At 37.9% G+C, this 115850-nt stretch overlaps 1 protein-coding gene and 1 non-coding gene across 11 annotated transcripts; one reads left to right on the plus strand and one right to left on the minus strand.

The window, feature by feature from the left end:
• Positions 1-226: 226 nt before the first annotated feature.
• Positions 227-93317, plus strand: CCDC150 (coiled-coil domain containing 150). 10 transcript variants are annotated; one of them, XM_016950256.3, is made up of 27 exons: positions 227-492; positions 7070-7233; positions 17380-17600; positions 17705-17883; positions 19540-19608; positions 26352-26468; positions 27504-27633; positions 30611-30654; positions 33113-33205; positions 35008-35115; positions 36921-37045; positions 37332-37509; positions 38071-38139; positions 55526-55639; positions 61596-61679; positions 72681-72788; positions 79044-79172; positions 80043-80212; positions 81124-81217; positions 82063-82232; positions 86499-86625; positions 89714-89908; positions 90314-90382; positions 90478-90639; positions 91383-91469; positions 92552-92671; positions 92965-93317. In XM_016950256.3, the coding sequence occupies exons 1-27, from the start codon at positions 481-483 to the stop codon at positions 93079-93081; spliced, it is 3255 nt and encodes a 1084-aa protein (XP_016805745.3). In that variant the 5' UTR covers positions 227-480; the 3' UTR covers positions 93082-93317. The 10 variants fall into 10 exon arrangements, with proteins under 10 accessions (XP_016805745.3, XP_054535152.1, XP_063646707.1 ...); XM_054679177.2 differs by lacking the exon at positions 38071-38139 and having other exon boundaries at positions 37332-37513; positions 55530-55639; XM_063790637.1 differs by lacking the exon at positions 89714-89908.
• Positions 46952-47136, minus strand: LOC112208492 (small Cajal body-specific RNA 16). The gene has a single exon (XR_002942970.1). It is a non-coding gene; the product is annotated as a small Cajal body-specific RNA 16 (non-coding RNA).
• Positions 93318-115850: the final 22533 nt, after the last annotated feature.

The following is a 115850-nucleotide window of genomic DNA, read 5'->3' on the forward strand; positions in this document are numbered from 1 at the left end:
GACGAGGACGAAGAGGGACTTGATTTTTCCTTTAACGAGAAGAATGTTTAAGCTCTGAATTTTTAACCAATTTTTATGCTCGTTACTCTGCTGTAGGGTATGTATTTACCAAGATTAGCAGAACACCGCGAGTTCACCAGGCGGAGACAAGTCACTGTGAAGTGGGCAGCACAGGACCTCCCGGAGGGCAGGGGCCTGAAACTACATATCCCGGCGTGCCCCGCTCGCGAGCACAGTGGAGCCTGCAGCCATTCGGTTCACGGCGCTACGCGTTCCCTGAGCGCCGCCGGATGCTGGCCTGGGTCCCGCCCAGGGCGGAGGGCCCTCCTGGGCCGGGAAAACTACAGTTCCCGACATGCCCTGCCACGGGTGCGCCTGCGTACCGGAGCTACTGCGCGGGGGAGCGGGTTGGTTTAAAATGCTGTGTTAGTTCCATGGAAACCCGCTCGCCTGCTGCAGTACGGAGCCTCAGGCGGACAGATGGACTGTAAGGTGAGGCTGCCGGGCCCCGGGCTGCTGAGCGGTGGTCGGAGGCTCGCGAGGCGTCGGCTCAGATAAGGACAGTCACCACTCCCTGGCGCCCTCTCCCTGTCCTGACGGAGTCCAGTCTCACTCCCTGGACCTCAGGGCCCTGATTTAAGGCGCTTTGGCGTTGGCTGCCGGTGAAAGCCATTTAGGAGCGAAGTTTGCATTGGCCTGGCTCCAGCTGAGGGATGGGAGATAGCCACCGAAGCCTCCAGATAAGCCCAATAACACCTTTATTTATGTGTTAAGTTGGAGTTTAATAGGTTCCTGGGAAGGCTATTTCGGCGTTAATGTTTGATTTTTGCCACCAGTTAATCCTCCCTGGCTTGCTTACCAGAATATAGGTGTCAGGAATTTGCACTTGGTCTTTACGGTTTCCGCAGTACCTGGCGCTCTTGCTAGAACGGAATAGACATTCGTTAAATTCCTGTCGAAGTATTCTCCTGTTTATTTACCACCTATAATTTCCCAGGCACTGTACTAGGCTCTAAAGATAGAAAAATGTCTATTTTTAACCCCACTTTAGAGAAGTTCGTATTAGTCCGTTTAAATGCCCCCCCACCTCCACATGCTTCTAATTTGTTAATCTTGGCGTGCTCAGGACTAGGTCCTTTAATCCTTTGTGTTCTCTGTTATCCCGCCTTATGGTTTTCTTGAGCTCTTCAGAAATTAGTCTCCAGTCCACACCTCACCCCCAAACTTCAGATCCACAAATTCAATAATGTATTTGGTATCTTTCATGTTTTAAATTTGACATTTTAAAAACTACTCTTTATCTTTTCCACAAAACGGATTCTTCCTTTATAAGTTTGCATTGTCTCAGTGATAGCACCATCCAGGCCAAAAACCCTGTAGTAATCTTGGCTTCTTCCTTTCCCTCATATCTCATATCTAATGCATCAGCAAAAGCTATCTTTCAAGTATATCTAACCACTAACCACTTCTTACAGTAGGAATACCGCTGCTGTCACCTTGGTTCTGGCCAGCAGCATCTCTACTTCTGCTTTTGTTCTTCCACCATTTGGAGTGGGAGGGAGTCAAAATGATCCAGTTAAAAGGAAAGTTGGATAGCATTCCTCAGCTATAGACCTCCAGTGACTCTCAGAATCATTGACGGCAAAAGCCAGACTTCTACAATGGCCTTCAAGGCTCTGTGTATTCTGTTTTTTGTTTTTTTTGTTTTTTGTTTTTTTGAAACGGAGTCTCGCTCTGTCGCCCAGGCTGGAGTGCAGCAGTCTCAGCTCACTGCAAGCTCCGCCTCCTGGGTTCACACCATTCTCCTGCCTCAGCCATCCGAGTAGCTGAAACTACAGGAGCACGCCACCACGCCCGGCTAATTTTTTATTTATTTATTTATTTGTATTTTTAGTAGAGACGGGGTTTCGCCGTGTTAGCCAGGATGGTCTCGATCTCCTGACCTCTTGATCTGCCCGCCTCGGCCTCCCAAAGTGCTGGGATTACAGGCGTGAGCCACCGCGCCCAGCGGTATTCTGGTTTTATTATTACCGTCTGACCTCATCTCTCAATGTTCTCTGTGTTACTCCTTCCTCTCCAGCCAAACCCACCTCTTTATTATGTGTGGACTCATCAGACCTTCTAACTTCAGGCCTTTGCACTTGCTGTTTCCGTCTTCTGGGCCTTTCTGCCCTCTGATATCTATATAACAGGTCTTGGCTCAAATGTTATGAAGCCTTCTTTGACCACCCTGTTTAAAATGAAAATCTGCCCTGTAGCCTCCATACCATGTTCTTTCCTATTTCATTTTCCTCCTTTGCACTTATCACCAATAAACAAACTATGTATTTTACTTAGTGTCTGTCTTCTTCAGCTGGAATATAAGCTCCACGAAGGCAGGGAGTTTTGTTCGTACTGCTCTACCCAACCCCTGCCCCCCGCCCCATTGCCTATAACAGTGTGTGGCTCGTGGTAAATGTTCAGGAAATATTTGTTAGATGTGTGAGTGAATGAAGACAGTGTTACCATATTATTTTCTAGTGGTTGTGATAAACAACATTGACTCCCTGGACTGTTATTTTGGAACCAACAGCATGTACTTGTATATGCTTTTGCCAGTGTACACCTATTGCCAGGTGTAGGAATGGAGCCTGTGTCCGCAGAAGCATGTGTTCTCTTTTCAAAGTCATCTGGTTTTTACTAGTATATTACTTGTGACATTGGTCTTTTTCTTGCCATGCTTTCCATAAGGTTACCTGCCTAGAAGCTCTTTGGAAATATTCTCCCTAAACATTAAGACAGAATTCTATTAGTTTGATAATGATATATGCATAGAAATTAGTTATGAATGAACTTTTTTAAAAATAAAAGTTTATATCTCAGTATTTTTATTATTGTTACTATCAAGCGTTAGGACTTAGGTTCAAGGCAGCAATCAATATTTGCTCCTTTTCAAACACAACAAAGCACAGATATGTTAAAGCTGTTGTCTCTTTGCTAGAATGTCAGCCATTAGAGGTAGATTGTTTTCATGTAAGACTGTGCTTCTTAGACTATGAGCCATAGAACTATGACTTATGAGGATCTGCCAAGTGGCCATTGGAGAGTGTGCGTGTATTTATGTATGTAGGGGTGTGGGTGGCATTTCTGCTACCCCTGCTTTGGGCCTACCAGATGGGGAGGACAGGCAAGGGTATGAGCAACTGCAGTGAAAATGAGAATCTCTAACTTTAAGCCCCAACTTGGTAGATTAATTTACTGGATTGAAAGTTCTTATCTCATACTTTAACAGCCTCCCAGATACTCAGGGACTCTGCCTGGTGGCTTTAAGGCTGTCCTCTTGCTACTCAGCCATTACCGCCCCCTCCCTTGCTTCCAAGGACTCTCCTGACCTTGGCATTGTTTGGTTTTTGTTTTTGTTTTCCCATGGTGGGAAGTGGAGGTGGTGGTTGGGAGGGAAGGTTTTTAACTAACCCTGAGACTTGTTTTCATTTTTTATTTTTTTTTAGAGACAAGGTCTTGCTTTGTCACCCAGGCTGGGGTGCAGTGGCACAATCATAGCTCACTGCAGCCTCTACCTCCTGGGCTCAAGTGATCCTCCTGCGTCAGCCTCCCAAGTAGCTAGGGCTACAGGCACAGGCCACCATGCCCAGCTCATTTTTAAAAATTTTAGGAAGAGAATAGGGTCCTGCCATGTGGGCCAGGCTGGTCTGGAACTCCTGGCCTCAAGTGATCCTCCCACATAGGCCTTTCAAAAATGCTGGGACTACAGGCATGAGCCACTGTGCCTGGCCATGAGATCTGTTTTTAGTAAATCCCCAAAGGCTAGATTGGCTTATTTAATTTTTGTATCAGCAACTTTGATGACCTGAACAGGATTCTCAGCGATTGACTAAGAGGATATTTTAAGGACAACACCATGTATTTCACTCAAAAGCTTTGTCCCCTGCCAACCATCAATCAGTGTCCGAGTCACCTCAATCTCGCCTTCTTAGGGTGAATTTTCTATAAACCTCCTTCCCCTCAGAGGCTGGACCAAGTTGGTTCCTCCTTTTTGAAAGTATATTTTCTCTATGGAAGCCTGAGAAGCTTCAGTGTAGAGCAGGGTCGGGTGGCACTCAGTGTGGATGCAAACCAAATTCCTACCGCGACATGTTGGACCTTCTTTTTTTTAAAACAAATTAAGCAATTTAAATGATTTGCTGTTTTGTTTTCGTGGCTGAATGTACACATGTCCTGGAGAGCCAATGTAAGCATTTAATACAGATCATAGGTTCCTTAGGGAAATATCAACAAAACTAAACATTTGAACAATTACATGAAAAAATTTTAGTTGGGAATCTGCATCCTATTCAAAATATGTGGGGGAGCTTCTCCATTTCCATTTTTTTCCAAAGATAGACTTTTGCAATATGAGTATTAGTATTATGTGCTTGGCTTCTGATATAAATGAACATAGACAAGACTCTATATTATAACCAGCTACCTGGGTCTAATAAATTGCCACAGAAATTGTTCTCCCTTCCCCTCTCCAGCACTGCTTGTCATTTTTACTTCTTCCTTCTACTTGTTTTTCCACCAGCTAATGCCTGGGCCTACTATATGTAGAAGAAAGTGACTAAAACAAACAAAAAAAAGTTTTTTATCTCACATAAGCAGAGTTTGAAGATTACTGGTTTTGGCCAAGTGTCAACATAGTCTGAGGTTCTCTGTCTTTTCCTTGTGTTTATCAGACACTGGTGATCCTTGGCTCTTCGTTTATATTTGAGAGTGAGCTGCTGCATACCTGACTGATGGAATACTCTGGGAATTGTAAGGGGGTAGGAAAAGACAGGTGCCATCATTACTCTTTTTTTAATCTAGAAAAACAAAAGTCTGCCTAGGAGCCCTTTTGCAAACTTCTGCCCAAAGTCTCTTTGGCCAGAATATATCACATGAGTGTGCCTGCTGAGGCGAGGCTGGGGTCATGAGCTTTTCTGCTTCTTTTGGAGAGAGGACAAAGGAGCTGTGTCTGCGCACACCCTATTAGCCACCCTTTCCCTAGGTTTTCTCCCCATCTTTGGCATGATTTATCTCTAGGTCAGTAGCTGGACAGCAGGTGACAGAAAATAGAATGGAGGTGTTTCTCCATTGTTACCCCTCCATTTTTTCCCCACCCGGTGCTGTTGGTGGCTCCACCAACTGCAGCCCTGGTTTATGGCAGCTGATCCAGCCCGACGGGCTTACTCAGAGGCTTTCTTTTACTACTTGAGGAATACTATACTGGCTCATGTGGTAACATTACCAGGAGTCTCCACATCAGTTTTTTTTTTCCCAGAAATGTAGAGGAACCCCACTTCGAATATTTTGCGTGTCCAGAGACTGCATCAATATCTGCATGTCTTTGTCTTTCCTTCAGGAATGAACTGAAAAAAATGAAAGTTAATTAATAGAAGGGAGCTTCTTTCACCCCATGTCCTTAAGCTGACTTAACAGCAAATCTAAAGAATGCAAAAAGCTTGTGTCAAAAAATGTTTCACAGTAGGGCATGAAAGAAAAATTCTGGTCAGAAACACCATAGTAAGAGTGAAAAGAAAAATAGGCTGGGCGTGATGGCTCATGCCTGTAATGCCAGCACTTTGGGAGACTGAGGCTGGCAGATCACTTGAGGTCAGGAGTTTGAGACCAGCCTGGCCAACATGGTGAAACCCCGTCTCTACTAAAAATACAAAAAAAAAAAAAAATTAGCTGGGCATGGTGGCACATAACTGTAATCTCAGCTACCCGAGAGGCTGAGGTGGGAGGATTGCTTGAACTTAGGAGGTGGAGGTTGCAGTGAGCCAAGATCGCTCCATTTCAGTCCAGCTTAGGTGACAGAGCAAGACTCTGCCTCGAAAAAGAAAAAAATGGGCCATTTTCTGGAACCTGTGGGAAGAAGATACAAAGTGAATTGGAGAGCTATTTCAGGATGAAGAAACATCCTCAGCGGGTATAGCAAGCTCAGCCCCACCATGATTCTTGCTCCCTTAAATCCTGCCACCAGTCCTCCCACTTCATGAATTCTTGCCTTGGGTCCCAGGACCACCTTCAGCAACTTGAACATGAGGTGGACCCCCCCTTTCACTTCCAGGAAGGTAAGGGTCAGGGAAATACCTGATGACATAGGAAGTGGGTACAAAGGTGTATTCCTGATATCCCAAGTTGGACCCTTGTGAACACATTCCCATACGAACACTATCGCTAGAAATGGCTAAGGCTTACAGCATGATTAGTAGAGAAATGTCTGTAGAGAACGGAGTTGCAGGGCAATGTTTTTAAAGTTTTCACCAATTACCTTGTCATTGAACGTGATTCATTTACACGTTGTGACCACATATAAGCTAATTCTGCTTCTGTCACTAATATCTTGAAAGTATTCTCACTATTCTTATTTATTTTCATTGCATTTTGGGGGAGGAGTCTGTGGAAAGTTGATGTCAATAGCTGTAGAAAGGTCTTTGCTCTTGCTTGAAGTTAAGGTTGCATGTTATTTTTTAAAATGCTGCTTCAGTGCAGGATACATAGTTGGTAAGTCATTTATTTTATGACAACTGTGCAGAGGTCCAAGTATAGAATGTTTTTCAAGAAGGTTGAATGGTAATAATGTTATGCTGAAAATGGCTAGTAATAAAAGCCATTCCCTCAGCAAGTCATAGGTCCTTGTGTGTGACTAATAGTGGCAAATAGAATAGACTAAATTATGATGAAATAAAGTACTCAACAATCTTAATGGCTTACAACAACATAGGTTTATTGTATGTCATGACATCCACACTGTATATCATGAATGGGTTGTGGGTCTGTTTGATGTCATTGTCACCGTGGGATCCTAGTGCCTGGAGAAAGTCCTACCTGGGATGTTGCTCATCTCATAGGGGAGGGAAAAGAGAGAGATGGTGAAGAACAAGCTGGCTCTTATAACTTCCACCTACATTTAATTGGCCAAAGCAGAACACATCACCATTCCTGAGTTCAACAGGACAGTGATGCCTAATCCTGGCACAGGAATGGCAGTGACTATTTTTGAACAATAATAGGACCTACCACACTAAGATTGTGACTGTATTCTTAGGTACATATGGAAACTACAGTGTCCAGACCGGTCCTTTCTCCAACCCACATCAACGCTACAGCTTCTGAAACATTCACAGTACTTCAGCAAAGGATGAGAATAGTTGAGGAACAGACCAGTTCACTGAGAGATGACCTAATAATGTTGGATTTTGGTGAAAAAAGGTAACAAAAATGAACTACATCTCTGTAGGTTGAAGAATTTTGCTTCACTGCTTATTAAGTCACAGTAGTTTGGCAGATGAGATGGATATTTGCAAAAGAACTGAGAAATAATTTTCATTTGAGCATCACTTAGAAAACATTTGCAAAATGAAGAGTTGTCATTCTGTGATAGAGCTAGAGCTACTATCACTTTTTTCCTAAACAGATATTTAAAATGTGTTAATTAGGTATACAAACTTTGGTATTCTGTTCACTTGATTAAAAACAAACATGTAATTTTTCATGTAATAAAAAAAGATTTGTTCTCATTTTAAAATAAAAAGAGACATATTAAGGTTAAAAGCTAAAATGTTGCTTCATGCCATTAATTTGGTCATTTTCTTCTCCCATATTTATTATAAATTAAAAGGGGTTTTTGAAGTCTTTAAAAATTTTATAATTTAGAATGAGATACTAAAAAAAAATTTTTTTCCCCTAGTGCTTCTAGAGAAGTTATTAAAAGTTGGATTATCAATGGCCTGCAGAATCTGTGGGCTTAAGCAGCCAATTGAGAATTTACTGGTATGATTTTTTAAAAATTACATATATATTTCCTGAGTGTCTCTCAGAAAAGATATAAAATTAGTATAGTCGGTATAATACCCATGGAATAAATAACCCTTTAGCAGTTAAAGATTAAATTTGGTTCAAATGTTGAGCATGTTGGTAACACAATAGGAATATTTATTATGACTTTAAAAATTTTCTAAAAACATGAATATATTGCCTCCATGCTGACTTTAATAATTAGTTCACTATAATAGAATTAACATTTAACATTTTTATGCATATAAAATATGCATATAAACATATATGCATACATATTTTATATGCATGTATATATTATGTACCTAATTATCACACTTTAAATATTTAACATATTTTATCCCTTGTTTCTACATAACAAGAAAAGGTTTATGAAAAATCCATATTAAAATAAACAACAATTAAAAAGTCAGTGGTCCTCACTTATCACACATTGGCCTCATCTTTACCTAATAACAAGAAATATATTTAAAATTGGAGTGGTTAATAAATGCTTGTTAACTAGTCTATTCTTTTTTCTTTTTTTATATTTTATTTTTAATTGACAAATAATTGTATATATTTATGGGGTAAATGTGACGCTATGATGCATGCATACATTGTAGAATTATTGTATCAGGCTAATTAACATATCCGTCACCTCACATACTTATTTCCTTGTGGCAAAAAGATTTAAAATTAATCTTTTAAGAATTTTGAAATATACAATACGTTATTATTAATTATAGTCAAGGTACTTTGCAGTGGATCGCTAGAACTTATACCTCTTCTTAAACTGGAGCTTTGTACTCTGACGAACGATCTCTTCTTTCCCTGTCCACCTCCTCACCTTTACCCAGCCTTTGTTAACTACTGTTCTACATTCTACTTCTATGAGTTTGACTTTTTAAGATTTACATATAAGTGAAATCATGCATATTTGTTTTTCCATGCCTGGCTTATTTCCCTATTGATGGGCATTTAGGTTGTTTCTATATCTTGGCTATTGTGAATAGTGCTACAGTGAACACAGGAGTGCATATATCCCTTTAACATACTGATTTCAATTCCTTGGGATACGTACCCAGAAGTGGGATTGCTGGATCCTATGGCAGTTCTACTTTTAGTGTTTTGCGGAACCTCCATGCTGTTCTCCAAAATGGCTATACTAATTTGCATTCCCATCAACTATGTACAGGGGGTTCCCTTTTCTCAATACCCTTGCCAGCTTGTTATCTTTCATCTTTTTGATAGTAGCCGTTCTAACAGGTGTGAGGTTTTCTCACCGTGGTTTTAATTTGTATTTCCCTGATGATTTGTGATGTTGAGTATTTTTTTAATGTATCAAGTTGGCCATTTGTATGTCTTCATTTGAGGAATGTCTATTCCGGTTTTTGTCCATGTTTAAAAAATAAGGTTGTTTTCTTGTTATTGAGTAGTTTGAGTTTCTTGTATATTTTGAATATTAGTCCTTTATCAGATGTATGATTTGCAAATATCTTTTGCCAGTCTGTGAATTGTCTCTTCATTCTGTTGATTGTTTTGATTGCTGTGCAGAAGACTTTTAGTTTGATGCATTCCTATTTGTCTATTTTTGCTTTTGTTGCCTGTGCTTTGGGAGTCATATCCAAGAAATCATTGCTGAGACCAATGTCAAAGAGGTTTTCCCTCGTGTTTTCTTCTAGTAGTTTTAGTTTCAGGTCTTATGTTTTACATCTGTCTTTAATCCATTCTGAGTTGATTCTAGTATATGGGGTGAAATAAGGGCCCAATTTCATTCTTCTGTATGTGGATAGTCAGTTTTCCTAATACTTGGTTAAAGAGACTGTCCTTTCCCCATTGTGTATTCTTGGCACCTTTGTTGAAAATCAATTGACCATAAATGCATGGGTTTATTTCTGGGCTATCTATTCTATTTCATTGGACAATGTGTCTTTTTGTGCTGCTACTATGCTTTCTTTATTACTATAGCTTTGTAATATATTTGAAATTAGCTAATGCAATGCCTCCACCTTTGTTATTTTTGCTCAAGATTGATTTGGCTGTTTTGGGGGTCTTTTGTGGTTCCATATGAATTTTCAGGTTTTTCTGTTTCTATGAAGAATGACATTGGGATTTTAATAGGGATTGCCCTGAATCTGTAGATGGCTTTGGGTAGTATAGACATTTTAACAGTATTAATTCTTCTAATCCATAAACCTGGGATATCCTTCAGTTTACAGTCATGTGGCACATAAGGACATTTCAGTCAGTGACAGAGTGTATATTAGTGGTGGTCCCATAAGATTGTAATGGAGCTGAAAAATTCCTATCATCTGGTGATGTCATAGCTATGGTAATGTTGCAGTGCAAGGCATTACTTTTTCTATGTTTAGATATACAAATACCATTGTTTTACAGTTGCCCACAGTATGCAATATGGTAACATGGTATACCAGTTTATAGCCCAGGAGATATAGCCTAGGTACAGAGAGGGCTATACCATCTATGTTTGGTAAATATACTCTATGATGTTCGTACAGTGACAAAATCATCTAACAACACATATCTCAGAATGTATCCCTGTCATTACATAACTCATTACTGTATTTGTGTCATCCTCAATTTGTTTCATCAGCCTTTTAGAGTTTTTATTGTACAGATCTTTCACCTCCTTGGTTAAACTTATTCCTGAGTCCTTTTTTGGTGCTATTGTAAATGGGATTATTTTCTTAATTTCTTTTTCAGATAGTTCATTGTTAGTGAATAGAAATGCTACTGATTTTTGTATGTTGATTTTGTATCCTGCAACTTTACTGAATTCATTTATTGTAATCGTTTTTTGGTAGAGTCTTTAGGGTTTTCTGTATATAAGATTTTGTATGTCTTCAACAAAAAGAGACAATTTCCCTTCCTCCTTTCCTGTTTGGATTTCTTTTATTTCTTTTTCTTTTCTAATTGCTTTGGCTAGGACTTACAATAGTACATTGAATAGAATTGGTGAGAGTGGGCATCCTTATTTCAGTCCTGATCAGAAGCTTTCAGCTTCTCACCGTTGAGCATGATGTTAGCTGTAGGCTTATCATATATGGCGTTTATTATGTTGAGGTACGTTCCTTCTATACCTGATTTGTTGAGAGTTTTTATTATGAAACATTGTTGAATTTTGTTAAATGCTTTCTCTACATCTATTGAGATGATTATATAATTTTTATCCTTCATTCTGTTAATACAGTGGATCACATTTATTGATTTGTGCGTGTTGAACTGTTGTTGCATCTCAAGGATGAATCTCACTTGATCATGGTGAATGATCCTTTTACTGTACTGTGGAAGATGGTTTGCTAGTGTTTTGTTTGTTTGTTTTTTGTTTTGTTTGTTTTTGAGACTGAGTCTTGCTCTGTCACCCAGGTTGGAGTGCAGTGGCGTACTCTTGGCTCACTGCAGCCTCTGCCTCCCGGGTTCAAGCGATTCTCCTGCCTCAGCCTCCTGAGGATCTGGGATTACAGGCAAGTGCCACCACGCCTGGCTAATTTTTGTATTTTCAATAAAGACAGGGTTTCACCATGTTGGTCAGGCTGGTCTCAAACTCCTGGCCTTGTGATCTGCGTGCCTCGGCCTCCCAAAGTGCTGGGATTACAGGCGTGAGCCACCATACCAGCTGCTAGTGTTTTTATTGATAATTTTTGCATCTGTGTTCAGGAATATTGACCTGTAATTTTCTTTTCTTTTAGTGTGTTTGTCTGCCTTTAATTTCAGGGTAATGCTGGCCTTGTAAAACGAATTTGATGTATTCACTCCTCTTCAATTTTTGACAGTTTGAAAAGAATTGGTATTCTGCATTAAATGTTTGGTTGAAATTCACAGTGATGCCATCTGGTACTGGGTTTTTATTTGATAGGAGGAAACTTTTTATTTATTACTGATTCAATCTTCTTACTCTTTATTGGCCTATTCAGATTTTCAGTTTCTTCATTATTCAGTCTTGGTAGGTTACATATTTCTAGGAATTGGTCCATTTCTTCTAGGTTATCCAATGTGTTCTCATTTTGCTGTGTGGTTATTCTGAGGATTACAAAAAACACGGTAGGCTATTTTAAGGTGATAACAATTTAATTTTTACTGCATGGCTGAACTCCACACTTTCACTCTCCCTGCTCCCACTATTTATGTTCTTAATGTGATAAATTACATGTTTTTATAATGTGTATCCCTTAGCAAATTATTGTAGCTATAGTTGTTTTTATTAGTTTCGTCTTTTAACCTGTATACTAGAGATATAATTGATTAATAACCTGCTATTACAGCATTAGAGTGATTTGAATTTGACAGTACTTTTATTAGTGATTTTTATGCTTTCCGATATTTTCTTTTATTAATTAGTATCCTTTACCTTCAGCTTGAAGAACTTTCTTTAGTTTTTCTTGTAAGGTAGTGGCAATAAACTCCTTCACCTTTTGTTTGTCTGAGAAAGTCTTTATTGCCTCTTTGTTTTTGAAAGATAGCATTGCTGAGATAGTATTCTTGGTTGACAGTTTTATTTTTCTTTTGGGATTTTGACTATATATTCTACTTTCTTCTTGCCTACTAGGTTTCTGTTGAAAACTTCATCGATAGTCTAGTATGGGTTCTCTTGTATGTAACAAGCTACTTTTCCCTTGATGCTTTTAAAACTCTTTGTCTTTAACTTTTGACAATTTGATGATAATGTGTCTGTGTTAGTCCATTGTGCATTGCTATAAAGGAATACTTGAGACCGGGTAATTTATAAAGAAAAGAGATATATTTGGTTCATAGTTCTGCAGGCTGTAAAAACATGGTGCCAGCAACTACTCAACTTCTGTTGAGGCCTCAGGACGCTTACAATCATGGTGGAAGGCAAAGGGGGAGTAGGTGAGTCACATGGTGAGAGAGGGAGCAAGAGAGAGGAGGAGGTACCAGGCCCCTTTAAACAACCAATGTGAACTAACAGAGTGAGAACTCACTCATTACCATGGGGAGGGCACCAAGCCATTCATGAGGGATCTGCCCCTATGACCTAACAGCTCCCACCAGGCCTTACCTCCAACAATGGAGATCACATTTCAACATGAGATTTGGAGGGGACAAACATCCAAACTATATCATTCCACCCTTGGACCCCAAATCTTGTTCTTCTTGCACTGCAAAATATAATTATCACTTCTCAATAGTACACTAAAGGCTTATTCCAGCGTTAATTCAGAAGTCCCAAGTCTCAATTCCAAAGTCTCATCTGAGACTCAAGGCAAGTTCTTTCTACTTGTGAACCTGTAAGACAAAAAGAAAGTTATTTACTTCCAAGATACAATGTGGTACAAACATTGGGTAAATATTCCCATTCCTAAAGGAAGAAATTGGCTAAAAGAAAGGAGCAATGGGTCCCACACTTTAAAGCTCCAAAACAATCTTTGACTCTCTGTCCCATATCCTGGGCACACTGGTATGCCAGATGGGCCCCCAAGGGTTTGAACAGCTCTGTCCCTCTGGCTTTGCATGTTGCAGCCTCCATGGCTGCTCTCAAGGGCTGGAGTTGAGTGCCTGTGGCTTTTATAGGCTCAGGGTGAAAGCTGCCAGTGGCTGTGTCCTTCTGGGGTCTGGAGAGTGGGTTCATTCCCACAGCTCCCCTGAGCAGTGCCTCCAGGTGGACTGTTTGTGGGGGCTCCAGTCCCACATTTCCCTTCAGTGCTGCCCTAGCAGAAGCCTGTTGCAGGAGGAGAGCCTTTGCAGAGAGCTTCTGCATGGGTACCCAGGCTTTCTCATGCATCCTCTGAAATCCAGGTGGAAGCTGCCAGGCCTCCTTCATTCTTGCATTCTGCATGCCTGCAAGCTTAGCACCACATGGAAACTACAAAGGCTTATGGCCTATGTCCTCTGAAGCAGTGACCTGAGCTGTATCTGGGGCCCTTTGAGCCATGGTGAGAGCTAAAGCAGCCAGGATGTGGGGAGCATTCCTGAGGTGGTGCAGGGCGGTGACACCGAGTCCCCAAAACCATTCTTTCATCCTAGGCCTCTGGGCCTGTGATAAGAGGGGCTGCTTCAAATATTTCTGAAATGCCTTCAGAGCCTTTTTCCCATTGCGTTGGCTATTAGCATTTGGCTTCCTTTTAGTCATGCTAATCTCTCTAGCAAATGGTTGCTCCACAGGCCACTTGAATTCCTTTCCTGAAAATGTTCTTTCATTCTCTACCACATGGCTAGGCTGTCAATTTTCCAAATTTTTATACTGTACTTCTCTTTTCAATATACGTTTCAACCTTAAGTCATTTCTTTGCTCCTATATCTAATTGTAGACTGTTAAGAGCAGCTACATCACTTCTGGAACATTTTACTGCTTACAGATTTCTTCTGCTGGATACCCTAGGACATCACTCTTAAATCCAGATTTCCACAGATCCCTAAGGGCACGGACACAGTGCAGCCAAGTTCTTTGCTAGGGTGTCACATGGGTGACCTTTACTCTTATTTTCCAATAACTTCCTCATTTTCATCTGAGACCTCATCAGCCTGTCCTCTGTCTATATTTCTGTCATCTAAGACCTCATCAGTATGTCCTCTGTCTATATTTCTGTCGGCATTTTCATCACAAGCACTTAAGTCTCTAAGAAGTTCCACTTTCCCTCGTTTTCCTGTTTTCTTCTGAGCCCTCCAAACTCTTCCAATCTCTGCCCATTACCCAGTTCCAAAGCTGCTTTTACATTTTCAATTACCTTTTTAGCAATGCCTCACTCTTTGTTACCAACATTCTGTGTTGCTTATTTTGTGTTGCTTATAAGGGAATACTTGAGGCTGGGTAATTTATAAAGAAAAGACATATATTTGGCTCATAGTTTTCTGCAGGCTAAAAAGCATGGCACCAGCATCGGTTTACCTTCTGATGAGGGCCTCAGGAAGCTTACAATCCTGGTGGAAGGCAAAGGGGGAGCAGGTGAAGAAGAAGAAGTGAGAGAGGAAGTGAGAGAAAGAGGAGGAGATGCCAGGCTCCTTTAGATAGCCAGCTCTTGTGTGAACAAAAAGTGAGAACTCACTCATTGCCAAGACATTCATGAGTGAGCTGCCCCATGACCCAAACAGCTCCCACCAGGCCTTACCTCCAACAATGGGTATCACATTTCAACATGAGACTTGGAGGGAACAAACATCCACACTATGTAAGTGTCTAAGTATGGGACTATGGAACTCTTGAGTTCATCTTATTTGTTGTCCTTTGGGTTTCTTGGATCTGGATTTCTATGTCCTTCCCCAGGCTTGGGAAGTTTTTTTTTTATTATTATTTCTTCGAATATGTTTTCTGTTCCTTTCACTTTTCTTTCTGCAATTTTGATGATGGCATATTGTTCTGTTGATGGTATCTCATAAGTTCCATAAGCTATCTTCACTCCTTTTCATTTTTTTTTTCTTTCTGCTCCTCACATTGGATGATTTTCAGTTACCTGTCATCAGGTTTACTTATTCACTTCCACTTCATATAGTCTGCCATTGAACCCCTCTATTGAATTTTTTCATTTCTCTTATTGTATTCTTTGGCTATATGATTTGTTAGGTACTTTTTTATACTTTCTTACTCTCTTTTGTTGAAATTCTGTTTGTTCTTGCATTATTCTCCTGACCTTGGTGAGCATCTTTATGACCATTATTTTGAATTCCCTCTTGGAAAAACCACATATCTCCATTTCAGTAAGATCGGTTTCTTGAGATTTATCATATTCTTTTATTTGGAACATATTTTCCTATTTCTTCATTTTTCTTTTAACTCGCCGTGTTGGTTTCTGTACATTAAGACAGTAACCTCTCCCAGTCTTGTCAAACTGGCCCTCATGTAGGAGATCTTACCAGTTCGTACAGCCAGAAATTATAATGTATCTCTCAAATCTCTGTGTACAATCTGATATCTCTGTTTTTGGTGGCCCCAGAAGGTTAAGATGTGCCAAGTCTTGTTAGTACCATGAGAGCAGTAAGACAGAAGCCACGCTCTCTAGATGCAGCTGAAAATATTAGGGTGTTAGATGCATGTTCCAGTTCCTTCTATCCTCAGGGTGAAGCTGAGAGCAGGTATTTATCCCTTACTGCGCTAAAGCAGGCATTATTTATCTGCACTAAGGCAGGCATTTATCTCTCTCCACTCTAAGCCAGGGAGAAGCTCTGTGGCAAATACCTATACTACTGTCATTCAGACTACATCCTCTGAGGGTATGGCCACTGGGAGTGGGCCCGTTTTATATCTACCTCTTTGTTTTCTGTGGTCTAGAGAGACTTGGAAATGCAGAGCCAAATCAGCTCCCAGAGCTGAGTGGCTAAGGAGGTAGTCCTTATATGAGAGCTGTAGAAGTTATGTCACTAGATAAGTGGACAAACTACTTTTAGGAAGCTTCTGTAGACTTGGAGTTATCACTGGGGCAAGCTAGGGGAGAAGTCTTGGCAAGTACCAAGCTCTCATTTAGGCTGCCAGAGGTGTATTGTTTGGCTGCCCCATTAACTCCCTGATGCAAGTTAGTTAGAAGCCAGACCATCGAGTATTCACTGGAAGAATGTACAAAGAAATCCTTTTTAGTGAAAAATAGAACTGTGTGTTTCAGCACTTTCTCTGCACTGCTTCCAAGAGGTGTAGTCCCTGGAACTGCTTGCACTCCTGTTTAAAACCACCTCTTAGGATTGTGATCTGGGGAGATTCTCATATGAGACTCTTGTATTCCTAATCCTTTCTATTCCTAGAGCTAGGAGGTTTAAGATGCAGTCCCTCAAGTAGAAGTTATAAAAGTTGGGGTGCTTGATGCATGGAAAAACTTTTTCCAGGAGGAATTGGTAGACTGGAGTTATTGATGGAGTGAGCCAGGGGAATAGGCTTGGGGGCTGCCAAGCTCCCGTTCAGGCTGCCAAAGGTTATGTTTGTCAGCCCAGTTAATTCCCTGATGCAGGCTTGTATGAAGCTCAACTGGTAACAGCAGCAGTTGACAGAGTACATTGGCAACCCCTTCCAGGCAGAAACTGGGAGCTTTGAGTTGTAGGCCCTTCTCTACCCTGATCCTGGGGTATGAAGCCTCTGTAAGTGCTTACACACCCATATATAATCACCTCTTTGTTCTGTGGTCTGGGGAGACTTGTGTATGCCTCTAATCCCTTCTGCTTCTAGAGGCAGGTGAATTAAAAGCCACACTGTGGGGAATCTTAGAGTTAGGGTGGTAAATATGAGGTCCAAACCCTTCTCTCCTCAGGGAGAGGATAGGTGTTGGGGATACCTTCTTAATTGGATGGCACAGTGCCTGGGGTGGGGTTTGGACCTGAGTGTGCCTCAGCTTTTCCTACCTAGTCAATGTGGATATTTTCTCAGTTGCCGGATACAGAAAAGTCTCTCAACTTGTTTCTGACTTTCTCTCAGAGGGAATTGATCTGTGTGTCAATTAATCAATTCTCAGAGGGAATTGATTAGTGTGTCCCTATGTGGAGGGAGAGTCAGAAGCCTGCCATGTTGGTGATGTCATTCTCCAATTATTATTCTTATTGGAAATGTTACATTGACTCAGTTTTTGGGATTACCATAGTAGAAATTGCATTGCATAATATTGTTATATTGGGATCTTTGTCCAGAGGCTATTTGGAAGCTCCAAACTGTTTAGAAGACCTGGACAGCCAGAAAGTCATTAGTCCTATCCAAAATGAAGCAATTTGTGCAGGAAAAACAGATATTTTATGGAAGAACTGTGAGTTTCTGGTAAATCGAATGTGCCGTCTTGAAAGCCTCATGCAGTCCTTGAAGATGAACATCTTTCGGCTGCAAACTGAAAAGGATTTGAATCCTCAGAAAACAGGTATAGAGATAAGAATCATCAGAAATGTGGTCCTGTATAGGTGCTTGATTTTCTTTACTGACCTTCTTTCTGCTGCTTGATGCCCCTCCTGTGCGGTCTGGTAGCTTTTCTGAAAGATCGACTGAATGCAATACAGGAAGAGCATTCTAAGGACCTGAAGCTGTTGCATCTCGAAGTTATGAATTTGCGCCAGCGACTGAGAGCTATAAAAGAGGAAGAAGACAAGGCACAAGATGAGGTGCAAAGGTTGACTGCCACTCTGGAGATTGCCTCGCAAACAAAGGTTTGAGTCTAAGAGTTCTGAAGTATAAACACACTGTTATGTGTTAGCTGGAGGAGGTAACAGACCTATGACGTGACTTTTAAAAATAGGTGATGTTGATATGGGGATTCTTGGCATTTGACATTTGGCATGTTGATTTGAGGATTCTTGGCCTATGACATTTGCACTGATAACCTAAACCACTGTGTGCTATCTGTGATTGATTATTTGTACAACCCTTACCCCATACAAGTGATGGTGTGGGTTCAGAGGTATGAGATAGAGCCTGTGCTCTTCAGGAACTCATATGCTAGTTGGGAGAACAAGCTACAGCATGAGAAATTAAATAAGGAAAAAATAAGAGTATAGGAAATGTTACAGAATAGGATAGGACAAAAAGTGAATATTGCCGAGTAAGGGCTTTGTGTTCAGACATGTTTGAGAGGGTGAGGATGCTCTATCTAGAATAGATTAGGCAGGCTTCAGGGAAGGGATAGGACCTTTAGAAGCAAAGTGTAGGGGTGAAGACATTTCAAAGAGCACACGCAGAGGCAGCAAAGAATAAGGACTACTTGGAAAAGAAACTAACAATGTTGTTCTCCCTTCATGGTCTAGGCAATGTAATGGATGTTCAATGTGTTATTTTGTTTAATCTTTGCAAAATCTTGTGAAGTAGGATATTATTATCCCCATTTTTTAACAATGATAGTACTGGGTCCCTGGGATAAATCAGTTGTCCAAGATCAGACATACCTGTTGTCTTGTTGTTACCCAGGTTTGAACCTGGATCTTTCTACTCGGTACAGCTAGGAGAAATATATAAACTAGCCTTACAAGAGTGAGGATTTGTTTGTGGGAAATAAGTTGGATATTAGCTAGCAATGACATTATAGAGTATCTGAAAATCAGAAATAATTAGTAGTTGGGGTTGATCCTGTGGGGAGCGATTGAGATTTTTGATATGGAAGTGACATAATGAAAACGGGAAAACAAATTTAGCAGTATTATAGGGTATTGAAAATAGGGAGAGAAATTAGAGGCAGGGAAACCAATTAGGAATCCATTGCATTATTTGAGGCATGAGCCAAATTAGGTCTGATCTAGGGTTGTGGCATTTTGAAAGGAAAGAGGAATGTTCTGAAAAAAAAAGATATGCTCGAATATGGTACTGGGAGGGACTGAAGGCAGTAAAGAAGGCAAAGATGGCTCTGAGGTTTTACATCTGAGATTGTGGTGCCATTTATCTTAATAAGAAAGAGAATAAGTAGGGAAAGCTGTGTTTTTCATCCTCAACTTGTAAGCACGAATAATATTTGAAGCTGGAAAAATAGAGTTCTTTAAAAAATTAAGAATATACCGTGTAAGTAAAATGTCTGTCAATTACCAGATTGACCTCTAATTATTGAATTTTATATAGGAGGTGGGTGCGATTAATCACTGTTTATGGTATAAAAGAGGAAATTATAGAAATCATGTATCAAAGTAATAAAATAACTTTCCTGTTAAGTAACTCCTGGTAATAATTACTTCAGACTTATAACAAGGAGTATTTATAACCATATTAAAAATAGCATTTATAGGTTGCCAGAAAAAAACCTGATTTGATCTGATATACCTATAGACAATTTCTTCCTGTCATTTCAGATTATTTAGAATCTTTTCTCCTTCTACTTTTAGAAGAATGCAGCCATTATTGAAGAGGAACTGAAGACCACAAAACGTAAAATGAACCTTAAAATTCAAGAGGTAAGACCAAAAGATGGAGGGTGGAGGAGGTGTTGGAATTGCAGAGGGGAAATCAAGAAAGCAGAAAGAGAGAATGAAAAGAAACCTTTGAAGAAGAAAATATGTGACTATGTAGTAGGAAGACTTTAAAAATATGCCACATTGAATTCAAGTGAAAGTGCCTGCCCTTACATGACATTAAGACTTCCTTTTACCTCAATACTGGCATAAAACTAGAAATAAAAAATAAATGCTTTGTGAACCAGGAAGGAATAGTTACCACTCGTGGCTGCCCGTACACCATAGTTAAGTGGATACTTTCTTGCAAAGTCCTTTTAATCTAAAGTTGTATTTAAAATAAAAAGCTATTAATAAGTCTGTTCATCTAATTTTACCTTAAACTTTCATTTCAGCTTGTTTTAGTAGATAGCAGATTGGGAAATATGAAGTAGGTGGCTGCTAAAAGCTGTTGGACTAAAAATTTGCAGCTGAAAACAGTGGAAGAATCAGTAGAATTACTAACTCAATATACTCTGGCAGTGGCCTGAAACCTCAATATTCCCTGACATAATAGTATTAATAATTGATGTTAGTTCAAATCTAATGGGTCAAATTATATTTAAAAGATTCTGTTAATACAAAATAGAGAAGTAGACATACTTTTTAGGAAAATTCTCATGCAAAACTATTTTTAAGGTTATAAATTTTAGTGCTTAGGTGGTAAGCATAGGTATTTGGAAAATTGTCTTATATTGAGTACTTTATTTGCCAGTAATTACTGATAAAAGCTTGATGCTCATAGTTAGAATGTATTCAGTTTATTTCTAAGATATTGTACTAGACTATTTTTAGGGCAGTTTTAGGTTTACAGAAAAATTATGCAGAAAACACAGAGTCCTGTATACGCCTCTCTCCACTCCTGCAGTTTCACTGTTATTAATATCTTGCATTAGTATGGTACTTTTGTAACTTTTGATGAGCCAATATTGAGCCATCATTTAGTGAAATATGTTAAGATTCACTATTCATCATGCTGTAAAGTGCTATGGGTTTGACAAATGCATAATGCCATGTATTTATCATTACAGGATCACACTGAATAGTTGCCCTGCCCTAAAAATGCCCTGTGTTCCACCTACCCATCCCTCCTCATGTCTTCCCCTGAGCCCCTGACAACCACTGATCTTTTTATTGTCTCTCTAGTTCTGTTATTGTTGGAATCATAGAGTATGTATGTAGTCTTTTTTGTACTGGCTTCTTTTATGCATATGCGCTTAAAGTTCCTTCATGTTTTCTCATGGCTCAGTAACTCATTTCTTTATATAGCTGAACAATATTCTATTGTATGTACCACAATTTGTTTATCCATTCACCTATTGAAGGACATATTGGTTGCTTCCAATTTTTGGCAATTATGAATAAAGCTGCTATAAACATTGTGTGCAGGTTCTTACGTAGACATACGTTTCCAACTCATTTGGGTAAATGTAATACCTAGGAGTGCAATTGCTGGTTCATCTGGCAAGCCTATGTTTAGCTTTGTATGAAGCTGCCAACCTGTCTTGCAGAATGACTGTATCGTTTGCATGCCCATCAGCAAGGAATAAGAGTTATGGTTGCTGCATATCCTCACCAGCATTTGGTCTTGTCAGTGTTTTGAATTTTTGCCATTCCAATGGGTATGTAGTGGCATCCTGTTTTGATTTGCAATCCCTAATGATATAATGACACTGAGAATCTTCTCATGTGTTTATTTGCCATCTGTATATCTCCTTTGGTGAGTTATCTGTTAGACTTTTACCCCATTTTGTAACTGGGTTATTTCTTATTGTTATGTTTTAAGACTTCTTTGTATATTTTGGATACCAGTCCTTTATCAAAGATCTGTTATGCAATTATTTTCCCCTGGTCTATAGCTTATCTTTTTATGCTCTTAGCTGTCTTTCACAGAGAAGGAACTTTTAATGAAGTCCAATATATCAATTTTTTTCTTTCATGGATTGTACTATTAGAATTGTATCTAAAAAGTCGACAAACCCAAGTCACTAAGATTTTCTCTTGTATCATCTTCTAAGAGATTTTATAGGTTTTCATTTTACATTTAGGTCTTTGATCTATTTTGAGCTAATTTTCATGAAAGGTATGAGATCTGTATCTAGATGAATTTCTTCTTGGCATGTGGATGTCCAGTGTTTCCAGCACCATTTGTTGAAAAGACAATCCTTTATCCTTTGGATTGCCATTTAACATTATTTTTTACTGTGGAAGTCTTATTCTTAATTCTTGGTTCTATGATAAAGTCTTGAATTTTGATTAAGCTCTGTCAAAGACTTGCAGAAGTACTATGCTAGTCAAACATGGGCATTCTGAGGGTATGTGAAATAGAAAGGGTGTATTAGTTTGCTGGGCTGCCATAACAAAATCCTGAAGACTTGGTGGTATAAACAGAAATTTATTTGTTGAAGTTCTGGAGGCTTGAAGTCCAAGATCAAGTTGTTAGCAGATTTGGTTTCTTCTGAGGCCTTTCTCCTTGGCTTGCAGGTGTCCGCCTTCTAACTGGGTCCTCACATGCTCTTTTATTTGTGTGTACCCATCCCTGGTGTCTCTGTGTGTCCAAATCTCTTCTAATCAGGATATGGTCAGATTGCATTAGGGTCCACCCCAATGGCTTCATTTTAATTTAATCACCTGTTGAAAGGCCCTGTCTCCAAATAGAGTCTCATTGTGAGGTAGCAGATGTTGGGCTTCAACATAAGAATTTTGGAAGACACAATTCAGCCTATGACAGAGGGTTATATACAGATAGAAGAAGTGTGGTATTTATCTTCCTAAGAGATAATAAATATATATAAAATAGATACAAAATCTGGATGTGATAAACATTAAATGGATTAACTTATTGCCCTTAATAGTACTTCAGAAACAAATACTTCATTAGTAAAGGATTCTCTTTGTAATGTACTTTTGTATGGCACATTGTAGGTATATCACGTATAAAAGAGGAAAATGTCTCTTTTTAAAAGTGGCTGTTCTTTAAAAAGGTGGCCAGCTGAATGCTTTCAAGCCTACATAATGGGGGTGATTTAAACAATTTAAAAGAGTGAAATATTTAATTCTGAATGAACTAGAGATTGAATCACATTTGACAGTAATGCAACTAAAATTTAAATGAGTTGATGTCCTGGGTATTTTGAAACTTTCAAGGAATAAATTATATCTTGAACAAATTATAGTACCTAATTTGATATAAAGTTTAGGAAAGTATATTAAGCTACTCTATATGATAAAGTAATTATAATCTGATACTAAAATCTGAAAAAATATAACCACAAATAAAATGGCTCATTCTTACATAAGATTGTAATATTTAACTTATCATTGGATAAGTAAGCAATTTCTAAGCTTAAAAAGAATAAAATTATAAAATGGTCAATAGATTTGACCACATAAGAATATATAAAAAGCAAAACTAATAAAGCAGCAGTCCCTAACCTTTTTGGCACTAGGGACCAGTTTCTTGGAAGACAGTTTTTCCATGGGATTGTGGGGATTGAGGGGAATGGTTTTGGGATGAAACTGTTCCACCTCAAATCATCAGGCATTAGTTAGATTCTCATAAGAAGTGCACAACCTAGATCCCTTGCATGCACAGTTCACAATAGGGTTCACAGTCCTATGAGAATCTAATGCTGCCACTAATCTGACAGGAGGCGGAGCCCAGGTGGTAGGGCTGGTTCACCCACTGCCCGCCTGCTGCTGGGTGGCCTGGTTCCTAACAAGCCATGGAGTAGTACCAGTCTGTGGCCCCAGGGGTTGGCGACCCCTGTAATAAGGTATTATAACACAAATAGGCAAAGTGTTAATAGTTTTCCCTTTTAAACAATTTAACAGCCTGGGCAACATGGCAAAACCCCATTTCTGGAAAAAAAAAAAAAAAAAAAAAAGAAAAAAGAAAAAAAGCCAGGCACAGTGGTGTACACCTGTGGTCCCAGCTACTTAGGAGGCTGAGGTGGGAGGATCACTTGAGCCTGGGAGGTCGAGGCTGCAGCGATCATGCCACTGCACTCCAGCGTGGGCCACAGAGTGAGATCCTGTCTCCAAAACCCACCCCACAAAAACTTAAAACTGCCAAGCATGGTGGCTCATACCTGTAATCTCAGCACTTTAGAAGGCTGAGGCAGGAGGATTGCCTGAGCCCAGGAGTTTGAGACCAGCCTTGGTAACAAAGTGAGACCCTGGCTCAACAACAAATTTTTTAAATTAGCTGGGCATGGTGGCACATTCCTTTAGTACCAGGTACTCAGGAGGCTGAGGCGGGAGGATCACTTGAGTTGGGGGAGGTCAAGACTGCAGTGAGCCATGGTTGCACCATTGCACTCAGCCTGGCTGACACAGTGAGACCCAGTCTCAAAAACAAAAACAAAAACAGTAAAATTGTCTAAAAGTGCCCAAAAAACAATGGACAAAGGATAAGTATGACAGTTTATTACATAAATATATATAAAGAGTTGATAACTATATTAGAAGATATTTAATCTCACAGTAACCAAAGAAATCCAAAATTATTAAGATGTTAGTTTTCATTTATTGGATCAGAAGAGATTTAAGAAAATTTTAATACATAGTACTGATGAGATTTATTCAAATACTATTGATAAGAAGGTAATAATTGGAAAATTATGAAGGTAATAATTGAAAAAAGATTCTTATAGGAATTTATCTTAATGAAATAATCAGAAATGTAAGGAAAGATCTACTCACAAGTATGTTCAGGAGAGCAGTATTTACAGTAGTGAAAAATTGGAAAAACCCTCATGTCAAATATCAAGGATATGATTTAAAAAGTTATAGAGCATTTCCAAAATGAGCAATCTTGTAACAGTCATATCCCAACACATTTTTTTACCTCTTTTAACCTTTAAAAAATGTTTTAAAAATTATAAAATATATTATCCATAGAGAAAAAAATGTGTACAATTTAGAAAACAGGTATAGTATACTCTTAATGTCATCTACACTGGGGTTTTAAAATAGGATTTCTTTCAGTTTCACATCACTTCTTAAAAGGAATAGCGTTCTCTGCGATTCCCATTTCAATTGGAAAGAATCTCTTTACCTAATAATAAAAGACACTCTTTACCTAATAATAAAAGAGACTCTTATTAATGGAAAGGATCTCTTTACCTAATAATAAAAGAGACTCTTAACCTTCTTTATATTTTATGTGATTCTTTTTATAGTCACTTATTGACAGAAATAAGGTCAGTGTGCCTCCAAAACAGGGAAGAAAAAAAAAAAGTGTGTTTTTCTACTCTCACATACCTCGCAGCAGAACACTTCTGACACCCGAAGACACACCAAGAAATTCTGTTCTTCAGTGGACACCAGTTGAGTGTCCTGTAATTCAATTCAGTCCTGACACTGACACTATCTACCTGAAGACAGGTGAGGACTCAGTCTCACAAGATTGCCCCCCACTTTAGATGCCAATTGCAAGCCCCAAGTTGTCCTTCTGACTGACTTGCAAAAAATCGATGTTCCCATGATGCCCCTCTGCAAGTTGAAATAATTTGCTGGAACAGCTCAGAGAATTCAGAGAAACGCTTCACTTGCATTTACCCATTTGTTATAGAGGATATTACAAAAGATACAGTTGAGCAGCCAGATGGAAGCGATGCATAGAGCAAGGCATGTGGGAAGGGACGCAGGCCCTTTCTGGGGCTCACCACCTTCCAAGCACCTCCATGTGTTCAGCTGTCCAGAAGCACTCTGAACCCAGTTCTTTTGAATTTTTATGGCGGCCTCATTACATAGGCATGATTGATTAAATCATTGGCCATTGATGATCAACTTACCTTTCAGCCCTTCTCCCCTCGTTAGAGGTTGAGAGGAGGGGCTAGAAGTCCCAGTCCTCTAGTCATGCCTTGATCTTTCTGGGGACCAGCCCCCATCCACAGCTACCTACCTTCCCCCACCCCCAGCCAATCAGTCATTAGCACGCAAAAGACACTCTTATGAGGTGATTCCAAGTTTTTTATGAGCTGTGTGCCAGGAACGAGGGTCAGAAATGAAATACATATTTCTTATTATATCACAATAGCACAGTACCCAAATTCTTTGAGTGTCGGTTTGGTCTGCTACTTAATGGTTACTTCATTATTTGTTTAGACCTCTAAATTCCAAAATAGAATGAAAACAGTTTTCAGAGCGATGTGTATAATACTGCAGGATAAAAAATATGTAGATAAATCAAAATACAGGAAAATAAGAGTTGAAAATAAAGTCAGAAAATATAGAAATACAGAAAATACACACTAAGGTAAGATACTAGTGTTTTTCAAACTTTTTTTGACAATCCATTGTTGGACATATATTTTACACTGCAACACACATACATATACACAAACATTTCCCAAAGCAACACTTACCCTTACTACTTGCATGCACTCTGATATTTTCTTTCTACTCTTTTATTTTTTCCTTTTTCTGAGTGCTTCCTTAAATTTACTAATGGATTTTGACCTCCAGTTTAGAAAACAGACCTAAATTATAGGAGGATGGGTGCAATACGTTTGATCTACATTCCTTAGGAGGTAATCCTAGGCAATCTAGGGAGAAACAAAAGCATGTTTCTGAGTAGTCATAAATGAATTAAGACTGTTTGGGGGTGAGATGGCAAGTCTGATAAACTTCTCAGGTAACTTTGATCTTTGTTAAACTAGTATGATCAATTGGTCTTGCCTAACTGCGGTGTTGCTTTGTAGCTAAGGAGACAACTGGCTCAGGAGAAGTACCTTAGGGAATCTTTAGAGAAATCAGCATCAGCCATGCTCCTCAAAATACAAGAAATGGGATCAACAGTGGAGGTAGAACGAAAACAGGTAGAAAGATTTCTTCTCCTTATGTGGTTTGGGAAATGAAACCAAACAAAAACTGATATTTTACCTATAAACTTAAAATTTTACTAATTGCCTCTAGATTTATTAAAATATTTACTTTTTGTTAGCAATATGTTAACAATCTTACTACAGTTTTTTTTAAGTTAGTGCAAAATAAGAAAGACCCTAATGTCATTATTCAACACTCTTAATTTATGAATCAGAGAGCTAAGGACTAGAGAGGTTAATTTACCTCAGGCTTTATAGAGGTGAACTCTTAGCTCCTAAGAGAAAGATAAAGTATTTTTCCCTTATACCATACAATCTCTGCTATAGACATTGATTTTGGAAGGCATTGCCCTGGTCTCATGCTGTATATGTCTGACATGGATAGAAAATAAAGTCTAAAGCGATCTAACACTGGAAGCATATCAATAAGTAAAACAATCAGGACTATATTTACACTGCTGTTTTCAATTATCATTTTTTATTTTAACATGATATTTTGCCTTCATATTTGTTATTTGAAGTACCTACAAATAATTTAGAATACTTTAAATTCTAACCAAGTCAGTTCATATTTTCATATTTTAATATAATTGGATGACATAATCTTTATTATTTTAACCAATGGAAAAAGTTTCCCTTCATAACTGAATTATAACAAGGATTCTACTTTAGGAATTGCAAATGATCCTTTGTTGCTGTAACTTGCAATGCCAATATGGTAGCCATTAGCCACATATGGCTATTCAAATTAGTTAAATAAAAGATTTATTTTTTCACACTAGCCACATTCAAGTGCTCAGTAGCCACTTGTGGCTAGTGGATTACTGTATTGGAGAGTGCACAGAAGGTTCTATTGGATGGCACTGCTCCAAGACCACATTCTGTTGAGATTTTAACTGTAACATAGACTAACTTCTTGTTGCTTCTCAGTGACATTAAGGTTGGAATGTTGCCTTATACATGTGCTATAAGGCAGCTTACTTGAAATCTTTATCTCACAGAAAAGGAGTTTTTCTTATACAATTTCAGGTGCACATTTTGCAGCAAAACTGCATTGCTCTACGTGATTCTATACAGAGCACTCAAGAACTACTGGCCCAGGAACAAAAAAAAAAAGAAGAGTTGGAGATTGCTACTTCACAGCTCAAATCTGATCTAAGTATGAAAATAGATGCTAGAAATCACCCTCTTGTTAGTTTTTTGAGATTTCATGGAAAAACTCTTAAGATCCCAGATTCTTAAAGTGGCCAGTGTTATTGGTATTTCCCACAGTGCCGTATGTAAAAAATTGCAGATTTCCCTTCTACCTGCAGTACTGAGACAGAGAAGGATTGTTGTTAATAATATATTTGACCCTCTTAATTGTAAACTATTCCTTATTTGTTTTTTTCCAGCTTGTTTGTGGACCTGGGAATATTTGGTTTCTAGACATCTGGCTTGAATATTGGGCAAAAAAAGTAAAACAATAGATTGAATATTTGATAATAGAATATTAGTAAGGTAGTAAGGCCATGAATCCTTGATAACTTATGGATTCTATCAGTTCATCATGTCAGATTCTCCATTCTTCATGTTATCAATCTATTTTGGTTAACCTATATTTGTAGAGATGGATAGTTGTAAGGTACCTTTAAGAGAGCTTAGATTAATCTCCTCTTTTTATAGATGAGTCCTCAAAGATGACAGAGCTAGGAAAGGAAGGAGCCTAGACTTGATCCCAAGGTGTTCGGTCATGTTTCTTCTAACCCATCAGCCTTTTATCATACTACTGTTGCTAGTACTTCATTATAAAGCAGTTTCCAGGTAGTCTCAATGACAGAGGTCACAGAGTTACAGGGCAGTGCTTCATGTGATTTAATACATCATGGTTTACACCGAACTTTCACATGAACTATTTCATTCAGTACTCAAAGCTATCCTTCCAGAGTTACAAAAGGAAAAAATGGCAAAGTAAGACCTAGACCTGGATCTTCTAACTCCAAGCCCAGTGTACTCTCCAGTTCACCTTCTGTGCTCTATGGCTGCTGTAATGGGGGCAGAGAATACCAAAAAGGAAATGGAAATTATAAAAAATATAGAGCAAGAGTAATCTATTCAATGTTTTGACTTACTGCTTTTAGCAGAAAGTATTCCCTTTTCTTATAGTAGTGAATTACTGTGTGAAGTTCTCACCGACAATGCCCCTGGATAATTTTCTGTCTTTCTGTAATTGTGTGCCTACAAAAATACATGTATATTTTATGGTGCTGCCACATTGTCTCATTTGAGCACTGCAACAACCTGTCAGATAGATAAGAAAATACACACATTCTATAGAAGATACAAAAGGGGTTGAGCGCGGTGGCTCAGCCTGTAATCCCAGCACTTGGGGAGGCCCAGGCAGGCGGATCATGAGGTCAGGAGATTGAGACCATCCTGGCTAACACGGTGAAACCCCATCTCTACTGAAAATACAAAAAATTAGCCAAGTGTGGTGGCACGCGCCTGTAGTCCCAGCTACTTGGGAGGCTGAAACAGAGAATCGCTTGAACCCAGGAGGCTGAGGTTGCAGTGAGCCGAGATCGTGCCATTGCACTCCAGCCTGGGCGACAGAGCAAAACTCCATCTAAAAAAAAAGAAGAAGATATAAAAGGATCCACACTGACTGTACCCAAAGAGCCACAGCAAGTAGAATAGCTGGGCCTAAAACAGGTATCTATTATATTAGTTGGCCCTCTGAATTTTTATGTTACTTTCTTGTTGGATTAATGCTTTATTTTTGAATTTTGTAAAGAGTTTGTGCAACACCCTTAAAAAATGAAGATTAAAACAACAGTAATTCAAACTGACATGAGGAAAAGGAAGCCTGTCTGAATGCCAGCTAGGTGCATAATATTGAATTATAGACTTGACATATATGCAATTTTATTACTTTAAGGTACAAGTAGTTGTTTGAGCTACATTAATAAAAGGAATGCCTTTAAATATTTGCTTCAATGAATTAAAACATGTAATTGTTTATCAACAATAAGCATTTATATACAGATTTATAGTACTTAAGATGAATAAATTGTTCTTCAAAGTAAGATAAACACTCCCTTTTCATTCTTAACTTTGGTTAGTAGAATTTTCCCAAAGTCATATAGTTCATCTTTTTTACCCTTCATGTATTTTAAATTAGAGTTTATTCTGATGAATTGTGGATTCATGTGTTCAAAAAGTACAGTTTTTCTAACGTATATCCTATATAAAATATCAGTTTTTACGTGTTTTATGATTTCTGGCTTTAGAATATTTAAGTGAAACAAGACTGATATGAATTTTTCTGTGAAGGCAAAACATTACTCTCAGATAAGTTTACACTTTTTGGCTACTAGTATATAATGCCAAACTGTTCCACAATTTTCTGTGTTTGGTTTTCTTTTCACTGTACATGCTCTGAGTGGTTTCAAATCTTTTTTTCTGTACAAAATCATCCTCCTGAGTTCTAGACCAGTATCTTACTGCCAACTAAATATCTACATTTGGATGCCTTGCAGATATGTCAAAACACATAGAAAACTTGTGTTTCACTCATTCTATCCCCGAAACCTGCTCCGTGCTGTGTATTCCCTATTTAGCTGAAGAGTCCACTGTTTACCCTGCTGCCCAAGTCTGAATGCCAGATGTTCTCCTTGTCTCATCTGTTGTTTTACCCCACCAGTAAGCCACCAAGTCCAAAAGTGCTCTCTGTTTACTGTTTCACAGATCTGTTTTTCCTCTGTGTCTCTGTTGTCATGACCAGTGAGAGTCGGTCCTCATCGTCATTACTTTATTGAATTGTCATTTACTCATATGTCAGTTACTTTAACAGCTACTAAATTCATCTCCTTGCCTTTATTGTACCTTTGTTACAGTGATCTTTCTAACAAAAATCTTTTGATCATGCCCCTCCTCAGCTTAAAATCCTTCAGAGACCTCATTTACCATTGCAAATGACTGTGGACTAGTTTCTTGGTAATTCCATAACAGTTTCTAGTCTATAAAAATATTATAGAAATAGTTGGGTTCTCCTTATCTCTACAAAAAATAGACATAAAATATTTAAAGCTTCTCACTATGTGATTTTAATGTAGCAAGTTACTATTATCATAGTTATGTGGAATTTTTGTTTTTAGCTTCTAGAGATGACCTCATTTCCAAGTTGGTTGAAGAAAATAAGGTGAGTTTTGAAGTTGTGGAGTACAGAGGTGGTCTTTCCTCTCTTCACTAAGTCCTATTTCCTCTTCCATGTTGGCTTACAGTGCTTCTTATTCTCATCAAAGTTTTATTTAAAAAGTTTCATGTAAATGAGTAGTATATTTAGGATAATAGTATTAGGAACTAAGAAATCATTTCATGAAGGTTATTAGAGTTTGAAAAATGTCATTTGGCAAAAATAAGACTTATTTGTGTTTTTTGCCTATTGTAAACTAATTGTTATAAAATAAACTTAATGAAATGTAAGAAATATAACTACTTTTTGGTGTTGGTGGTTGCACAACAGTATGAATGTGTTTAATGACACTACACACTTACAGTGATTTGAATGATAAATTTTGTCATGTATATTTTGCCATAATTTTTAAAATTAAAAACATAATGATTTTATATCTTACTACATTTGTAAGTCTCTTGATGTGTCGATTCTATTTCTTTTGGATGCTATCTCATCCTGTGTTATATGTTGTCTGTTTTTCTTGAGATGCTTCTCCTGGGAAAATAGAAGGGTAGTTCTTCCTCTGTAGGAAGAAGATTTATACTTTGTCCTTCCCCATTCTGCTAAGTACCTTTTAGGGAAAGCCCCACCTACAATGCACATCTGTATCACTTCTCTCATCTCAAAGAAAACTAGCTTTTTTTTTTTTTTTCTATAACCACAGAACAAAGGTGTTTTCTTCTGCTCCACTCTCAGGTCCTCGTTTTTGAAAATATCTTCACTTATAACTTTAAAAGATCCTTGAATGTGTTCCTTTGAAGTCATAAGATCTTACTGCTAATAGGAAAAAATGTGTATGTATAATAATATAACAAATATTTAATCTTAGGGAGTAGAACTGTGATATAGATACTAGGTATATTTAGGCTATGGTTTTAGGCAAATTCTAACTGAAATCTCAATATAAGAATGGATTTAATAAACAGTTTTAAAAAAAATAGGCTTTATTTTTAAGAGCAGTTTTAAGTTCACAACAAAATTGAACAGAAGATAAAGAGATTTCCCAAATACTCTCTGCCCCTATTCATGCATAGCCTTCCTCATTAGCCGTTTGATGGATGTCCATTTAAAAAATGGATGCACCATTTTACATCCCCCACCAGAGTGGTACCATATTACAGTTGATGAACCTATATTGACACATTATCACCCAGAGTCCATAGTTTACATTAGGGTTCACTCTTGGTGTTGTGCATTCTATGGATTTAAAGAAATGTATAATGACATATATCTACCATTATAGTAGATATGTTTTATAGTATCATTCAGAGTAGTTTCATTGCTCTAAAAATCTTCTGTGCTTTGCCTATTCATCCCTCCCTCCCCTTCTAATCCCTGGCAATCATTGATCTTTTTACTGTCTCCATAGATTTGCCTTTTCCAGAATGCCATATAGTTGGAATCATATAGTCTATAGCCTTTCAGACTGGCTTCTTTCACTTAGTAATAAGTATTTATGTTTCCTCCATGTCTTTTCCTGGCTTGATAGCACATTTTTCTTTCTTTTCTCTTTTTTTTTTTTTTTTTGAGACGGAGTCTCACTCTGTCACCCAGGCTGGAGTGCATTGGCACTATCAGCTCACTGCAACCTCCGCCTCCTGGGTTCAAGCAATTCTCCTGTCTCAACCTCCCGAGTAGTTGGGATTACAAGTGCCCTCCACCACGCCTGGCTAATTTTTGTATTTTTAGTAGAGATGGGGTTTCACCATGTTAGCCAGCTGGTCTCAAACTCCTGACCTCAGGTGATCTGCCTGCCTCAGCCTCCCAAAGTGCTGGGATTACAGGGATGAGCCATCGTGCCTGGCTGAAAGCTCATTTATTTTTAGTGCTGAATAATATTCCTTTGTCTGGATATACCACAAGTTATCCATTAACTTACTCATGCACATCTTGATTGCTCCAACCTTTGGCAATTATGATTAAAGCTGCTATAAGTATCTGTGTGCAGGTTTTTGTCTGGGCATAGGTATTCAGCTCCTTTGGGTAAATCCCAAGGAGCATGATTACTGGATCATATGGTAAGAATATGTTTAGTTTTGTAAGAAATCACCAAACTGTCTTCCAAAGTAGCTGTACCATTTTACATTCCCACCAGCAATGAATGAGAGTCCCTGTTGCTCCACATCCTTGACACCAGTTGGTGTTGTCAGTGTTCTAGATTTTGGCCATTGTAATAGGTGTGTAGTGGTATCTCATTATTGTTTTAAATAAACAGTTTTGATAAATAGTTTTGAAATAAACAGAAGTTTAGGAGTTGAAGATACCAAGATTTTTATACATTCTTTATAAGACATTTATAAAGTTCCAGTGTATGTCATTGGAACTTGAACTTGTACTGGCCAAAATACAAAATAGTTATTTTTATAGGGGTGCACATAGTATCTCTTATATGTGAAAAAGAGAGTAATTTTTTTTCTTATAGAACCTGCAGATATCTTTCAACAAGGAACATGAAGAAAATGCATATTTGAGGTCTGAAATAATGTCTCTTCATGAAGCATCAGAAAAAGCACAAGTAAATGCTCATGATTTTGTTAGTTTTTAGATGTTATTTAATTTTGTTCAATTAAATAACCAAGAAACAAAATTAGTCTTGATTATATAAATTCATACCATCTCCATCACCCAACTTTTCATTTCCATAAGATTTATTTCATCTTTGAAACATTATCAAATTAACTACATTTCTCATTTCACTCTCCAAATTCCTATGATATATAAGTATACAAGATGTACCACTAAAATTATGCACTAGTTTACACTTTGCCTTTGCTTGCTTTCTAATTTGCTCATTAAATATATGTATTTCCCCCTCCAAAGTGAACTTCTGAATAATTCCATGGCAAGGGCTATGTCTTATACTTTCTTTGTATCTTCTATAGTAAATAATTATACAGTAGGAACCTAACAAATGCTTGCTGGATTTTGAAGTTAGATGTAATCATTTCTGGGATGGTGATTCCCAAATTCAGCTGATGTTTTATATATATGTGCATCTGCAACAAAAAGTCACCAGATATGCAGTCAAATTGGAGTTACTTATCACAGAGCCAAAAGAAGTGTTTATCATTTAAAATAACTTTTCTCTTGGTACAATTTCATTGTCTCAATATTAGGATCATAGTGTTGCTGGGCTCTGTGTATAATAAAAATAATGAAGTATAAAATGAATGTGTTTTTAAATATAATAACATCAACTACTATTACTCTTCCTATACTAATAGTAGGTAACATTTTTACTGAGCCCCTTCTACATTCCAGGCACAATTCCAGGCACCTTATATTAGTAACAATTGTAATCCTCACAATAGCCCTATGAAATGCAAACTTATTCACATTTTAAAGATAAGGAAGCTGATGTACAGAGAAGTTCAGGAACATAGATAATAGGTGGCAGAGTTGTAATTTGAACTCAGGTAACCTGGCTCCAAAGAAAAGTAGCTGTTTCTTTTCAAGGAGCAAGGGTTCTCTGTTTCGTCCCCAGGTATTCTTTGATGAATAGCTTGTACATCTGCATCTGGTGTGACTTTAAGCCCCTGAATTTGTTTCTAACTACTGTACTGTCTGCCCATACCACTTGTGATGTTTGCCAGATAATCTTTTATTTATCTTTTCTTTTACTCCATTTTATTTTTTGTGTGTTTTCTTCCTAGTGCTCCTTCAAAGTTGCTTGTTCTTGAAGAACTTGTTTAAAACATAAGATCTTTGCCAAATCTACCTTGCAAAAATAACTGATAATTGAGATAAATGTTTCTTTCAATAATACAAATTTCAAATTATGAAAAGAGAATTATTAACTACCTACATATATGATAGATCTGTGTAGCTCAAACAATTTTTGTTTTATTTTGAAAGATTAATCTCGTGATGGTAAAATCATCTATATTTTGCTTTTATGAATATTGTCAGCTGGTGGTGAAGGAGCTTAGGTATTTTGTGTTACCAGCTAAATAATTCTGAATGCTCATGGATTTCTATAATATTGGCTAGGTACTGACATTGTAAATTCCATTTTGCAGATGTCTTGCTCTAATGAACCAGTGTTCAAATTTGTGAAGAATAGAAGATCAGTAAAATGCCATATGCTTCAGTTGCTCTGCCAAATCAACAAATCTCTTAATTTAGAATTATTTATGATATAGACTTTTAATATTTGGAAGTATTTTTTAAACTAATGACATGTGAATTGAGGATAGGTTAAATAGATTAGTTTCATATATACAGTGAGATACTATGCAATCATTAAAAATAATAATACATAAGTAAAAATAATTCTTTATTGGAGAGACCAATGACTTGCTGTGTGTGTTTTCTTAGGTTTTGAATGACCAATTGACTAAAAAGTGTTCAGAGTTGAGCTGCATGCTTCAGACTGTTACTATGGAAAAAGCCAGAATCATTGCTGACCATCAGGCCATTCTGCAGGTATTCATTTAACATGAAAGCCAACCAGAAAGCCAGCCTGGTTGATAGATCAGGAAATGTTTATGGTCAACTGGAGAAATAAAATATTTTAACAATAAATGTCAAAAAATCTACTGAATTATCTTATTTCTATTAGTGCTTTTCAATTTTCATCAGAGGGGTGATTTGGCCTTACACTCAGGGCTTTTCATGATTTCTTCTCAAATATCATCACTTGAGGAAAAATAATTATTTGTCCCATTGTTTATAGAATCATGGAGAACACATATGACTAACCTTAAAGTACTTAACCTTTTCCTCAAACACCTTGCGATTTCTCCTTTTGCTTATGCCATTTTCTCTGCTGAGAATGCTTTTTACTTCATCTTCAATATCTGAAATTCTGTTTATTCTTTAAGAGTCACTTTCATCAGGCAGCTTGATCATCCCAACAAGAAGGGATAAGTTTTCCCTTTCAACTTCTATTCCTGGGACACTAAACAGACCACCATAGTAATAGATCACTTTCTCTTTTTGTAAGCATACTTACTATATATACTAAGCATTGTGCTAAGGATTTTACACATATTACCTTTAATTACCTTTAATTGTAGCAGCCATTATGTAAAAGGATATTTATTATCCTCATTTTACAGATAAGAAAATGAGGGTTAGAGAAGTTCACTTGCCCAAATTCACCTAACTAGTAAGAAGTAGAGTTGTGTTTTAACCTAGGGTGACTCCAGAGTCAATGTATATAATCATTATGTTATGCTGCATCCCTATTCTGCATTCTCTAGTAGTAATTTATGTGCTGGTTCATTTCCTGGATTACACTGTGAGCTCTCTAGAGGCAAGGACATTACCTTATATATCTTTATTTCTCATAGTGCTAAGCATGCTTTGCAGATAACATATACTCAATAAATACTTAGTTTTTAACTCTGTGCAAGTATAATGCTATATCTAGATAGGATTATAGTGGTGAACAAGACAAAATTCCTACTTTCATGGACTTATAATTCAGTGGACTGAATATATAGTGAAATATTTATTACAAATATTTCAAAATTTTGGAATATAACAATTGGGATCCCATTTTACCAATGTGAAGACTTGCTTTGCAATCAAATATTGTTAAAATAGAAGTTTTTTAAAAAGTATTTATAAAACTAATTGTTGATATGTACTGTATTTGCAAAAACTTTATGGATTATGTGTAGGGGTATATGGTACATAAAAATGTCATGTTTTGATAATTCCAAAATGGTGAGCCAAAGAAAATAAACTATGTAAAACAGTTATAGTGCTTCTGATGTAACATTATCTGAGTGCAATTTAAGATAGTCTTAAAAGAATTCACAGCAAACTGTTAAACATGATAATCCTTAGAATGTGGGATTATTTGGAGGGGAAGTGCAGATAGAGAGGAAAGGATCTTTTCACTTTATATACATTTATATTGTTTTACTTTTAAAAATAAAGTACCATATTGAAATTTTAAAATACCAAAAATACTTGTAATATAATTTTCTATATTTAAAAATTTGTTGGTATTAGGAGTTTTATAATTTTTCAGCAGGCTGGGTAAATAATGCATCTTGACTATTGGCTAGTAGAGCTATAAAATGATAGAACTAGTCAACTCAGAGGAGGACAAAGAGAAACTGGGCATTGAAATAAATGGTTTTAAAAAGAGGTTTTATTTATGTAAATGAAACTTGTTTTTTTAAGTTAGTTCAGTGTTTTTGATCAGTTACTCCAAATGACACCCTATCAAAAGACTTTGTGGAGCTTCAACTTCTAATATTGCTTTTAACACTCAGGTAGAGCAGAAAATGATGACGCAGACATTTCAAGAACAAAACTTATTGCTGGATGCAGCCCATGCCAGTATCACAAATGAACTACAGACTGTTCAGAATGAGAAAACCCAACTCCAAGCACATCTGTAAGTAAATTATGGGCAATTTCTTATACATCTTTTGTTCTTGCATGTGTGTTTCTTATCATGTGTCCGTCTCAGTCTTATCGTCAATGAAAACATTTGATTCTGCATTTTTTGGGCCAGCCACAGAGCTAAAATAAAGACTCTGCCCTCAAGAAACTAGTTTTGTTAGAACATTTTGGTAACTACTCTCAGTCAGGAAATATGTTCTATAAGAACATTTAATTGCTCTTTCTGTTAAATTAGAACTCTAATTTAGCTTTCATATTTTCTTGTTCTCTTCCTGCAGGGATCATTTAATCCTTGAGCATAACCAGTGTATCCAGAAAGCACAGGATGCTGAAAAGAGAACAGCTGTGCAAAAAGAGCTGCTAGAATCAACTATTGCAAGATTGCGAGGTGAATTGGAAGCATCAATGCAAGAGAAGAAGTCTCTGCTAGAGGAGAAAGAAAGATTTCAGAGGGAGGTAGGTAGAAGCAAATTTACATTATCTTCTTGTTGTGGTGTGATGATGTTTTAAAATTGCATTCTAAATGCAAAAGACAAGAAAAGAAATAAAACCCAGATGCAGTTTGTCTGAGTTGCCCAGTAAAGAATCTTTAGGTGGCTAACCTATGCCTTTTAGCATGTGAAGTAGTCTGTGCCAAATAGAACAGTATATACTTATCCGGTGTTAGTGAATGTTAACTAGTAATTCACACATCCTCGTGTTAGTTAAGGGGTCAGATTTTAAAAATTGATTTCTCCTGAAGGAGTGGGACAGTGAAGGTTAAGGGGAAACAGCCCTGTCTTCCTACTTAGGAAGGAACTAGCAGAGTCTGACATGCAGACGTGTCTTTCTAATTTCAGGGCTATTTGTGAAGTCTGCTCTGCCTCAGAGACTCCCTGATTGACCCCTTTTCTGAGAGGATGTGCTATCTCTGCAGTGTAGGTATTAATTGACATGCAGGATATGTGTGCTATAGTGGAGCCTGTCAGCTGCTATAAAATTGACCTATTCCTTTTTTTTCCCATCCCCCTTGGGCAGCTTAATAAAACAGAAAAAGAAATAGTGCAAGAAAGATGCAATTTGGAAAAGGAATTAGCTAAAAACAAGGTATTCTACATTTTACTTACTGATATTTCACTATATTTCCTTCTGTATTGCTGACTACCGTATCAGCTTATCTTAATGAGGAGATGGCTGATGAATACCAAGCTGCAGGGAAAGGAGAGCTATGAAGCTGGATGCCACTCAGAGCACACCAGTCACTGCAGCAGAAGGTTGTTTCTGGGGAACATTTTCTTGTTGAGCATCTGATGTTTGCCAGTGAGTCATCACTGCCTCTGGCCCTAGTGTTAACTGAGGATTCTAGCCAAGAAGTCACCTGAGAGTTAGCTAGTGGGCCTGTGAGAGGCAAAGAGATGATTGCTGACTAGGCTGTTTTTAAATAAAAAACTAACGGCTGGGTGAGGTGGCTTGCGCCTGTAATCCCAGCACTTTGGGAGGCCAAGGCAGGTGGATCATTTGAGGTCAGGAGTTCGAGACCAGCTCGACCTACATAGTGAAACCCCATCTCTACTAAAATACAAAAATTAGCTGGGCATGGTGGTGGGCGCCTGTAATCCCAGCTACTTGGGAGGCTGAGGCAGGAGAATCGCCTGAACCCAGGAGGCAGAGGTTGCAGTGAGCAGAGATTGCACCACTGCACTCCATCCTGGGCGACAGAGCAAGACTCCCTGTCAAAAAGAAAAAAAAAAATACAAAAAACTAAGGCTGCCTAAGTACCTATCAGCACCTGCCCTGTATCTTCGAGGTACCATTTTCTGGGTTCTAAAACAGTAGAATGTCCAGAGAAACAAATGAAATCCTTATTAAAATTAAACAAGAACCAATCTTTAAAACATTGCTGTTTGTGTTTCAAATTTTGAAGAGAGTAAAGATTATGTATCACTGTCATCTGGAGAATATATCTGGAGCAGCAAGGAGTTATTAGCTTACTTAGACAAGAAATCCAGCAATAGGTATTGGGTATAGTCATCAAACCTTGACTGTTTCTTTGCTTCTGGTTTGCCCAAGTAGCATTTGTATTACCATATATACATGTAAACTTTTAATTTAAGGATTGGAGAGAGGAGAAATGCTAGAGTTTGAGCCTGAGCTCAAATGCAGTTACCACCAAGCTAGCAGGTGCTTTCTCTGGTTCTAGTGATATGAAAATAGTCCACCCTAAAAATCCTCAAATGAGGCTGACTTCCTGTGGCAAGGACTTTGGTGGTATCAATTTGACTTCAACCATGCTTTCTAAAATTGGGAAAATTGGTGACTACTATTAAATTCAGTAATGCTTTTTGCTTAAAAATGTTAGTGAATGAGAGTGGGCGTGGTGGCTCACACTTGTAATCCCAGCACTTTGGGAGGCTGAGGCAGGCAGATCACTTGAGGCCAGGAGTTTGAGACCAGCCTGGCCAACAAGGCAAAACCCTGTCTCTACTAAAAATACAAAAAAAATTAACCAGGTGCGGTGGCGCACACCTGTAATCCCAGCTACTCAGGTGACTGAGGCATGAGAATTGCTTGAACCTCGTAGGTGGAGGTTGCCAAGATTGCACCACTGCATTTCAGCCTGGGTGACAGAGTGAGACTCTGTCTCATAAAAAAGTTAGTGAATGTTACATGGCCAAGGCAAATGCTGTGAATATGTTTGGGATAAAAACATAGCATTATTATTTTGCTTGTCTGATTTCATTCGTCTTAATGTAGACTAAGTGTAAGTTCATGGTGCTGAAAGATACTTGTTCATTAGAGACTTTCTATGAAGCCAAATGATAGTGCTTATAGAGAATCTCATTTTGTGGTATAAATTGATTTTTAAAATATGTGTTCTTTTAACGCTATGCTTTTTTAAAAAGTCAGGTTAATTGTTATAATTTACATACAGTGAAATTCACCCTTTTTTAGTGTATAGTTCTATGAATTTTGACACATACAATCATGTAACCACCACCACAATCAAAATATAGAACATTTTTGTCACCCTGAGGAAGTTCCCTTGGGCCCTTTTGTAATCAATGCCTTCTTCCACCTCCTTCCCCTGGCAACCACAGATCTGTTTTTTTGTCCCTGTAGTTATAAATTATCCAGAGTGTCATATAAATAGAATCATACAGTATGTAGCATTTTAAATTTAATTTTTTTCATTTAGCATAAGGCATTTGAGATTCATCCATGTTGTGTGTCAGTAATCTGCTCCATTGCCTGGATGTATCAGTTTCTTTATCCATTCACCAACTGAAGGACATTTGGTTTGTTTCCTGATTGGTTTTGTTTCCTGATTAACTGATTTTGGCAGTTAATAAAGCCTCTGTAAATATTCAGATATGCACATATGTATTTCTGTTGGGTAAATATCAAGAGTTGGATTTCTGGTTCCTGTGATAAATGTATGTTTAACATAATAACAAACTGCTCAGCTGTTTTTCAAACAATCTGTACCATCTTACATTTCTGTCAGTAATTCATGAGTTCCAGTTTCTCTACATTCTCACCAGCACTTGGTTGTCAGTTTTTTAGTTTTATCTATTAGAATTTGTGTGTAGCAGCGTGTCACTGTGGTTGTAATTTGCATTTCTCCAATGACTAATAATATTGAGGTTCTTTTCATGCACTTATTTGCCATTACAAATTGAAGTATCTCATCAACTCTTTTAACCATTTTAAATTCAGTTGTTTTTCTGGAGTTTTCAGAGGTTTTAAAACATATTCTTATAATCTTAAAAATATTTTTACTGTTTGTATATATACAAGTCTTTTGTCAGATATGTGTTTTATAGATCTCTTCTTCCATTTTATGACTTTTTTCATTTTCTTTCAAAGAGCAGAAATTTTAAATTTTAATGAAGACTAATGATCAATTTTAAAAATTTTGTGGATCATACTTTTTGAATTTTTGCCTAACCTAGGATCACCACAATTTTCATTTTTGTTGTCCTCTAGAAGTCTTATAGTTTTAGGTTTTATAGTAAGTCTGTGATCCATTTCAAGTTAATTTTTATGTATCATGCAAGGTATTGTTCAGGGTTCATTTCATTTTTTTTTCAGGGTCTCACTCTGTCGCCCAGGCTGCAGGGCAGTGACACAATCACAGCTCACTGCAGCCTCCACCTCCCCAGGCTCAGGTGATCCTCCCACCCACCTCAGCCTCCTGAGTAGCTGGGACTGCAGATGCATGCCACCACACTCAGCTAATTTTTTTATTTTTTGTAGAGACGGAGTTTTGTTATGTTGCCTGGCCAGTCTCGAACTCCTGGGCTCAAGCAATCTGCCCAGATATCTCAGCCTCCCAAATTGCTGGGATTACAGGCGTGAGCCACCATGCCCAGCCTAGTACCTTTTAAAATTTCTCCATTGGTGGGCTTTCAGGTTGTTTCAACTTTTTGTGTATTAATGATTCTGTGAGCATTCGTATACAATTTTTTTGTGTAAACATATGTTTTCAGTTGTCCGAGGTATAACCTAGGAGTGGAACTACTGGGTCATATGATTACTCCATGTTTATCATTTTGAGAAACTGCCAAACTCTTTTCCAAAGTGGCTACACCATTTTACAATCCCACCAGCAATGTTTGAGAGTTCCAGTGTCTCCACATCCTTACTAACACTTGTTATTGTTCACATTTTTAAAATACCCATCCTAGTGGGTGTGAAATATCTCACTGTGGTTTTTTAATTGAGGTGAAATTCACATAATATAAAATTAGCCATTTTAAAGTGAACAATTCAGTGGTATTCAGTACATTTGCAGTGTGGTGCCACCACTGCCTCTGTCTAGATTCAAAATATTTTCATCACCCCAAAAGGAAACCCTGTACTAGTTAAGCAGTCACTCCCCATTCCCTCCTTCTCCCAGCCCCTGACAACAACTAGTCGACATTCTGTCTCTATGGATTTACCTATTCTGGATATTTTATATAAATATAATCATATAATATTTGATCTTTTGTGTGTGGCTTCTTTTACTTAGCATGATGCTTTTGGGGTTCTTCAACATTGTAGTATGTATCAGTACTTCATTTTATGGCTGAGTAATGGTGATTGTATGTATGTATGTGCACGCGCACACACACACACACACACACACACCAAATTTGTTTATCTGTCCATCTGTCAAAGAACATTTGCACTGTTTTTACCTTTTAGCTATTGTGCTAGTGCTGTTATGAACCTGTATATACATATATTTCAGTACCTCTTTTCAATTCTTTGTGATATATATATCTAACAGTGGAATTTCTGGGTCACATGGTAATTTTATGCTTAACTCTGAGGAATCACCAGTTTTCCACAGCACTAAACCATTTTACATTCTCACCAGCGATGTACAAAAGTTCCAGTTTCTCCACATCCTCACAAACACTTATTTTGTGTTTGATTATAGCCATCCTAATGGGTGTGAAGTGGTACCTCATTGTGGTTTTGATTTGCATTTCCATAGTAACTAATGACGTTAAGCAGCTTCTTGTGTGCTTACTGGCCATTTATATATCTTCTTTGGAGAAATGTCTATTCAGATCCTTTGTCTATTTTTAAAAGGGATTATCTTTTAATTATCAACTTGTATGAGTTTTTTACATATTTTAGATACTACAACCTTATCAGATATGATTTGCAGGTATTTTCTCCCATTCTGTGGGTTGTATTTTTACATTGATAATGTCCTTTGATGCATAAAAGTTTTAAAAATTTTAAGTTTGGTTTATCTGTGTTTCCTTGGATTGTTTGTGTTTGAGTATTATAGTTGAGAAACTCTTGCCTAACTCAAGATCATATAGATTTATACCTATTTTATATTTTAAAATTTTTTATAGTTTTATGTATTAATTTAGGTCTTTGATCCACTTTGAGTTTATTTTATATGTGCTATGAGGTAAGGGTTTGACTTCATTATTTTGGCTACAGATATACAATTGTCCCAGTACTGTTCGTTGAAAAGATCATTCATTCTTTCTATGGAATAGTTTTCACTCCCCTGTCAAAAATCAATTAATCATAGATATGTAAGTTTATTTCTAGACTCTTAATTATCTTGCGTTGATCTATATGTCTGTCGTTATGCTAATACCACACAGTCTTGATTACTATTGTTTTGTAGGAAGTTTTGACGTCTAAATGTGAATCTTCCAACTTTTTTTTTGTTGTTATTTTTTAAAGATTGTTTTAGCCGTTCTGGGTCATTGCATTTCTATATGAATTTTAGGACCAGACTCTCCATTTCTGTAAAAAAGAACAGCTGGAATTTTGGTAAGGTTTACATTGAATCTGTAGATCAATTTGAAGAGTATTACAATCTCAATAATACAATTTGTTGTATATTTTCTGTATAAAGTATGTCCTCACTTAATGTCATCAGTAGGTTCTTAGGTTTCAACTTCAAGTGAAACGACATACAGCAGGTCCTTGAATAACATCATTTCATTCAGTGTTGTGTTATGATGTTGATAAGAAAAAAATGGATTTTGTTATACATTATCATTTCACTTAAAGTTGCAGTCTCCAAGAACCTATCAATGACAGTGAGGACTACTGTATAAGATAGTGTCATCACTATAACTATCTCTATAAACTATATCTCTATAAATTATCTCTATTTGTAATAGAGATAGTTATTTTTTGTAGAGATGGAGTTTTGTTCTGTTGCCTGGCTGGTCTCGAACTCCTGGGCTCTCTATTTGCTATGTCTATTTGTAATAGAGATAGTTTCACTTCTTCCTTTCCAATTTGGCTGCCTTTTATTTCATTTTCGTATATAATTGCCTGATAGAATCTCCAGTGCAGTATTGAATAGAATCGGTGAGAGCAGACATCTCTGTCTTGTTTCTGATCTTCGGGGGAAAGCTTTTAGTTTGTCACCATTAAGTATGATGTCAACTGTGGGGTTTTTTCAATGCTGTTCATCAGGATTAGAAAATTCCCCTCTATTCTCAGTTTGTTGGGAATTTTTGTCATGAAAATATGTTGAATTTTGTTAAATGCTTTTGCTATGTCTATTGAGATGATCTTGTGGGTTTTGTTCTTTGTTCTATTACTATGGTGTATTACAGTGATTGACTTGAAATGGAAAACTAAGCTTGCATTCCTTGGATAAATTTTATTTGGTCATGTTGTCCTTTTTATATGTTGTTGCATTAGGCTTGCTAGTATTTTGTTAAGATTTTTTGCATCTATATTCATAAGGGATACTGTTCTGTAGTTTTATTTTCTTGTAATCTTTTTGGTTTTGGTATCAAGATAATATTGGTCTCTTAAAACCATTTGGTAAGTATTCCCTCCATTTCTATTGTTGGGAAGAGTTTGTGAGGGATTGGGGTTAATTCTTCTTTAAATATTTTGTAGCATTTACCAGTGAAGCCATCTGGTTCTGGGCTTTCTTGTATGTAGAAGGTTTTGTTTCTTTGTTTGGTTTATTATTTTTATTCTTATAGGTCTATGCAGATTTTCTACCTTTATTTGAGTCAGTTTCAGTAGTTTGGTTGTTTCTAGGAATTTGTCCATTTCATCCAGGCTATCTAATTTGTTAGCATACTATTTTCAGAGTAGCCCCTTGTCTTTCTTTCTGTAAGGTCAGTAGCAGAGTTCTCTCTTTGACTCCTAATTTTAATAGTTTGTGTCTCCTGTATTTTGTTCTTGGTTAGTCCAGCTAAAGGTTTGTCAATTTTGTTGATCTTTCTAGAGAACCAACTTGTGGAAGTTTTTATAGATTTTTCTCTATCTTATTTCTGCGTTAATCTTGTTACCTTCTTTATGTTTGCTTGGGGTTTAATTTGCTTTTCTTTGTCTAGTTTCTAAAAAAAAGCTTAGGTTATTGATTGAGAAATATTTCATTTTTTAAATGTAAGTGCCTATAGGAGTCACTCTGAACCTATTCTGGTTCAGGGAAGTGCCCATAAAAAAATAAAAAATAAGTTTCTGCAGCTATAAATTTCCCTCTCTGCACTGCTTTAGCTGCATATGAGATGTTTTGTTATTTTGTGTTTTCATTTTTGTTTATCTCAAACTGTTCTTTAATTTCCCTTGAGATTTCTTTTTTGACCCATTGGTTGTTTAGAAGTGACATGTTTAGTTTATTCACATATGTGAATTCCCCAAATATTATTTTATTGATTTCTAATTTTATTCCATTGTGGTTGGAGAACATACTTTGCATGATATCAGTCCTTTCAGATTTATTGAGAGTTGTTTTGTGGTATAACAGGGATATACCCTGAAGAATGTTCCATGTGCATTTGAGAAAAATGTGTATTTTGCTATTATTGGGAGGATTGTTCTATAGGTGTCCGTTAGGTCTACTTGGTTTATAGTGTTGTTCATGTCTTCTGTTTCCGCATTAATCTTCTGTCCAGTTGTTCTGTTGATTAATGAAAATGGGGTATTGAAGTCTCCAACTATTACTGTTAAATTATTTATTCGTTCCTTCAATACTGTCATTTTTTGCTTCATATACTTGTGGCCTCTGTTAGGTGCATATATATTTATAAATGATACATCTTCTTGATGAGTAAACACTTTTTCAGTGTATAATGCCCTTTATCTCACCAGTTTTTTCTTAATGTCTATTTTGTCTAATATTAGTACAGTCATTCTAGCTCTTTTTAGATTACTGTTTAATTTATGTGGTATATATTTTTCATCCTTTTGCTTTCAACCCCATTTGGGTATTTGGATCTAAAGTGTATATTTTATAAACAGCATATAGTTGTTTTTTTAAAAACTAATTTTGCCTATCTCTGCGCTTTGTAATTGCAGTGGTTTAATCCATTTGTATTTAATATAATTACTGTTAAGGTAGGATTTATATCTGCCATTTTGCTTTTTTTGTTTCGTTTTTTGCTTTTTGTTCCTCTATTTCTCAATTAGTGCCATCTTTTATGTTAAATATATATTTCTAGTTCACCATTTTAACTCCCTTATCATTTATTTTATTCTGTATTTTGGTTTATAGGTAACAAAAAGAATTACAAACAAAAATATATACTACCTTTTATATACACCTATGTTGCTACCTTTACTGTTACCTTTTATTTCTTATGTGGATTCCAGATATTGTCTAGTGCCCTTTTATTTTAGCCTAAAGAACTTCCTTTAGTATTTCTTACAGCGTATGCTTTCTAGCTTCACAATCCAAACCCCACCAAAAATGGGGACCTGGAGAAATTACTCCACGTTTTAGGTGAAGTCTGAAGAACCACATTCTCAAGAGTGTGTTTAAACTAGAAGAAAAGCTCTTGTATGAATTATTTCCATTTTTATTTATCTGGGAATGTCTTAATTTCTCTGTTGTTTTTGAGGATAGGTTTGCTGAATTTAGAATTCATGGTTGAATGTTTTTCTTTTTCTTTTCTTTTCTTTTTTTTCTGAGACACTGTCTCTCTCTGTCACCCAGGCTGGAGTGCAGCAGTGCCATCTCGGCTCACTGCAAGCTCCACCTCCTGGGTTCATGCCATTCTCCTGCCTCAGCCTCCCAAGTAGCTGGGACTACAGGCGCCTACCACCACGCCTGGCTAATTTTTTTTGTATTTTTAGTAGAGACGAGGTTTCACCGTGTTAGCCAGGGATGGTCTTGATATCCTGACCTCGTGATCTGCCCGCCTCAGCCACCCAAAGTGCTGGGATTATAGGTGTGAGCCACCGCACCCAGCCGGTTGAATGTTTTTCTTTCAGCATTTTGAATATGTCATCCCACTGCCTTCTGGCCTCAACTTTCTGATGAGAAATCAGCTGTTAATCTTGCTGAGATTATCTTGTACATCAGGAGCCACTCCTCTCTTGATACTTTCAAGATTTTGTGTCTCTTGCTTTCAACAGTTTACTTATGTTTGTTTTGGGGCATGTCTTTTACACTCATTCCCACAGTTGGCAACTGTCCTTTAGCTTGCATTTCTGATATCACATGATCAACAAACTGCTGCTGGAATGCTTACACCTGTTACTGCAAATTCAAAACCCAGGAAAGACTTCTCCTGGGAATTTACTTTATGTCAGGCTTGGGCTGCCTGGTGCATGGCTGCACTCACAGCTGGGCAAGTTCAACAACACAGTAGCCTTTCCACAGACTACGATTATTGTAGCTTTATAGTAAATCGTGAAATTAGGTAGAGTCCTCCAACGGTGTTATTTTCCTAAAGTGTTTTAGCTATTTTAGTTCGTTTGCTTTTTCATGTATGTTTTAGAATGACCTTAATGATGTTTTGTGGGGATTTCAACTGAAATTAGAGTTAACATCTCAGCAATATTGAATCTTCTAATACAGTTAGGTTGTCACTTAATGATGGAGATACATTCTCAGAAATGCATCTCTGGGCAGTTTTGTTGTCGTGCAATAGAGAGTACTTACACAAACCTCAGTGGTCACACCTAGGTTTTTTTTTTAAACTTTTAAATTCAGTGTACATGTGCAGGTTTGTTACATAGGTAAATGTGTGTTACGGGGATTTGTTATGCAGATTATTTCATCACCCAGATATTATTATTTTTCCTGATTCTCTCCCTCCACCCACCCTCCACCCTCTGACACACCCAGTACTTGTTGTTCTCCTCTGTGTATCCATATATTCTCATCATTTAGCTCCCACTTATAAGAGAACATGCAACATTTGGTTTTCTGTTCCAGTGTTAGTTTGCTAAGGATAATGGCCCCCAGCTCCATCCATGATCACGAGGACGTGATCTCATTCTTTTTTATGGCTGCATAGTATTCCATGGTGTATATGTACCACATTTGCTTTATCCAGTCTATCATTGATGAGCATTTAGGTTGATTCCATGTAATTGCTGTTGTGAATAGTGCTCCAGTGAACATACACACATGCATGTATCTTTATAATAGAATGATGTATATTCCTTTGGGTATATACCCAGTAATGAGATTGCTGGGTCAAATGGTATTTCTGTCTTCAGGAATTTGAGGAATCGCCACACTGTCTTCCACAATGGTTGAACTAATTTACACTCCCACCAACAGTGTGCAAGTGTTCCTTTTTCTCCACAACCTCACCAGCATCTGTTATTTTTTGATTTTTTGACTTTTTAATAGTAGTCATTCTGACTGGTGTGAGATGGTATCTCATTGTGGTTTTGATTTACATTTCTCTGATGTTCAGTGATGTTGAGCTCTCTTCATATGATTCTTGGCCACATTTATGTCTTCTTTTAAGAAGTATCTGTTTATGCTTTTTGCCCACTGTTTAATGAGGTTGTCTTTTTCTTGTAAATTTAAGTTCCTTATAGATGCTGGATATTAGACCTTTGTCAGATGTATAGTCTTTCATTCTGTAGACTGTCTGTTTACTCTGGTGATAGTTTCTTTTGCTATGCAGAAGCTCTTTAGTTTAATTAGATCCCATTTGTCAATTTTTGCTTTCGTTGTGATTGCTTTTGACATCTTTGTCATGAAATCTTTGCTCGTGCCTATGTTCTGAATAGTATTACCTAGGTTGTCTTCCAGGGTTTTTATAGTTCTGGGTTTTATATTTAAGTCCTTAAGCTATTTTGAGTTAATTTTTGTATATGGCATAGGGAAGGGGTCCAGTTTCCATCTTCTGCATATAGCTAGCCAGTTATCCCAGCCCCATTTATTTAACAGGGAATCCTTTCCCCATTGCTTGTTTTTCTCAGGTTTGTCGAAGGTCAGATAGCTGAAGGTGTGTGGTCTTATTTCTGGGTTCTCTATTCTGTTCCATTGGTCTATGTGTCTGTTCTTGTACCAGTACCATGCATGCTGTTTTGGTTACTGTAGCCCTGTAGTATAATTTGAAGTTGAGTAGCATGGTACCTCCAGCTTTGTTCTTTTTGCTTAGGATTTTCTTAGCTGTTCAGGCTCTTTTGGTTCCATATAAATTTTAAAATAGTATTTTCGAGTTCTGTGAAGAATGTCAATGGTAGGTTAATGGGAATAGCATTGAATCTGTAAATTGCTTTGGGCAGTATGGCCATTTTAATGACATGATTCTTCTTATCCATGAGCATGGAATGTTTTTCCATTTGTTAATGTCATCTCTCATTTCTTTGAGCAGTGTTTTGTAGTTCTTGTAAAGACCTTTCACCTACCTAGTTAGCTGTATTCCTAGGTATTTTATTCTTTTTGTGGCAACTGTGAATGGGAGTTCATTCATGATTTGGCTGTCAGCTTTACTGTTGTTGGTGTATGGGGATGCTAACGATCTTTGCACATTGATTTTGTATCCTGAGACTGCTGAAGTTGCTTATCAGCTTAAGAAGCTTTGGGGCTGAGGCAATAGGGTTTTTGAGATATAGGATCGCATAAATGTCTTCCTTTGAGAAGTGTCTGTTCATGTCCTTCGCCCACTTTTTGATGGGGTTGTTTGTTTTTTTCTTGTAAATTTGTTTGAGTTCACTATAGATTCTGGATATTGGCCCTTTGTCAGATGAGTAGGTTGCGAAAATTTTCTCCCATTTTGTAGGTTACCTGTTCACTCTGATGGTAGTTTCTTTTGATGTGCAGAAGCTCTTTAGTTTAATTAGATCCGATTTGTCAATTTTGGCTTTTGTTGCCATTGCTTTTGGTGTTTTAGGCATGAAGTCCTTGCCCATGCCTGTGTCCTGAATGGTAATGCCTAGGTTTTCTTCTAGGGTTTTTATGGTTTTAGGTCTAACATTTAAGTCTTTAATCCATCTTGAATTAATTTTTGTATAAGGTATAAGGAAGGGATCCAGTTTCAGCTTTCTACATATGGCTAGCCAGTTTTCCCAGCACCATTTATTAAATAGGGAATCCTTTCCCCATTGCTTGTTTTTCTCAGGTTTGTCAAAGATCAGATAGTTATAGATATGCGGCGTTATTTCTGAGGGCTCTGTTCTGTTCCATTGATCTATATCTGTGTTTTGGTACCAGTACCATGCTGTTTTGGTTACTGTAGCCTTGTAGTATAGTTAGAAGTCAGGTAGTGTGATGCCTCCAGCTTTGTTCTTTTGGCTTAGGATTGACTTGGTGATGTGGGCTCTTTTTTGGTTCCATATGAACTTTAAAGTAGTTTTTTCCAATTCTGTGAAGAAAGGCATTGGTAGCTTGATGGGGATGGCATTGAATCTATAAATTACCTTGGGCAGTATGGCCATTTTCATGATATTGATTCTTCCTACCCATGAGCATGGAATGTTCTTCCATTTGTTTGTATCCTCTTTTATTTCCTTGAGCAGTGGTTTGTAGTTCTCCTTGAAGAGGTCCTTCACATCCCTTGTAAGTTGGATTCCTAGGTATTTTATTCTCTTCGAAGCAGTTGTGAATGGGAGTTCAGTCATGATTTGGCTCTCTGTTTGTCTGTTATTGGTGTATAAGAATGCTTGTGATTTTTGTACATTGATTTTGTATCCTGAAACTTTGCTGAAGTTGCTTATCAGCTTAAGGAGATTTTGGGCTGAGACCATGGGGTTTTCTAGATATACAATCATGTCATCTGCAAACAGGGACAATTTGACTTCCTCTTTTCCTAATTGAATATCCTTTATTTCCTTCTCCTGCCTAATTGCCCTGGCCAGAACTTCCAACACTATGTTGAATAGGAATGGTGAGAGAGGGCATCCCTGTCTTGTGCCAGTTTTCAAAGGGAATGCTTCCAGTTTTTGCCCATTCAGTATGATATTGGCTGTGGGTTTGTCATAGATAGCTCTTATTATTTTGAGATACGTCCCATCAATACCTAATTTATTGAGAGTTTTTAGCATGAAGCGTTGTTGAATTTTGTCAAAGGCCTTTTCTGCCTCTATTGAAATAATCATGTGGTTTTTGTCTTTGGTTCTGTTTATACTATGCAGCCATAAAAAATGATGAGTTCATGTCCTTTGTAGGGACATGGATGAAATTGGAAATCATCATTCTCAGTAAACTATCGCAAGAACAAAAAACCAAACACCGCATATTCTCATAGGTGGGAATTGAACAATGAGAACACATGGACACAGGAAGGGGAACATCACACTCTGGGGACTGTTGTGGGGAGGGGGGAGGGAGGAGGGGGGAGGGATAGCTTTAGGAGATATACCTAATGCTACATGACGAGTTAATGGGTGCAGCACACCAGCATGGCACATGTATACATATGTAACTAACCTGCACATTGTGCACATGTACCCTAAAACTTAAAGTATAATAATAATAAAATAAAAAACCTACCTAAAACGTTTTAATTGCACATATACCTGAAGTTAATATGTAAATTCATATATGTAATTTAAAATAGGTAAATTCATATAAATACATATACATATAAATTCATTTGCCAGTTTTTCATGGAAAGCTAAGACCTGTGCTTTGGTTCTAGATAAGCTGATAAGAGTTCTGTATGATCTGTCTGGAATAAATCATATCCATAGTGAATATTAAAAAAAAAAAAGAGATATAGGATCATGTCATCTGCAAACAGGGATAGTTTGACTTCCTCTTTTTCTATTTGAATGCCCTTTATTTCTTTCTCTTTCCTGATTGCCTTGGCCAGAACTTCCAATATTGTGTTGCATAGGAGTAGTGAGAGAGGGCATGCTTGTCTTGTGCCAGTTTTCAAGAGAAATGGCTCTACCTTTTGTCAATTCAGTATGATATTGGCTGTGGGTTTGTCATAGATGGCTCTTATTATTTTGTGGTATGTTCCTTCAATACCTAGTTTATTGAGAGTTTTTAACGTGAAGGGATGTTGAATTTTATTGAAGGCCTTTTCTGCATCTATTGAGATAATCATGTGGTTTTTCTCTTTAGTTCTGTTTATGTGATGAATCACATTTATTGATTTGCATATGTTGAACTACCTTGCATCCCAGGGATGTAGCCTACTTGATCATGGCAGATAAGCTTTTCGATATACTGCTGGATTCAGTTTGCCAGTATTTCATTGAGGATTTTTGCATCAATGTTCATCAAGGATATTGGCCTGAAGTTTTCTTTTTTTGTCATTGTATCTCTGCCAGGTTTTGGTATCAGGATGCTGCTGGCCTCATAGAATAAGTTACAGAGTAGTCACTCCTTTTCAATTTTTTGGAATCATTTCAGTAGAAATGGTACCAGCTCTTCTTTGTACCTGTGATAGAATTCAGCTGTGAATCTGTCTGATGCTGGCTTTTTCTGGTTGCTAGGCTATTTGTTACTGCCTCAATTTCTGAACTCGTTATTAGTCTGTTCAGGGATTCAATTTCTTCTTCCTGGTTAAGTCTTGGGAGGGTGTATATATCTAGGAATCTATCTGTTTCTTCTATATTTTCTAGTTTATGTACATAGAGGTGTTTTTAATATTCTCTGATGGTTGTTTGTATTTCTGTGGGGTCAGTGGTAATATCTCCGTTATCATTTCTGATTGTGTTTATTTGAAACTACTCTCTTTTCTTATTTATTAGTCTAGCTAGAAGTCTATCTATTTTATTTTTTTAAAAAACAGCTCCTGGGCTGGGCACGGTGGCTCACGCCTGTAATCCCAGCACTTTGGGAGGCCGAGGCAGGTGGATCACGAGATCAGGAGTTTGAGATCAGCCTGGCCAAAATGGTGAAACCTCGTCTCTACTAAAAATACAAAAATTAGCCAGGCGTGGTGGCACGGGCCTGTAGTCCCAGCTACTCGGGAGACTGAGGAAGAAGAATTGCTTGAACCTGGGAGTCGGAGGTTGTAGTGAGCTGAGATTGCGCCACTGCACTCCAGCCTGGGCAACAGAGCAAGACTCCATCTCAAAAACAAAACAAAAACAGCTCCTGGATTTGTTGATCTCTTGAATGGTTTTTGTGTCTCTATCTCCTTCAGTTCACCTCTGATTTTGATTATTTCTTGTCTTCTGCTAGCTTTGAGATTTGTTTGCTCTTTGTTCTCTAGTTCCTTTAGTTGTGAAGTTAGGTTGTAAACTTGAGATCTAATTTTTTGATGTGGGAATTAGTGCCATACATTTTCCTCTTCATAGTGCCTTAGCGGTGTCCCAGAGATTCAGGTATGTTATCTCTTTTTTCTCATTAGTTTCAAATAACCTATTGAATTTTGCCTTAATTTCATTACTTACCCAGGAGTCATTCAGGAGCAGGTTGTTCAATTTCCATGTAGGTGTGTGGTTTTGAATGGATTTCTTAGTCTTGAATTCTAATTTGATTGTGTTGTGGTCTGAGAGACTGTTATAATTTCCGTTCTTTCACATTTGCTGAGGAGTGTTTTGCTTCCAATTATGTGATCAATTTTAGAGTAAGTGCCAAGTGGCAATGAGAAGAATGTATATTTGTTGTTTTGGGGTGGGGAGGTCTGTAAATACCTGTCACTTCCATTTGATCTAGTGCTGAGTTCAGATCCTGAATATCTTTGTTCATTTTGTGTCTCCATGATCTAATATTGTCAGTGGAATGCTAAAATCTCCCACTGTTATTGTGTGGGAGTCTGTCTCTTTGAAGGTCTCTAAGAACTTGCTTTGTGAATCTGGGTGCTCCTGTGTTGGATGCATATATATTTAAGATATAATTCTTGTTGAATTGAACTCTCTACCATTATGTAATGCCCTTCTTTGTCTTTTTTTGTCTTTATTGGTTTAAAGTCTGTTTTTTCAGAAACTAGGATTGCAACCCCTGCTTTTTTCTGTTTTCCATTTGCTTGGTAGATTCTCCTCCATTATTTTGAGCCCCTGACATGTCTAGGTTATATAGTGTAGCTTGTTGCTCCAACCATTGTTGTGTATGTGGTCCGTCATTGACTGAAACATTGTTATGCAACACATGTCGGTAAATGAACATGATTATCTCTCTGTTTTATTTTGGTTTTTTATTTCACTCAGTATTTCATAATTTTCAGCACATCATATCTTAGACATATTTTGTTAGATTTGTACTTAAAGAATTTCATAGTATTAGTACTGTTTTAAATGGCATTTTAATGAAACGTGAATTTCCAATTGTACATTGTTAATATATAGAAATACGATAGATTTGCCCTTATATCCTTCAGCCTTGACACACTCACTTACTCTAGCATCTTTTTTGGAGGTTCTTCGGGATTTCCTTTTTAGACAATCGTATGTCTCGAGTAGAGACAGTTTTATTTCTCCTTTTCCAATCTTAATGCCTTTTATTATGTTTTCTTGCCTTACTGCACCAGCTATGGCCTCCTATATGATGTGGAATAGGAGCGGTGAAAGTGGATACCTTTGCCTTTTCCCAGTTTTAGGGGAAAGTTTTTCACTATTAATATTGATATTAGCTGTAGGATTTTTATGGATACATTTTTTAATCAACTAGAGGTGGTTCCCTTTCATTTCTAGTTTGCTGAGTTTTTATAATGAATTGATGTTGAATTTTATGAAATTCTTTTACTGCGAGTATTAAGATGGTTATATGGGTTTTCTTCTATAGTCTATTGAAACGGTGTATTATACTGATTTATTTTGAATGTTCAACAAGCTTTGCATTACTGAGATAAGCTTCACTTAGTCCTAATTTGTTATCTTTTTATATATTGCTGGGTTCATTTTGCTAATATTTTGTGGAAGATTTTTTTTTTTTTTTTTTGAGATGGAGTTTCGCTCTTGTTACCCGGGCTGGAGTGCAATGGCATGATCTCAGCTCACCGCAACCTCTGCCTCCCTGGTTCAAGCAGTTCTCCTGCCTCAGCCTCCCAAGTAGCTGGGATTACAGGCATGTGCCACCACGCCTGGCTAATTTTGCATTTTTAGTAGCGATGAGGTTTCTCCATGTTGGTCAGGCTGGTCTTGAACTCTTGACCTCAGGTGATCCATCTGCCTCAGCCTCCCAAAGAGCTGGGATTACAGGCGTGAGCCACCGCTCCTGGCTGGAAGATTTTTGCATCTATATTCATAAGCTTGAATTGATTTTAAGTAAATACCAGAAGGACTTTAACTTATAGTAAAGGGGAACTATATAATTTATGATATCCCTTTTGCTGAGGGCAACTAGAAAAACTCAGAAAATGGAAAGGAGAGAAAAAGGGTTCTTTTTAGAAAAAATGTTAGACCCACAAACCACACAGAGAAAAGGATTCTTAAAAACATTATAGAGTGGCTGGACTCTGTGGCTTATGTCTGTAATCCCAGCACTTTGTGGGGCTGAGGCGGGCAGATCACAAGGTCAGGAGTTCGAGACCAGCCTGACCAACATGATGAAACCCCGTTTCTACTAAAAATACAAAAATTAGCTGGGCATGGTGGTGCGTGCCTGTAATCCTAGCTACTCAGGAGGCTGAGGCAGGAGAATCGCTTGAACCCGGGAGGCAGAGCTTGCAGTAAGCCAAGATCACACAACTGCACTCCAGCCTGGGTGACAGAGCGAGACTCTGTCTCAAAAAAGTAAAAAATAAAAAATCATAGAGCTATCAGACTGACTGGTCATATTTCCACATTTAGAGGCAAGGAAACATATGGACGATACTGTCCATTTTACAGTTGTAATTGTCATTTTAAAAATAAGATAATACTTTTTGGATCTGGCGTAAATAGTTTCTTTTTTACTTTTGTTTCTTTAAAGGTAGACATAAATACATTAACTCATAACCTGCAGACTCTTGAAGAAGAGAATAAGCACCTGGCAGATCAAATGGCTTCCCTAGAACTTCAGCAAGTCACTTCTGATTACCATGGGGTGGGTATAAAAAGATCAGTCTAAATAGCAATTAATGACTAATGAGTTCAGAAATAACAACAACCAGAGGTCAGGAGATGGGTTTTCTTTGTGTTTTCATAATTATTAAAAATCTAAGCAGAGATTCTTACAGTATTCAAACAATAGTGATTTGAGAAACCAAGAATTTAAGGGATATATTAAACATTTGCCTTCACAAACAATCTGTGTTACTGAAAAATACAAATATATCTGATGTTTTAAAATAGTTCCTCTTCCATAAATTATGAGCAAGAAACTTGTATTTTTTTTCTCATCAGACAGTTTCCTCCATTAGGCAATCAGTAATAAGTCTGATTTCTGAAAGCTATTTGACAAGGTCAGTGCATTACAAATAAGTGGTACAGTTCTTAAAATACCTTCTCCAGGCGGGGCGCGGTGGCTCACACCTGTAATCCCAGCACTTTGGGAGGCCGAGGCAGGTGGATCACGAGGAAAGGAGATTGAGACCATCCTGGCTAACACGGTGAAACCCTGTCACTACTAAAAATAGAAAAAATTAGCCGGGCATGGTGGCGGATGCCTGTAGTTCCAGCTACTCGGGAGGCAGAGCTTGCAGTGAGCCAAGATCAGGCCACTGCACTCCAACCTGGGCGACAGAGCGAGATTCCATCTCAAAAAAAAAAAAAAAAAAAAAAAAAAAAAAAAATCTTCTCCAAGTAAAGGGGATTTAAAGATATGGTCATTCTGTTAAGTAGCTAATAATTTTCTTGTGTGCTTTCGAATACATGAAAAAGTATTACTTACTTGCTTTTAAGCATGCAAATAATCTTTGAAAATTCCTAGAAGACCCTGATGTGAGTCTGTTTTAACCTGAGCTAAAGTCTTTCAAACTGTTATAAGCTGCTCATTACTTCAACTATGAAAAATTATACAGACTAAGTCTAAATCTTCTTATATGGTCATGGTTTTCAAGCCAGATTTCCTACTTTTCAGTTTTGGCTGTGACCTCGGGTATGATCCTTAACTTCTCTGAGCCTCAGTTTCTTAATCTGTCAAAATGAGGATAATAATGCTATAACTGTGTGGATGTTTGAGCTTAAGTAAATTAATACACACAGAACGTGTAGCAGATAGCTAACATTTATTGAATTCTTAGTATCTGAACTGTCTCAGAGAAAAAAAAAAAGCCTGTAAGTGCCTATTGGAATGACAAGATCCATTAGCTGTAATCCCTGGTATTATTTCAGACCAACCCTCTCTCTCTGCAGAATTAAAGATTCAGCCATGTCCTTTGCTGGTTGGCCAGCCTCAGCTGGGTTCCTTTGGGAGACCACATTCTCAGTCTGACTGATTCTTTCCTGAATCCATTGCCAGTGAGCAGGCCTAGCCTTACCCTATTAATGACTTTGACAGATCTTGCCAGTGATTTGGTCAGTGTTGATTTTTGCCTGCCTACCATGTCTTGATTACAGGTTCCCAGTGATGACTCATAGATAACGCAATTCTAGCTTGCAGTTCTGTCTCCACCCAGAAGCGTCTCTGACCATGCCTGCCTGGAAATGCTTCGGTTGGCTATATGAGTTTGAGGAATGAGCTAGGGATTTCAGGATTTGTTTTTAAATCTTAGCAATATCATTAAATCTATTGTCATTCAATGCTGGCAGTGTATTTTTGTTCTTTGAGAGTAAAAACTTGAAATTCTTTATAAAGAGTACCATCTGGTCTAACCCCTCATTGATTTTTGGAGATACACATGACTGTGTGTTGTGTGTGTAACATCACAAATTTGAATTCAGATAGACCTGGTTTCAACCTCCATTTACTGTGTGACCTGGGCAGGTTCTTAACCTCTCATGGCCTGCAATGCCAAGAGGATCTCTTCTAGTGTAGGTATCCCACAGTATACTCTGCACATCCGTATCAGAATAATTACTACATTGATTAGAGATTGGCCTGTTTATGCATCTGCATTCACTCTCTTCTAATGCGAGAACAGTAGTTACTCATCTTTATATTCCCTTGCCTAGCATAATGCCTAATACATAATAGGTGCTTTAAAAACATTGATTGACTAGAATACAAAGAAGGTCATGTCTGTTTTGCCAGGCAGTAAGGATTAATATCATATTGCAATAACATTCTCTGCTATTTCTTTCATATTTCCTAATTTCAGGGGTATTTTTTTGTTTGTTTTTGCCATTTTAGCCTGTAGTGATAGTGCAATTTAATTCCATTACCACTGGCAGTCACGCAGGGAACCACAGTGAGAAAAGATCCAAATGTAGGAAGGTTACCATGCCTGAGTTCAGTTTGAATGATTTTCCTCCCCACTTCTCTTTTGGGGTTTAAACATATATTTTAAAATTGTAGCACCAGACAGGAATATAATTCCCTGTACAACTGGGACTTTAATGACTTGAAATTTAAAAATGAACTAAAATGTATTATTTCTTAAAACCAGGATGACATTGTCAGTGTACACTCATGCAGATGTCTAAGTTGGTTTGATTTGCTGGGGCTCATGTCATACTGTTGTTAAATATTTTGAATAAAAAATTCAAAATAATCAAAAACTTTAAAAAATGCTTACAATCTGCTTATAAAGTAGCTTTACCAAGATGCCAGTATCCTACTGGTTTTGTGTATTCTTCTAACAGCTTCTGCTAACTTGTACAGCTCACCTAGATTTTAAAAATGATTTTAGAAACAATTTTGTGGCTTACTGTTGATCTTTGGCAACCTATCTTTCATATCTTAAGATAATTCTTCCTATTTTTACTTCCTGCTTTTCTAAAGAGTGGTATCTTTGTGTTTCTGAGTTAAAATGGGTATTCTAATGTTTGGTATCTTTCTCTGTATGATGTTTCTCAAGTGATTCCCCAGTTTCTGTTTTGCTCTGTATACTAATAATGTTTATAGTATATTACCAAGAGTATTTAAGCAAAAGTTAATTTCAGTTCACTCTTCTGTAACTCAAAACCTGAGATATTCACTCATTTAAGTGGTTTCTAATTTCTTGTCTCCTGTTGATGAAAGTACAGGGCCTATTTAAATCTGTAAACAGTAATTTAAGTAACTGCCTTAACATCCACTTTCCCTTAGCAACTTGGAACAATTATTTTTTGTGTGTGTCATAATATTTAAATAAGTGACCCTTTGTCAAATATTATCACATTTTGATTTTGCTCAATTTTCGTTTGTACATTAGCATTCTCTTTGGTGGCAAAATGGGAAAATTATTGTTTTAAAAGTATATTTAAAAGATTAATGGAATTTCTTTATGCCTTTGCCTGAAAGAGGGAATTGTATTGATAAGGGAAAAGCTCCATTATTTTTTAAATTTCTGGTCACCTTTTATAGAAGACTCAGATAATTTAAGTTATTCTTTAAAAAAAACTTTCCCCATTTCAAGAAGATAGTTATATTTGAGTGTTTAGTATTTGTTAGAGCTAGCATATTTTAGGTTAACTTTAGTTCTTGGTTTTTTATATGTTCTTACCTATGCTTTACAGCACACTGAGACATCTTAATTTGTAGAAGTTTGAATCGAATTTTAAATAAGCTTTTTTTTAAAATTATACTTTAAGTTTTAGGGTACATGTGCACAACGTGCAGGTTTGTTATATATGTATACGTGTGCCACGTTGGTGTGCTGCACCCATTAACTCATCGTTTAACACTAGGTATATCTCCTAATGCTATCCCTCCCCCCTCTCCCCACCCGGCAACAGGCCCCAGTGTGTGATGTTCCCCTTCCTGTGTCCATGTGTTCTCATTGTTCAATTCTTGTAGCTTTGCTTTTGTGGTATTATTGACCATCCTTACAATTTATTTGCTGCTGAAGACTTGGTCAACATAATCCTAAACTGTAATGTTACATTCATGGAATGATTTTGTATCATAGTTCCCAAAACAGATAATATTTTGGCAAAGAGCACTGTGTTTTCCACAAAAATTAATCAATGATGAACTAATTTTGTGATAATATATTTATCATCATGAGTTTCCTATTTATTGATAGCAGTCTACATTTTGCTCAGGTTATTTTGAAACCAATACTCTACTGGTCTAAATGCTTTTTAAAACATATTTTCCTTTGCCTTAATGGGAGCAACACAGTGATTTTAAAAACTTTAAAAAACTGAATTATGAATATGTATAATAATGTATGAAATAAATATTAATTCTGACAGGACAAATACTTGGTCTAATAGTTAATAATCCACAAAAGCCTAATATTGGGTATAAGTTTTTATATTAAAGGTGTATGATTTTACGGTAGGTGGTATACAAGGGCTTTTCCATAGATTTTTATCAAGTGTTGAACGTCAAAAATGAAAATTCTTCTAGCCAAGGCAACTGCTAAGGAGAAAACAATGCTCCAGACTACTGTGCCTTTTTTTTTTTGTAATGGGGGTCTTGCTCTGTCTTCCAGGCTGGAGTGCAATGGCACCATCACGGCTCACTGTAGCCTCGACCAGCTGGTTTCAAGCAATTCTCCTGCCTCAACCTCTCAAGTAACTAGGACTACAGGCATGCACCACTATGCCCAGCTAATTTTTTAATTTTTTGTAGAGACAGGGTTTTGCTATGTTGACCAGACTGGTCTTGAATTTCTGGCCTCAAGTGATTCTCCCACCTCAGCCACCTAAAGTGCTGGGATTACAAGTGTGAGCCACTGTGCCCAGCTTAGTGTGCCTTCTCATAGAAAATATTTTGAACAGAGGAAAATATGAGTTACAGATTATAGTAATCTAGTTTGGAATGTGTTTTTGCTTTTATTTAGAAGCAGGTGTGGTAGGTTCACACACTTAAAGGATATTACAAAGTGGTGACTAAAGAATAGCTGTAATCATGTTGGAGATAGTGAGGAATATCTCTTATGTAAATTAATACATGGGTTTTATCTTATCAGCTTACCTAAAATTGAACATAAAACAAAAGTCTAAAATTCTTTGGCTTAAAATGCCTAAAAGGCACTCTGTTCTGTTATTCACAGAATAAGCAAATATAAACCAGAAATAGTGAATAATGTCAATATGAGATACTTACCAACATTAATAAGACTTTGAACTTAAGATTTACTGCAAATGATCCATAGTGCAGCTAGTTAGCTTATGAGTGATTAAGAGTTTGTGTCTTTAGTCACATTTGCTTTGTGTGCATTATCTCCACATTTGGTTTATGAAGATGATTTTGACATATGACAATATTTCCTGTTATTAAGATATAACACTGGCATTGATTGTGGAGGGTGAAAAGTCCACGTTCAATCACTTAATGGTGCCCCTCATATAAAGAAAGTACCAATATGGCCCAAAATTTAAATTTTGTACTTATTTTTTTCTGATGTAGTCTGAGAACAACAGGATATGAAAAAATAACTGTCATTATTAAAGGCTGTTTGAATAATGAAAATATGTAATTTTGTGAAATATGAAAGCTTTGGTAATGTTTGCCCCAGATAATACTGTGTTGAGTATTTGATCAAACAATGAGTTTGAGTCTCCAATAAACATTTATTTTGTTTTTGAGATTTTTCTAAACTGCTTTTTACCATGGTAAGTGAGGTGCCTTCTGCTGTCAGTGGTCCTGGTCACTTGCAGCTGCTATTTCCGTAAAGAACTGTGTAATGCTCCACAGACTACCTGCAGTCACTGATACAACCACACCACATCCATGCTGGATCACAACTACAAAGGAATAACTGACATAACAAAAAAAGTTAATATACAAAACCGACAAACTCTGGTACTCTTAAAGCTTCATGCTTTTATTAGCAGTCTCTGTACATGTTGCATATTAGCCCTGTGATCAACTATGTAGGAAAAGACTAAAAGCAGCAGTAGCAAATAAAGAGGAATCTTGATCTTATGATGATAGAAATGGTAAGGATGTAAATACTTGTTTAAAAATGAAAATGGTTATTCCTTTCTATGCCTAGAGGTTCTGATGCCTTTGTTTGCCTTATCAGCTTGCCCAACAGAAGGTGGAAAAAGTCTTGGGAAAAATTACTGAAAGTAAAAATAGACTGGCCTATGAAAACGGAAAACTCCAGGTATGAGATTTATTTTCTGATTTTTCTTGTTTGAATTTTAAAAATACCAATTATCAAATTAAATATTGCTAGATTTTGAGAATACGTAGCTCTGTCATTTACTAAGTCTATAGTCTCTGAACATCCTTAAGTTTGTGGCCTCATTAATAGCCAGGTGACTTCTATTTACATACTGTAGTTGCTGAAACCTAAAATTGTGAAGCCAAAACCCATTCTGTGACTATTTGAAACTTTATTATAATCATCTTATGCATGGTCATTCACTGAGAATGTAGAAAGCCTATACCTCTTTTTGCTGAATTTTTATAACACATTTCTAAAAAGAAATAAATCTGGAAACAGACTCAGAGGCAATTGAGTGAATGTGATGATACTGTTCTTTTGCTGCCTGTGGGTTTTGTCCCTATGGTACCCCAGAGCAGGAAGCCTGCAACTGATATAGGTAAGCCTGACTTAAACTAACTCCAATGGAAACACTGAAATCCAAATCAGTGGTGCTAAGTCTTAGCTACACATTAGAATCACTAGGCAGTTTTTAAAATTCCTCATGCTGGGAAGTGTATGGTATCTGCCATTTACTTTGAAATGCAGCATAGAAAAAATAGGTTGATGGATGGATAGAGGAAATGATAAATGGGTAGATATGTGATAAGCAAATAAAAGAATATTAATGGTAGAATTTGGATGGGATGGTTGGTGTATGCATGTTCACAGTAAAATTCTTTCCATTTTTCTATATATTTAAAACATTTTATAAAATGTTGGGGGAGGCTGTGCGTGGTGGTTCATACCTGATCCCAACACTTTGGGTGGCTGAGGCAGGAGAATGGCTTGAGGCCAGGAGTTTGAGACTAGCCTGGGCAATATAGCAAGACCCTGACTCTACAAAAATTAAATAAATAAAAATTAGGCAAGCGTGATGGCAAGCGCCTGTAATCCTAGCTACTTGGGAGGCTCAGGTGGGAGCCCCAAGTGGGAGGATCACTTGAGCCCAGGAGTTGGAGGCTATGGTGAGTTATGATCATGCCATTGCATTCCTGCCTGGGTGATAGAGTGAGACCCTGTCTCTAGGAAAAAATGAAGGGGGAAAATTCCCATGACTAGAAAGGCATCCCAGAGCAATTAAATCAAAATCTCAGGGGATAGTTCCTCGACTGAAGTGCTGTGTGTGTGTGTGTGTGTGTGTGTGTGTGTGTGTCTGTGTGAGATGAGGTCTCACTCTGTCATCCAGGCTGGAGTGCAATGGTGCAATATCTGGGCTTGCTGCAGCCTCTGCCTTCCGGGCTCAAATGTTCCTCCCACCTCAGTCACCCAAGTAGCTGGGATTCAGGTGTGCAGCACAATACCCAGCTAAGTTTTTTCATATTTTTGGTTTTTCCATGGAGATAGGGTTTCTCCATGTAGCCCAGGCTGGTCTCGAACTCCTGAGCTCAAGCAATCTGCCTGCCTTGGCCACCCGAAGTGCTGGGATTACAAGAGACTTCAGTACTTTTTAAAGCTACTCAGATGATTCCAATGTTAAAACCATAGTTGAGGCCCACTAGATTAAATAGTATGAAGTGAAGCCCAGTTAGGCTTGGCAACCGTCCTAGTCTGTTTTCTGTTGCTATAACAGAATGTCTGAGACTGGGTAATTTGTAAATTAAAGAAGTTTATTTGGCTCATGATTCTGGAGGCTGGGAAGTCCAGGATCATACACCCTGTCTGTGAACACCTCATGCTGCCTCATGTCATGGCAGAAAGCAGATGGGAGAGTGGGTGTTTGCAAAGAGACCAAACACAAGAGGCAGCCTCACTTTATAACAACCCAAGAGCGAGAACTTATTCACCCATGTGAGACTGCATTAACCCTTCATGAGAGCAGATCCCTCATTACCCAAATACCTCTTAAAGGTCCCACTACCTCTCAACATTTAATTACATCAGCAGTTAAATTGCAGCATGAGTTTTGGCAGGGTCAAACCACATCCAAACCATAGCAGCAACTATGGAGCTGATTTGATAAGTAATCTCACTAGAAGCTTGCCAAACACATCAGCATTAACCTCATCCTCATCTACTCAAAGGGTTTACCATAGGGTTAGCAGACAGGATAGGGCCCAGAAATAGCAGGCCATCTAAAAGGTAGTCAATAAGCCATGCTTGCGGAACAGTACATTACTAGAACAATAAAAAGAACTACAATAAAAAGAATTACTAGAACACCTATTAATATTAATATTTTGCAGAGGTAGTGATGCATTTAAATATTATCTACATTTGTGTGACCGTGGAAAGATCTTAATTTTCTTGAGTTTCATCTTAATCATCTATAAAATGAGGAGGATAAGCACACCTCTCTTATCTACTTCTCATTGGGAAAAATAGGCTACATTACAGGCTGGGTATATACATCTTTACAGGCATAAAATAACTTTCCCCTTTCTGAAATGAATGATCTTATAAGAGGCTATGACCCATGACTTTAACCTTTTTTTAGTTTTTCCAAGAAAAATGAAATATATTATGAAATATATAAGACAGATCCCAGGCTCTCATGACAGACTTAAAGCCAAATTTTGACTGGGAATGAAATATATTTTATAATTTATGAATGGGTCTGATGTTATCTGTCTGACCTTTTAAACCGCAACTATGCAATCTTAGAAATTATCCAGATTCTGTGTAATCATAAAGGAAATACGTGCCTGTTTGCTGTTCATATTCCTATAATAAGAGTTTAAGATTTTTGATAGTCTTTGAAGAAACACTTTTTGAACTATTGTGAACTATTGATTCATTGGTGCTTTTATGTCAGGTCTTGGGCTGCCACATTCCAAAAGCACTGACTTCATCAGCTCTAGGGAAAGTGCTCTTGGAGCACATAACTCTTACAAGACAATTTAAAGGAAGAGCTGTATACTAAACATAGTCAAAACAGTAGTCTGCTGTGTGTTCTCAACTGGATTAGAATGGATTAAAAATATACATATGAATTGTATTTGGTAAAAGACTACATTTTCAGAATCAACTTGTTAATGAATGATATAAATACTGGATTTTGTGTGTTAATGTAAACTTTATTGGAAACTGCTGCCTCATGTTCAAACATGGTTTGAACTTCCTTTTCAGTGCTGTGCAGTATTCCATTATGTAAATATGCCACAATGTATTTATTCTTCTGTTGATGGATAATCGGCTAGTTCTTAATTGCTTGCAAACAATAACAATGATGATATGATGAATTTTTGTACTTGTCTCCTTATATACAGAAGATTCTCTCAGCTAAATATAAAATTCTTAGGAGTAGAATTACTGGGTTTTAGGATGTGCATATCCTAAGTTTTACTAGATTTTGTTATATTTTCCCTTACTAAAAGTAGTTATGCCAGTTTTAAAATCAGTATTTTTTTTGTTATACTTTACGTTCTAGGGTACATGTGCACAACATGCAGGTTTGTTACATAGGTATACATGTGCCATGTTGGTTTGCTGCACCCATTAACTCATCATTTACATTAGGTATTTCTCCTAATGCTATCCCTCCTGCTGCTCCCCACCCCACGACAGGCCCCGGGGTGTGATGTTCCCTGCCCTGTGTCCAGGTGTTCATGTTGTTCAATTCCGACCTAAGAGTGAGAACATGGGGTGTTTGTTTTTCTGTCCTTGCGATAGTTTGCTGATAATGATGGTTTCCAGCTGCATCCATGTCCCTGCAAAGGACATGAACTCATCATTTTTTTATGGCTGCATAGTATTGAATGGTGTATATGTGCCACATTTTCTTAATCCAGTCTATCATCTATGAACATTTTGGGTTGGTTCCAAGTCTTTGCTATTGTGAATAGTGCCGCAATAAACATACATGTGCGTGTGTCTTTATAGTAGCATGATTTATAATCCTTTGGGTATATACCCAGTAATGGGATGGCTGGGTCAAATGGTATTTTCTAGTTCTAGATCCTTGAGGAATCACCACACTGTCTTCCACAATGGTTGAACTAGTTTACACTTCCACCAACAGTGTAAAAGCATTTCTGTTTCTCCACATCCTCTCCAGCATCTGCTGTTTCCTGACTTTTTAATGATCCACATTCTAACTGGTGTGAGATGTTATCTCATTGTGGTTTTGATTTGCATTTCTCTGATGACCAGTGATGATGAGCATTTTTTCATGTGTCTGTTGGCTGCATAAATGCCTTCTTTTGAAAAGTGTCTGTTCATATCCTTCGCCAACTTTTTGATGGGGTTGTTGTTTTCTTGTAAATTTGTTTAAGTTCTTTGTAGATTCAGGATATTAGCTCTTTGTCAGATGGGTAGATTGCAAAAATTTTCTCCCATTCTGTAGGTTACCTGTTCACTCTGATGGTAGTTAGTTTATTTGGCTATGCAGAAGCTCTTTAGTTTAATTAGATCCCATTTGTCAGTTTTGGCTTTTGTTGCCATTGGTGTTTTAGTCATGAAGTCCTTGCCGAGGCCTATGTCCTGAATGTTATTGCTTAGGTTTTCTTCTAGGGTTTTTATGGTTTTAGGTCTAACATTTAAGTCTTTAATCCATCTTGAATTAATTTTTGTATAAGGTGTAAGGAAGGGATCCAGTTTCAGCTTTCTACATATGGCTAGCCAGTTTTCCCAGCACCATTTATTAAATAGGAAATCCTTTCCCCATTTCTTGTTTTTGTCAGGTTTGTCAAAGATCAGATGGTTGTAGATGTGTGGTGTTATTTCTGAGGGCTCTGTTCTGTTCCATTGGTCTATATATCTGTTTTGGTGCCAGTACCATGCTGTTTTGGTTACTGCAGCCTTAGTATAGTTGGAAGTCAGGTAGCATGATGCCTCCAGCTTTGTTCTTTTGGCTTAGGACTGTCTTGGCAATGCGGGCTCCTTTTTGGTTCCATATGAACTTTAAAGTAGTTTTTTCCAATTCTGTGAAGAAAGTCATTGGTAGCTTGATGGGGATGGCCTTGAATCTATAAATTACCTTGGGCAGTATGGCCATATGGCATTATGGAAGAACAAATGTTCTTCCATTTGTTTGTGTCCTCTTTTATTTTGTTGAGCAGTGGTTTGTAGTTCTCCTTGAAGAGGTCCTTCACATCCCTTGTAAGTTGGATTCCTAGGTATTTTATTCTCTTTGAAGCAATTGTGAATGGGAGTTCACTCATGATTTGGCTGTTTGTTATTGGTGTATAGGAATGCTTGTGATTTTTGCACATTGATTTTGTATCCTGAGACTTTGCTGAAGTAGCTTATCAGCTTAAGGAGATTTTGGGCTGAGACAATGGGGTTTTCTAAATATACAGTCATGTCATCTGCAAACAGGGACAATTTGACTTCCTCTTTTCCTAATTGAATACCGTTTATTTCTTTCTCTTGCCTGATTGCCCTGGCTAGAACTTACAATACTATGTTGAATAGGAGTGGTGAGAGAGGGCATCCCTGTCTTGTGCCAGTTTTCAAAGGAAATGCTTCCAGTTTTTGCCCATTCAGTATGATATTGGCTGTCAGTTTTTCATAAATATCTCTTATTATTTTGAGACAACGTTCCGTCAATACCTAGCTTATTGAGAGTTTTTAGCATGAAGGGTTGTTGAATTTTGTCAAAGGCCTTTTCTGCATCTATTGAGATAATCGTGGTTTTTTCATTGGTTCTGTTTATGTGATGGATTATGTTTATTGGTTTGTGTATGTTGAACCAGTCTTGCATCCCAGAGATGAAGCTGACTTGATTGTGGTGGATAAGCTTTTTGATGTGCTGCTGGATTTGTTTTGCCAGTATTTTATTGAGGATTTTCACATCAATGTTCATCAGGGATATTGGTCTAAAATTCTCTTTTTTTGTTGTGTCTCTGCCAGGCTTTGGTATCAGGATGATGCTGGCCTCATAAAATGTGTTAGGGAGGATTCCCTCTTTTTCTATTGATTGGGATAGTTTCAGAAGGAATGGTATCAGCTCCTCTTTGTACCTCTAGTAGAATTTGCCTGTGAATCCGTCTGGTCCTGGACCTTTTTTCGTTGGTAGGCTATTATTGCCTCAATTTCAGAGCCTGTTATTGGTCTATTTAGAAGTTCAGCTTCTTCCTGGTTTAGTCTTGGGAGAGTGTATGTGTCCAGGAATTTATCCATTTCTTCTAGATTTTCTGGTTTATTTGTGTAGAGGTGTTTATAGTATTCTCTGATGGTAGTTTGTATTTCTGTGGGATAGGTAGTGATATCCCCTTTATCTTTTTTTTATTGTGTCTATTTGATTCTTCTCTATTTTTTCTTTATTAGTCTTGCTAGCAGTCTATCAATTTTGTTGATCTTTTCAAAAAACCATCTCCTGGATTCCTTGATTTTTTTGAAGGGTTTTTTGTGTCTCTATCTCCTTCAGTTCTGCTCTGATCTTAGTTATTTCTTGCCTGCTGCTAGCTTTTGAATTTGTTTGCTCTTGCTTCTCTAGTTCTTTTAATTGTGATGTTAGGGTGTTGATTTTAGATCTTTCCCACTTTCTCTTGTGGGTATTTAGTGCTGTAAATTTCCCTCTACACACTGCTTTAAATGTGTCCCAGAGATTCTGGTACATTGTGTCTTTGTTCTCATTGGTTTCAAAGAACATCTTTATTTCTGCCTTAATTTTGTTATTTACCCAGTAGTCATTCAGCAGCACCAGGTTGTTCAGTTTCCATGTAGTTGTGCGGTTTTGAGTGAGTTTCTTAATGCTAAGTGCTAATTTGATTGTACTGTCATCTGAGAGACAGTTTGTTGTGATTTCTGTTCTTTTATATTTGCTGAGGAGTGCTTTACTTCCAACTATATGGTCAATTTTGGAATAAGTGTGATGTGGTGCTGAGAAGAATGTATATTCTGTTGATTTGGGGTGGAGAGTTCTGTAGATGTCTATTAGGTCTGCGTGGTGCAAAGCTGAGTTCAAGTCCTGGATATCCTTGTTAACCTTCTGTCTCATTGATCTGTCGAACATTGACAGTAGGGTGTTAGTCTCCCACTATTATTGTGTGGGAGTCTAAGTCTCTTTAAAGGTCTCTAAGAACTTCCTTTATGAATCTGGGTGCTCCTGTATTGGGTGTATATATATTTAGGATAGTTACCTCTTCTTGTTGAATTGATCCCTTTACCGTTATGTAATGGCCTTCTTTGTCTCTTTTGATCTTTGTTGGCTTAAAGTCTGTTTTATCAGAGACTAGGATTGCAACCCCTGCTTTTTCTTGGTTTCCATTGCTTGGTAGATCTTCCTCCATCCCTTTATTTTGAGTCTATTTGTGTCTCTGAATGTGAGATGGGTCTCCTGAATACAGCACACTGATGGGTCTTGACTCTTTATCCAATTTGCTAGTCTGTGTCTTTTAATTGGGGCATTTAGTCCATTTACATTTAAGGTTAATATTTTTATGTGTGAATTTGATCCTGTCATCATGATGTTAGCTGGTTATTTTGCCCATTAGTTGATGCAGTTTCTTCATAGCATCAATGATCTTTGCAATTTGGCATGTTTTTGCAGTGGCTGGTACTGGTTGTTCCTTTCCATGTTTAGTGCTTCCTTCAGGAGCTCTTGTAAGGCAGACCTGGTGGTGACAAAATATCTCAGCATTTGCTTGTCTGTAAAGGTTTTTATTTCTCCTTCACTTATGAAGCTTAATTTAGCTGGATATGAAATTCTGGGTTGAAAATTCTTTTCTTTAAGAATGTTGAATATTGGCCCCCACTCTCTGGCTTGTAGAGTTTCTCTGAGAGATCTGCTCTTAGTCTGATGGGCTTTCCTTTGTGGGTAACCCCACCTTTCTCTCTGGCTGCCGTTAACATTTTTTCCTTCATTTCAACCTTAGTGAATCTGACAATTATGTGTCTTGGGATTGCTCTTCTTGAGGAGTATCTTTGCGGTGTTCTCTGTATATCCTGAATTTGAATGTTGGCCTGTCTTGCTAGGTTGGGGAAGTTCTCCTGGATAATATCCTGCAGAGTGTTTTCCATCTTGGTTCCATGCTCCCTGTCACTTTCAGGTACACCAATCAAACGTAGATTTGGTCGTTTCACATAGTCCCATATTTCTTGGAGGCTTTGTTGATTTCTTTTTACTCTTTTTTCTCTAAACTTCTCTTCTCGCTTTATTTCACTGATTTGATCTTCAATCACTGATACCCTTTTTTCCACTTGATCGAATTGGCTATTGAAGCTTGTGTATGCATCACGTAGTTCTCGTGCCATGGTTTTCAGCTCCATCAGGTCATTTATGGTCTTCTCTACAATGTTTTTTCTAGTTAGCCATTCGTCTAATGTTTTTTCAAGGTTTTTAGCTTCCTTGCAATGGGTTCGAACATCCTCCTTTGGCTCGGAGAAGTTTGTTATTACCAACCTTCTGAAGTCTACTTCTGTCAGGTAGTCAAAGTCATTCTCTGTCCAGCTTTGTTCCGTTGCTGGTGAGGAGCTGTGATCCTTTGGGGGAGAAGAGGCACTCTGGTTTTTAGAATTTTCAGCTTTTCTGCTCTGGTTTCTCCCCATCTTTGTGCTTTTATCTACCTTTGGTCTTTGACGTTGGTGATCTACAGATGGAGTTTTCATGTGGATGCCCTTTTTGTTGATGTTGATGCTATTCCTTTCTGTTTGTTAGTTTTCCTTCTAACAGTCAGGTCCCTCAGCTGCAGGTCTGTTGGAGTTTGTTGGAGGTCCACTCCAGACCCTGTTTGCCTGGGTATCACCAGCGGAGGCTGCAGAACAGCAAATATGGCGCCTGATCCTTCCTCGGGAAGTTTTGTCCTGGTGGGGCACCCGGCTGTATGAGGTGTCAGTTGGCCCCTACTGGGAGGTGTCTCCCAGTTAGACTACATGGGGGTCAGGGACCCACTTGAGGAGGCAGTCTGTCTGTTCTCCGAGCTCAAACACTGTGCTGCGAGAACCACTGCTCTCTTCAGAGCTGTCAGACAGGGACGTTTAAGTCTGCAGAAGTTTCTGCTGCCTTTTGTTCAGCTATGCCCTGCCCCCAGAGGTGGAGTCTACAGAAGCAGGAGGTCTTGCTGAGCTGTGGTGGGCTCCGCCCAGTTCAAGCTTCCCTGACTGCTTTGTTTACCTACTCAAGCCTCAGCAATGGCGGACGCCCCTCCCCATGCCAGGCTGCTGCCTCAGACTTCTGCGTTAGCAGTGAGCAAGGCTCTGTGGGCGTGGGACCTGCCAAGCCAGGCACAGGATATAATCTCCTGGTGTGCTGTTTGCTAAGACTGTTGGAAAAGCACAGTATTTGGGCAGGAGTGTCCTGTTTTTCCAGGTACCATCTGTTACGGCTTCCCTTGGCTAGGAAAGGGAAATCCCCTGACCCCCCTTGCGCTTCCCAGGTGAGGCGATGCCCTGCCCTGCTTTGGCTCACCCGCTGTGGGCTGCACCCACTGTCCAACCAGTCCCAATGAGATGAACCAGGTACCTCAGTGAAAATGCAGAAATCACCCGTCTTCTGTGTCGGGCACGCTGGGAGCTCCAGACCAGAGCTGTTCCTATTTGGTCATCTTGGAACGGAATAGCCTAAAATCAGTATATTTAAGAGGGCATATTAAATAGGTACATTAGAGTTACATGTGTTAACATGGATGAATCTCATAAAACAATACTATATACTGTTTAGGGATACATATAAAGTTATTTTTTAAAGAATAGGAATGATACATTCAGCAAAATAGTTAACTGTAGGATAGAAGGAGATTTGGTTGGGATAGGCTACACAGAAGCTTTCAATTTTAACAGTAGTTTTTTTTTTTTTAAGTTCAGTGGTGGATAGATGGGATGATGGCATATATGTCTGAAAGATTTCCAGCACTGTTAAAGTTGTTTTTAAACATATGTCAGTTTGAGTTCTTTGGCCTCACTCTAATCTACCATTGGCCCCATCACTTAACCACTAGGATTTCAACATTGTGTTAGCTGCCTGGCCCCTATAAGCAACTGCATTTGTGACCTTAATTTAGAAGTTAGGTAAGAGCTTGGTTTACCTTGTTTTTTACAGTTAATTTCTTGTTGAACTATAGCATATATACTGAAAAGTACGCAGGGCACAGCCTGATGAATTTTTTATAAAGTAAATATAGCTATGTGATCAGCACTCAGATCAAGAAACAGAACATCCCTAACACCCAGTACCCTCTTCCAGTAACTGTCACCCACAAGGCTAATTAACCATCCTGATTTCTAACACCCCATTCAAATTTTAACAGTTGCTGAAAATGTCCAGTAGCTAGTGAAAGAGATGTTGGCACTCTACAGATAGGAAACAAGATATTGAGAGATGGAACTGTTGATTTAAATAAAATTTTGGATGAAAATTTTCCTGATTTAGGGGTAGGTTCGGTAATGTTAATTGTTGTGTGTGAATGGTTTGGGGATAAGAGGAAGCAAATATGGAAAAACGCATAATTTGGAGATTTATGAGTATATATTAAATGATTTTGTCCTCCAAAATGATAATTTTCTTTGAAGAGAGACTTGTGAGTATCATCTTTATGAATTAGTTTTAAAATATAATTCAACATATAAGAATTCCATTTATTCAACTTTTATAATATTGTGTCAGTGAAACACAAGACTCTATGCCTGTTCTCCACCCCATTCCATTCTTCTGGTCTGATATGTCTGCTTCTTGCACATTGACAGTTCTAATTATACACATTCAAAAGGGTTTTGAATGCCAAGTACCACAATTCAAATATATTAGCCACAAATTTTTGAATTATATTAGCCACAAAATCTCACTGTTATATTCATGAGTCATGTCCATCTGGAGGCCTATAAGCACTAGAAACCAAATGAGTTATCTCAGTACATTTAAATGGCTACAGAGTCTAAATCATTTTTTGCATGATTAAACTTAGGATTGCTTTTTGCAAGTTTTAAAGATTCTCTGTAATTTTTTTTTTTTTTTTTTTTTTTTTTTTTACAACTCATGACCCTTTTTCCCCCTTCTGGAGTATATAAATATGTGTAAATATATATGTTTAAATGTCTTTATTTTTTAAAATTCTTTTTGTATTTTTGTTTTTCCTCTAGATAAAAGTTAAACAGCTAGAAGAACAAGTACAGTCTTTTACTGACACCAGCTTACAGAATGATCATCTACGCAAGATGAATAAGTCTCTACAGACTAAATATGCTCAGGTGTGATTAATATCTACAAAAGCGGATTGCTGCTATATTTCGTTTTTAAGAAATTGTTTGATGTCTTTTTCCCCACTTTACCACACAATCCCAGAAAGATGAATATGCTGTCACTTGACTCAGTTTAACAAACTTTTTTTCAAGCACCTAGTACATACAGGGTTCTGCTAAAGCCTCAGAAATTGTAAAGATACCTGAAGCAGGATCGAGACATTCAACTTGCTTATTATAGTTAGGAAATGTACTCCATAAACTTTATTAGAGAATAGAAAGTTATGCTTTTCAGAAAAATAGATTGTATTACTGAACATTCATAGGGAGCATTATTATGAGTAGAATCAGTGAGAAATGCTTTCATAAAGGCAGTGCTTTTTAAACTTGAGCATTACAAATTTTGGCAGTTGTGAGGAACAAGTATCTTTGTTTTTTGAATTAAAGGCAAACTCAGAACTCAGTGCCAAGAGGGTACACCTGCAGCAGGCAGATGCTCACCTGAAAGAAGTATTGGTAATGAAAGTGCTTACTTGTCAGCATGGTGGCTCTTGAAGCTAAAAACCTTTCATAGTTCACATAATATTTTAACGAATGAATAGAAAAAGTTAAGCAAGATAACAAAAACATTTAGTGAAGAACATATCCCAGGAAAGTGTTACCAGAAGAAAGTAACTCATTTCAATTATTTACAAATTTAGCACGCATATCATTAGGTTATTTTTTAAATCGTTAACTCTTAATAAAAGCATATGTAACTTCTGTGTCTATGATATTTGTGTATCTATACCCCTGGTAACCAAGGAACTAAAATATGTTTTCAAATGGAATACTCATAGAGTTCTAACCACTTGACTCTGCTGATGAGTGATGAGGTCACAGAGTTGTTAAAGGAGGCCTCATTAGATGCGCTCTCTGACAGGGAAGTTGGCATAAGGTCTGTTTCTTTGCTGGGTCATATTTTACAGTGTGATCTCTTCACTCTGAAAGCAGAGAAACACATTTTCAATATATTTTCCATTACGGCTCCTTCTAGAACACTGTGTTGTTTCTCCTAGTAAAGGGGCTATTCCTTGAAAAATAACTCTAGGTTTAGCTGATTTTATTGTTTTTATTAATAATTGACGATGCCTCTAAGAAAAAGGAAATCTCCAGAGAGGCCTGCATCTTCAAAATCCCCCGAAATCTCTAGGTCCCATGTAAACAGTATAAAGGAAAGAACGTCATCAGTTGGTTTGCCTAGTGTTATTCCAAACTCTACACGCCGTGTGAGCTTTGCACCTAACCTGCCTTCTATGAAAACATCTCAGGATATTGGAGACTCTAGGATCTCTCTAAAGACTCTTTTGAATGCTATTAAAACCATGGAGGGAAGACTGGAAGGCAAAATAGAGATTCTAGCCTCAAGACCTTTAATAAATGATGAATCACCAAATTTTCTTAAACGGGACTCGGTAAGTGAAGACCACAAATTAAATCTTAAGGAAGTTTTAAATTTATACAAGAATGAAATATTAATCCAGAAATATAATGCTTGAAGATATGACTAACAAGGAAATAAGGTTCTTCACAAATAGAAAAAAGACTAATATAGATTGAAACCATTATCCTAGCCATCACATAATTAGTTTTAGACATAGAACATTTGGCATAACAGTAACTACTGAGTTTTTTATATAATTTTGATTTTTTAAAAAATTCAAAATTTCTACCTAATCTTAACATTTGAGCTAAAATGCTTGGATAAAGCCTCATTTTCAAATAGAAAATTAATTCAAGAAACCCCAAGAAATTTAACATTGGAAAATATTTTCTTGAGAAAACTTATTAGAGCATTCATCTTTATCTGATATTTAGAAATAGAAAATACTATAGCTTATCTTCTAGAGTGGGCTACTATTACTGGAAGGAGGGCTGTGAGTGTTAGTTGTCCAGGTCCTTGGTGTTTTGAACAAAGAATTGAAAAAATCGCGCAAAGTAATGAAGGAAGCAGTGAAAGCAGGGATTTATTAAAACAATGAAAGAACCCCATAGGGTGTGGAGTTTTCTGGGTTTTAAGTACTCCTTTTGAGGTCCCTATGGCTACCTCTTATCTGGATGAAGGATTTGGCCTGTGGCTAATTAAAGGCTCAGGTGAATTGATGCCCTATGCTGATGAAGGGATGGCCCATGCTTGGCTCGGGGCCAATCCAAGACACGCTCCCTTTCCATCTGAGACATGGTGGAAGCGGGAGGAGTGTAGGGAGAGTAGTAGCCTTTGATCCTTTGCTACTTGCTGGGGAGATGGGGTTTTTCCTTTTGGTGTAGCTTTTGTAAGTTGGTGTTAATTGGACTTAGCTTCCCTGTCCCAAGACCCAGGTGTTTTCCTTTTGATCCAGCTTTGGGAAGTCAGCAAAAATTGGCCTCACTTTTCCTGTCCCCAGACCTTGGTGTTTTTCCTTGATCCAGCTTTAGGAAATCAGCATGAATTGGCCTTAAGTTCCCTGCCTCCAGACCCTATTCTCCTGCCTCACTACTATTTAGATGTCTTCTGTAAACATCTAGTGGCATTTTTGCATTTATATGTGTGTATATACATACTGATATATACATACACTTAAAAAACTGGTAGAATTTTTAAAATGATATTCTTGTATACTTTTCTAGAACAAAATTCAGTAGATTATCAGGACCTGTAAGTTGCCGTCTTTTGCACTTTTCTGGGATCCTTTTCTGTAGAAAAAGTTAAATATTTTAAATGTTACAGGTTCAAGTTTAAGGATGTTTTATAACGTTGAGGTAGATGTGGGGAAAAGACATCCTCCTTTGTTACCGTTGGGATTATGAAACAGTACAACTTCCTATGGAGTTCCTATGCCTTCCTATGGAGGGCAATTTAGCAATATTTATCACAACTTTGACCCTACAATTGTCCTTCTAGGACTTTTTCCTACCGATATACTGGCTTGTACACATGACATGTATACAAGGTCACTTACTGAAGTATTGCTGGCTAATAGCAACAGAGGAAGCAACCAAAATCTTATCAATAAGAGACTGGCTAAATAATAGTTTGTATCCATACTGCTTCAAGATATATATATATATTATTAGGTTTAAACAATAAAAGTTCAGAAGAGTATATGTAATATTTTACTATTTGGATGTAAAAAGGGTGGGGAGATAAAGAATATATATGTATGTATTCACTTGTATAAGCATAGACTGTCTAAAATGACCCATAATAAACTGGCAACATTATTTTTGAGGAAGGAGACTGGGCGGCTGGGATGTTTTTCACTTAATCTTTTTGTACTTTAAAAATAATGTGAATGTACTACCTATCCAAAATAGTTTGATGAACGTTTTCTTTTCAACAAAACTGAAAGCAGAGAAAGGACAGTCTTTTCAACAAACGGTGCCGGGATAATTGGATATCCATATGCAAAAACAAAATATCTTTGCTCCATGCCTCACAAAATGTATAAAAATTAAAATGGATCATAGATCTAAATGTAAACCCTGAAACTGTAAAACTTTTAGAAGAAAACATAGGAAGAAATCTTTATGATCTTGGATTACACAAAGATTTCTTAGATTTGATATCAAAAGCATGATCCATAAAGGGACAAAAATGATAAATTGGAGTTTATCAAAATTGACAACTTATGCTCTTCAGAAACATTAAGGGAATGAAGAGACAAGCTACAGACTGGGAGGAATTATTTGCAAATCACATATCTGATTAAGGCCTTGTTTCCAGAAGGTACTACAAATAATTTTTAAGATTTAAATACTAAGAAGAAAACCTAAGAAAAAGAATAGGCAAAAATTTAAACAGTTTCTTCAGCAAAGTTATGTGGCTGGTAAATAAGTGCTTGAAAAGGAGTTAAGCATCAGTCATTAGGGAAATGCAAATAAAATCACAGTGAGATACTACCACACACCTATTATTGGTACAGCCACTTTAGAAAATAGTTTGGGAATTTCTTTAAAAGCGAAACATACTACCACCATATGACCCAGTCAGTGCACTACTAAGTATTCACCAAAGACAAATGAAAGTATGTCTCCACAGAGACTTGTACACAGGTGTTCACAACAGCTGTATTTGTAATAACTTAAAACTGGAAACAACTTAAGTGTCCACCAGGTGAATGGATAACTAAATTGTGATGTCCCTACAATAGAATACTAAGCAACAGAAAGAACTATTGATACATGCAGCAGATTGAATAACTCTCAAAATAATTACACTGAGTGAAAGAAGTTATTCAAAAAAAGAGTGCATACAATACAATTCCATATAAAATTCTAGAAAATACAAACTCATATATTGTAACAGAAAACAGATGAGTGGTTACCTGTGAGAATCACCAGAAGTGTGGGAATAGAGAGAGACAGAAGGGGAAGATTACAAAGGAGCATAAGGAAACTTTTGGAGATGATGGAAATGTTCAATATCTTAATTATTGTTTCAAAGTCTTATACATATGTCAAAACTTATCAAAATGTACACTTTAAGTATGTGTAGCTTATTGTATGTCAGTTATACCTCAGAAAAGCTGTTAAAAAAGAAAAATCATATATTACCTATTCAAAAATGTATTAAATGTTTAAAATAACATTTTTTTTTTTTTTTTTTTGAGACAGAGAGTCTCGCTGTGTCGCCAGGCTGGAGTACAGTGGCGCCATCTTGGCTTGGCTCACTGCAACCTCTGCCTCCTGGGTTCAAGCGATTCTCGTGCCTCAGCCTCCCAAGTGGCTGGAATTACAGGCGCCTGCCACCACGCCCAGCTAATTTATTTTTTATTTTTATTTTTATTTTATTTTTTTGTATTTTTAGTAGAGACAGGGTTTCACCACGTTGGCTAGGATGGTCTCCATCTCCTGACCTCATCATCCACCTGCCTTGGCCTCCCAAAGTGCTGGGATTACAGGGGTGAGCCACCACACCCAGCCTAAAGTAACATTCTTGACAGAACTGTAGAAATAGAGAACAAATTACTGTACATCAGTGTAGTATGGGAAAGAAAAGAACAAATTAGTGGTTGCCAGAGGACAGGATGAGTTTTTGGAGGGAAGAGTGAATACAGAGATAGCACAAGGGAATTCTTTTCTGGTGATGGAAATTTTGTGTCTTGACTGTGGCAGTGGCAGTCATGTGAATATGTAAATAGGATCAAATTGCATGGAACTGTGTGCATGCACATATACATATGCATCCACACATAGATGAATGAAGGTTGAAAAAATGGCAAAAATTGAATAAATAAATTATGTAATCTAGTTAGTCAAGTTAACAATAATGTATGCATGTCAATTTCCTGGTTTTGATGTTGAACTACAGAGATATGAGATGTCAGCAAAAGAAGCAGGATAAAGGGGCGGGGCGTGGTTTCTCGCGCCTGTAACCCCATCACTTTGGGAGGCCAAGGTGAGCAGATCACGTGAGGTTAGGAGTTCGAGACCAGCCTGACAAACATGGTGAAACCCCTTCTCTACTAACTACAAAATTTAGGTTGGTATGATAGTGCACACCTGTAATCCCAGCTACTTGGGGAGGCTGAGTCAGGAGAATCGCTTGATCCCAGAAGGTGGAGGTTGCAGTGAGCCCAGATCATGCCATTGCACTCCAGCCTAGATGACAGAGTGAAATTCAGTCTCAAAAAAAAAAAAAAAAAGCAGGATGAAGGGTACATCGGACTCTGCACTATTTTTGCAACATCCTGTGAGCCTAAAATTATGAAGTAAAAAGTTTAAAAAGGGTAATATTTAAAATAGTATGATTATCTGAACTGATGGTGTGGCTCTACCAAAACTGTTTCAAGGATATGAGGTTCTAATACTATACTTCTAATTAGGATTCATTCTGCTGTAACACTGTTTTCTTGAATTTTCTTGTATTTCTTTCTAAATACACTATTTAGTATTTATACATCTTTGCTTTTATAATATCAATTTGTGCTTTTTAAAATATTTTCAAAAGGAAGCTAGTCTCATAATAATTTCTCTCCCATTTTACATCTCAGCTTCATAGATAAGTCTTATTCTCCCTATTCTTGTGTTTTCATGGAGATTAATGTATTAGATTTGTCTATGTCTATTCACACAGATATTTTTGTTGTAGTTTCCTTTAAAGGAATAAGCAGCTAATAAAGATGGGTTTTATTTATAGTAGTGAATAAATATATTTAAACATTTAAAATTTGGTTTCTAAATTTCTATGTCTTATTCTAATCACTGATTTGTAATGTTATTTATTGTTTCTTTTTTCCTACTTAGGTGAAATCTATTCTTGAAAGAAGTAAAGAGGAGCTGTCCCGAACAGTGAAGTGTCGTAATGCGGCCCTGAAAGAGAGTCAGAAGTTGAAAGAAGACCTCGAGGCTGTGGAGGACAGGGAAAACAAGAAGGCAAGGAATCAGTCCCTTCTGACCGTCTGTCACTGAGAAGAAGCACTTATGAAATCTTTCATGAGCCATATGTTTCGCTTTCTTGCTTCCATTAGTAAGAATAAGGATTGATCAGGGGAGGATTTCTTTTTCTGGAGAAAAGATAATTTTAGAATAGTTTAAAATTTTTCCCTTAAAAATACATTATATGTATATAACTCCCAATGTTTTTTTTTTTAACTTTCTGTCTTAAATACTCAAAAGAGAAAGTTCTAATTTTTTCTTTTGAAACACATCTGATCTTGGTAATAATAACCTTTATAGTTATGTTTTATTAATGTGGTGTAAGATTTCTATGATGCTTTCTCCTTAACAGTGTGTGTATGCTTAGTGGGAATAGAGGTCACATCCCAAACTTCTCTTTGTCAGCAAGTGCTGGATTTTGTCTCTCTGAGGAGGGCTGTGAGTTACCTCATTCTTCAGCAGCTTCCACTTTCTCTTACAGTCTTTTTTTCTCAGATAATTCTAATGCGTTTCAGATGTATTATTCTCATCTGACCCCATCAGAAGACAGCTGAGAGGCCAGCCTGGCACCACCTCTGGACGCAGGTTGTGCTGAGTCAGGCCTCTCTGATTAATGTGTATGCTGTAACATGACCACAGTTGGGAAGCTGCAGAGTTCACCATAGGATCTGGGGATCAGCTTTTCTTTTTCTCAACAATAACTTAAGAAACCACCTAAAAATAAAATATACTTTAATTATTCCCACTAGCATCCTACTGTGTCTGCTTGTCTGCTTTCCATGCTCTTTCCTGGGAGTAATGAGATCCGCAAGCAGAAGAGTAACCAGAAGGGATCAAATGTCTTTGTGTTGTTTCATTTTCTGTTAGGTGGGAAACTTTCAGCGACAATTGGCAGAAGCTAAAGAAGACAACTGCAAAGTCACAATCATGTTGGAGAATGTGCTGGCTTCTCACAGTAAGATGCAAGGTGCTCTGGAGAAAGTACAAATAGAGCTTGGGCGGAGAGATTCAGAGATTGCAGGCCTCAAGAAAGAAAGGTACCTGTGGTTTTTTTTCCCTGTCATTGGTATTGCTGGATTGTACTAAGGAGCAGTGTCAAGTCAATAAATGAAGTCACTTTATGTAGCTTCCTTTACAAAAAAAAAAAAAATTGTAAAATGATATGTTGAAAGAATTCCTAAGTTAGAGAAAATTTAGAATTAGAAATAAATACTATTTCCAAAAATTCAAAATGCCCCTATTGTGTAGTGATGTGAAGGAATTTCTAGACTATATATCCTAGAAATTCACTAGCTGTACTGTTGTTTTACCCTTGCTTTCTGCACCATGTAAACCTAATTCTTTCCTTGCTTCTACAGAATAGTAACTGTCAAGATAATTGAAACTACGTACATACTTTAGTTTGAATTAATTATCCATTTATTACTATCCTGTTTCAAGATTAATAATTATTTTAGGTGAATCATTCTGAGAACCACTTCTAGCCATGTTTTATAAGTAAATTCCTTCATAGAATGTTTCAAAAATTAAATAAAATTTCCATTTAGGTTAAAGAATAAATGGTCTGAGTTTAATAGGGCATATTGCCTCTATGTTATGAGAGAACAAGTGAGTTTTCTTTTTTCTTTTTTTACATTACATATTGTTTATCTTTTTTACATAGTATGAAAGTATATTGCCTTTACATTTTTAAAAGGTCAAGGGAATGGTATTAAAAATACTATTCACAATAAATTTATAAGTGGCTGTTATATGTAGATGCAAAAATCTCAACAGCAAGTCAATCTTTGTAAAGGCAATATATTTTGTACTAGTGATATTTACTAGTGATATATAAATATGATGCTATTTGAGCTTCTTAGAAGAAAAGTGTTCTGTAACTCCCAAATGGTATCATTCCTACATGATTCTTTTCTGTAGTCACTCTTTTTGTGCTTTTTATTTTTAGGGATCTCAATCAACAGAGGGTGCAGAAGCTGGAAGCTGAAGTGGACCAGTGGCAGGCCAGGATGCTTGTCATGGAGGACCAGCACAACAGTGAGGTTGGAGCCAGGCTTTAAAAAATGATAACATCGATAATTTTAGTTTTATTGGGATATTACTGTTTTTGGGAAAATGAAGTGAAACTATCAGGTAAATGTTTTTTTTAATCAAGTCTGAGTTTTGAACAGTGACATATCTACAAATGGGAAATTGACCTGTCTTACAATGAGTCACTTATTGGCAAACCAGTACCACAATAATGACTAAACTCTTTGTCTTATATGGTCTTATATGGTCTACATTTTTATTCGTTTATTAACGCACAAAAAATTTCAGAAGTTAATAGGCTTAGAAAATATAGTCTGTCAGAAACAGCTGGAGTGATCCCACTATTAATAAGGAGTCACCTACACACACATGTGCTCACAGGTATATATGTGCTTACATGCATACATATCTATATGCACATATATAAAATACACATGGATATTTCATAAATAAGGTTTTTTTTCTGTAAGAATCTATAAGAAACAGTGGACAGGTTTTTTTCTTCAAGGGAGTGAGACCAGAAAGTCATAGGATCAGGAAGGGTAATTTAGTTTAAAATTTAAAAAATTAGGATAAATTAAGCTGGGTCTGTTTTCCAAAGTTCTCTGGTGACCAATGGAGCATGCCCTTCCCATTGCCTTCTAAGTGTTTCCTGAGCAATGTCTCTAATGAGTTCTCATTCATATACATATATATATATATATATTCCAGGCAGCTGGAATCTTTGCTTCTGGTTCCAACTAATTATTGTTTCAATGGTACTTGATGATAGAATGTGAGGAGTGATTACACAGTGTTATGGACTTCTTGCATCTGTCCATTACAGTGGAATTGAAAACGTGCTTCTCTCTTTCAGATTGAATCTCTACAAAAAGCTCTAGGTGTAGCTAGAGAAGACAACAGGAAACTTGCTATGAGTCTGGAACAAGCTCTCCAGACAAATAATCATCTGCAAACAAAGCTAGATCACATTCAAGAGCAATTGGAAAGCAAAGAACTTGAGCGACAGAATTTGGAAACCTTCAAGTAAGAGCATTATAGTTGCAGTAAAATTAGGGAAGCACCTCTGGAGGAGTAAGTCACATTCCCATAAATGGCTCATTCACATAAATCAGTTAAACTCTTTTCTCCTACTTTGCCCTAGTACTTCCAGCAGAGCCATGTTAAGAACCAGGCATAGCTGAGCACCAGCAGGTAATAGCTGGCTAGAGCATGATCATTTGACTCTCCTTCTCAGCTCTTCCTTCATCCACTATCTAGCTGCTGCTTTACTCAAAGGTTAAATCAAAACTTAAAGAATATTGATTAGAAGGGACATTCGCATGTTTCTATGAAGGCTTTTCTATTAACAGCTTATATGTCCTTTAAAGGCAGATTTAGACAAGAAAAAACATCAGCCTGGGTGGAATGACTCCATCTAAGCAGATGTTAAGCCATTAAATGTTTTCAGTTTTGACCTGAGATTACTTAGATCAGACTTATCCAGTTCAGGTCAAATGACTAAAGTTTTGCCTTAAATTATACCTAGGTAAATATTTAGATAATAATAGCATCCCATGAAAATTTATACTTAAGGGAAATGCAGTGTGCACGTACATCTTTATTCCTTTTTATTTATTTATTTGAGACTGGGTCTCGCCCTGTTGCCCAGGCTGGAGTTCAGTGGTGTGATCATGGCTCACTGCAGCCTCTACTTCCTGGGCTCGTGCAGTTCTCCCACCTGAGCCTCCTGAGTAGCTGGAACTACAGGCATGCATCACCACACCTGGCTAATTTTTTTTTTTAAGAGATAGGGTTTCTCCATGTTGCCCAGGGTGGTCTCAAAACTCCTGGGCTCAAACAATCCACCTGCCTGGCCTCCCAAAGTGCTGGGATTACAGGCATGAGCCACTGTTCTCAGCCTAGATATTTATTATTTTCAATTAGTGAGCATGTTGATACAGGAAAGAGGTACAAGCTAAAGCAGAGATGGTATTTTCCAGATATATGATCTCTGCAAATTTTATATTCAGCTGAAATGTTACTGCCTTAAGACTGTTCCATATTGTGTTTATGTAGTCGTTGGCAGCATCATTTAAAACTCTCCAATGTCAGTTTAGGTAATTATGATTTAGAGAGCTAGTAATTGTTTCAAAGCCTGAAAATTATTTAGGTGACTATAAAATGTAGTCCCTGCCACTACTGCTTAAAACAAGCAAAACCAAAGGGAAAAAAAAATGGTTAGGTCATTTACAGGAAAAGGATGAGGTGAGAGTTAGAGGTCTCCTTGCAGCATTTGCTTCAGGATTTACCCTTATGCCATTGCTTATGATAATAGTTTGTATTTTCATCAAAGGTGAATCAACCTTCTTTACTTGAGATCTTTGAACCTCCTGAAATCATATGCAGAACTGTATTTATCAGTGCACATGGTTAGGAAGACAGAGCAGGTTTTGGAGAACTTGCTGGGTTTCAGGTACAGTTACTTAATTTAGACTTAGAAATGCAGGCTTAGTTCTAAGAAGAGGCTACTAGTTGGAATTCATCTCCATAAAGATAAAAGCTAAACGCTGGGTGCGGTGGCTCACACCTGTAATCCCAGTACTTTGGGAGGCCAAGGTGGGCGGATCACAAGGTCAGGAGATCGAGACCATCCTGGCCAACATGGTGAAACCCCATCTCTACTAAAAATACATGCCTGGGTGTGGTGGTGTATGCCTGTAGTCCCAGCTACTCGGGAGGCTAAGGCAGGAGAATCGCTTGAACCTGGGAGGCAGAGGTTGCAGTGAGGTTGCAGTGAGATCAGGCCACTGCACTCCAGCCTGGGTGACAGAGCAAGACTCCATCTCAAAAAAATAAAAAGATAAATAAAGCTTTGGTGTGGGTTAGACTGCCATGGGAAAAGTATAGAGAGAGAACCAAGGTCAGAACTTGGAGATGTGCTGCATTTCAGGTAGAAGGTGAACAGAGGCCACAGAAGGATCCAGAGAAGGAGCATTTAGTGGAGGTAAGGAAAGAGTTGGTAGAAGGTAGTATCACCAGAGTCAAACACAAGTGAGTCAGATGCTGCAGAGTCAAAGAGACCATAGAGGAAGCCACTGGGTTTTGCAACAGGTATCTACCAATCATCCTCCAGATGGCCAGTTTCTGTAGATATAGAAGATCACAAAGAGTAAGTGATTGATGAGGAAAGGCAGGCAAAGAGGACAATGGTGAAGATAAAGAAGATCAGATAGCAGCTCAAGAGCATAACATGAAGAAAAGTTATTCTGCTGCTGCCCTGTTTTTAGAATGGGAGGAACTGGACCATGATTAAAGATTATGGAAAAGAACTCAATCGAACTGGAGAAAAGAGAGAGTATAAGCGGAAGGGTTATCTTTAAAGATGAGGTTGGACATTTCTTCCTTTGGGACTAGAGGGAAGCAGAAGCTGAGTGAGTCTTCAGAAGACTGTTAAGGAGGCTGATTGGTAGATGGTCTGAGATTTTCCTTAGAAGAAAAAAGAGCAAGATGAATACATTCTAGAGATCTGCTATATAACATAGGGCTATAATGAACAACAGTATATTGTATGCTTAAAATTTGTTAAGAGGGTAGATCTCATGTTAAATGTTCTTACCTCAGTAAAAAGAAGAAGAAAGTAAGAGTTGAAGTTGAAGTGCTATGTAGGGGCTCAGGGCAGAGGTAGAGACTTGAGAGAAATTTTAAAATGAAAAATTAAAGTTAATAAAAAATTTAATTTAAAAATCTAAAATTTAGAATTTAAATTTTTAGAGCTAGATGATGATGATGACAGTAGCTAACATTTGTTACATGCTCATGATATATTGGGTAATATGCTAAGGACTTCACATGCATTATTTCCTGTAGTACAAACTATTACCCTATGATGGTGGTTACTGTTGTTATTCCCATTTTGAAGATAAGGAAACAAGCAGGGGAAGGTGGTGTACCATACTCAAGGTCAGACATCATCTTACTAGAGCTGGGATTAGATCCAGGCAGCAGCAGGCTGACTCCAAAACTTATAGTCTTAATCATTTTGATATAATCACAATAAATTTAAAGGCAATTTAGAAAGTTTCTTATAATTTTCAAAATACAGCACTGTAAAAATGATGGTTTTCTCTTTCTATATCTCCATGAATTTTTTGCTCATTTTTCAGATTGAGGTGTGGGCATGGGGAGGAGTGTGGGAATATAAGAAATAACCATAATTATATCCAATGACTTCAGGATCTCCATCCCTTTATGCTGTGCCTTGAGGACAGGTGTCAGCAACTTTTTAGATGTGATGTACCAAAGTATATTGATACATTCCTGCCTGGGGTACTGGAGGGACAGTTGCAGTTACCACCTGCAAGTCTCATGTATAGACCAAGCCACTGAATGCTGCCAAGTGGAGAAACTGAATCCATTAGTAGATGTGCTTTCAGAGACACGTGGAGAACATGGATATATTATACAAATAAGAGCAAGAGATGGTCAGGAGGAGAGAGAGGGAAAATGGTGATTTCATGGCAGGGCAGGCTCCTCCTATCCTTTGAGAAAGAACCAATAACTCAAGAGTAATCATACAGTAAGTCATTATCAGCTAGATCAGAGAATGTTAAAGCTGGAATAAGCCTAGTAATTGTTTAAATCCGTTTAGTCCTTTTTGGAGTCACTTATCCTTTTAAAAGTCAGAAGCTACGGACTCAGCTACACTCCCTAACACACACACATTTTGCATATTATTTCAGGCAATTCCAGCATCCTCAGAAGATTAATCATGGGTCTTGACCAAGGAGTTCAAGTTAGGAATGCTGATCTAATTTAAGGCTCTCAGTTTAAAGATAAGGAAACAATATTATTACAAGTTAAAACTTAAGTAGTAAATAGCTGCTAGCAAAAAGACATCATCTTACTAGAGCGGAGATTACAATCCAGGCAGCAGCAGGCTGACTCCAAAACCCATAGTCTTAATCACTTTGCTATAATGTTTTGTTTGAAAAGACAAAGGCAAGAGAAAAGACAAAAGCAAGTATCTCTTAAAGTGTTTCTTCTTCCTCCAATATTTTTCTTCGATGTGAGTTTTTTACTCGTTTGGTTGGATCTCTTTATGTAGAATTAATGTTTTTTAATGCTACAGGTAAATTCACTTCTTTTTTCTTCTGTTAATGAGCTCCAAATTAGTGAGGTTCACCAGGCTACTGATAGGCTGCTTGTTTATAAATCACCACCTTTTGGAGAGTTGCATACTCCCCTCCAAAGCTTTCTTACCTCCTAAAATGATTTCTAAAGGTGACTTATCACCTCTCTTCTTCAAAACAGAGACCGGATGACTGAAGAGTCCAAAGTGGAAGCAGAATTGCATGCTGAACACATAGAAGCTCTAAGAAAGCAGTTTCAAACCGAGAGAGAAACTGCAAAGAAAGTGGCACAACGGGAAGTGGCTGAGGTATAGTCATGAGAAAAGTTTCTCTTTTGGTGAATGCCTCTTAGGATAAGCAGCTCAAGGATTTCAGAGAATGGCTACAGTTGTTCTTTGACTCCTCTCATCCCCCTTTGATCAGCAGGCCAGATGTAATTAAGACCTCTCTGTAAAGCAACACACAAGAAAAAAGTTTCTGACATAATTCTCTGCCTGACAAAGGTGTGCCTTGATGGGAGATTTTCCATCAGAGAGTGATAAGCAAGAGGGATAGAGGAATAAGGAGACTGCCATTTGATAGACAGAAGAGAAATCATCTGTCTTCTCAGTTCATTTAACTGGCATCTATTCTGCATCTACCATTTCCTGAGAGGCACAGAGAAAACAGTAGAAGATATGGTCCATGCCCTAGTGTGTGCCAAATGACTCTTGTTTGGGATCTCCACTCCAGAAATGAGATATATAGGGAAAACATCAGAGAACTTTCTTGGGTAGCAGAGGCTGTGTACAACTTTGAAGGAATTCAAAGTAAGAGAAAGTTTATTTTAGGCCATTTGGTTGATAGAAGAAGAGAAGCTTAATGAGAGTACAGGATTGAGACTAGCAGAAATGGCAGGGCTGGACACCTTATGAAACAGCACAGGCCACGCTTACTTACAAAAATGAACAGGACATGGGAGCAGATGAAAAGTAGCCTCTCTTGATTAGAGCAGAGACTTTGGAAAATGTTAGAGAGAGAGTGTTAGCTTAAATGGGACCGCCTGATGGATGGCCTTAGTTATAGAAATGTTGAATGTGTACTCTTAGGTAGAAACGGAGCACTATGGGTTTCTGAGCAGGGGGTGGTATGATAGAAGCATGAGTTTAGGAAGGTTAATGTAACAGCAGAGGACAGTAGAGGATAATGAAGAGAAACTGGAGGCATGGAGGCTCGAGAAAACTATAACAGTTAATTCGAGTATTAGATGATTAGGGCCAAGCAAAGTAGTTCAGTTGAAAATAGAAAACAATTAAGTCAGAAAGCCCATTTTAATAGAAAAATCATCAAACAGGCCAGGCGAGGCGGCTCATGCCTGTAATCCCTGCACTTTGGGAGGCTGAGGCAGGTGGATTACCTGAGGTCAGAAGTTTGAGACCAGCCTGGCCAACATGGTGAAACTCCATCTCTACTAAAAATACAAAAATTAGCTGGGTGTGGTGGCAGGCGCCTGTAATCCCAGCTATTCAGGAGGCTGAGGCACAAAAATCGCTTGAACCCGGGAGGCGGAGCTTGCAGTGAGCCGAGATGGCGCCACTGCACTCCAGCCTGGGCGACAGAGTGAGACTCCGTCTCAAAAAAAAAAGAAAAAGAAAAAAATTATCAACCAGACATTAAATGTTGTATCCTGGAGAGGGAGGGATTAAAATAATTCCTTGGTTGGCATGGCTGGTCTGTGTTTCACCAAATTTGTTACATTTAGCAGTTGCGATTAGACCATTCACAAAATCAAACTCAAATAATGGTATATAAAACAATTTTGTGAATTGCAAAGCACTATATAAATACAAATGTTATAAAAAGCAAATTCTGCTTTTTATAGAAGAATTAGGGAACATAAAGGTGTGCTAAATGTAGAAATGTACCTTTAGTCGGAGATCATTGTTAAGAATACTTACAGCCGGGCACAGTGGCTCATGCCTGTAATCCCAGCACTTTGGGAGGCTGAGGCAGGGGGATCACGAGGTCAGGAGATCAAGACCATCCTGGCTAACACGGTGAAACCCTGTCTCTACTAAAAATACAAAAAATTATCCAGGCATAGTGGTGGGTGCCTGTAGTCCCACCTACTCGGGAGGCTGAGGCAGGAGAGTGGCATGAACCTGGGAGGCGGAGCTTGCAGTGAGCTGAGATCGCACCACTGCACTCTAGCCTGGGCTACAGAGCACAACTCTGTCTCAAAAAAAAAAAAAAAAAAAAAGAATACTTACAAAATGAAATCCTTTGAAGAAGGATCAGTGACAGTGGAGAACAGTGAGAGAGTGACAGCAGTGAGAAGTTGGCAGCAGCAGTGGGCTCAGGGAGCACTGCCTGAGTCAAGTTTGTCTTGAGTATTAAATTGGAAAGCATTTGTAAAGTAATTATCACAGTGCCTGAACATAATACTCAGTACAAAGTAAATGATAGTTGTTAGTGCTTATCCAGTTTTAGAAAGGCTGTGATTGAGGTAACTGGAATATCTAACAGGAAGTTAGTTGGGTAGTAATAAAAGACTGTAGTGTAAAGTTAGGATCTAAAAGAAGGAACTAGTATAGAGAGAAAAGGTACAGATATCCTTGACTTCACTCTTTGCTGTGTTAAATGCTACCATCCATAGAGAATACCACCTTCCTGTCTTCTCCCTTCTCAACTACCTCCTCTTCCTAAAGTTTTCAAGTGGCAATGGTTTAAGGGCATATTAGAAGGCGTGAACGCTGTAAAATTATTTAAGTAACTACTATGCAGTTTTTTTTTCACGAGAGAAGTTTATTAAAATCCTTAAGAACAAAAGCAAAATTATAAAAATATATGCCATGGCAGTCAGTACCTGACAGATACTTATATAAACTGCCATATAATTCATTTTCATTTCTTCAGACATGAGGTTGCAAGTGACAGAGAAGAGCTTATAGCATGATAATCACAGAGTAATTGTGCGTGCCAGCCTCTACTTCTTTCTTTATATGATCTTATTTAATTTAATTGTTATTTGTATTCTATGAAGTAGGCTATACACACACTGTTCAGATGATGAACCTGAGGCTTAAGGTAGTTAATTGCCCCAGATCACTCAGCTAGTAAGTACTGAAGCTGATATTTGGACAGATGCCTGACTCCAGAGTCATGCTCTTAAAATGCAAATGATGAATATACATTTACATTCTTTATTCCAAAAAAGATTTTGTTCTTTAGTGATAAAAATCATGAAAACCACTTGGTCTATTGCTCCATAAATCTGCTTAATCAGACATTATTATTGCCTCACTAACTCTCCTTTTTAAAAGGAGATCCAAAGATAACAAAATATAAGGAAAAAACTAAGTAAGCTTCTCTTAATGGAAAGTAAAAATGTTTCAATTTTCTCCCTTGTGTTTTAAGCTGAAGAAAGCCCTTGATGAAGCTAACTTCAGATCAGTGGAAGTGTACCGGACCAACCGAGAGCTGCGACAGAAACTTGCAGAGCTAGAAAAAATACTAGAAAGTAACAAGGAGAAAATAAAGAATCAAAAGACCCAAATTAAGCTCCACTTGTCAGCTAAGGCGAATAATGCTCAGAATATAGAAAGGATGAAGGTTGTATGAGAAACCTCTTTTCACTTCCTGGATACCCTGTGAGGATGTAGTCAGTCAATGGTGTCTAGGGAAGACAGGTTTTAGAACCCTACCAGCCCCGTGTATTCTCTGGGAATTATAGCCAGTTGTCTTTGGGGAGACTTTTTCAGTGGAGTCACTGCTGTGTAAATGTTTGATTTCTCATTTGCTGCCAGTGTCACATTCCGGCTCCCCATCTGTCCCTTCCGTGTTGATTGTACTGGACTTTGCTCTTTTGGGATCAGTGGGCTAGATGGGAAAGAAAGCTCAGCAGGAACTAGTAACTTTGGGTCTCATATTGGATTCTTTCTGTCATCCTATAGGCAAAAAGAGCAAGCCAGTTTTTCCACTGATCATCTTTTTATGTTATTTTCCAATTACTTTTAGCAAATAGAAAAAGAATTGAAGCAAATGGAGCTAATTAAGGATCAATATCAGAAAAAGAACTATGAACAGGTAGATGATTTCCATATACTCTGTGTTTACCTTTCATGCAAAATCTCAAACTTGGAGGGTGTTCACCAAAAGTCTCTGTCTTTGTATCCTTCCAGTCTTTGAGTATCCAGAGATTTGTGTGTGAAATGACTAACCTGCAGAAAGAGATGCAGATGTTGGCTAAGAGCCAATATGATGCCTCAGTGCGGAATAAACAGCAAGAGCTGCACCTAGAAGCAGAGCGGAAAATAAGGCAGGAGCTAGAGAATCGGTGCCAGGTAAAAGGTTTCCTAAGATTCATCTTAAAGATGGTCAGCAAATGACATGTGCCAAAGCCCAGTAGTATTGCACCTAGACTTTCTAGAGTCTACAGAAGACAACACACATTTACAAATTGTTTATCTTAGCTAAGTCCTTAGAATAATAGTATCTAGGAAGAAGGCTGTAGTTTGAATATGGCAAATGTTCTCCATTTTCAGTTTAATAAAAGTAATGTCAATTTTTAAAGAACATTTAGAGCTTACATATGCAAAGTATCAGTTACTAAGTAAGACTTCTGAACTGAATTTCATAGCCTTTCAGGAACTTTGTACACCTCGTTTCTTCTCCTAGCACAGATACACCTGTTGCTATTATAGGACTCTTAGGTATTCCTAAATGAATAAAAAGCATAACGTCTTATCACTGAAAAGGGACTTCAAGAGATCACTGAGCTCTTGTCTTTCAGTAGGGTTTGTCATGAGAAGTATCTCTCCAGTTCTGAAAAGAGATATTAATCACTGTCCTCAACAGACTCCATAAATAAAAAATCAAAATGTGTAATCATATCCACATATGTAGATATGCAGACTATAGGTTAAGCTGAAAATAACAGTTTTTATCTCATATGTCAGTAGCACCTGAAGTTAGAAGGCACTCCATCCTATTTTCATATTTAGTTGCCCATTTATTATAACAGTGAAGCATTTGGTTTCTTATGGTATGTTGGAAGTTTATAAAAATCTTTGTATCACATTTTCAGGAATTGGAAGAAACTGTCAGACACCTGAAGAAATGTAAAGAGGCAACAGAGAATACGCTGAAAGAAGCCAGTGTGGAATCAGAACAGGTGAGCCAGACCCACGGACATAAAGACTTAGACGTTTCCTTCAACACAACAACCCTGAAGCAACCCAAATCAATGTGAAACCCTTCATTAACGTAGTTGTCAGGAATGCAACAGGGAAGAACGAGTAACTTCCTAAGTGTAGTCTCTATTGTAGAGAAGAAGTGATTTTTAGATTAAGAGTCTGTGTCCAGATGACAGATGATATATAACAGAATGCTAAAATATTAAACCTGAAGTCCAAATCTCCCTACTAAATATAAGGAAAGACCAGCATGTGTGTGGATTTTAATACATTATTATTTGACATGACCCTACTGAAAGTGGATGCTCTTTGTTCAATCAATCAATAACTAAAAAAGTAAAGTAGACCCTATTTAACTAATTGTGAATTTTCTTTCTCTATTCTAAACTTAAATTAGCCTTTTGGGGGGTATTTCAAATCATACTTTTTTTTTTTTCCAAGACAGGGTCTCACTCTGTCACCAGGCTGGAGTGCATGGCATAATCTTGGCTCACTGCAATCTCCGCCTCCCAGGCTCAAATGATCCTCCCACTTGAGCCTCCCAAGTAGCCAAGTAGCTGGGCATGGTGGTGCACCATGCCCAGCTAATTTTTGGTAGAGATGAGGTTCCACTATGTTGCCAGGCTGGTCTCAAACTCCTGACTCAAGTGATCCACCAGCCTTGGCCTCCCAAAGTGCTGTGATTCCAGGTGTGAACCACCACACCTGGCCCATGAACTACTACATTCTTAAGAGTCTTTTGTGCATTTTTTTCATTTTCAAAGCCATCTTTTACCTTCATTCTTAATTTTCTCCTGGGTCCTCTCTTACATTACTTCACATCCAAGAAACATTAACAAATGCATGAAAAGCAGCAAGTCTGCATGCATTCTTTAACCCCTCACTCAGAAATTACTCGCATGTATAGGATGTTAAGTATATTTTGCAAATAGGTTGTGAAGAACAAGCAGTCAGAATTTGGGTCTTTTAATTTCTAAGTAAAAAAATCTCTGCAACTAATACACAAAAAAACTTGTAACTCTTTCTTTGTGTCTTTTAATGGTGATATTTATATGTTCAGATAACAGCTAATCTGGAAGAAGCTCATCGCTGGTTTAAGCACAGGTTTGATGGTCTACAACTTGAGCTGACAAAAAACCGGTTGCAGAGGCCTTCTGGGGAAGACAGGTGGCAGGAAGAGGTAAGATTAAGACATGGATGTCTTAAGCAATTTTCTACTTGTTGCTTCTCAGATTTCTAATTACCGAAGTTCTCTCATCATCTCGATACTCTCTGTTTTAATCTTTAGTTTCTTTAGACTAATGCTAGGAAACCAATTAATTTCTTTTTCTTACAAAGTTCCACCTGTCACAAACTTTTTAGATTAGAATCACTTGTCTTCATGAATAGATGACATGTGTAGAGGCAAAACAGGTGCAGATTGCTGCAGTTAGCTCTGAACAGTCAGTGTTAGGTGTGTTTTCTTTCCAACAGGACCAAGATGTAAAACATGATGTCATGTCCAACCAATCTGTTCTGCATCGATGGGAGAAAAAACAGAATCTTAGGCCCATGCCCAAGAAGTATCATTCTGAGGTACAGAGGAAGTGATGTCCTTGACAAGGGAGCTTCTTTATGTGTAGCTACACTCCATGATTGCAAGAGCCCAGCAGCCGGGGCTGGCCTGTTTCTAGAGTCATAAGAACGTGAAGTCTTTGATGTGGGCTGAAGATTTTGGACCTGAGTTTATCACTTTATGAACTCTTATATCAGTACAAAACTACCCCTTTTTTTGTCCCTTTTCATATTTTCCACCCAATAAATTTGTGTTAATTTGTTGTATGATAGGAGATGGTGTTGCATAATTCTTGTCTGTTTTTCTAATAAGTATATTTTATGAAAAAGCTTTTAGCAAGTTCTAAATGATATTGCTACTAAACGATATATTTTGTTTCAATGAAATGTCCCACTCTAACATGCAGTAGATAATCCCTGGTAATAGAATTGTGTGAAAAATGGTAAAGACTCCTCTACTGTCTTGTAAATTTATGCACTTCTATGTTGGGTAATTACCAGCATATCTTTTAAAAGACTAATATCTCTATTCTCAAATAAGGCATTTCAGAGATTATATTTACAGCTTCCTTGGTCATTAAAAAAGTTATAGAATGCAGCAGTCTGTTCTTCTCAGGGAGACTATGCCTGACCAACATAGCTCTTCCTTACTATAGTTAAGCAATAAGCTCATCTTCATCTTTTTATTTCAGATGTTGAGTGGTGGATTAGGTAATCCAGATTTAACATATGTAAATGGCTGGCATAAGACCTGACTTAATTAATACTCAAGTAATCATAGCTGCTGCTGATACTATCAGGACCTAAATCAAGTAAGCAATCATGAAATTGGAAATAATATCAATTATAAGACTGTCAAAGGTTGATGAGCCTACTACTCAATATCTGATAGAAAAAAACAAAGCTGAATTTATCGCTTACTATATAGTAAGGGAGAAGTATTGTTCAGGCATAGTCCTCCTTGAGCAGAGCAGACTGTTAATCTCATGTAGGTTTTTTGGGAATATGAAATTCATATTGACACCTATAGAACTGTAGTTACTGGAGTGAGACTGTTGTTCATTGATTCACATTCAGAAGCATGTTAATTGGAGTGGGTCCATTTCTGTTTGTTTGACTTTAGGAATAAAGGACTCTTGCTAGTTTTCAGGCTTGTAAAAGCATGTACAAAAAGGCAAGTTGGCCGGGTGAGGTGGCTCATGCCTGTAATCCCAGCACTTTGGGAGGCCAAGGCAAGCAGATCACTTGAGGCCAGGAGTTCGAGATCAGCCTGGCCAACATGGGGAAACCCTATCTCTATCAAAAATACAAAAGTTAGCCAGGTGTGGTGGTGCACACCTGTAGTCCCAGCTACTTGGGAGGCTGAGGCACAAGAATCGCTTGAACCCAGGAGGTGGAGGTAGTAGTGAGCCAAGATCATGCCACTGCACTCCAGCCTGGGCAACAGAGTGAAACTGTCTCAAAAAAAAAAAAAAAAAAAAAAAGAAAGAAATTTGTCACTGAGCTAATGGACAAGTTAAAAACTGGTAGTTAAAAACTAGCCGCTTGTTCTTGTGGCTTCCAAACAATCAATCTCAATCTGTTTTTGGGAGGATGTAAACATTTTATTCTTTGTGCCCCCTTTTGGTCCTCTATCATATGTTAGGGCAGTGGCTCTGTAGAAGCATTTGAGACTGAACAATAGACATCAACTATTTTGTTAACCCAGGTACAATATGAAGTGTTAGCACTGGTGCACACACCTCTCTGGTTGGGAAAAGAAAATAATTCATGGCTATTTTATTACCTATAACTACTTTGGTTCTATGGTTTGAATGTGTCCCCTCCAAAATTCATGTTGAAACTTAATTCTTACTGTGGTAGTATTAAGTGGAGGGCCTTTAGGGCCTCTGGGGAAGTGGTATTAAGTGGGGGGCCTTTGGGGCTCTGCCCTTATGAATGGAGTAGTGCCTCATTAAAGGGCTGGAGGGAACTAGCTTGGGCCATTTTGCCCTTCTGCCTTCCACCATGTGAGGACACAGCATTCAGCCCCTCTGGAGGAAACAGCAACAAGGTGCCATCTTAGAAACAGGGAACGGGATCCTCACTTGACATGAAATCTGCAAGCACCTTGATCTTGGACTTCCCAGCCTCCCAAACTGTAAGAAGTAAATGTCTGTTCTTTATAAATTACTCAGTCTCAACTGTTTTGTTATAGCAGCAGAGACAGACTAAGAAGACGCCTGGTTATGAAAAATTTAAGTTGTTTGCTGTGTCTCCAAGGGTTGGGCTGTGTTATTTACTGGGTCAGCTAAAGTGAAAGAACACATTTTTTATGGTCTCCTCAAGTTGTCAAACTCCTATGGGATAGGTCACTATCCCATAGGAGTTGATATGGTTTGGCTCTGTGTCCCCACCCAAATCTCATGTTGAATTGTAATTCCCAGTGTTGGAGGAGGAGGGGCCTGGTGGAAGGTGATTGGATTATGGGGGCAGTTTTCCCCCTTGCTGTTCTTGTGATAGTGGGTGACTTCTCACAAGATCTGGTTGTTTAAAAGTGTGTAGAATCTCCCTGTTCACTTGCTCTCTCCTACTGCCATGTGAAGATGTGCTTGCTTCCCCTTTGCCCTTCTGCCATGATTATAAGTTTCCTGAGGCCTCCCCAGCCAATGCCTACTGTACAGCCTGTGGAACTGTGAGTCAATTAAGCCTCTTTATAAATTACCCAGTCTCAGGTAGTTCTGTATAGCAGTGTGAGAATGGACTAACACAGGAGTCTCCCCAAAAAGGGATTTATCCCTTGGGGCTCTTTATAAAGATATATAGTCAATTGAGGGTATTGGGGAATTATAACCTTAAAACAGCCTAACCGGGAGCCCCCCAGAATAATTAACCTTGGTCCAGGGTTGGCACTGAAAACCTCGGTGCTGAATTCCACAAAGGAAAAGGATCCCAGTTACTACACAAGGGAGATGATCAACCTTAATGGATTGTAAATGTATTACCGCTTATGTTGTCATGACAGTCACAGTTATATGCCAAGAATATTTATATCCTCCTTTTCCAGAACAAGGACGTTTTTCTTCACTTATGTATTGTCCTTAAAGGGTATCATTATTGATAAAGTTAATCTAACATACCTTTATGTTATTTTTAGATTGGCTATACTAGATTGGGAGAAAGACATAATTAGATTGATGATCATTTCTAGTAAAGCTTGTATTTGTTATGAGGCATATGATAGCTAAATCACAACTATATAAGCTTAAACCAGTAAAGAGAGGAGTATGACCAACAGAATAACAGACAAAGGTATGTTAAGAGAATGTGACAGAAGAATCTTGTTTGGATGGTCTTAGGCCAAAGCTGCCTGTTTTGTGTGGTTATCTGCTTGTTCTGAGGCTTTTGGGTTGGCAGTCAATTTCTGCAGATCATTTGCTTCTGAAAGCCCTTCAGAGAACTTTGGAATCTCTAATGGGTATAACTTTCTGATTCTATTAAGACCTTTTCTGTTTTTCCAGAGGATTGAAGTGATATGAGCAATAAGGGTTCATTTAAAAAGCAAAGCTTATATAATTCAAATCATGAAAAACCATTCCAGCTTAATGTGTCCCTGTATTATTAGATAGATGTAATATCCTTGGTGGGAAACACAAACTCGAATCCTTTTTTAGCCATTTTAAGTGCTAGCTTTTTGACAAGGGAATGTTTCCATTCATCCAGAAAATAAATATACCATTATTACTATATATAACACACATAGAATCAAGTAGTTATATACAATCCATTTGGATGTAGTCAAAGAGTCTTTTAGGGTATGGTTCTAGTTCATACCCCACCTTTATAATTTTTCCAAATTAATTTCATTAGAGATGAAACATTATCTGGCCACATCCTTTGCCATGCTAAAAAAGTTTCTATCAGTGATTAATATTGTGGCAAATTTTTTCATTCTGTGATAGGTTGTTTTATAGAGGATTTTAGCAAGTGTCTATTTGAAGGTGTTTTTTTTTTCTCTTATTTTAAGTTCAGGGGTACATGTGCAGAGTGTGCAGGTTTGTTACATAGGTAAACATGTGCCATGGTGGTTTGCTGCACAGATCATCCCATCACCTAGGTATTAAGCCCAGCATCCATGAGCTATTCTTCCTGATGCTGTTTCTCCCCCTACCCTGCCCCCTATAGGTCCCAGTGTGTGTTGTTGCCACTCATGTGTCTATGTGTTCTTATCATTCAGCTCCCACTTATAAGTGAGAACACATGGTGTTTGGTTTTCTGTTTCTGTGTCAGTTTGCAGAGGATAATGACTTCCAACTTCATGTCCCTGCAAAGGACATGATCTTATTCCTTTTCATGGCTGCATAGTATTCCATGGTATATATGTACCACATTTTCTTTATAGTATAGATTGGCTATACTAGATTGGGAGAAAGACATAATTAGATTGATGATCATTTCTAGTAAAGCTTATATTTGTTATAAGAGGCATATGATAGCTAAATCACAACTATATAAGCTTAAACCAGTAAAGAGAGTTTACTCCTCTCTTTGATGGGCATTTAGGGTTAATTCCATGTATTTGCTATTGTGAATAGTGTTGCAGTGAACATACACGTGCATGAATCTTTATAACAGAATGATTTATATTCCTTTAGGTATGTTTCCAGTAATGGGATTGCTGGGTCAAATGGTATTTCTGCCTCTAGGTCTTTAAGGAATTGCCACACTCTCTTCCACAGTGGTTGAACTATTTACATTCCCACCAACAGTATAAATGCTTTCCTTTTTCTCCACCACCTTGCCAGCATCTGTTTTTTTTTTTTTTTTTTTTTTTTTTTTTTTGACTGTTTCATAATAGCCATTCTGACTGGCATGAGATGATATCTCATTATGGTTTGGATTTTCATTTCTTTCTTTTTTTTTTTTTTGAGATGGAGTCTCACTCTGTGGCCCAGGCTGGAGTGCAGTGGCACAAACTTGGCTCATTGCAAGCTCCGCCTCCTGGGTTCATGCCATTCTCCTGCCTCAGCCTCCCGAGTAGCTGGGACTACAGGTGCCCGCCACCACGCCCGGCTAATTTTTTTGTATTTTTTAGTAGAGACGGGGTTTCACTGTGTTAGCCAGGATGGTCTTGATCTCCTGACCTCATGGTCTGCCCGCCTTGGCCTCCCAATTCATTTCTTTAATGATCAGTGATGTTGACCTTTTTTTCATATATTTGTTGGCCACATGTATGTCTTCTTTTGTGAAGTGTCTGTTCATGTCCTTTGCCCACTTTTTAATGAGGTTGTTTTTTTCTTGTAAATTTAAGTTCCTTGTAGACTATGGATATTAGACCTTTGTTAGAAAGATTAGACAGCAAAAATTTTCTCCCATTCTGTAGGTTGTCTGTTCACTCTGATGATAGTTTCTTTTGCTGTGCAGAAGCTCTTTGGTTTAATTAGATCCCATTTGTTAATTTTTGCTTTTGTTGCAATTGCTTTTGGTGTTTTTGTTATGAAATCTTTGCCCGTGCCTGTGTCCTAAATGATATTGCCCAGATTTTATGCTAGCATTTTTATAGTTTTGGGCTTTACATTTAAGTCTTTAATCCATTATGATTTAATTTTGGTATATGGCTTAAGGAAGGGGTCCACTTTCCATTTTTTACATATGGCTAGCCAGTTATCCCAGCACCATTTATTGAATAGGGAATCCTTTCCCCCATTGCTTGTTTTTGTCAGGTTTGTCAAAGATCAAATGGTTATAGGTGTGCGGTCTTATTTCTGAGTTCCCTATTCTATTTTGTTGGTCTATGTGTCTGTTCTGGTACCAGTACCATGCTGTTTTGGTTACTGTAACTTTGTAGTATAGGTGGAAGTTAGGTAGTGTGATGGTCCAGCATTGTTGTTGTTGCTTAGGATTGTCTTGGCTATTCAGGCTCTTTTTTGGTCCCATATGAATTTTAAAATAGTTTTTTCTAATTCTGTGAAGACCATCAATGGTAGTTTAATGAGCATAGCATTGAATCTATAAATTACTTTGGGCAGTATGGCCATTTTCACAATGTTGATTCTTCCTATCCATGAGCATGGAATGTTTTTCCGTTTGTGTCTTCTCTGATTTCTTTGAGCAGTGGTTTGTAGTTCTGCTTGAAGAGGTCCTTCACTTCCCTTGTCAGCAGTATTCCTAGGTATTTTATTCCTTTTATAGCAATTGTGAATGGGAGTTTATTTGTGATTTGGCTCTCTGCCTGCCTGTTGGGGTATAGGAATGCTAGTGATTTTTGCACATTAATTTTGTATCCTGAGACTGCTGATGTTGCTTATCAGCTTAAAAAGCTTTTGGGCTGAGATGATGGGGTTTTCTAGATATAGAATCATGTCATCTTCAAAGATAATTTGACTTCCTGTCTTCGTATTTCTTCCTCTTGCCTGATTGCCCTGGCCACAACTTCCAACATTGTGTGGAATAGGGGTGGTGAGAGAGGGCATTCCTGTCTTGTGGCAGTTTTCGAGGGGAATTCTTCCAGCTTCTGCCCATTCAGTATGATGTTGGCTGTGGGTTTGTCATAGATGGCTCTTATTATTTCAAGATATGCTCCTTCAATACCTTGTTTATTGAGCATTTTTAACATGAAGGGATGTTGAATTTAATTGAAGGCCTTTTCTGCATCTATTGAGATAATATGATTTTTGTCTTTAGTTCTGTTTATGTGATGAATCACATTTACTGATTTGCATGTGTTGAACCAACCTTGCATCCCGGGGATGAAGCCAACTTGATCATAGTAGATAAGCTTTTCGATGTGCTACTGGATTTGGTTTGCCAGTGTTTTCTTCAGGATTTTTGCATTGATGTTCATCAAGGATATTGGCTTGGAGTTTTCTTTTTTTGTTGTATCTCTGCCAGGTTTTGGTTTCAGAATAATGCTGGCCTCATTTGATGAGTTAGGGAGGAGTCCCTCCTTTTCAATTTTCGGGAATCATTTCAGTAGAAATCGTAGCAGCTCTTCTTTGTACCTTTGGTAGAATTCACTGTGAATCTATCTGGTCCTGGGCTTTTTTTGGTTGGTAGGCTATTTATTACTGCCTCAATTTCAGAACTTGTTATTGGTCTGTTCAAGAATTCAGTTTCTTCCTGGTTCAATCTTGGGAAGGTGTATATGTCCAGGAATTTATCTGTTTCTTCTAGATTTTCTAGTTTATATGCATAGAAATGTTTATAGTATTCTCTGATGGTTGTTGGTATTTCTGTGGGGTCAGTGGTAATATCCTCCTTACCATTTCTGATTGTATTTATTTGATTCTTCTCTCTTTTCTTCTTTAGTCTAACCAGCAGTCTATTTTTTCAAAAAACCAGCTCCTGGATTAATTGATTTTTCCTTTGAAGGGTTTTTCATGTCTCTTTTCTCATTCATTTCAGCTCTGATCTTAGTTATTTCTTATCTTCTGCTAGCTTTTGGGTTTGTTTGCTCTTGGTTCTCCAGTTCTTTTAGTTGTGATGTTAGGCTGTTAACTTGAGATCTTTTTAATTTTTTTGATGTGGACATTTTAGTGCTATAAATTTCCCTCTTAACCTTGCTTTAGCTGAATCCCAGAGATTCTAGTATGTTGTATCTTTGTTCTCATTAGTTTCAAAGAACTTCTTGATTTCTGCCTTAATTTCATTATTTACCCATAGTCATTCAGGAGCAGGTTGTTCAATATCCATATTGTTGTGTGGTTTTAGGGGAATTTCTTAACCTTGAGTTCTAATTTGATTGTGCTGGGGTCAGAGATTTTGTTATGATTTCAGTTCTTTTACATTTGCTGAGGAGTGTTTTACTTCCAATTTTGTGTTCAATTTTAGAGTAAGTACCATGTGGTGATGAGTAGAATGTGTATTCTGTTGGTTTTGGGTGGAGAGTTCTGTAGATATCTTTCAGGTCCATTTGATCCAGAGCTGAGTTCAGGTCTCGAATATCTGTGTTAATTTTGTGTCTCAGTGATCTACTGTTGTCAGTGGGGTGTTAAAGTCTCCCACTATTATTTTGTGGGAGTCTAAGTCTCTTTGTAGGTCCCTAGGAACTTGCTTTATGAATCTGGGTGCTCCTGGATTGGGTGCATATATATTTTGGATAGTTGGCTCTTCTTATTGAATTGAACCCTTTACTATTATATAATGCCCCTCTTTATCTTTTTTGATGTTTGTTGGTTTAAAGTCTGTTTTGTCAGAAACTAGGGTTACGACCCCTGCTGTTTTCCATTTGCTTGGTAAATGTTCCTCTATCCCCTTATTTTGAACCTATGTGTCTTCTTTTGGTTGTTTTTGGTTTTGGTTTTTGGTTTTTTGAGATGGAGTCTTGCTCTGTTGTCCAGGCTAGAGTGCAGTGGTGCGATCTTAGCTCACTGCAACCTCCACCACCTGGCTTCAAGCAATTCTCCTGCCTCAGCCTCCCTAGTAGCTGGGATTACAAGCACCTGCCACCATGCCCAGCTAAGTTTTTTGTATTTTTAGTAGAGATGAGGTTTCACCATATTGGCCAGGCTGGTTTCAAACTCCTGACCTCAACCTATTTGTGTTTTTGAATGTGAGATGGGTCTGTTGAAGACAGCATACTAATGAGTCTTGGCTCATTATCTGGCTTGCCATTCTATGTCTTTAATTGGGGCATTTAGTCCATTTACATTTAAGATTATTATTGTTATGTGTGAATTTGATCCTGTCATCATGATGCTAGCTGGTTATTTTACAGACTTGTTTATGTTGTTGCTTCATAGTGTCACTGGTCTGTGCACTTCAGTGTGCTTTTTTACTGGCTGGTAATGATTCCTTTCCATATTTAATGCTTCCTTATGGAGCTTTTGCAAGGCAGGCCTGGTGGTGATGAATTCCCTCAGCATTTGCTTGTCTGAAAAGGATCTTATTTCTCCTTCACTTATAAAGCTTACTTTCGCAGGATATGAAATTCTGAGTTGGAAATTCTAAACCCATTTATGCTGGAGGTTGCAAAATTTTTTGTGAAAAATCAAACCTTGGCAATGACCTTGGCAATGAGCAGTAGGATATAAGTAACTCCAACAAGCTTAGTGTTCCAGTAATGGAACACTAGGCATAAATGGGTTAAGAATGTTTAGTATTGGCCCCCAATCTCTTCTGGCCTGTAAGGCTTCCACTGAGAGGTCTGCTGTTAGTCTGATGGGCTTCCCTTTGTAGGTGACCTGGCCTTTCTCTCTGGCTGCCCTTAACTTTTTTTCCTTCATTTCAACCTTGGAGAATCTGATGATTAGGTGTCTTGGGGTTAATCTCATGAAGTATCTTACTGGGGTCCTCTACAGTTCCCGAATTTGAATGTTGGCCTGTTTTGTTCATTCCCTTTAACGATTTTTGTTTATTCTTGTCTGCCTGTCTCATTTCAGAAAGATAGTCTTCAAGCTCTGAGATTCTTTCCTCCACTTGGTCTGTTCTGCTGTTGATACTTGTGATTGCATTGTGAAGTTCTTCTGTTGTGTTTTTCAGCTCCATCAGGTCAGTTACGCTCCTCTCTAAACTGGCTATTCTGGCTGTCAGCTCTTGTATTGTTTTATCATGATTCTTAGCTTCTTTGCATTGTATTAGAACAAGCTCCTTTAGCTCAGCGAACTTTGTTATTGCTCACCTTCTGACGACTACTTCTGTCAATTCAACCATTTCATCCTTAGCCCAGTTCTCTGCCCTTGCTGGAGAGGTGTTGCAGCCATCTGGGGGAGACAAGGCACTCTGGCTTTTTGAGTTTTCAGCGTTTTTGTGTTGATTCTTTCTCATCTTTGTGGGCTTATCTACCTTCGATCTTTGAGGTTGCTGAACTTTGAATTGGGTTTTTGTGGGGTCTTTTGTTGTCATTGTTGTTTTCTGTTCTTTTTTTCTTTTAACAGTCAGTCTACTCTTCCATAGGGCTGCTGTGGTTTGCTGGGGATCCACTCCAGATCCTAGTTGCCTCAGTTTTTCCCATACCTGGAGGTATCACCAATGAAGGCTATGAAATAGCAAAGATGGCAGCCTGTTCCTTCCTCTGGAAGCTTTGTCCCAGGGGGGTACTGACCTGTTGCCAGCTTGAACTGCACCTGTAGGAGGTGTTTGGAGACCCCTTTTGTGAAGAGTCACCCAGTCAAGAGGAACAGGATCACAGACCCGCTTCTTAAAGAAGCAATCTGGCTGTTTTTTGGTAGTGCAGCTGTGCTCTGTTTTGGGGGACCCTTCCTCATTCAGACCATCTGGACTCTCCAGAGTCAGCAGACTGGAGCTGCTGAGTCGACTGGAGCTGCTGAGTCGACTGAATTGCAGAGATAGCAGCTGTCCCTGCCCCTAGCAACTCGGTCCTTCTCAGACCAACTTCAGCCTCTCACTGCTGGCTGGCTGGCTGGAATTCCAAGCCAGTGTGTCTTCACTTGTGAGGTGCCATGGAAGTGGGGCCCACAGAACAATGCTGTTTGGCTCCCTGGATTCAGACCCCTTCCTAGGGATATGTACTGACGGATCATCCCCCTTGCCGGGATCCTGGGGCCAGAGATGCAGAACTCCTGGGTCTCTGTGTGTGCCCAAGTGACTGCTCTGCCAGGACGCCACACAGCTCTGTATTGGTCACAAGGCCCTGTTGGCTTGGGGTTACAAGGGGATCTCCTGATCTGCTGGTTGCAGAGATCTATGGATGGTTTCCCAGATGGGATCGCACACTCACTCACTGCTTCCCTTGGCTGGGGGTGGGGTTTCCTTTGGCTCCCTGCTGCTCCTGGGTGAGCCGTAACCCTACCCTGCTTTTCTTCATTCTCCAAGGGTCAAGCTGGTTGCCTAGTCAGTCCCAGTGCAAGAACCTGGATATTTCAGTTGAAGGGGCTGAATTCACTCACTGCCTTCATTCCTTTCCATGAGCGCCGCAGACCGCAGCTGCTTCTAATTGGCTATCTTGCCCCCACCCCCACTCCCTCCCACCCCCCCACCCCCCACCCCCACTCCATCCTCTGCCATTTGAAGTTTTATCTTGTGCTACTGAGTGGCCATTCTAGTTTCACTAGATCTTATCAAGGATCTTACAAACCAATCATTCTTAGTGTTTCTTTACAGAATTTGGCAGTGGGGAAAATTTAGTGTATTTAAGAGGGATTCCTTGAATTCTTCCATAGATTGGTTATTTGGGGTTTTTCTTTTTGTATAAGGTGTCTTTATGTAAGGACTTTGGTTAGACAGCCTGTTTAGTATGTTGATTTGCTAATGTATTTCTATGATATATTTAAAGTGTTTCTGTGTTATGTTTATAGTGTCTATAATATGATATACTCACTTCCATTGTGGGCCTCTACTTTTATGACAGCAGTAGGTTCAAAGCATTATCAAGGCATCAACTAATTCATGTTTGTTGTTCATTTTTAAAGGATAGTTAAAGCTAAGAAATGTCTTTGTTTCTTTTTTTTTTTGAAAAATTAAGAACTGACTTTAATTCCATCTTAGCAATAACTGATAGTTAAATATATTTAATAACTGAGTATGTTTCTGGGAAGAAAGTCACTGGTAGCTTGATGGGGATGGCATTGAATCTATAAGTTACCTTGGGCAGTATGGCCATTCTCACGATATTGATTCTTCCTATCCATGAGCATGGAATGTTCTTCCATTTGTTTGTATCCTCTTTTATTTCGTTGAGCAGTGGTTTGTAGTTCTCCTTGAAGAGGTCCTTCACATCCCTTGTAAGTTGGATTCCTAGGTATTTTATTCTCTTTGAAGCAATTGTGAATGGGAGTTCACTCATGATTTGGCTCTCTGTTTGTCTGTTATTGGTGTATAAGAATGCTTGTGATTTTTGCACATTGATTTTGTATCGTGAGACTTTGCTGAAATTGCTTATCAGCTAAAGGAGATTTTGGGCTGAGACGGTGGGGTTTTCTAGATATACAATCATGTCATCTGCAAACAGGGACAATTTGACTTCCTCTTTTCCTTTTTAAATGTCTTTGTTTCTCTAGCATTTCAAAGGAGTGAATTATTCTAAAAGTATTGTAGCTACTAGAACATATATTCATTCTTTATTTTCACAATTTTTCATGCCTTACGAAGGCCACAGTTTAGTCATTGAAACAATTTGGGTCCTGGTAAGGAATTAAATTCCTTAATAGACATTTGTTGACATTATATAAGCAGCCTGATTTGTCCCTTTTTTAAAAAAATATAAGATTCATCAACAAACAATAAGAAGTCAGAATTTGGTATTGAAGTGTACATATGTTCTGTTCAGGACATGAATACGCACTTGAATTACTGAAACGCTGTAATGAAATTATCTTCCATTGAGTAAGAAATATAAAATTGCTGTGCTAAGGCTATTAAGCCAGGACTTCTGCTTCTGACCACGATAGGGTTTCAGGGACCAGATTATCCTCCCACCTAAAGCAACCAAAAAACAGACAAATATAGAGACATGGTTTTTAAGAACACTGGAAGTCATGCAGTAAGAAACAGTGATCCTTGAGAGAAAGGGAGCAAATGAGGTGAGCCCTAAAACTGCCCCAGTGTATTGAGAAGGAATCAAGGTAGAGCCCAGCAGGTCCCCTGAGTTAAGAGCCAGAGCTGAGATTCCAAAGAGACAGAAGTAGCTAGAGTACCAGGACAGAGACCAGAAAGGAGAGCTGGACAGAGGGGACATATTCAGACATCTGCAGAGGTTCTCTTAGAGTATTCAGAGGCTTTCTTGTCAGCACACACATGTGAGGAAACCATCTAAGGCTGGAGAAAGAATTATCCACAAGGGTTAGCGGTAATGAAACCTGGTACAAAAATATAGTGCCAGTTCCCACCTGCCAGAATTGGAAACCTCATTGGGTAGAGTATACAAAAGGATCTTATCTCAGTGGCAGAGAACTGTTAGTTCAGTGTACACTGCTGTGGTCTCACCTAATGAATCTTAACCCCAAATGATCTGTTTCCAATTAACTGTGTCCAGGACAAAGCTTAAGAATATTTACAGGAACACTAAAATATATGGCATTCGTCAAGGTAAAATCACAATGTCTGGCATCCAATCCATAACTATCAGGCATGCAAAGAAGCAGGAAAATATGGCCCATAAAGAGAAATCAATCAAAATTGACCCAGAACTAACACAGAAGTTAGAATTAGTAAACACAGACATTATCATTATAACTGTATTCTATATGTTCAAAGTATTATGCCAGTGGATGGTATTATGAGAAAGATACAGTCATATGTTGCTTAATGGCAGGGATATGTTCTGAGAAATGTGTCCTTAGGTAATTTTGTCATTGGGCACATACCACAGCATGTACTCACACAAACTAGATGGTGTAGCCTACTACACACCTAGCTGTGTAGCATATTCTATTGCTCTTAGGCTACAAAGCTGTTACTGTACTGAGTACTGCAGGCAGTTGTTATGCAATGGTATTTGTGTATCTAAACATGTAAAAGGTACAGTAGAAATACAGTATTGTATCTAATGGGACCACAGTCATATATGCAGTCTGTCATTGAATGAAATGTCATCATGCAGCACATGTCTGTAGTGACAATAATTCATAATTATGTAATTAACTAGTAGAAAAATGATGAGTGGCTTTTTTTTTAGCAATACAGATTTATTTACCACATGGTAACAACAGATTTCTTAAAAATCTTAATTAGGATATTGATCCTAATACAAGATTTGTAGATGCTTTGACTAATTTTTTGAGTGAACTCATTGTTCTGAGGAAAGGGGGCTAAGCCATGGCCACTGAATTAAGGGATAGGCAGTGCTTCTTCTAAGTGTGTTCAATTAATACCCCTAGAGCATGGCCTAACATTTTCATGTTTGTACAAAAAGAGATTTATGAAAATCTAGGAAGAATCCATCTGTACTGTAATTGACTTTGCTCCAGTTAATCTGTCTGTGGAGGCTTTTGCCCTTGTACCATAGCTATTTCTCTGGTAGTTGCTTGAGGTATTTAGTGAGATTAGTGGTGTATTCTAATGTCAGCTATACTCTGATCATATGTAAGAGCTGGAGTATATATTATGAAATCTATAGGTGTCACAGAGAATATAAGGGTATTGTCCTGACAGTGATCCCAAAGTATCAGCTACAGATTGGGACTTAGTATTGTAATTTCTCATTTTTTTATTGTTTCTAGGAAACCAAAGCAAATAAAGTTCATTTCCCCTCAAGCTTCTATAATCATTATGCATTCTAAAATTCACCTTTTATCTTTTTCTATTATCTATTATCTGTCATAAACAGTTGATTTTAAGACAAAATCTCTCATAAGTCAGTTTGCCTTTTTGCATTTTGGACAACTTTAAAATTCCTCTCTGAAGGATCCGATGTTCCATAGTGGTGGGATTAATTGTAGAGGACACTAAGATCAACAAGAATGCTATATTGTTCTACTTGGGAGTGTAGAGAAAGGAGAAGGAGTTGTTGTGAACTAATGTCTCCCTTGGAGTGGCATCATTAGGCAGGTTTTGGATAGGTATCCTTCAATTTCTGAGCCAGTATTAGACCATTGTTCTTTCAGTGATCCTTTTACTTACACTATCTTCTGGTTTCTTCAATAGTCTTTCAATTCTTAACAGGAGACTTTCTGGTCTAGTTTTATGTCAGAGATCAGTTTTATATAAAGAACCATAAGCCATATTGATTTCTAGATTGTATACTTTTTAAGGCTACCCAAAAACATTTGTTCACATATTAGATGTTTTCTAAAATAGTTTAATATTTCAATTTACTTTTTTTCTTATGACACTCTGAAATTTAGATTTAGGCCCATTAATAAAAAGAGAGGATAAGTCTTTCTTTACTTAATCTGTTGGTTCTACCCCAGAATACTATATGAAAGAAGGGCAAAACTGCTAAGACATTTGCCAACTATTTAACATTTGGCATCGCTCTTCTCAAGAGCATTTATTCTGGCTCTTATCTGGTGATCAGTCATGTCATTGAGCAAAAGGGGCTTAAGTTGGCACTATACCATGTGATCCTGTGTTCCCTGCCTTGGACTTCTTTAGACAATAGAGACTTTATAAATCACTTTCTAATTGTAAGCCCTTTTATAAATGGTCAGAAACAATGTACAGTGTATAGCAGACTAAAATAGACTATGGAATATTTTCTGTTTACCAACCTCAACAGAAAGACAGCTTTGCTTTTTTTTTTTTTTTTTTTTTGTAGTTCTAATAATATTGAGTCTCACTGGACTGGTCATATGCCTACTGTCAACCAATCACTGTGACTTGAAAGATGGATTATGCACTGATGCTGGGTCTGGGTGCCATGTTCCATCTCTGAAACTGAGGATGGTTTTCCAAAGCAAATCAAGGTGATGTTCTCATAAGAAAGGGGAAATGGTGTTAGGTCAGACCAAAACCACAGATGTCCAACAGTCAAAAGATTGTAAGTAGAGAAAATACACCAAGGTGGTCACTATTGAATTTTATTAATGCTGCAGCCAGAGAGCTCTGAGCTTGTGCTGGGTTCTTCTTTTATACTGACACCCCTTTTCCTTTAGAGCATTTATATAAGATACCCACAAGCTGTCAAGTTCTTCCTGAAGTTTTTAAAAACTGATTCTTTAATAACCTAAATATAGGAACCTCCAGGTAGCTAGACAATGGCAGCTGCATAGCTACCTACCTCTCAGTATTTCCTCCACCAGCAATATGCAACAAGACAGGAAAAGTCAGTTCTGCATAAAAAACACACCCTCAGCATAATTTGAAGATGGACAATGCCAAATCTTCAAAATATCCAAGTAAAAAGAGAAAAATCACCAAACCCCTCTCCACACTCTGTCATATGAGTATTTCTGCGCAACCCTCACCTCACCACAAAGTAGCAAACAAAGGCAGAGCAAGAAAAACTGTAGGGACTACAGAAAAAGGAAGCTAGTGCGGGGGTCCAAGGTTGATCCGAAACTACCACCACAAAGACTAAATGGACCCTAAGTCTGGAAATACTCAAAAAAAAAAAAAGTGTCCAGGCAGATGACAGCATGAACTACAGGGAAGGAACTTTAGGATACATAGGATTTAAAGATGCAGGCATGTTTAAAGGCAAAGGGCATAGCTTCTGAAAAGGCAAAAAGAAAGGGAGAAAGCCCCTTTTGGCAATTGGATTGTTAAAAAGAAAGGAAAAAAAGGAAAGGAAAAGAGGGCTTAGCAAGAAAAAAGAGAAGCATAAAATCAAAGGACTCATAACCCTTCCCACAATCATCAACACACACACACACACACTCTCTCTCTCTCTCTCTCTCTCACCTGGAAAAACACCTGGACTTTGCACACACCTGGACTTTGCTACATTCACAGAAGAGGACATGACAAACTAGAAATATTGATAAACAGCCCAATACCACAAACAGGAGCAAGAGGAAAGTTCATACAGATCTACTGCCAGAAATCAAGAAATGAAATTCCCTTATATCAAATTAGGAAAAAATTCCCCAATAAACAATTACAAAGGAGAAGAAACTGAAAGTGAACATTTCAAACAAATATATTCAGACAAACTTTGAGGATATGAAAAAACATTGTGAAACAAATTCAAAAACAGGATGTGGACAGAAGTGGACAGAAATCAGAGATAAAAGCAAGAGTCATTGAAAAGGCCAGGAAAACAACCAAGAAAATGAAAATGACAAAAGAAATAAAAAAGATTAGAGAAAAAGTAATGGAATGGAAAACTGCAATATTTGTGTTATTGAGGAAGAAAATTAAGTTAACAAGTTATTTTTAAAACTATAATCCAAGAGCACTTTCAAAAATACAAGAAAAAAATCAATCTATAAACTTAAAGTGTTTAACAAGTATTAGGTTGGGGTGCAAAAGTAGTTGCAGTTTTGCAATTAAAAGTAATGGCAGGCCGGCACGGTGGCTCACGCCTGTAATCCCAGCATTTTGGGAGGCCGAGGCGGGCGGATCATCTGAGGTCGGGAGTTTGAGACCAGCCTAACCAATATGGTGAAACCCTGTCTCTACTAAAAATACAAAAAAGTAGCCGGGCGTGGTGGCAGGCACCTGTAGTCCCAGCTACTCAGGAGGCTGAGACAGGAGAACTGCTTGAACCCGGGAGGCGGAGGTTGCAGTGAGCCGAGATCATGCCACTGCACTCCAGCCTGGGTGACAAAGAGGGACTCCGTCTCAAAAAAAAAAAAAAAAAGAAAAATAATGGCAAAAACTGCAATTACTTTTGCACCAACCTAATACTTGGGAAAAATTGAATGATCAACTTTGAGACACATTCTAATAAAAGTATTAAATTTCAAAGACAAAATATCCTCAAGGTCAGAAGACCAAAAGATCAAAAGAATTTACAAAGGCAAAAGACTGTCAGACATTGAGAAACCAATACAGTTAGCAAGGTGACAAGGAAGTGGTGTGGTTGGCAGGATTCTAAGAGAGGCCCCAGGATTCTGTGCCCACTGGTGAACATGCCTGCATCATCCCTAGACTGTGAAAGTGATGGATTTTACTCCCGTAATTAGATTGTATGTCACAGTTAATTTTAAGAAAGGGAGATTATCCTGGTGGGCCTGACCTAATCACATAATCCCTTTAACAGCAATTTTCTCCAGATGCTTGAAGAAGAGAAAGAGATTTAAAGCACAAGAAGGGTTTCATGTGCCCTTGCTGGCTTGAAGAGGAAGAAGCCACGTATGCAGGTGGCCTCTAGCAGCTGAGAGTGGCCCCTGACTGAAAGTCAGCAAGAAAGCAGAGACCTCAGTCCCAAAACTGCACCCACCTGAAGGAGCTTGGCAGCACATTACTTCCCTGAAGTTGCTTTAGGGCTTGGAGCCAAGTGGAGATGGAGCTGAATGTTGAGTAGAGTTGACCTGGCTCAGTCTGGGCCACCAGTCCATTTCCTGACAGCCCCTCAGCACTTCTGTACCTTTTCCAGCACCCAAAGAGGGTGCCTTGGGGCAGGTAGAATCTACCACCAATAATAATGATTCCTGTCAAAGGAAACCCAAATAGGATTTCTCTCCCAGCCTAGGTGAGGCTTGTAAGTTTCTGATGTCTACTGCCTTTAATGTAGGTGCCAGCACCTCTTCCCACACCTTTGAAATCACTGCTGCCTCTACTGCTCCGAGGCATTGGAGTAGCTGAACAGAGCTATCCTATGTTGTTTCCTCTGATTCTCTAAAGTCTCAGCTTTGCCTCCTTCCATCAGAATCAAGAATCATCGTTTCTTTTGCCTCTTGAGCTGCCTGAAATGGCCTGCAGATGGCAGCTCTCTTGACTCTTCTCCGCCTTCAGGGCTTTTGTAAACAGAAGTAAGTTCTTGACGAGCCCTAGTGGACACAAAGTGAGAAAACTTCTGGCTTCCTGAGGAGACTAGGTTCATTTTTGTTTAAGGGAAAGCCGAAAGCTTGCTATAAAGCTTAGCCAAGCCCACAGGCCGTGTACTCTTTTTGTACTTCTAATCCTGAAGTAATCTCGGAGAGCTTTGTAAATCCTTCACAGTCCACCTCCGTATCAAAAAATTGATAAACTTGATGATACTAAAATCTAAAACTTGAGTCTTAAAGACACCACAAATAAAGTGAAAAGTGACAAAGGCTTAATACTAGAATAAGAATGCCTATGATTCAATAAGAAATATGACCCAATTTTTTAAAAATTGGCAGAGAATCTCAAAAGCAATCCAGAGAAGAAAGAAAAATCCAAAGGGTTTATAAATATATGAAAAGATAGATTTCAACTTAACCAGTATGCAAATGAAACAATTATTTTTCACATATCTGTTGGGACAAAAATATGAAGTTTGAAGCAAGCATGGGGAAACAGGTATCCTCACACAACTGATACAGCCATTTGGGAGGGCATCGTGGCAGCATGTACTGTATTCAAATGCATGTACCCTACAATCCAGGAATTATGGCTATGTACACAAGGAGGCACGCAGTTTTTTTCTTTCTCCCCTGGAGAGGCTAACTTGGTTCCTACAGGTCCTATGCATCCTAGGAGGAAAACTTTAGGCCTTTCCATGTAAATTATCTGCAAGACAAACAGACCTTTATATTGTTAACATTGACTGACACTTGCAGCAGAACTTCAGTGTGTTAACGCCTTACCATCTCTTTTCTCTCGGGCTTACCAGAGAGACCCTCTAGGAAAACAATGGGAATAGGAAGAGAAAAGATATTGAGGAGAGGGGAAAAAAACGTATCCTGTTATTTAGCAGCTGAAATTATCAAGATATTTTTGGCCTTTAAAAATTTCCTAGAGATAGAGTTAATGTGAATTGTTTTTCACTCATTCCAAAGCTGGCTTTAGTCTGCAACTCGAAGGTAATGCTTTTCAACCTTTTTCGTTTCGTGGCACACAGAATACACAGCACTATATGTAAGGTATGCTGAGATGAATGGTAAAGGCTGCTCTGGGATTTGCTGGCTTCCCCAAGGCCTGACAGGTGATCACACTTGCTCCCAGCACAAAGTTGGAGCACTGTCTTTTTTTTTTTTTTTTTTTAATACTTTAAGTTCTGGGGTACATGTGCAGAACATGCAGGTTTGTTACATAGGTATACATGTGCCATGGTGGTTTGCTGCACCCATCAACCCGTCATCTACATTAGATATTTCTCCTAATACTATCCCTCCCCTAGCCCCCTACCCCACAACAGGCCCAGGTGTGTGATGTTTCCCTCCATGTGTCCATATGTTATCATTGTTCAACTCCCACCTATGAGTGAGAACATGCAGTGTTTGGTTTTCTGTCCCTGTGATAGTTTGCTGAGAATGAAGGTTTCCAGCTTCATCCATGTCCCTGCAAAGGACATGAACTCATTTTTTTACGGCTGCATAGTATTCCATGGTGTATATGTGCCACATTTTCTTTATCCAGTCTATCATTGATAGGCATTTGGGTTGGTTCCAAGTTTTTGCTATTGCGAACAGTGCCACAGTAAACATACGTGTGCATATGTCTTTATAGTAGAATGATTTATAATCCTTTGGGTATCTACCCAGTAATGGGATTGCTGGGTCAAATGGTATTTCTGGTTCTAGATCCTTGAAGGAATCACCACACTGTCTTCCACAATGGTTGAACTAATTTACACTCCTACCAACAGCGTAAAAGTGTTACTATACATCCTCTCCAGCATCTGTTCTTTCCTGACTTTTTATTGATCGCTATTCTAACTGGCATGAGATGGTATCTCATTGTGGTTTTGATTTGCATTTCTCTAATAATGGTGATGATGAGCATTTTTTCATATGTTTGTTGGCTGCATAAATGCCTTCTTTTGAGAAGTGTCTGCTCATATCCTTCACCCAGGTTGTGATAGGGCTCTTTTTTTCTTGTAAATTTGTTTAAGTTCTTTGTAGATATTAGTGCTTTGTCAGATGGGTAGATTGCAAAAATTTTCTCCATTCTGTAGGTTGCCTGTTCACTCTGATGATAGTTTCTTTTGCTGTGCAGAAGCTCTTTAGTTTAATTAGATCCCATTTGTCTATTTTGGCTTTCGTTGCCATTGCTTTTGGTGTTTTAGCATGAAGTGTTTGCCCATGCCTGTGTCCTGAATGGTATTGCCTAGGTTTTCTTCTAGGGTTTTTATGGTTGTAGGTCTTATGTTTAAGTCTTTAATCCATCTTGAGTTAATTTTTGTATAAGATGTAAGGATGTAAGGAAGGGATCCAGTTTCAGCTTTCTGCATATGGCTAGCCAGTTTTCCCGAAACCATTATATTAAATAGGAAATCCTCTCCCCATTGCTTGTTTTTGTCATGTTTGTCAAAGATCATATGGTTGTAGATGTGTGATGTTATTTCTGAGGTCTCTGTTCTGTTCCATTGGTCTATATATTTGTTTTGGTACCAGTACCATGCTGTTTTGGTTACTGTAGCCTTGTAGTATAGTTTGAAGTCAGGTAGCATGATGCCTTCAGCTTTGTTCATTTTGCTTAGGATTATCTTGGCAATGCGGGCTCTTTTTTGTTTCCATATGAAATTTAAAGTAGTTGTTTCCAATTCTGTGAAAAGTCAATGGTAGCTTGATGGGGATAGCATTGAATCTGTAAATTACTTTGGGAAGTATGACCATTTTCATGATATTGACTCCTCCTGTCCATGAGCATGGAATGTTTTTCTATTTGTTTGTGTTCTCTCTTATTTCCTTGAGCAGTGGCTGGTAGTTCTCCTTGAAGAGGTCCTTCATATCCCTTATAAGTTGTATTCCTAGGTATTCTATTCTCTTTGTAGCACTTGTGAATGGGAGTTCACTCATGATTTGGCTCTCTGTTTGTCTGTTATTGTGTATAGGAATGCTTGTGATTTTTACACATTGATTTTGAATCCTAAGACTTTGCTGAAGTTGCTTATCAGCTTAAGGAGATTTTGGGCTGAGATGATAGGGTTTTCTAAATATACAATCTTGTCATTTGCAAACAGAGACAATTTGACTTCCTCTTTTCCTAATTGAATATCCTTTATTTCTTTATCTTGCCTGATTGCCCTGGCCAGAACTTCCAATACTATGTTGAATAGGAGTGGTGAGAGAGGGCATCCTTGTCTTGTGCTGGTTTTCAAATGGAATGCTTCCAGTTTTTGCCCATTCAGCATGATATTGGCTGTGGGTTTTTCATAAATAGCTCTTATTATTTTGAGATATGTTCCATCAATACCTAGTTTATTGAGAGTTTTTAGCATGAAGCATTGTTGAATTTTGTCAAAGGCCTTTTCTGCATGTATTGAGATAATCATGTTGTGGTTTTTGTCATTGGTTCTGTTTATGTGATGGATTACGTTTATTGAATTGCGTATGTTGAACCAGCCTTGCATCCCAGGGATGAAGCCCACTTGATCATGGTGGATAAGCTTTTTGATGTGCTGCTGGATTCGGTTTGCCAGTATTTTATTGAGGATTTTCACATCGATGTTCATCAGGGATATTGGCCTAAAATTTTCTTTTTTTGTTGTGTCTCTGCCAGGTTTTGGTATCAGGATGATGCTGGCCTCATAAAATGAGTTAGGGAAGATTCCCTCTTTTTCTATTGATTGGGACAGTTTCAGAAGGAATGGTACCAGCTCTTCTTTGTACCTCTGGTAGAATTCAGCTGTGAATCTGTCTGGTCCTGGACTTCTTTTTATTGGTAGGCTCTTAATTACTGCCTCAATTTCAGAACTTGTTATTGGTCTATTCAGGGATTCGACATCTTCCTGGTTTAGTCTTGGGAGGGTGTGTGCGTCCAGGAATTTATCCATTTCTTCTAGATTTTCTAGTTTATTTGCATAGGGATGTTTATAGTATTCTCTGATGGTAGTTTGTATTTCTGTGGGATCAGTGCTGATATCCCCTTTACCATTTTTTATTGTGTCTATTTGATTCTTCTTTTCTTCTTTATTAGTCTGGCTAGTGGTCTATTTTGTTCATCTTTTCAAAAAAACAGCTCCTGGATTCATTGATTTTTTTGAAGGGTTTTTTATGTCTATCTCCTTCAGTTCTGCTCTGATCTTAGTTATTTCTTGTCTTCTGCTAGCTTTTGAATTTGTTTGCTCTCGCTTCTCTAGTTCTTTTAGTTGTGATGTTAGGGTGTTGATTCTAGATCTTTCCTACTTTCTCTTGTGGGCATTTTGTGCTATAAATTTCCCTCTACAGACTGCTTTAAATGTGTCCCAGAGATTCTGCCATGTTGTGTCTTTGTTCTTGTTGGTTTCAAAGAACATCTTTATTTCTGCCTTAATTTTGTTATTTACCCAGTAGTCATTCAGGAGCACCAGGTTGTTCAGTTTCCATGTAGTTGTGCAGTTTTGAGTGAGTTTCTTAATCCTGAGTTCTAATTTGATTGCACTGTGGTCTGAGAGACTGTTATGATTTCCATTCTTTTGCATTTGCTGAGGAGTG

The sequence above is a fragment of the Pan troglodytes genome, chromosome 13 (genome assembly GCF_028858775.2).
Source record: "Pan troglodytes isolate AG18354 chromosome 13, NHGRI_mPanTro3-v2.0_pri, whole genome shotgun sequence".
NCBI classification, from domain to species: domain Eukaryota; kingdom Metazoa; phylum Chordata; class Mammalia; order Primates; family Hominidae; genus Pan; species Pan troglodytes.

What these genes read in the sequence shown, in the direction of transcription:
- CCDC150 (XM_016950256.3), top strand. An exon ending in AAGCATCAGAAAAAGCACAA is followed by an intron (nt 33,206 to 35,007) that starts GTAAATGCTCAT and finishes GTGTTTTCTTAG; the next exon opens with GTTTTGAATGACCAATTGAC. An exon ending in ACCATCAGGCCATTCTGCAG is followed by an intron (nt 35,116 to 36,920) that starts GTATTCATTTAA and finishes TTTAACACTCAG; the next exon opens with GTAGAGCAGAAAATGATGAC.